We start from the raw sequence: 119,956 nt of genomic DNA, 5'->3' as shown, positions 1-119,956 counted from the left end.
CTCCCTTAGATGCTCTCCTCCCTTCTTCTTCTCCCTCAGCTTGGCATGTCATGCAGGAATATTTCTTTTTCTCATCTGTCTCTCCACTAGACCGTGAGCTCCAGCAGACAGACAGCGCTAGCCTAATGTAACTGCTCATGCCTCTGTTATCCGACTCAGGTGGTTCGCCGTTTGGGGTGCTCTATTCAAGAAGGATATGTGGTTGTTGCAAGGTAGTTTTATTTACTCGCAGCAAGTAAAGAAGAGGGGATTCATACCCAAAGCTCGATCTCCCAGAAGCTTACCATTGCTTACATACGCTATTTGGTCAATTACTCATTGATTTCAGTTGGCTACCCTTAATGTCAAGCTCATCCTATTTACAGCTGGCCTGCAAAATACTGTGCCACAGTTTAATATTTAGCAAGAATAGTATTTAGTTAGAATGGCCCAGGCGTTGAGACCCTTGTCCTAACATCTCCTCTTGCTAGGCCCTGAGGAGTACCAAATGGTTGCATGGTTTTGTTTGACCCTCACAATAGCCTGAGGAACTAACTGCCAATCCAGGGAATATTAGCTGCCATTTTGCTGATGAGAGGCCTCAAGGAAGAATCGAACTGTGAATCCAGGCTCTGAGGTCAACTCCCTGGGTTCAAGTCCTGCTCCATCACTTAGCTGATCTTTGGTAAACCGTTTAATCTCTCTGAGCCTCTAGTTCAGTGGTTCTCAACCTTTCTAATGCCGCGACCCTTTAATACAGTTTCTCATGTTGTGGCGACCCCCAATTTCATTGTTACAAATTGAACATAATTAAAGCATAGTGATTAATCACAAAAACAATATGTAATTATATATGTGCTTTCCGATGGTTTTAGGCGACCCCTGTGAAAGGGTCGTTCTACCCCCCCAAAAGGGTCGCGACCCACAGGTTGAGAACTGCTGCTCTAGTTCCTTAATTATTAAATTGGGATTACATCTACTTCGCAGGATTGCTACAACGATTATATGTTAACATGTAATAAAAATGCAATAAATGTTAGTTATTTTTATTCTTAGGCTAGCTCCGAAGACCTAAGAGGGTTATTCCCAGGCTGGGGCTCCTGCAGACGTGAATTGTGCCAGGACCCGCTGGTTCTCCCCCCCGCCCCCCCCCAAACTGGACCCCACCCACCTGCGCAGTCAGCGCGCCCCACGTGCCTCGCGTAAACAAATGAGTGCGCAGGCGCCCCAAACGGACGTCCATTGGCTGGCGCCCAGGAGCGGGGCGGGGGTTCAGGCCCCAAGGTCTCGGACTGCTCCGTCGGGCCGGTTGGTCGGAGCAGTCTGTGGGCGCCGCCGCCGGCTTCGCCCTCGCGATGGCGTCCTGGCTGCCGCTGCTGTGGCTGCTGGGGCTGCTCCCGGCCGCTGCCCCCGCCCCGTCCCGCCGAGACGCCGGCGCGCAGGCCTGGGAGCCCGCGTCCCCGGAGCTGCTGCGGCGGCCCGCCCGCTTCTCCCTGGACACATACAACCGCGGCCTGGCTGCCGGGGCGCGGGCCGTGCTGGGGACCGTGAGCGGTCGCGTCCGTCGAGTGAGGACGCGGCTGGGGCGGGGACGCGGGGCGCTAGTCCGAGAGATAGGAACTTTGGCCTAAACTTAGGGTGGGGGCACTGGACGGCTGGGCACCTTTGATTGGGATGGGGGAGGAGACGCGGAGGGGCTGTGGGACCCCAGGAGACGGGGCTGCGGTGGGAGTGGCTGTGCCCGCCTCACCCGCCCCACCCACCCCTCCAACCAGGCGGGCCGAGCGTCGCTGTACTCTCTGAAGGTGACTCTGGAGGAGCTGCCCTGCAAGGACCCCATGGTGTGCCAGCTCCCTGTGTCTAAGAAAACCCTGGTGAGTGATGGGGCTCCCCCGTTTCCTTGTACCAGGCTGAGTCTGGCAGCAGTTGGGGGGGGGGGCGTTTCAAGCCAAAGGGAAGGGATCTGAGGCAACAGCTACTCAGGTCACTTCCCTGGACGCGGGCCGGGGAGACCAGGCTTTAAAAGGTAAGATGTCTCCACCGTGGGGGTGATTGCCTTGGGGGTGATCCTCATCTGGGAGGCCTCCAGCGCCATCTAGCCGAGGGCCCCCAGACTGGCTTTCTCCTCTCCCCCTAGCTCTGCAGCTTTGAAGTCTCCTATGAGCTAGGAAAACACGCGTTGCTGAAGCAGGACTGTGGCCCAGTAGACACCAACATGAAAGGTGCTGGGATTGCCCAAGGATGCTGGGATAGCCTGGGTCAGACTTCATTCAGGGTTTAGCCTTGATTTCTTTGTTCCAATCCCATCCAGATGACAAAAATGAGACTTCCAGTCCACTCCTCCCACTGTCAGACAGGGACCCTCTACCTCAGGTGAGGAGTCCTTCTCTCTCTGGGGAGCTGGCTGCTGCCTTATATCCCCTCTCTTCCTCTCACCCTGGCCTGGGGCTCCCTGGTCAATCTGAGAAGGACTCCTTGTAAAGACCCCTCTGCCTTTCCAGGACTTTTATGTGAGAATGGCTTCGCTCTTCAAGTACTTTATCACCACCTATAACCGGACATATGAGACGGAGGAGGGTGAGGACCCAGCCTGGGGTGTACGAGTCCCAAACAGATCAGGCCTTCCCTCACTTTGGCACCTTGGTGTTGGGAGGGGAAGACCAGGAGAGGTAGTGCATCCTTTCAAGGACTCCTAAATCCCCACGTTCTTGCCCAATTTCCCAGGATTGGGAGGCTACCTCAGGGATCTGACTCTTTCTCCCATCGGATCTTCCTAGTCAGAAACCATGGGCCTCCATCGTTCTGGGTTGAGTGGGATGGAGCAAAGGACAGATTTTCTCTGCTGGAGGCTCCTGGGGTGGTGGCCTTTTCCTATGACCTCCTGTCTGGGGGTGCTCTTTGGAGCCCGTTCTGGTTCTGCCTTCACACCTGAGAAGTCATCACCCCAGTTTGGCCCCAAAAGTTTGCCACACCTCTCAATTTTATCACTTGCAGGTCTGCCCCACCCCCACCCCCGCCCTTACCTGCTCCAGGGTTCTGTCCTTCCTGAGCTTACAGGGAAACCTCTGCCAGTTAGCCTCAGGCACTCCTTTATGAGCTGCCTGGAGTCCCAGCCCCTCCTCTCCTGCTCCTTGGTCCTCAGAAGCCCAGTGGCGCATGTCCGTCTTTATCAATAACATGATACGAGCGCAGAAGATCCAGGCCCTGGACCGTGGCACAGCTCAGTATGGAGTCACCAAGTTCAGTGACCTCACAGGTAGGGCTGGTGGCCAAAGCCATCATGGAGCCTAGAAGAGACAGGACCTGTTTCTAAGGCCCTGATCAGGGCTGTCTTAGAAAACTTCCCCCACCCCCATCTGCTGCCCACCTCTGCCCACAGAGGAGGAGTTCCGCACCATGTACCTGAATCCCCTCCTAAAAGAGGAGCTTGGCAAGAGGATGCGCCTAGTCAAGTTCGTTGGCGACCCTGCCCCACCTGAGTGGGACTGGAGGAAAAAAGGGGCTGTCACCAAAGTCAAGAACCAGGTTGGACCCTCAGAAGTGAGGGTGGACGTGAGGATTGCCCTGGGGTTGGGAAGAGACCCAGCCTGACTCTGCCCATCTCTTGTAGGGCATGTGTGGTTCTTGCTGGGCCTTCTCAGTTACAGGCAACGTGGAGGGCCAGTGGTTCCTGAAACGGGGGGACCTGCTCTCCCTCTCTGAGCAGGGTGAGCATCCCGCTGTACCCCCCTGTGCCCAGCCCAGCTCCTCCCAAGGGCTCCTTGGGACTGGCCGTGTGTCTCGTAGAGCTCGTGGACTGTGACAAAGTGGACAAGGCCTGCATGGGTGGCTTGCCCTCCAACGCCTATTCGGCCATAAAGACTTTGGGTATGCATTAATGGGGTCAGGGGGGACAGTGGGAGCCACTTCTCCCTCCACCTGAAGTCACATTTTGTGAGGGGGAGAGACATAAGCATGGGAGTCACGTGAACCGGGTTTAAGCCTTCGTGCTGACCCTGAAGTCCTTGGGCAAGTCAGCTCTCTCAGAGCCTCAGTTGCCTCATCTGTGAAATGGGGCTCATGCCCACCTCATAGGATTGCCTTGAGTATCAAGTGAGGAAATATATGTCAAGTCCCTGGCACATAACAGGGTCTTGATATTTTTGTTGCTTGGAGGTCTGTATTTCTAGCCACTGCTAAACCAGGTAGTAACTCACCTCCCTCTTGAGGGGAGGTGTTGAATTAAATTGGCAATTCAGTCAAACAGTGGGCTGCAGAGTAAAGGATAAAGGGCTGAGGGACTGAAGTGGCCACATAGAAACTGGTCTGGAAGCCTGGCGGGATCGGGGCCAGATGGGGACCCACACATGCCCTACAGGAGAGGGGCAGAGTCAGGGCTGAGTCCTGTCAGAGCAGGACAAGCAAGCCAAGGTCAAATGCCCTAGGACAGCAGGGACAAGCGAGGAGTCAGCAGCTGGGGGCGAGTTCCATCTCTGCCACATTTCTCACTGGTTACTCCCTCAACCCCCTGAGTTGACACTCTAAGGCTTTTCCGCAGAGGGGATGGCCTGTGTTCTGGGGTGGATGAGGAATGTGAAGCCTTGTGGATAAGGGGCTTAGCATAGCCTCTGGCTAGGAGAAGACTGAATGTATGCTAAACAGAGTCCACCTTTTCTCTACTTCCCCTTCGACTCCCCACCATTGCCCAGGAGGGCTGGAGACAGAGGATGACTACAGCTACAGTGGCCACTTGCAGACCTGCAGCTTCTCTGCCCAGAAGGTCAAGGTTTACATCAATGATTCAGTAGAACTAAGCCACAATGAGCAAGGTGAGTGAGGCATGGGATGGGGACAGGCCACGTGCGGCTGGGGCCTGGGGGCCCCTGATACTGCCCCTCTCCTGTCTCAGAGCTGGCAGCCTGGCTGGCCAAGAACGGCCCCATCTCCATTGCCATCAACGCCTTTGGCATGCAGGTAAGGCCCTAGCCCCCCTGCCCCTGCTCCATTTCTTGTTGACTCCTCCCCTACCTCTCCTTGGAGTTGGCCTCCTATTGCTTATTCTCCCTCCTCAGTTCTACCGCCATGGAATCTCCCACCCACTGCGGCCTCTCTGCAGCCGTTGGTTCATTGACCATGCTGTACTGCTTGTGGGCTATGGCAACCGTGAGTTCTGCTGACCCCTCTCTGCCCACCCACCCCAGGTCACAGCATCTCAGGACCTCTAGGGGGAAATCTGGGGAAAGCCTAGGAACCCTTTCCCCCCAGCTGTGGGCCAGGTGGGATCATCCATCCCCTCTGTGGATGGGAAGGCTGAGGCAGTAGGAGGTTAAAATGTATGGACAGCTAACCTGCATGAGGGGAGTAGGTAGGTACCCTTCCTAAACCCTAGAGCCCCAGGTCTCCAGGAGGGTGGTCGGTGGGCCTGTCTCTTTTCTGCTCTTTTCCTAGTACCTGTCACACAGTAGGCCCACAGCAGATATTTGAAGAGTGCAGAGTGCTTGGGGCCCTGACTCCCTGCACTCCCCACTACTTTCCAGGCTCTGATGTTCCCTTCTGGGCCATCAAGAACAGCTGGGGCACTGACTGGGGTGAGGAGGTGAGTCTTGCCTGCTCAGCCCCTGGCCCTCCAGCCCCCACCCTGCCCCAGTGCCCTCACCCCCCTTCCCCTCTCTTCCAGGGTTACTACTACTTGCATCGTGGGTCTGGGGCCTGTGGTGTGAACGTCATGGCCAGCTCAGCAGTAGTGAACTGAGGAGCAGCAGCTCAGGACCTGGTGCTGACCAGGGCAGTGCCTCCCCGAGCCGGACCTGCATTTCCAGGTCCCTCCCCAGGAGGCACAGCTGGCTCAGGGATGGGTGCTGGGTACCTCAGGGTGAGCAAAGGGCACTGGGTGAGGGGTACAGCCCCTATCCCCTCCACCCAGCTCCCACTCTGAAGTTCCCCAGCTGCACCTTTGTTAAGTTGTGGTAGCCAGGAGGGTTTGGGGTGAAGGATGATGTCTTGGCAGCTGAGGCTGGGCCAAGAACCCTGGGCTTAGGCAAGGAACAGGTGGGAAGCAGATATTCTGGTCTTAAATTCAGCTTGTCCTCAGTAGCTCTGGGTTCCTGACCTGGCTTTTCTCTGGCGTTAGAAATTCTGGTTCCCTGGAGTTGGCGACAGTATCCCCTTTCATGTCTAGACAAACTGTTGTAACCACCCTTTTCTAACAGCAATAAAGAGGTGTCCTCCGCTCCAATGTGGTGTGAATGCTCAGTCCCTGAGGTCAAGGAGGGGTGGTGGGGACCCCTGGAGGGTTAAGGTCAGGCATTTAGTCCCGCCCAGGAGCCTAGGGCCCAGCTTCTGTTTCAGGAACCAAAAGGAGACGGAGTGAAACCCATGGATGGATCTTTATTCCGAAAGAGTTTGCTGGTCTTTCCTAGGGGCCCCTGCTCTGAGATGGATGGGATCAGTCAGAGGGAACACCCTCTTTCCTGGAAAACCTCATCAGGGTTTGAAGTTAGAGGTCACTCTCACCATAGAGGGCACTGGAGAAGGCCATGTAGTCCAGGGCTCCAGCTGGAACCCCGGGCCCCTTGTAGGGGGTCATTCGTCGGATGCAGTACTCAGCCTGCTCAGCTGGGAGCTCCCGCCGCAGCCCCTCTGGAGTGATGTAGTTCTGCGGAGAAGAGGTATTGAGGGCCCACAGGTCCCAGTCCCTGCCCCAGCCCGCCAGCCCCTCCATGCCAGGGACCCACCTTGTCTCCCGCCAGGATCTTGAAGGAGGCCACGACTTGCTCAGCTGTATCAGTCTCGGCTGTTTCTCGGGTCATGAAGTCAATGAAGGCCTGGAAGGTCACGACCCCAGCCGCATTGGGGTCCACTATGGTCATAATGCGAGCAAACTCCACTTCCCCCTGTAGGGATAGAGGCCGGGCATCATGCCCACGGGTGCTGAAGCCAGGAGGGCTCTACATGTCCAGCCTTGGCTGCACAACCCCAGGAACAGGGTGCTCCCTTTCTCCCTAGACTGCAGCCTCTGTCAGCTCTGCCTTTAGGAAGTCCTTTCCACTAGGCTGAATCTGCTTCCTGCCTGTGGCAGTGCCCCTTTTGCCCATTGGTCCTGGTCTTTTCTCCTGGCACTCCCTGTAGTGATGCAAACTCAAGCTTTGGAGACGCAGAACTAGGTCCAAATTTCCAGCTATGTATCTTTGAACAAGTTAATCTACCTCTATGAGCCTTTGCTAGCCCCTGTCTGGAATGGTCTAATTCTGCCTAGCTTCAATGGGTGTGATGAGGAGAAAATGAGGTCATGGATGTTAAGGTGGGAGGCACATAGCAGGTGATCCATGTAGGACAGGGTACTGATGGGAGGAGGGTGAGGGGCACTCACCAGGTCATAGCCCATGGAGATGAGGCAAGCCCGGAAGTCATCAGGCTCCATCATCCCATTCCGCTTCTGTAGTGGGTAAGTGGGTGTCAGGCTTGGTCCTCAAACCCCACCAGCCCCCAAGTCCACCACCCCAGTAGGCTGGGCCCTTGCTGACCCGGTCAAAGTGGTTGAAGGAGGCCCGGAACTCATTGAGCTGATCCTGGCTCAGGCCCTTGGCGTCTCGGGTCAGTACCTGGTTCTCCACCTCGTTGATGGTGCGGGCGATGGTGGTGAGCAGCTGCTCCCAGCCCACACGGATGTGCTGGGAGAGCAGGAGATGGGGCTAAGTCAGTGGGCAGCCAGTGCCTGGCCACAAGCTCTAGCTCCACCCCCAACCCACTGTGAGACCCTGGGTAAGTCTTCCTCTCTGGGCCTCCGTACCCATCTGGAGGTTCCACTGAGTCACCTCCAGTGGCCCTTTCTTCCTTAAAGTTTGATGATTTATTATGTATTAAGTATTGATCCAATCTGGCCTGGCTTTAGATTGCTGTATGATTCTGGACAGGTCACTTTTCACTCGTGGGTCTCAGTATCCATTGGGGGATGTGGCCAAGCGGAATTGGGACCCTCCTGGAACAGACGTGCTGTTTCCAGGTGTGGCCACGCCAAGCTTCCCAGCCAGTGCCGCCTCCCCACCTCCATGCTGTAGACGGTGTGCTTATTGTCGAACACCAGGCTCTCCTGCAGCAGCTGGTGGTCGCCCTCCAGCCGGTCAATGTTGTTCTTATAGTTGATGACGATCTGCTCCTGCTGCCTCAGTCCAGCCATCTGCTCCTCCAGAGAGCCAGCCATACCCACTGCCAGGCGCCCCACCTCCTGCAGGGGGACCCGGGCAGGATGAGAACTCTTGGCTCTTGGTGGCCCAGCTCCTGCCCCAATGTCCAAGCCTTACCTCCATCTTCCCCTGGATCCAGGGCCCAATCGCATTGGCCTGGGCTGCAAACTGTCGCCGGAGCCTCTCATTCGCCTGCTGCCGTGCCAGCTCCTCCTGCAGCATCTGGTCACGGCTGGGCACCAGCTTTCGGACCTGAAAGGGGAGTGGCTGTGCCAGGGCAGCCCTGGAGGAATCCTGCCCCTCAAACAACCCCTGCTGCTCTGAACCAAGGTGTCAGGGCTTGCTGGGCAGGCGCTGGGGCAAATCAACCTCTCTGGGCTTGTTTCCTCATCAGTAAATGGGGCATCAACTTCATTTATAACTAACTGTTTTGTAAAGGATGCCCACATCCAGCTTTCATTATATTTCACATCAGGCCTGACAGGAAAATGCTGCTGTTAGGACCTCTTTACAGATACGGCCGACAGCCAGGGTGACCTGTCCAGCACCACATGGAGTCTGTGGCAGACCGCAGACCCTTATTTTGGGACACCTGAGGTTTCAGGGTGATGAGAGGCCTCAGGAGCAGGTGGGACGCAGCGGGTGGCCACAGGCAGCACTGACCGTGTCCCACTTGGTGTTGATGTCCTGTGCGCTGAGCGTGATGTAGGGGTTGGTCAAGCTGGGCCGCAGCCCGTAAGTCTGGCAGATCTTCTGGATCTCACCCTGGATGCCCAGGATGGCACCCCGCTCTCGGTCAGCCTCGGGCAATGTCGCCTTGAACTGCTCATGTGCTGTCAGCAGGCTCTGGGGGCAACAGGCAGGAAGGATCAGCCAGGACCCCCACTTCCTGTAAGCGAGAGAAAGGGCAGCACGGTGCTCCAGGCATCCAGTGGGTCCAGGGCAGGGCTGGCTCAAGAACCCAGTCCTGTCTCCCAGTCCAGCTCTCAGAAACAGGGTTTCCTTCCCCCCCATTCCTCAAGAGCCTAAGGAAGTGGCCGACAGCATTTTAGGCCAGCTTCCCTGTCATCTCATGCAGGCCCCCCCCCCCCCCCGGAACACCCACGCCCACCTGGGTCTCCTCCACGGAGTGCACCAGCCAGACGTCCTGCAGGTCCTCCACAGCGCCATCCAGCCAGTTGTTGAAAGGTGCTGCCCGCCGTGCAAACTCCAGCTGCAGCTGGTCAATGGTCTCCAGCAGCTTCTCCATCCTCTGAAGGCCGCAGGAATGGCGGAGAGTCAGCAGTTTGCCCAACAGGCCCCCTCACCTGTCTCCGGTCCAGCCCCCCTCACCTGTCTCCAGTCCAGCCCCCAGCTCACCTCAAGCGCATCCCGCCTCTTCTGGGTCAGCGTGCCCAGGTTGTCCCACTGGTCGCAGATGGCCTGGCAGCGGCTGTTCACTGAGGCAGCCTCATGGTAGTCTAGCTCACTGGGGGCGAGAAGAGGGGGTGACTGGGGGGCCAGACCGCAGCCCAGATTTCTTCCTGATCCACACCCCGATGGTGGTGAAGGTGTAAGAAAGCCAGGGCAGGTGGGGGTGAAGCGGGGCTTTCCTGAAGGGGGCGTTCCCAGCGTGGCCCTAGGGGAATAGGATGCCCACTGGTTTCAGCTTGTCCCTCAGGGGTTTGAATGGAGGGGCGGGGTTATGCGAAAAGGGGCGGGTTTGCTGGAGGAGGTGCCAAGGCAGTAGCCAACCCGGTGCGAAGCTGAAGGGAGTGGGCGGCCATGGGGTTGGTGAGGGGCAGTGAGTGGCGGTCGGAGGAGTGTGGGCAGCAGAGCGGGGAGATGGGGATGGGGATAAGGGAGGAGGGGAGGAGCAAGTGGTGATGGGGAAAGACAAAGGGAGAAAGGTCTTGAAGGCAATGAGGATCGGGGCGGGGCTCGAAGCCGAGGGGCGGGACGTTGTATCGGGGGCGGGCCCGGTCTGGGCCACGCCCACTCGAGCTCCTGGGCCACGCCTACTTGAGCTCCTGGGCCAGTGCGGCGATGTGCTCCACGCGGTCCTGGTGTGCCGCCAAGTCGCTTTCAAAGGCCTCGTGGCGCCGTATTAGCGCCCGCACCTCCTGTAGCGATGCCGACTCATGGTCGCGCTGGGTCAGCATCTCCTCCTTTCCTGCTCAGGAAGAGGAGCGCGGCCTGGAGCGGGGCTGTGCCCGCGGAGACTCTTCACCTGGAATCGCAGGTGATCACACCTGCCTGGCCCACCCTAGCGGTTTGCTTTGAGGCGCTGGCCTCAGAGAGTGAAATGAAACTCCTGTTCCAGGGCATGGCCGGTAACTGACGTCTGCGTCCCTGACCCTGCGCGGTGGGGGGTGGCCCTTGGTACTGATCTGGTATTATCTATGGAGAACTACCTCCCACTGACTGAGCCTGGTGAGCTCCTGACGCGGTTTCCTCTGCTCACCTGTGTCCCCAGCGCCTGGCATTTGGCAGACCCTCTATGAATATTTGTTGGGTGAGTGAATAATGAACCTAAAAGTGCTTGGAGAATGACAATTACCATAATTATGCAAATAAAAACATATTTATAACGGCAGTAGCAACCATTGATTGAGTGCCTCTGCATTTTGCAGAAAAGGTAATTGAAATTTAGAGGTTTGTAGATCTCGGGGTCATCTACGTGGCCTTATATTCAAGGACTTCTTATTATATCAAACTATCATTATTTCTTATACCCATAATCCATTGTTAGTGTTTGTTCATTACTTTTAGGCAGGAGTCATTCATTTGTAGGGCTAAAATCCTGACAGAATACAGAATGGCTGTGTTCATAAAGAGTAATATACGTGACTTGTGCAATATTTTGGCATCAATATACTTTGAGCATAACATAAGTGACATTAGGGTTAGGGATTCTCTTATGGGTACATGCTACATATACAAATAAAATGCTAAATGACAAATATATTAGAGCAGACCTCCAGAAGGCCAGACCCAGAAGAGAGTGAAGGGCCTGGCTCTACACATAAAGAAACTGTAGCCCAAAGAGGGGCCGTGACTTGGTTGCATAGCAAGGGTGGAACCAGGAAACAAGTCTCCAACTTTCCGGCAGAACCCCTACCCCTGGCCGGCGCATTCTGCCAGGAGTCCCACTCTCTCCAGTCTCCACCCCAGGACAGAATCAAGCCCCAGGAAGTGTCCTACCCCGGGTCCAGGCTTCGTGCAGGGAGGCCTTCTGCTGGAACTTCTCAGCCAGGTGCTGGAGTCGCTGCAGACGCCGGATCTCCGAGAGCAGCCAGTCCTCATAGCCTTTCTCCACTTGCTCCAGCCCCCGCCACGCGTTGGCGATGTCCTGTGGGGCAGGCAGAGGTGCCCGCCATCATGGCTCACCCATTGCTCAGAAGGGGACACAGATCCCAAGGTCACCCAGAGAATACGGGCACCGGCTCACCGAGACCAGCTTGCCCTCGGAGGGCATGAAGGCGGGCCGGTGGCTCAGCCGCAGCTTGGTCTGCAGCGTGTTGAAGTTGATCTCCAGCTGGCACTTCTCCTGCACACGGGGCGGCTTGTGCAGGCGCCGGTAGTCCCGAAAGTCCTCCAGCTTGCGCTGCATGGCACTCATGCTGTGCTCGCCCACACGGTTCTCCAGCCACGGGATGGTGCGGCGGATCCATTCCAGCAGCTGCCAGGGCCAGGCAGGAGCAGAGCAGAGAGCTCTGGGCTGGCGTGTTCACCTCACCCGCCCCTCTACACCCACACCTAGGCTGTGCCCAAAAGGCCTGGCTCAAGCAGAGTGGGGGTCTGAAGGGAAGAATGGGGGATCCCCACTAGTCTGGGAAGGAGTAGGGTGGTTAATTTCTGAGTCCAGGGACCAGCATAAGTTGGCACAGAGCAAACCATGAGACCACCTAAATAAGAGTGAATGGATAAATGAATGAGGAAATGAGTGAATGGTGAGTGAATGAGCAGGAGCTTGGGAAGGCAGAAGGTGGTAGGAGCTGGTGACGATTTCATGAGGAGGCTGGGGGAGACCAAGGCTCCTCTGAGGAGAGGGAGACTTGGCTGGCACAGACCTGAGTGGGCAGGTTGGGTGGCACAGGTGGGGATGGGAGACCCTCTCTGGCTCACCTCACTGGCAAGCTTCTCATACTCCTGCATGAGCCTCTCATTCTCCTGGTTCACAGCTAGCACCTTGCAGATCCTGTTGGCGGCTGTCTCCGCCTGTGGGGTGGGAGTGGGGGTGGGGGTAGAGTGGCTGCCATAGAACAAGCTGCCACAGACACCCCCAACAGGAACCGTACAAACAGGAACAAGGATGAGGGGAGCACATCTTTCAGGGTGCAGAGGGGCTTCCAGGCCAGAAGCCTCTGCCCCTGAACTCCCCGAGGACTGCGTGTGTGCAGCCGGGATGTGGCGCTCCCACCCACGGGCCTGGCATCTCCAAATGTTGAGATGCTTCCAAGGTTGGCCCTGAGTCCACAACCCCTCACCTGCTCAGCGCCAGCGAAGGCATGGTAGAAGCAGGAAACGTAGGTCATGATGGCCTTCTCATCGGGCTTTGGCGTGTTCACGATGTCTGGGGGATGGCAGCGAGGTGTTCATTGGCCAAACCCAGGGATGGGAAATGGGCTCATGTCCCCACCCAGGCAGAGATCTATCTCCCTTAGAATGGGAGGGGACAGAGACATCTAGCCATGGCCACCAACTGCCAGCTACATCTTCCTCTTCCCTGAATCCCTCTCTGACCACCCCAGCGTCCAGCCGTCTCCCCCTCTGTGGGGTGAGGAAACCATGTGGGAGTGGGTGAGTGGGCAGACACCGCAGCCCTCATGAGGCACCAGACCACACTGCCTGGTGTTTCTAACCGTCCCGCAACTCTGTCTGTCTTTCCCCCAAGTTCTCATCCCCCAATGCCCACATATTCAGGCACCAGGTACAGCAGGTGCTCAATTTTTTTTTAATATATTTTATTGAGTTTTTACAGAGAGGAAAGGAGAGAGATAGAGAGTTAGAAACATCAATGAAAGAGAAACATCAACCAGCTGCCTCCTGCACACTCCCCACTGGGGATGTGCCCGCAACCAAGGTACATGCCCTTGACCGGAACTGAACCCGGGACCCTTCAGTCCGCAGGCCGATGCTCTATCCAATGAGCCAAACCGGTCTTGGCTGCTGTTTCAATTTTTAAAAAAATATTTTGTTTTTGATTTAAGAGAGGAAGGGAGAGATAGAAACATCAGTGATGAGAGAATCATTGATTGGCTGCCTCCTGCATACCCCCTACTGGGGATCGAGCCTGCAACCTGGGCATGTGTCCTTGACTGGACTCGAACCTGGGACCCTTCAGTCTGCAGGCCTATGATCTATCCACTGAGCCAAACTGGCCAGGTCGGCTGTTTCAATTAACTAAAGCCTTGCTTGGGCACAGGGACCAGACACAGCACCTTCCCAAAGGAGCTCTCAGTCTTGAGGGACCAATATGTTCCAAGAGACCCAGGAAACTGGGATATGAGGCGGGGGGGGGGGGGGGGCATTCCAGAAGGGGAGGGGAGGCTGGTCCACCAGGGAGATGGACTAGAGGGGCCTAGAGAGGAGGGCCAGTGGCATAAAGAATTCTGACCAGGGAGCCAGGTGAAGGGCAGGGCCTTCTAGGAGGAGGGAAGAACAGATGTAGAGGTTAGAGACCATGAGATAGCCTGACTCTAACCTTCTGCATCCAACATCTTAGGGATGTCCAGGTATTTCTCTGCCACCTCGAAGGCAGTGTTCAGGTTCCCAATGGGGTCATCCTAGATGGGTATGAGGGGGAGAGATTCAAGGTCAGCTGAGGGCAGAGGTTTTGGGGAGTTGGGGCTGGGGGTGTCGGAGGCCAACCTTGCGCAGTTTGGCATAGTCGATGAGGTCGGGGCGGTGTCGGTGGATGAGAGCACAGAGGGCCAGGCCATCCTTCCAGCTGGACAGAGAGACGGGGGTGGGTCAGGCCCGAGTTCAAGCTGAGGCCCTGTCCTACCCTTGCCCCAGAAGCTTCCCCATCAGGGCAGCCTCATCTGTCAAATGGAGTAAAGTCTAAACTCCTTTGCTTGGCATTCGAGGCACTTCATTACTAGGCTTGGACTACCTCCTGCCATGATTCTTTCACACACCCCAGGCTTAGGCCCCACCAATTTCTAGATGTTTTTGGCCTCCTGCCCACAGGTTCTCTCTGGCTGTTTGCCCTCCCAGGAATATCTCCAATGCTCCCTCTTCCAGGAAGTCTCCCTCACCCTCCTGGAGTCAGTTCAACACTGACTGAGTCCTCCTATTTTCAGACACTGTTCCAGGAACTCGGCTGTGACCTCTCCTCCCCTGCGGCCTGTAACAGGGGCCAGCTCTGGGCCCCAGGGCCTGGCAGAGGCCCGCGCGCTCGAGCGGACCAGCTGACAGACCTGGTGTGGAAGTTTTGCACGTTGACATTGCGGTATGGCGCTGTCTTCCGCTGGCACCACAGCAGCAAGCCTTCCTTGGCCGAGGTTTCTGGATGCAGATGGGGGCATGTTAGCTGGGGAGGGGTCTGAGCCAGGTCCTCTCACCTTACCTGCTCCTCCCCACCATCCCCTGCTCACCCTCCACAGAGATGTCCTGGATGGCAAAGCGCAGGATGATGGTCCAGATCATGCCCAGGGTCATCTTCAGGTTCCCATCCACGATCTCTACAGGGCGGGGATGGGGCAGATCCCACCTGGGGTTCAAGGCCTGTGCTGCCAGCCTCAGCTACCTCCCCCTGCTCCGCTCTCTGGGGCCTGGTCCCTCATCCCAGGGCTGGTGCCTCGTAGGTACTCAACTGTTTTACTGAAAGTTGACTCTGACCCCGTCTAGGTATCAGGGCATGGGCTGGCGTTTTGGGCACATTTGCTCCTTACAGCCTCTCCCATGAGGCATGGATGGTTATCCCCATTGTTGAGATGAGAAAACTGAAGCTCACAGAGGTGACTTGCTGATGGCAGGAACACCCCCAAAGCCCACCTAGGCCCCCTCCTGTCACCTCCTCACCTTCAGCCCCGATGGACACCAGCCTAACCCCCTTGCTGGCAATGAAGTCCAGCGCCTTGTTGACATTGGCAATTTTGTGGAAGCGCATCTTGCCTTTGTCCGGCCTGGACAGCCTCTCTCCTGGGTGTAAAAGAAGAGGTAAAGGGTCAAAGGTCATGAGAGGAAGCTGGAGATCTTGTCCTCAAACGTTCCCCTCCATCGCCAATCCCCTGCAGTCTCTGCTGCCGTATTCCCCCAGCTCTGGGGATCCCCCTTGGTCCCGGGGTCCCTGTGCACGAATTTGCACACCTCACCTGAAATGACCTCCAGGAGCAGCATGAGCTTGAGGCCATTGCGGAAATCCTCCTCGATGTTCTCGATCTGGGTGCCTGCCTTGCGCAGGTGCGAGTTGCACCAGGCAGTGAAAGTCTGGGGGCGGAGAACAGCGCTCAGACCCTAGCGCTGAGGACAGTGCTCAGGCTCCTTGGTCGGGGCAGATCTCAGAGCCCAAGGCCCTGGATTCCAGTCTTGGCTCAGTCACTGACTTGCTGTGTATCTGGGCCAGTCCCTTTCCCTCTCTGAGCTTTAGTTCTCCTGGAAGAGGAGAAATGGGGTCTGGGTCCCATGCAGGTCTCAGTTTGGATGGTTAGAAAATCATAAAGCAGACACGCCAAAGCTTGGGGCCCTCTGAGGTACCAGGGCCAATGCAGGATGATACAGCCTTTTTAAAACCTGAAAAATTCTGGGTCAAAGCACATCTGGCTCTGAGGGTTTGGCCCGAGGGACTGTGCACTGTGTGTTTTTATATGAGCCCCATTGACCTCTCGGGGCTGTTGTGAATTGGCCTCCAGGTAGACTATGAGTGTGGAAGAGCTTTGCAGGCTGTGGAGGGTCAGCTGGGCACTCGGGCCCAGCCTGATCTAGTTGGTGGAGGTGACTCTCCTCCCCTGCCCCCCAGAGTCAGAGCATCTGAAAAGCTGGTCTGGGATGGGAAGGCTGGTATATGGCTGTGTGAATACTGGGGATGGGGTGACCTGGAGCCTGGCACACAAGTTTCTACCAAACTACCAAGCTTTCAGGCCTGGATTCTCCTGGATCCATCAGCCATGAAGTCCTTGGTCGAATCCATATTTGGGCTCCAATCCTCTCTTAGGCTCAGCCTCCCCATCTGTACAGCTAAGGGAGCAGACTCCATGTTATCTCAGGTTCCTCTTCCCTGACCTGGCAGGATTCTAGAATTAGAGCATTCCCCTACCACAAAGCCGGTTCTCCTGGACGGTGGCCCTGGAAGTTATTTGGAATTCTTTCCCTCAGCCAGTGTCCCCTCCTCAGAAACAGCTTTTCAGATGCCCTAGAAGCTGACCTGGGAGATGATGCTTTAAATTCTTGAGGGGCTGTCATTGCTAAGGGAAGGGGGTGAGCTTCCTGTCACTGGAGGTGTTTTGAGCGCTGAGCACTACTTGATGGGGCCCCAAGCACAGGAAGGGCAGTTGATTCTCTGCAGTGCCTTCCAGCCCTGGAGTCTGGGATGCCCTGGAAATGGAGGGGGCAGGGGCAGGCAAGCCTGGGCGGGGCCTCCATGGAAAAGGAGGAGGCATTCTTTCACTCGACAAACATGATTCTTTTTTTTTTTTTTTTTTAAATATATTTTATTGATTTTTTACAGAGAGGAAGGGAGAGAGATAGAGAGTTAGAAACATCGATGAGAGAGAAACATCGATCAGCTGCCTCCTGCACATCTCCCACTGGGGATGTGCCCGCAACCCAGGTACATGCCCTTGACCGGAATCGAACCTGGGACCCTTCAGTCCGCAGGCTGATGCTCTATCCACTGAGCCAAACCGGTTTCGGCGATTCTTTTTTTTTTTAAATTGTTGTTCTTAATCCTCACCCAAGGATATTTTTCCATTGATTTTTAGGGAAAATAGAAGAGAGAGGGAAAGACAGAAACACATCAGTTGGTTGCCTCCTGCACCAGCCCTGACCAGGGCCCGGGCTGGGGAGGAGCCTGCAACCAAGGTACATGCCCTTGACCGGAATCAAACCCGGGATCCTTTGGTCCACAGGTCTATGCTCTATCCACTGAGCCAAATTGGCCAGGTCCAAACATGATTCTTAATGAGATGTGGCCCCTGCCTTAAAGCAATTCACAGTCAAAGAGCCATGTTGGTCTGAGAAGAGCTGGGAGAGACTGGTGTCCAGGATTCCAGGGGAGTTCCCTAAATCAGGTGGGGACCCCTTGGGGAAGGCTAATATTTGATCAGAGCTGTGATGGAGGAGCAGAAATTATTCAGGCAGCAAAGGGCAGGCAAGGGCATTCTGGGCAGGGGCAGCCACGTGGGCAAGTGCTTGGCAGTAAGAAACAGTTGCTAGGTTTGCGAGGCTACAGCTATCTGGCCACTGCCAGAGTGAAGCTGGGGGTGTTGGGCTGTAAGTAGTGGGAGGCAGGCCGGAGGGGCAGCAGTGGCCAGGTCATGCACGAACTTGGGTGCTAAGCCAGGGAGTTTGAACTTGACCCTGAGAGCAACAGGGAGTCAGGGAAGTTTTCAGGCGGGGGGGCGGGGGGCGGGAGCGGCAGAACTGTGTTTTTTAAAAACTCATTCTGGTTGCAGAATGGAGACTGAAGACTTGGCAGAGCAGAAGGGAAAAGTGAGGAGGTGGTGACCGGGACCAGGGTGAGAGAAGGGAAGGTGGCAGGACGAGGTGGATGAGATAGAAACATCTGTTCCTGCTGGAGTACACGCTCCCTGGGCTTGTCCCCTGCTGAGTTCCTGGCACCCAAAATAGTGCCTGACACATAGTTGGACCTTCTCAAGAAATAATGCGTGGATATTTTTGAATGAGGTTGAATGAAGAGGACTCAGGCATCAGGTGGAAGGAGGTGGGAGTGTTCCAAGATGCAGAAGAGTAGCAGGGATGAGGCAGGGCTAAAGCTGAGCGCAGAGATGTTCGTTACATTGTGATAAACAATGTTGGATGAGAAAGAACAGACCAGAATGTCCAGCATCCCCGCGAAGCTGATTAATTTACAGAGCATCTATACTCCTCAGCCATTGAATGAATGGATGATGTGGGTGGCTGTACGTTGGATTGAAAGGATATTCCTCATATTTTGTTAAGCGACAAAGGCAAGTTAAAGAGGCATGTATCTTAAGAAGGACACATGGACCTGGATCAGGGAGAGGCCTGGGTGGGTGGGGGTGAGGATAAGAGTTGTTGCATAGCAGATGGCAGCTGGAGTCAGGGGCAGGAATGACATCACCGGGAGATTGCTGGACCAGCGGGCCACAGCCCAGCTTGGAGACAGGTGCAAGAGGAGCCTGAGGGAAAGCTTGTCACCTGGGGAAGCTTGTCAGCTGAGCCTCCTGGTCCCTGGAGTCATCTCCCGTCACCTAACTCAGTAGAAGTGCTCTGATTCTCAATCCTGGGATTCTCAGATCCTGAAAATTTCACTGAGCACCCCTGTTGCCTGCCCAGTCCTGGAGTCATACTGTTGGCAAATGTTGAGCAGGGTCCAATAACCTCATGGTGTCCTCCCTGTTCCTGGCCTGCCACTCTCTAAGGTTTTTTCACCCCAGCCTGGATCATTTCTCTTCTGGGTACCCAGGTGTCCTGCCCCCTCCACTTGGAAAAGTCTGGGAGCGAAAATAACTCAGGGAGAGGGGGCCTGAGCACCCTACAAGGCTGCGCCAAAGCAGCAGCTGCCCATGTGCCCCTCTCCAGCTCCCTCAAGCCGCTGCCTCAGCACAAAGTGTCCATCTGGCCAGAGAGTCAGGTTACTGCGTAAGGGGACCCAGGGTTCCCTCCTCCCCAGTCCTGTGGCCTTTTCAGCAGGGAGGGGTACCCCGAGAAAGAGTGGGAATGCGGCAAGCAAGGGGCAAAGACCCTCAGGTTGGGGGGTGGGGGGTCCCGTTTTCTGACAGCATATGATTTGGGTCCTATTTCTGCCTCTTTCTAGTCCTCAGTTCCCTCATTTGACAATTGAAATAGAGTGACTACGGACACCATGCTGGAGAGAATACAGAGGAGAGGGTGGGAAGGGATCTGGGGTGGTTGTCTGCACCCCGACATTCCTAAGTCTCTTTACTAGTTGCCTGGCTGCTAGGGTGGGGCCTGGGAATATCTAACTAGAGAGGTGGGGTAGGTGTGGGGAAAAAGAGATTATTCTTCCAGAAACCCCCAAACTTGGATCTCCTGAGCTAAGGCCAACCTGTTTTCACCAGGAGAAGTAGGGCAGCGGACCCAGGGGAATGAATCCTGGGGGGCACACCGGAAACTCTCCTCGTCATCCTAAACCCCTCATGAGGGCTCCCAGCCCTCTCTCTTCCAGCCCTGGGGGACAGCAGAGGACTGATGGGCAGAGCCTGGGCGAGGGAGTGGCGCTCTGCAGGCTCTGCTCCTGACCTGCTGAGATGACAAGCCAAAACTGACCGGCTTTTCGGGCCTCAGTTTTGCCATCAGGAAATGGGCTGGTACTCACTTTCCGCTGCTGCTTCTCCCAGGCCGGGTCCAGCAGCAGGTCGCGATCCCAGTCCTCCTCCTGTTCCATGTACTCGCCGCCGCCGCCGCCCGCGAAGGGCCCCTCCCCGGCCCCCAGACCCTCGGGCTGCATAACCATCATCATCTCGCTGGAGCTCCTGGCTTCGCTCTGCTCGGCGCTCTCCAGGACACAGGGGCCGCGTTAAGTAGCGGCGGGCCCAGCCCCGGATCGGATTCGCGCTAAATATGGGGGCGGGGGGAGGGGCCGAATGGGGGCGAGGGCGCTGGGGTCGGGACCGGGCCAGAAGGTGCACGGGGCCTGGGGACTGCAGAATTTGGGGGCATTGGCTCGGATCCCGTGACGGAGATCCGGGGTTCGCGTTCCAGCTCTGCCGCCAGGGCGCTGTGTGAGCTTGGGAAAGCCACGGGCCCTCTCAGTTTCCTCGTGCACAACGGGGATGACAATAATAATAGTGGCTGCAGGCCGCTGTAGACGCTGCGCTGCGGGCCTCCTCCTGACCCTCTTCCTGCGCGGCGCTGGTGGGAAACCGGGCGCCCTATCCCCATTTCACAGTCAGGAACACCAAGGCGCAGAGATGTTCTGAACGTTTCCTGGGGTGACTAAGGGAGAGACTCGAGCACGGGGAGGGGCTCCAGGCCAGCTGGATGGGCCGATGCAGGGCTATTAATATCGGGGAGGCTGGGGGGTCATGGGGAATGTGCTGAGCCGGGAAACCCCGACGCCACCAAGGGTGCAACTCAATCCTGCAGGCACCCTGGAGAGCCAGCCCAGCGAGCCGGGCTTCAGCGGGCGGCGCGGGGCCGCCGTGGGTGGGCGGCGCTAACGCCGCTGCCCCGCCCTAGTTCCAGCGCCAACGGGATTCCAAGCATCTTCTTGGCTCACTAGGCCGTCCAATCACATCTTCGCATCCGCTGGCGACTCCACGTGACTCTAAACTCACAGCCACGCCCCTCAGAGCTTCCATTGGTCAGGGTAGACTTCCGTCTGACACTATCCCCGCCCCAATACGGAAGCGGCGGGGTACTCGGGACCGTACAGCGGGTGGGTCCAGGCCATGGGGCAGCCCAGGGCGGTGGGGAGCGCGGACGGGCCGCCCACGCGGCTGCCCCTCGTGCTCACCGCGCTGTGGGCGACGGCGGTGGGTCTGGAGCTGGCCTACGTGCTTGTGCTGGGTCCTGGGCCGCCCCCGCTGGGACCCCTGGCCCGGGCCTTCCAGCTGGCGCTGGCCGCCTTCCAGCTGCTTAACCTGCTGGGCAACGTGGGGCTCTTCCTGTGTTCGGATCCCAGCATCCGGGGCGTGATGCTGGCCGGCCACGGTCTAGGCCAGGGCTGGGCGTGAGTGGGGCACGGGATTCCGCGGTGTAGCGGGAACCTTGGACAGGGGGCGGGGCCTTGGGACCTGAAGATGTTAGAACCAGATTCTATAGGCTCCGCCTGTTAGAACCAGAGAACTCATTTAGAACCTGGATGGGAGAGCTAGGGGTATTACTTATTCACTTACAAATTTTACCGAGCACCTATGTGCCAGGTAAACTGTAGGCATAATCAATAAATTATATAGAATGTTAGAAGACGGTGGTATGGACACAAAATGTAGAGCAGGGTAGAAGGGGTGCAAGTTGCAGTTTTAAATAGGGTGGACAAGGTAGGCCTCATTAAGAAGGTGGCATTTAAGCAAAGACTTGAAGAAGGTGGGGGAGTTAGCCATGTGGGAATCTGGGGGAAGAGTGTTCCAGGCAGAGGGAACAGACAACATAAAGGCTCTGAGGCAGTCATGTGCTTAGCATGTTCCAGGAACAGCAAGAAGACCAGTGAGGCCAACGTGGAGTGAGAAGGGGAGGAGAGAGGTTAGACATGTAAAGACCTAGTAGGACATTGAAGGCTTTGCTTTTTACTGGAAGTGAGATGGAAAGCCATTGCAGGGTTGTTGTTTTATAAGATTTATTTTAATCCTCACCTGATGATATGTGTGTGTGTGTGTGTGTGTGTGTGTGTGTGTGTGTTTAATTGATTTTAGAGAGCCCTAGCTGGTTTGGCTCAGTGGATAGAGCGTCAGCCTGTGGACTGAAGGGTCCCAGGTTCGATTCCAGTCAAGGGCATGTACCTTGGTTGCGGGCACATCCCCAGTAGGAGATGTGCAGGAGGTTGCGGGCTGATCGGTGTTTCTCCCTCATCGATGTTTCTAACTCTCTATCCCTCTCCCTTCCTCTCTGTAAAAAATCAATAAAATATATTTTTAAAATATTGATTTTAGAGAGACAGGCTGAGAGAGGACAAGAGAGAGAGAAGCATTGATGTGTGAGAGAAACATCAATCAGTTGCCTACCATATATGCCTGACTAGGAATCGAAACCACAACCTCCGTATGTTCCCTGACTGGGAATGGAACCCAAGACCCTTCCATGCATGGGACGATGCTCCAACCAACTGAGCCACACTGGCCAGGGTGCTATTGGAAGGTTTTGAGCAGAGGAGGGACATGACTTAGATTTTGTTGTTGTTAATCTTCAGGATTTTTTTTCCCCATTGACTTTTTAGAGAGTGGAAGGGAGAGGGAGAGACAGAGAGGGAAACATCAGTGTGGGAGAGACACATCAACTGGTTGCCTCCTGCACGTACCCTGACCGGGATTGGGGATTGAGCCTGTAACAGAGGTATGTGCCCTTGACCGGAATCGAACCCCAAGATCCTTCAATCTGTAGGCTGACGCTCTAACCACGTGAGCAAAACCAGCTAGGGCATGACTTAGATTTTTAAGGATCAGTGCTGGGGTGAGACTACTCTAGGAGGGGGCAAAGGTGGAGTCAGGAAAACTAGTCAAGAGGTTGTTGCCATAATCCAGGTGAGAGTTCATGGTGACTGTGGAGGAAGGCAGAAGTTTGCTCCTGGATGTTAGAGCCAGAGAAAGGCCTTAGGACTAAAGATGTCAGAGCTGGAAGTGACCTCAGACCTGCAGTGCTAGAACTGGGAGGGCTGGGAAGTGGTGTTCAGCCTGCATTTACCTATGGATAACCTGAGGCTTAGCAAGGGCAACCTCTGCTTTCCCAGGACGGGCTCACAGGCATGAGACGGGGCACCCAGAGCTGCTGGGGGGACTGACCCTGTGGTTCTTCCTTGCAGTTACTGCTACCAGTGCCAGAGCCAGGTGCCGCCACGCAGCGGACATTGCTCTGCCTGCCGCGTCTGCATCCTGCGTCGGGATCACCATTGCCGCCTGCTGGGCCGCTGCGTGGGCTTTCACAACTACCGGCCCTTCCTGTGCCTGCTGCTTCATGGTGCGGGCGTCCTGCTCCACGTCTCTGTGCTGCTGGGCCCTGCCCTGGCAGCTCTGCTGCAAGCCCACACGCCCCTCCACACCGCTGCCCTCCTCCTGCTGCCCTGGCTCATGCTGCTCACAGGTGGGAGCCAGGGAGGCCTCCACAGAGAGGCAGAGGGCCTAGTAGTGGGCCATTCTGGTGGGAGATGGGGCTGTGGCCAGTCCCTAGCAATGCCCTGGGGACCCAGTCCCAGTATCATTTATTGGGGTTGGTGGTGAGGACAGCCTGGTATTCAACTGGATATGGTAAAATACAGTGCTTGAACACAGGTACAGAGATCTGCCTGGGAGAATTAGGGAAGGATTCTAGGAGGTGTTGGCCGAGGAGGAAAGACTGGGGAGGTCACTGGGGGAAGGTCACTGGGGGAGTATTCTAAAGGGGACCATTCTAATCGAGGCCTTGGATGTTGGGCAGGGAGCAGCAAAGGCAATTGGATGGGAATTTTGAGAATTAAGGCCAGGACAGTAGGTTAGGACTGGATGGTGGAGGCCTTGAATGCTGGTGTGAAGAGATGGCCCTCACTTGCCTGGGCAGTGGGGAGCCAGTGAAAGTTATAGGCAGGGGAAGACTTGGATCAGGAGGTTTATTGAGAGGCCAAGTTCTGGATGACATTTATTCCTCTTTCTTCTGTCACCACCCAAGATAAAAGCCCCACTGGTCTTTTATACTCTGTCCCCGCCCCCCCCCCCCAAATGCTCTGGGCTTTCTCTCCCCTGCCTCCTTCCTCCTGACCTCTATACCCACAGTCCCCTCTGTACCCTTGTCCTGTAGTTCTTAGTTCAGCAGATACTTGTGACCGACTGTGGGCCAGGATGAAGCCTGCAGGAGGCCTCCACAGAGAGATGCTCTACTTCTCCAGTGTAGCACACAGTACAGCTATAATTAAATAACTGAGAAGGGACCTCATGAATGTCTGTGAGCTCCCTGAGGTCAGAGGTTCATTCTGATATTTGCGGTGCCTGACACCATGTCCAGCACATGGGAAGTGCTCAAACATTTGGGACGCATGAATGAAAGTCATACCTAAGGTAGAGGACTGTGTCTGCCCGGGTCACTGCTGTGTTCCCATCACCCAGCAGGGGCCGGCTAGGGAACAGAGACTCACTGTTTGCTGGGGGAGGAATGAACTCTGCTTCATGGTGGAGGTAGGGGGTGGCTGGAGGGCAGGAGCTGGGCTTTGGGGGACTGGGCCTGCTGCTGCCCCCTGATCCCGTCTGTTCTCTCCTTGCAGGCAGAGTGTCTCTGGCGCAGTTCGCGCTGGCCTTCGTGACCGACACGTGTGTGGCGGGTGCCCTGTTCTGCGGGGCCGGGCTGCTCTTCCATGGGATGCTGCTGCTTCGGGGCCAGACCACCTGGGAATGGGCGCGGGGCCAGCACTCTTATGACCTGGGCCCCTGCCACAACCTGCAGGCAGCCCTGGGGCCCCGCTGGATCCTTGTCTGGCTCTGGCCCTTTCTGGCCTCCCCGTTGCCTGGGGACGGGATCACCTTCCAGACCACAGCTGATGTGGGACTGGTGGCTTCCTGACTCCAGGAAGAGCCAGAGCTGTACAGGGAGGGAGGAGGGGTGAAGGGGCTCATAATTCATTTCAGGCCCACCCCCGGCCTCAGGAGGAGAGGCAGGTTGGTACTTAATGTCTGCTTTCAGCAACTCCAGCCCCATCCTTGGCCTTGCCCCTGCCCAGCTTGGACTCAGTCTCCAGGGCATGGGCCCTGTGAGTCTGCCTCTATCAGTGGCCCCCGAGTGCAGTGGAGGGTCTGGCAAGGGGCTGCTTGGCCAACCCAGCTGCCCCTTTGCCAGATTAATAAAACGCCCACTTGGTTCTTGGATTCCCTCCAGCTTTGTGGGTTTCTGGTCCCTCACTGTTGCCCGGCTGCTGTTTCAGGTTCCTCTGATTGTCACGTCTGGGAACCACTGAACACCTGAGGAGCCAGGGCTCTGCCTCTGTGGCCGCGGTGGGATGGGGTGGGAGACCAGTGGCCACGGTGGCATGTACTGATCGGGGGCATGAGCATCTAAAATTCTGTTTTTCTTCCTCACCCAAGAATATTTTCCCATTGATTTTTAGAGAGTGGGAGACAGAGAAACATCGATGTGAGAGAGACATATCGATCGGTTGCCTCCTGCACGCGCCCCAACTAGGGCCCAGGCCAGGGAGGAGCCTGCAACTAGAGGTATATGCCCTTGGCCAGGATCAAACCCAGGACCCTTCAGTCCGCAGGCTGATGCTCTATCCACTGAGCCAAACTGGCCAGGGCACATTTAAAATATTTCCCCAGGTTCATTGCTTTAGAGTTAGAAGTATTCCCACATCAGCAATTTCATTGAACCTCTCTCTAGCTAACCTGATACACTGAACAGCAATTATGTGGATAGAAAACTTAAGGCTCTGAGAGTTGATGTGATCAGTTCATGGGGTAGTAAATGGAGGAGTCAGGATTTGAACCCAGATCTTTGTGCTTTCTCCTTCAAGCATCTGTGACAGGTGGTGCTGACAGGGCTACACTCCTCTTGGGACTGTTCAGGAGCTACTTACTAAACCTTTTCATTTAAATCTAGTAACTAATTAAATGTGACAGGTTTTAAGCACATCAGTGTACCTCTTTCCTCTTCAAATCTGAAATGATAGTAAGAAAAAATATATGTTTACAAGGAGAAAGAAAATAGGCAGGAGACAGCAGTAGACCAGAGAGCCTGGAGTTTTAAAAGATGGAAAGTGAATGGAGGTTCATTTATTCTCTTGGCAGAGAAGTAGAGAATGAAATTGTGTGTGCCAAGTTGCCTCCCAGAACCTACAGATGCTCAGGAAATTCCATGAGCAACGTGGAAGGCAAGGCCTGGGGCTGACACAGGAGGGGCTGACCCAGTCTGTGCGGAGCAGCTAGGATGCCTCTCCCCCAGTGTCCACCCCACCCCCGACAATCAAGCAGCCACCCTTCTGGGGTGCGAGAGGGGCTGTTTGAAAAGCTTTATGTCTCAGGGGCACGGGAGAGAATAGGGATGAGAGGCAGGACCAAAAATGGGGTGAAGTGAATGTCTACAGATGCTGCTTGCTAGGGTGCTCTCCTGTGACATGGGCACTGCAAACCACCTGTTCCCTCCTCTGTTTACCCCTCCTCCAGAGTATCTTTTGTGTGTGTGTGTGTGTGAGGTTTTTTTAGTTAAAAAGGAGATGCAAGAAAATATTTATAAAGAGAAACACGCTCCCACCCAACTTAAGAAATGGATACCATTTCCTTTGACGTCCCTACGGTGCCCCTCCCTGGTAGAGGACACACTACTGTCTTAATCACTCTCTGGCTTTGCTTTGTAATTTTATTACATTTGCATGTTTTGAATTTTATATAAATGGAACTGTATCATGTTTATTCTTCTGTGACTTGCTTTTTCACTCATTGTTTCTGAGATTTGTCTAAGTGTGTACAGCTGTAGGGCATTCCTTCTCCTTGCTGTATGGTGACCCTTTGAATATACCACAATTTATTTTTCTATTTTGCCCCACTGTGTATGATCCCCTATGATCTATTCTTGGTCCTTGTGCTTCATGTAGATTTAAGAATCAGCTTATCAAGTTCCAACAGTACAAACCTCTTTGAGATTGTGAATGGAACCCACTGAATCTATAGATCAGTTTTGGGGAAATCAAAGTCTGCATGAAATTGAATTTTCCAGTTAATTCCATTTGATCTGATAGCAGACATTGTATGATTTCATTATTTTAAGTTTGTGAATGTGTTTTCTGTGGCTCAGAATGTGGTCTCTCTCAGTGAATGTCCATGTACTTCAGGAAAATGTGTGTTCTGCTCAGTGGAAGCAGTCCAGAGATGTCGGTTATATCCAGTTGACTGGTGGTGGTGTTGAGCTCCTTGAAAAGACATCACGATCAAAGATTGAACAGAGGACAAAAAGAGTTGAGAAAATAATAGCATTTTAAAAATAATTTCAGTGAAGAGCTGGAAGATAAAAATCTCTCAAAAACAGAATAAAAAGACAATAAGAGAAGAGAGAAGAAAATCAGAGGATCAATCCTGTTCTCTCTGGATTTAACAGATGCCGGGCCTCATCAGAATTCGAGAGAGAACAGAGAAAATGGGAGGGAATTTTCCAGAACTGAAGGATGCACATCTCTACCCACAGCACAACAAATACTGACACAGAGTAAGGTGTGTCCTGACATTTCAGAGCCTCAGAGAGAGGAGGCCAGGAGCAAACGGAGCATGGGACTGCCCAACAGCATTACAAAATAAAAAGTAATGGGAGCACTGCCTAAAAACGATGTTCTTGCATGAAAAGGATTCTCAACGTCAAATTTTACGACCCAAACTATCACATATGTGTATGAATTGAATAAAGAAAATTTCAGCCTGGCTGGCGTGGCTCAGTGGTTGAGTATTGACCTATGAACCAGGAGGTCACAGTTCAATTCCCAGTCAGGGCATGTGCCCAGGTTGGGGGCTCACTCCCCGGCGGGGGGGGGGGGGGGGGGGGGAGGGGGAAGGAAGGAGGCAGCAAATCAATGATTCTCTCTCATCATTGATATTTCTATTTCTCCCTCTCCAAAATCAATAAAAAGATATTTTTTAAAAAGAGAAAATTTCAGACAAATAGCGCCTTAAAAATGTTAACTCTAGTGGTTTTTTAAAGAAAGTAGCTGTGGATATGCTTCACCAGATGAGGGTACAGATGATGGAGGAGGAAGACACGGGGCCCAGGGATTGGGTGCTGGCCCAGGGCACGGCAAAGGGAACCGGGAGACGTGCTCTGCAGCAGCTCTGGAGCCCTCCAGCCCGCTGCCCCCGGATGGAGGCAAGTGTCCAGTAAAAAGGAACGGTCAGACCAGCAGGGGGAGAATTAGCACAGAAAACTAAGCAAAAGAAAAAAACAGGGTAATTATTAATTCCATGAAAAACAAAAGGTACCGGTACTCAAAAGGTAATTTAATTATAGCCCAATTCTTGGTTCACAGTGAATAATTTTCACATATCTGTTAGGAAAGGGAGCCCACAGACAGCGTCTGAGACTGGCAGATCGAGCCAGACCAGTGTCAGCATGTCACAAAATAAATAGCTAAGGTAGCTGCAAGTGACTAGCAGGGGAGCAGAGCTGGGGTGGGGAGACGCTCTTTTCTTCTTACGGTCTAATTCCATAGTACTAAGTAGGTTCGTGTGTTTAGATAAACATTCTTTTTACAGGCACCAACTCTCCTCCTTAATGTACACAATTTCCCGGAGTCCTGACTAGTGAGGCCCTGGGTCCCGCGCGCTGCTTCTTGCTTCACTTAAATTGTCCACATCACCGCAGTTCATGTGTTTCAGTAACAGCACATGGTAGTCCATCATATAAACTCACGTTGGTTGCTGGGCCTAGGAGCAGTTTCTCCGCTTTCATCATGAATAGCCATGAGAACCCAGAGCAGACCTTTTTGTTCCGAGTTCACACAGTTCATCACTTCACTGGGGTGAGAGGAGCTGTAAGGTCATCTGATTCAACACAGCCCCCTGAGCGGTGGTAGCCCAGCCCGCAGGACACAGCGCCAGTGACAAGGGGCTACACCTTCTGTGGCAGGCGCTTCCTTGTCGGATAAGCTCCCTGAGAAAGCTCTTCAGGTTAAGCTAAGCCTCTGACAGTGACCCTGCTGTGCCCCAACGCCCTCTCCCTGTCTGTCCATTTCCGGGTGAAACCTCCTGTGTGTTCCCCCTGCGCATCAGTTGCTTCGATCCAGAACCCTTCACCGTCCTCTCCCAATTGGTCCATGTCTGCGCGTGTGGACTGTACAGAGAGGGGGATGGGCTCTTTTTTGTCTAGACCCCTTGCTTGTCTTAACCATTTGGCTGTGGCTGTCACCCAGTCCCTCACTGTGTCTTGGGCACAGAGGCTGTTGCCTGGCAGTGGCCGTCAGCTTGGGGCCCTCAGCCTCAGGGCAAAGTCTCTGCAGTTATTCTTGTCAAGTATCCCCTTTTCTGGAGCCGACTCACTTCCTCTAGAGGGGCTGCCGGGCTCATAGGATTTTAGAGCGGAATCCGGTCAAACTGCCTCATTTACACAAGGGGAAACTAAGGTCCCCAGGGATTGGGTTACAACCCTGAGCTGTCGCCACACATCGGGCTGCTCCTGCTCAGAGAGGGGAAGATGTAGGTCCTCCGGGAGTGGGGCCCCTGGCTTGGGAGTGGGGCTCCTGTCTCAGGAGTGGCCCCCCAGAATGCCGAGAGGTGGCCAGGCAGACTGGCCAGGGCTGTGAGGCACCGAGGGCCGGGACTGTGGGTCTCTGGTTCTTGTGGGCTAAACATGTGCCTTTGTTCAGCCTTTTGACTCACTCGAGCCTCTGGTCCATGCCTTTCCAGCGAATTCCCTCACTATGGCCACTGCCAGGCGAACTTTCCACTCACATGGCTGCTCTGGGCTCCAGGGCATTGAAGCGCATCTTGATCGGCAATTCTGGGCTTCTGCCTCCTGTGCCACCTCCCCAGAGCCCCAGAAATGCCCCTCTGTGCCCCCCAGCACCCTCTCTGCTCCGTCTACCTGAGCCTTGCTCTCCTGGGTGTACATTCTGGACCCAAGCATCCTGTCGGGAGCAGTGCCTGTGCGGTCTTCACCCCATGCCCTCTGCATGGAGCATCACGGGCCTGAGACCTTGACTGAGCCCAAGATTTCAGAAAAGCCCCCTGTGGGGAGGCAGCTATACTCAGGGCCCCCGAATAGAAAGAAGGGGCCCTGCCTAGCTCACAAGGGGAGGTCAGAGCATGTGTTTTGCTTCAAGCTGAACTGGCAGCAGCTAAGCCTCTGGAACCCCAGGGAACAACAGGGGGTTCAGTCTCACCCAGTAAAGCCTCTGACTGTCCCAGGCCAGGCCCCAGCCACCTCTGGCTGGGCCAGCTGCAGCAATGGGCGCTGTGCCCAAGGGGAGCGGCAAAGGAGAAGGTGGGCCGTGCCCCTCATCTCACCTGGACTGCGTCAGAGCTGTTCCTCTGGGCTCGGGTGTGGTCTCTGGAGGAAAGTGGGGAGGACAGAGGAGCAGCCGGAGCCCAGTGAGCCGGCGCCTGCACCTTCCTGAGAGGAAAGGCGCTGAACCTCCTGGGTAGTCACTGACCTGCTGCTGTAGGTCACCCGCGGTCGGATGGCGAGCACGGGGAGCTTAGGAGGGGAGAGGGACGCTGTGGCCCAGCACCTGCTGCGCGGGGAGCAGGCTGGCCGCTGCCTCTGCCCAGTCAGTGAAAGGGGCTGGATCTTCCTGGTCCCATTCCGCAGGGCTTTAATTCCAGTCCAGGGGTCAGGCAGCTGCCAGCCCCTCGCTCACAGGCATGTTGATGTGGGCACTCAGCAGGGGTGCGCTCTGGCCTTCTCGAAGCACTAGCACCTGTGGAGGAGGTGCTCATGGCAGAAGGGTCCTGCCCCCTGGAGCCCTTCCTCCCTGCTCGGCCAAGCCTGGCCTGGTCTGCACTGGCCCTAATGACAGGCCACGGTGCAGATACCCAGCCCCAGCCGGCAGCCACCTGGGGACCTTGTCCACACGCACTCCCGCCGTCCTCCCCACGCAGTACCAACGGCCACCTACCTTGATAATGTCTGAGATGCCCTTGTCACTGAGACTCTCCACAAAGGTCTCCAGGGGGTAGCTGAGCCCAGGCACCAACAAGGGAACCTAAGTTTGGGGACAAAGACATTAGGAAATCAGCCCTCATGCCAGGGGAAAACCAGGACCTTCACTCCGGAAGATTCTCCTTGAGGCAGACAGGCTCCCAGAGCTGCTGCAGGACCGACAGGCTTCTGGGAGAGGCACAGGAGGGCCTGGCATGGCTGTTCTCCAGCACCGGCTGCGTGGCTCTGAGACTCTCGCAGGCTGGGAGTGGGGCAGCTGAGGCAGGTCTTGGGTGCTCTCCCCGGAGGCCCTGTTGTGCCCTAGCCTAACCTGTGGCTGCAGCCCCTGCCAGCCCTCGCCTCTGACCGGGTGGAGGCTCTGTGGGCATTTAATCAGCCCCCCCGCTCCCACCTTTCCATGTCTCAGGAGGCTGTCAAATTACCTTGAAGAAGGCCCTGGGCAGGGCATAGAGTGCCTCGTTGTACAGGAAGCAGATCAGCAGCCCCAGGATGGGCCGGGCTGTCGAGGTGTTCTGCAGGTGCAGTGTGAGCTTAAAGGTGGGGCCCAGGCCTTGAACCTGTGGAGAGGGTGGAGTGGGTAGACCTAGCGGCCTTGGGCGTGGGACACGGTGTGCCCCGGCCCTGCTTCCTCATCACTGTCCTCAAGTCATCCTCCTCCAGCTGTTCTAGCTCTCTGTCCACCTGCCTCCCAAAATGCCCAGAAGGTTAGCTCCAGTGGGTACAGGAATCAGCCAAGGCCCAGGGCCAGGAAGAGGTTTGAGAGAGGCCACTCGGCAAGTTGGGTCAGAGGCAGAGCTGGCCTCGGGATACAAGTCCCAGCCCCTACCCGAGTCCTCAACCACTGCCCCTGACCCTCTTCCTAGAGCTTGGCCCACCTCCCCTCTCATCCTGCGGCGGCCGAAATAGTTTCATTTTCCTCCCTCTTACCCTCGGTTGCTCTGTAGCTTCTTCCTCTATCTATCCACTTTCTTTAGGGAAAGAGAAGTCAGAAGCCCAGTTGGGACAGATGGCACCCCCAGGGACCTACTGAGAGCTGGTTGGAGCCCTGATGACCTTAAGGCCACCTGTGTGTGGGTGCCTGTGCAAGCCTCAGGCAGTTACTGAAATGAACCGCTTTCTTCCCGGTACCATGGCGGGAGGAGTCCCTCCAGGCTCCGGGAAAGAAAAATCCCAAGGCGAGGAGTTGTGTGCCCTGCCCCACGTCTGGGGCTTTTCTGAGCACAACTGGGAATGAGGGAGCTGGAGAGTGTCCCTGTGTGGCCAGCGGGGGGCAGAGGCAGCCCAGGAGAGAGAAGGTGAGCACGCTCTCACAAAGGAGGACTTGGTCCCTGGGCCTGTGGGAAGGTGAGAAGGGGCACGGGGCCTAGTTGACTTGGAATTGGCTCTGGGGAGGCAGGGCTCCCACCCACCCCTATCTCTGCTTCTCCAGCCCCGAGGCTGCTGACTTCCCCCGACACCTGGGTGCTCACCACAGCGTGTAGCTTGAGTGGCTCCCGGGCTGTCGCAGACACGGGGCTCAGGCTGGACTCAAGGGCCTGCACGTAGGCACGGGCGGCCCGGAGGCGCAGCAGGTAGAGGTCGGTCTGGAAGGTCCGGTGCATGGCTGAGGAGACAGAGTGCTGACGCTGGAGGTGGGGAGGGGAGGCGGGGGTGGGTGCAGGGGGCGGGGAGAGTGCAAGACGAAGGTACAGGGGGCAGGGTCTGCAGAGGCTGGGGAGGTGGGGAAAAGGAGGGCCAAGGTCCACCAGTCCAGCCTTCTGATGACACTGGGTGCTGGGCTATTTCCTGCTTCCTCTTCCTGGTTCTACCACCTCGCTGCCCGCACAATCTCAGGGTCCTTTGCTGGCTGTTTCCATTCCACCATGAGCACTGGTGTTCCCTGGAGTCTTGTCCGTGGTCCTCTTCTCCTCTGTCTTCCTCCCGTGGACAACCCATGTCCGGCCCTGGCCGTGACCACTCCGAAGAGGAACAACTGTGAGGGACGCGTGCCTGCTGGGCCTTCGGTGCCCACCTCAGGGCCTGGCCCATGTCCACACTTGACAGGCGTCTCCAGCAGCTCAGCACCTGGGGCAGCCTCCTGCTTCTAACTGCCTAATGGCCACCTGCACCTGGATGCACCATCAACCCCTCAAATTCAGTGATGCAGACACCAAGCTCGTTTCCCTTCCTCCGCCACGGCATCCCACCCCTCAAATCACCCAGGTGCACCCCTCACTCTAGTCATTTGTCAAGATCAATGACTCGTCCTCAAAGCCAGCTCCAGAGCCCACCCGCGCGGCACTCCTGTGGTCTCTCCAGATTTAGCACTTGGTCTGCCCTCTGTCCTTGACTTTATGAGGTGCTTTTTTGTCATTCACAAGTTTTACGTCTTTATGTTATCCCATCTTTCGTACTTTAACAGTTTTATTTTTAATTTACCCGGAATCTTGTGTTTGCTATGAGGTAGAGTTCTAAATTTTTTTTCTAGAAGCAAGTTGTTCTAATTACGTTTTGTGGACAGTGTCTTCTTTCCCCACTAATTTGAAACAATACCTTTAACATACACTAACTTTCCACATAAACAAGGGCCTGTTTCTGGACTTCCTAAATGTGCCATTGATCGGTATCAATTCCCCTATTGGTATCACAGCTGTGAATTCCTAGAGCTTCAGTGATCGGCTAAGTCCCCTCATTCCCACTGCCTCCAAATTTCTCAGCGTTACTGTTAGAATCATTTGGTCAGGTCCTCAAAATAAATCCCAGGGGGCTGTGCTGTTACTTCCCTAGGTCTCTAGACTAATTCTGGAAGCTGTTCATTAATCCACAGCCTTATCTTAGGTCTTGCCACCCTGAGACTTGGTAAATCTCGTCATTCATGTGGACTCTGATGTTCATGAGAGCAGTTTTATAATCTCCTTTATTGGATTTTGTACGTCTTCTTCAGTTTGTTTCTAGAGATTTCCTTGCCTTTGTGGATGGAAACTTTCCATCATATTTTCTAACTGGTTATTGTTGGTATACACAAAAGCTATTGATTTCTGAATACTTTACACTTGGTCACCTTTGAGAACTTCCTAATTATTTCTTTAGTATACCAATCGCTTTTCTTTGGGTTCTCTAGGCTACAATAGTCTGTTAGTTATTTTCTTTATCCTCTAATTTACCTTTAAACTGCAAGCCAGATCCCTTGTTAAGGCAGAGCTGGTTGAGTTACTGCATTTTTCTGCTTCACATCTTTCCCAGCTCCCACTAACTTAAACAAAAACATCTTAGCTTTGCGTTCCAGGCCCTTTCGAAGCAGGCTCTGACGGCCTTTCCAGCCTCCCCTCTGGCCTCTCGGCCTCCCTGCCCACACCCACAGCTCCCTGGCTGCTTGAATTCAGAGCAGCAGAGGAAGAGGAAGGGCCTGGCCCGAGTCTCACCGGTGCCGGCCTCCCGCTCTCGCAGCGTCTGGTCCACATAAAGCCGCGTCTTTCGGGGCACGCTGAGTTTTGTGGCCTGGGCTGGTGGGGGGCCCAGCTCACCTCCCCCCTCCACAAACACTGCTGTGCGCTTCAGGATCTTGATGATCAGGCCACCACCTAGGGAAGTGGACAGCCAGAAACAGACGTGACTTCCCCAGTCACACTACATTCCAATCTCTGTTCCCCAAACCATCCGCCTCATCTCTGTACATGTCTGCCTTGCTGCTGAGACTGCGTTTCTGGAAGGGGTGAAGTCTGTTTAAACACCCTCCTACCATTGGTTATTTCATTCATTTCAGTTACTTGTGGAGCACTTTGATGTTCCTGGTGTGGCAGGCGCTGGGGATGCTGGGTGAACCGGAGACACAATCCAGCCCAGGGCCTGGCCCTGAGGTCACCAGGTCAAACCGCTGATGAGCTGTGCCGTGTCTGCCAGCCTTGCTTTCCACACCCACATCCTCCCATGCCTTACGTCCACCTTCTCTCCTTCCCAGGGCTGGCCTGTTCCCTTCACTCCTAACTCGAACCCCCTTGCCAGGTCCGACGCCCCTCACCTCGCGTCGTCATGATGAGGGTGTTATCTTCCCGCCCGAAGCGGCCAAAGCAAAGGCTGGTCACTGCATCCTACGGTGCAGACACTCGAGTTTATTTAGGAAAATACCTTGGAGAGGAGAGCACGACTACGGGAGAGGGGTAAGGTTGGGGGTCCCCAGGTATGCCATAACAGGTGAGATGGGAGGCGAGGCCTGGGGCAGTGCTGCCTCTGAAATAGCTCCTCTGTTCTCATCTCCCTCCAACCTCTCTGCCACGGCTATCGTTCCAGACTAAACATCCCCGGGCGTGTGGGGTCAGCTTCCAAACAGGCTTCCCAGAACAGTCTTTCTCCCCGTCTGTCCTTCACAGCTGCCTCTGCTGCCTCTCAAAACCAACGTGATCATGTTGACTCTCTTCCAGAAAACCTTCCATGGCTCTTGTACTCCCGTCTCCCTTCCACATGTGACTCTAGCCCAACTCTTTACTCTTTACCTTCTCCCAACCCACAACACCTGCCCTCAAATCTTCTATTGTGGCATAGGACACCTTACACATTCACACACACACACAAGTTCCACTTGTGATATACACTGGATTTGATGTTGCTGGTTGTGACCCATTAAAGTGATTTAATGACTCACAACTTAGTGTTGGAAAAACTCTGTTCCCAATTCATCAAACTCCCTGGCTTCCCTAACCAAGAGCACGCGCGCCTCTCATCCCTGAGCTCCATCCCCGTTTGTCTACCGCCGATCCTCAGCCCGCTCTGCTTTTTCAGCACTTTGTGTCTGCCTGCCTTTTATTTGAATCCGTTGTCTTTGGCTGGCTGTCACCTCGGATACTAAGCTCCCTGAAGGCAAGGTCTAGCATTGTTTTATACCCTCAATACAATGAGTTGTGCATATGAAGTGCTCAACAAATGTTTTTGAACAAATGTTTTTGAAATGCATTAAAAGTCAAGGGCAGTGGGTAGAGTGGAATCAGGAGGCAGCTAAGCTGCCCTTGAGGTGGGAGTGAGGCAAGGAGTCAGGGCTCACCGGGGTGCGGATGACATTGAGCAGGGTCTTGTCATGGTAAATGCAGACCTCTCCATTGGCTAGCCCGGCCATGACGGCCTGCAGGCCCCGGGAATGCTGCTCCAGGAGGTTCATGGTCAGGATGGCTGCAGGCATCTGCACCGTCCACAGCCTCTTACCCTGGGAGGGAATAGCCAGGTGTCTGCAGGGGTCTTAGGGGTTAGAATGGACAGAGGGGGTGGCTAGAATTGCTGGGAAGGGGACCTGGGAGACATGCCTGGAGGGGTGGGGGTGGGTGCTTGCCCGGAGGCCATACCTTGTGGGTGAAGCCATGCAGGCTGTCTTGGTTGCTGCCCACCACCAGGACCTTGTGGACCCGGACAAGCCCCACAGGCTGGGCGCTCAGCTCGATGCAGTACTTGGGGCACTTGGAGTCTCTGTGGAGTAGAGAGACTCTCCTAGCCCAGAGAAACCCTCTCTCTCTCCCTGGCTTACCCTCCTCTTTCTAAGCCCCATAGACTATCCTGGAAGGAACCTTGGCCCCAAAGCAGAGGACCATGGTATTCTTCCCACCTGTACCTCTTAATAGCTGTGTGACCTTGAGGAACATGAAGTGTGTCCTCCTTCCTGGCCTCCCTCCCACCTTCACTACAGGGATCTGTGTGATGACCTGGCAGCTGACCGTTTACAGTGAGTGGAGCCAGATGTAGTGCCAGTGGACTTAGGCACTTTAGTAATTTATCAGAGTTGTTGTGCTTCCATGTCCTGACCTCTGAATCTCTTTCTCTCTCTTTTAAAAAATATATTGTTATTAATTTCAGAGAGGAAGGGAGAGGGAGAGATGGAAACATCAATGATGAGAGAGAATCATTGATCGGCTGCCTTCCACACGCCCCCTACTGGGGATTAAGCCCACAACCCCAGGCATGTGCCCTTGACTGGAATCGAACCCGGGACCCTTCAGTCCACAGGCTGACACTCTATCCACTGAGCAAAACCGGCTAGGGCTGAATCTGTTTCTCTTACCCAGAAAGTAGGGGTAGTTCCTGCCTACCAATCACAGGCTATGGCCCATTTTCTTCATCACCAAGTCTGGGCCAACGTCATGTCCCAGCTGAGACCCTCCCACCGGTCCCTGGGCCTCCTGCCAATCTACCCTCCACCAGCAGAGTAATCTTTTAAATGTGTAAATGGATCATGTCATTCTTCTGAGTAAAATCCCACAGCAGCTTTCCACTAGACTTCAGATAAAACCCAAAATCTTGACCACATCCTAATGGGTCCTGCATGAGCCAACCTGGTCTTCACGTCGTTTCTGCCCACCCTCCTCCGTGCCCACCTCGCTTGAGCAGCACATGCCAGTGTCTCCCCACCTGAGGTTCTTAGTTCTCTCTGCCAACACTCCTCCTGCACTTTGTGACAAACTGGCCCCTTCCTCACCTTCACGTCATTTCCACGGACAGGCATTTGCTGACCACCTTGACCCCATTATTTCTTCCCACTGAGCCTGCATTTTCCCTCCACTGCATGTATCCAATTTGCAATATTATCTTGGTTTGTTGACTTTAATGTCTATCTTCCCATAAGGGTAGGAACTGCGTTCATTTTGTTCATCAATACCTTATACAATGCTTAAGTAGGTGCTCAAAACATCTCGCAATTAAAAAAATGAATGTTGTAAGGAATACCAAACTACCCGCTGCAAAGTGCCTCACACCTATAAAACAATATAACACATATGAGAGACTATTTTTATTTCTTCCAATTTCTGATTGCATTGCTTATGTGCTTCAGCCACCCAGCTGGTCTCTCACTTCGCCAACCCCCATCACACAAGCCTCCAGATACCCCCTGTGCTCCTGGTTCCGCCTCCTACGTGCACGTCTCAGCTCTTTCCATTCCCCAATTCCAGCCCAAGCCCCCTGCTTGTCTTGCAAACCCCAGAAACTGCCAGGTATCTGAGATGTTCTCTCTGGCCCGAGACCACGTGTGGCTACCTTCTCAGGATGTAGATGTTCCCATTGCGGCAGGCAGCGGCAAGCCGGAACTCCACATCGAACTGGCCAGAAACCTCCAGGAAGACGGGGACGCTGGGTAGGTTCATCTGCGAAGAAGAGGCTCAAACATCCCTTTTCTCTGGAGCCCCAGTCCTTCCCTACCTTGAAGGGACCGACTCCTCTTTATCTGAAATCCCAACTTCCTCACGCATACCCAGCTGGTCAGTTTAAACTCGTACAATTTTTCTGGAGGGAAACTGAGCAACGTGTAGCACAAGCCTTTGACTAAACTACGCCACTTCTAGGAATGCAGCCTAAGGAAATATTCAGACAAGCATGCAAAGACATTTGGGCAAGAATGCCTACTGCAGTGGTGTTAACAGTGAAAACTATTATTGGAAAACAACTTAAGCCCACAATAGGTGACGGGGTAAATACATGTGGTGAATCTATGAAATGGATACTGTGAGGCCTTTGAAAAGGAGGATGTGGTTTTATATAGATGTGGAAAGACTGATGAGCTACTGCTATGTGAAAAGAGCAAGTTATACGATCCTGTACCACAAGGCCATTTTTGTAAAAAAATATATATATAGTTATATATCTATGTCTAAATATGAAAATGTCAGGAAAGACATATGATGAAACTTTAATGGTAAATGTCTGTGAGTGGTGGGATTTCTTTATATATTTTTTCTTTATGCTTATCTATATTTTATAATTTTTCATGTATTACCAAGAACTGGGAGCAGGAGATGTGGGGGGACAGAGGGAGGGAATGCAGCCTGGGCCTCAGGTGTGCTGTTTCAGGCCCCACACTGACCGTGGCCAAAGTGGTGAAGGCCTCCGGGTCCAGCACCAGGAGCTCCTTGTTCTCAGTGCCCAGCACCAAGCAGGACACAGCGTCTTCGTCAGCCAGGTTCTTCTTTAAGGTGGTCATGGTGGTGATGACTGTCTGCAGAAGGACTCCATGGGTCAGTCCGGATCCCCACACACCATTCTCCCCATTCACCCCCAAGACACCACAGGAGGGAAGAAAGAGGGTAAAACAGGAGGAAGAGTATCAGAGAGGCAAAAGAAGATTTATGTACAAAGGTGTTTAGTGCAACAAACCTCACTTTCTAACAAAAGAAGATTGTCTAAGTCAGTGATGGCAAACCTATGACACGTGTGTCAGAGGTGACACGCGAACTCATTTTTTTGGTTGATTTTTCTTTGTTAAATGGCATATAAATATCAAAAATATAAGTCTTTGTTTTACTATGGTTGCAAATATCAAAAAATTACTATATGTGACATGGCACCAGAGTTAAGTTAGAGTTTTTCAAAATGCTGACACACCGAGCTCAAAAGGTTCGCCATCACTGGTCTAAGTAAATTATGCACTATCCATATGATCCTAAACCATGCAGTCATTTAAAAAATCACATTTTAAAAGAAGATTCAAAGATAGGGAGAATACTTCTAATGTATTAAGAGAAAAAATAGGTAAAAAGTTACATTAGTATAATCTCAGTTTTTAAAAATGAATAGAAAAACATGCTGAAAGGCTAAAGCCTTAAATACTAAGACTGGTTATCTCTGGACAACAAGCTCACAGGTGCTATTTAATTTCTCAGTGTGCGTGTCTGTAATTTCTACAGTGGGCACATGTTCCTTTGTCATTGTGATCGGAGAGAGAACAAAAGAGAAGGGGATGACCCCTTTTTAGGAATTTCTCCTATGGAAATATTTTAGCAGGACCAAATGTTTCTTTGAATAAAGCTGCTCACTGTGTGATTATCTTTTTCCCCCCAATATATTTTTATTGATTTCAGAGAGGAAGGATAGATAGAAACATTAATGATGAGAAGGAATCATTGATCGACTGTCTCCTGCACGCCCCCTACTGAGGATCGAGCCCACAACTGGGGCATGTGCCCTTGACCGAAATCGAACCCGGGACCCTTCAGTCCTCAGGCCGACGCTCTATCCACTGAACCAAACCAGCTAGGGCTGTGTGATTATCTTTAAGATTACAAGCTGAGTGGAAGGAGAAAGGTTATAGAAATATGGAACTTAGTGGCTCCCAATCATGTACCCATGACACAATTAGAAAGCTTGCCCTCTGCCCCAAAACTGAATCTTTTGAGCAACGATTCACTTCCTGGTTTTAGAAGTACTCAAAGATATTGACAGCTGTGGATCTGAGCTGCTGACCAGCAGGAGAGAACGTGCTTCTCACAGAACTGGTCTAAGACTAGCCAACGGCTGAGGACTGTGTTGATCAACATGTTTGGCTCAAGTGACCTCATGGCTCCCATGAGGCCTTTTTAAAATGCAGAGAACAGCTCTGGGAGTCTGTCCCTGGACTCAGGGTCAGCCCCCAGGCCAGGAGCCAATAGAGTTCATCAGTGAATAGGTTCATCAATAAAGCAATTAAAAGTATAACTAAGAAAAAAACTATGAAGTGAATAAAAGGGACACATTTCTTGTTCAATGAGTTGCATGTGGCTAGTTATATAAACACTGAATGACATAATGAAAAATCAATTAAATAATCCAGGGCCACTAAAACCATAGTTCTTAAATTATTTAATGTTCAAAATATGTCATGTTACTCAAGGGAAGCAGGACAGAAAAGTGTATTTATGAAGGAAATGTACCAAAACAAGAAGAGCAAGTACCTCAGGTAGTGAGACTGTAGTCATTTCTATTTCTCCTTTATACTTTTCTTTTCCAAATTTTCTCTTATGCGAACATATTACCTTTACCCTCACGACAATGAAAGCTCTACAAAGTTATATAACTACAGGCCAAGCCAAAGCTGCCACTTGGCTGGAAAAGCAGAGGGACTGCCACTTTGTGGCCATATCTATGTGGCGGGATTGGAAGGGAAACTGCAAAATGAAACTAGTCAGGTCTGGCTGTAGAATTTACCACTGATGTTAAAAAATTACCCACATTTTTAATGGAGAAATGAAGACAAGGGGCATTACCTGACGTTTGATGGCCTTGGACTTGTGCTGGTTCACGAACGCCTCCATTTCACTCAGCTCCAGCTGCAGAAACCTGGAGAGAACATGCAGCTGCGTGCCCCGGGCCTGGCTACCCACAGGCCACTCAGCACTCACTGCCCCCCGGAGCTGCCGGAGCCCAGGCCCTCAGAGGGCCCTTACCTGAGCGACTGCACAGACAATGGCACCTCTGCCTTCTCCCTGCAAATAGGGGCAATCATGGCAGGTTTAGTTGAGGAACAGAGCCCCGGGGTTAGACCAAGAGCTCTGGGATGAAAGAGTCGGAGAGGAGGGCGGGGTGGGAGGTGGAGGAAGGGGAGGTGGGCTCTCACCGGATGTCTTCCAGCATCTCCTTCAGGGTCATGGGGTCGATCCGGTCCTATAACAGCATAGGAAGGAGGGAAAGCCTGTGAACTCCAGAGCCAGGCAGAGAAGGAGGATGCCCCAGTGGCTGCCATCTTTGCCTTCTTGTTCCCATCCCCACATCACTTACCTCTTTGGCTTGGTTCCAAAGATCTTCTTCTAGGGGGTTTGCAGGCAACTGGGGCAGGCTGAACTTGAAGTAGGGCCTAAGGTTCTTATACACATACACGCAAGGGCCTGAAGCAAGTGCCAGAGCTGGTGTTCGGGGTTCATGGTGGTCCTTGAGGAAGGTGGCAGCAGCGGCCGGTAGCTCAGGCAGTGGGCTTTCAGTCAGTACTCTGGGTCCTTTGAGCACCTTCAGGCGGGGCTGCTGCCCGCCCGGGCCAAGGTCCCCCACCACCAGCTGTAAAGAGAGGCAGCTTACTCCAGGCTCAGGGCCTAAGACCTTGCCCCGGACCCTCTTCTTGGGCTGTCCTTTTGCTGGTACTCATTCATTCACTCCCACCCCATAGCAAATGCTCTGCAATAAGGCTTGCAAGCTCTGTGACCTTGGGAAAGTTGCATAAACTTCCTGTGCCTGTTTTCCCACCAGCAAAATGGGTCTATCAACTTCATGACACTTGTAGTGAAAATCAAATGAGATAATGAGTTACAGAACATGGCGAGTCCTAGTGAGGAGTAGGTGGCAGCTGATGTTTGCAGTATTCATTCAGTAAACATTTCAGGGCCTGCTCCCTGCCAGGCACTATTCTAGACACTGGGACGGTGGCCCAGGTCAGTGAGGCACTGGAAACTCTGGGCTTCTGACACCTGACTTCCAAATGGGAACACAGCTAAGGAAGCAGAAGCAAGCATGCAGAGCAGAATGTGCTCTGTGGATGCAGAGAACAAAAACAAGCTCTTCAGTCTGTTTTTTTGTTTTGTTATTCTTTAATTCTCATCCGAGGATGTGTTTAGAGAGGAAGGGAGAGAAAAAGAGAATGAGAGAGAGAAACATTGATGTGAAAGAGAAACACCAATTGGCCATCCCCCACACACATGCCCCAACCTGGAATTGAACCTGCAACCTGGGAATGTGCCCTGGTTGGGAATTAAAACCCACAACCTTTTGGTGTACAGGATGATGCTCCAGCCGAGACAGGGCCAGTCTTCATTTTTCACCCTCCAACCCATACTCCATGCCACTGCTGCTGCCATGCAAGCCCATTCTCCTGACGAGGCCTTCAAGGCTCTCTGATCTAGTTCCCAACTTGTTTACCATCACCTTCGCACCCATGCTACGCTCCAGCCAGAATGGGGGCTGCCACAGAACGTCTGGATTCCGAGCACGTACAGTGCACCAGGAGCCACGCCAGGAATTCCGTTTAATCTTCTCAACACCATATGAGGTAGGTGTTATTGTTAGCCCCATGTCACAAATGAGAAGGCTGTGGCTTAGCGCTATTACGTAAATGTTCACACAGCTCGTATGTGGTAGATCTGGAACTGGAACCTAGTCTGTCTGAATCCGAAGCCAGTGGCCTTAACTACTATTTTACATTGGCCTCAACTTCTAACTCCAAAATTCCTCTTTCCACGTATGCTGTGAACTTCCAAGCCTCTGTGCCTCTGCTTGTGATGCTGGGTTGCTCTCCCCTCCTCTCTTCTGTGCGTTCTTCATATACTTCCTTCATCCTTCAAAAGGCAGTTCACATGTTACTGCCTCCTGGTGCCTCCAGAGAGCTTTCATTATCCTCTCACTGGTGCTCCCACAATACTTTCCATATGTTCTATTTTAGCACCCATCATTTCCCCACAAATAGTTATCAAGTACCTGATTTGTGCCAGGCGCTGGGTTAGATGTTGGGAATCAACAGTAAGCAAACTAGTCATTAAAAAAGGCACCCCGCCAAAGCATTGAACATTTTACATTTGTTAGCGGGTCAGATTTCTCCATACTTCACTGCTGTAAACTCAGTGCCAAGCACACACTGGTGTTCAGTCTCTATCTCCTCCAGACTGTACACTGATTCATTTCTGAGTTTACTGTCTGCACAATGGCTGGCACACAGTAGGGGTTCACTGTATGCTTGTTGAATTGCTAAGTGCATTACATATAGGAATTTGGGGTCAAAAGGCAACAAATCCTACCGCACTTTCCATGTATCCTTGAGCCGCCCACCTAATGCGCCCAGGACAAAGGTTGAGCTATATAGTGGAACAAATAAATAACAGAATCCGACAGGCCCAGGTCTGCCGCTTTCTACAAACTCAGTAAACTTAGCCTCTCTGAATCCATTTCCCCATGAACAAGATGGGGATCAATAATATCTAAGTATGTGAAAATGCCTCAAAGCGGGTCTAGTCCAGAAATGGATACTTAATATATGTTAACTTCCTTTCTTTAGCCCAATATATCTTCCAACCTTTAAAAGAAAACACGCCTGTGCCTGGCCCCGACCAGTGTGGCTCAGCTGGTTGGAGCATGTCCCGTACACTGAGGTCACGGGTTCCATCCGATCGGGGCGTGTACGGGAGGCAACCAGTCACTGTTTCTCTTTCTCTCTCCCTTCCCTTCTCTCTCTCTCTAAAAAAAAAAAAAAAGTTCTGGGGTGAGAACTAAATAAATAAATAAAAATAAAAACCTGTGCCTTTAAAATTATTTATTTCTATGTTTACATTTTATTTACCTTTATGTTTATGTATTTATTTTTAAATATATATACATTTTTAAAATTTATTTCAGAGAAGAAGGGAGAGGGAGATAGAAACATCAATATTGAGAGAATCATTGATTGGCTGCCTACTGCATGCCCCCTACTGGGGATCGAGCCCAGGACCCAGGCCTCAACTTGGTTCATGGGTCAAACGGGCTATTTTTATGTTTAAAATTAAATTTCAACCTTTTTATTATGGAAAAATTTCAGTCACAGACAAAAGTAGACAGACTCATATAATGAACCCATCACCCAGCTTCAACCATTATCAGCTCATGGCTAATCTTAAAATCGATGTCTTTCTGATAAACATAAAAGTCCCTTCAAGTCCCTTCTACTTCCCCTCCAGATTCTAAGCCCTCACATCCAGCCAAGGGAGGTGCCTGCCCTTCCAGCAAAGAATTAACAAAACTAAGGGGCTTTGTCTTAGCAAAATGCCCAGCAGCACTTGTTCTGCTTTACTTTCTGCATTCTGTATTATGAAATCTATGGGACCTCTTCACCTTCTGCATAAAGATAAAATTTAACACTAGCCTGGCCGGCATGGCTCAAAGGATAGGGCATCAGCCTGCGGACTGAAGGGTCCCAGGTTCGATTCTGGTCAAGGGCACATGCCTGGGTTGCAGGTTCAATCCCCAGTGTGGGAGGCAGCCAATCAATGATTCTCATCATTGATGTTTCTCTCTCCCTCTCCCCCCCTCCTTCCTCTCTGAAATCAATAATAAAAAAAATTAACACTAAATGTGCCATTTCAGAGTACTCATGAATTCCACCCAGATTATGCTGAGCTTCTTTGGGGCCATCGGGACATGTCAATTCTGGCATCTCCCCCCCCCCACCCCCCCACCCCCGCTACCCCCCCAGTTCTCTTTCTGCGGCGGTGATACCGTACCTTGTACTCCCCGTCCCCATGCAGATCTGCCAGCGCTGGAAAACACAAAAGAGCCATAAGCCAGGGCATCAGCCCAGCGGCTTCACTACAGAACCGTCATCTGACAACTCATCTCCCCAGAACCGGGACAGCAGCCCCAGACTCACCCAGGCAGGCGGAAAAGGTGTGGATGTTGGCCAGGGGGTCGTAGTGCGCATCCAGCCATTTCGAACTGGCTTCATTGCTGGGAGAGGAGGGAAAGAGTTGGAGAGCGAGTACCCAGGGATGGAGCCCGTCTCTGAGAGTGAGGTGTGTGGGGAGCCCCGAACTGGGGATCCAAGTCCAGGCTCCATCACTGACCGCGGGACACACACACACACACACGCGACACACTGCTTGGGCCTGTTTCCCTAGCTGTTCAAGAACGTCAGGAGTCAGATCCCGGGGGCACCCTCTTCACATCTGTATGAAAAGAGGCCGCAAGGACTTTGGCCTTCACCTCTCAGCTTTGCCGCCGTCGAAATCCAACGGAGACGCAGCCGCCATCTTCGCAGGCGTCGCCCTGGCAACGGGCTCTGGCCAGCCGCCGTGCAGCATCCAAGCGCTCCGGGTTCCGGAAAGCTCGCGTACAAACGTTCCGGCAGCGCAACGTTCCGGCCCGAGCCTGGGGAGCCATGCGGGATGTGCTGGCTTCTTTGCTGGGCTTCTGGCGGCTAAAGCGCAATCCCTCATCCCAGCTCATAGGATTTATCTTTGCTCCTTCCCAGCCGCAGCACCTGGGCCCTGTGATCTCTGGGTCAGCGGCAGGGCGCAGCCCTTCCAGTGTTTGAGCAGCAAAAGTAACTGGAACCATCCTCAAGCTGAAAAGGGCCATGTCCTTTCTTCCCGCCGCACTAAAAGGTCCAGGCTCAGAAAACAAAACGCAAGGCTCAAGAGATTACATCCTAGGATTCTGACTGGAGTTGCGGGTTTCTAGTTTTTAGGCTCCCAGAATATTTCAAAACACAAGAAATGCCACAAATGAGGAGTGCAGAAATTGTGCCATGTTCAATTCTGTAACTGTGCGCACATCCTCAGGGGATGGACGCCTGGAAATGACCCTCCTGCCCCCTCCCCAGCCCCTGATCCCACTACCCTGGTGGGAGCAAAAGAAAAGTGAAGCAAAGACGAGGAGAGATTACTCAGACCACAGTATTTATTTATTTCTAATATTTATTTTTCTGGTTATAAAAGTAATCCATGAAGAGCCCTAGACAGGGAGAGGTTTTGAGTCCTGCAGGCTCTAGACAGGTCACTTCTCAGAACTTCCATTTCCTCATCTGGGAATCAGGATAAGGCGCCCTGCCTTGCCCATTCCACAGAGGGCAGCACAGATCAAATGAGATAACACAGGGAAGTAGTTGGTAAAGTGGAAAGTGCTGCCAAATGGAAGGGGTTAGTGTCACCACCCTCGGCTGAGGTAGCACCAAGGCCTGAGCTCCTGCCCCTCCCTTAGCCCCTGATGCGCACATAAAAAGGGGGCCCCTTGCAGCCTTGGTTTGATGGAGTGGGGGAGGGGCTGTACAAATCTGCTTTACGCCTGGCCAGATGGCGCCTCACAGGGGCCCTTCCAGAACTGGGCATCGGCTGTGGCCAGCTGGGTGAGAACCTCCTCCAACTCGGGCCCATCCTCTGGGAAGCGCTCGGAGAAGGATCGGATGAGACCGGCAGCCGAGGCCTCGTACTCAAGAAGCTGCACTTCTGAGCCTGGGGAGGAGATGGAGAGAAAACAGCAGCAGAGAAAGGTCTTAATAGGGAAGCAGAGTTGTCATCACCATCAGCAGCAGCAGCAGCGGCGGCTAGTTCTTCCTGAGCTCTTACCATGTGCCAAAAATTGTGTCCAATGTTTTAGGTTTATTATCTATTCCTCCTTACAATAACCCTACGAGGAAGGAAATATTAGAGGGGACGTATTTAATGAGTTGCTGCATTCATTCATTCATTTAATAAAAGATGTATGATGCCAGGTGCCATGCCAGGATAAACAGACACTGTCCTTGGCCGCTCCTCAACCTCTAAGCCCCAGTTTCCTCATCTGTGAAGTGGGGGTGAGCACAGTACCTCTCCCCTCAAGAAGCTGTAGTGATTAAATACAATAATGCATCAAGTGAGTGCTCAACAAGTGCTAGCAGCGTTATCTCTGACCTATTTCCTCATCTCTTAAATGGGGCAGCTCCGAGGGTCCTCTGAACACTCCTGGAAGCTTCCCTCTAACTCACATCCCCCCACAGTGCCTTGTTGTGCTCTGTGGCACTGTGCGCTGTATAGAGCTAAGAGCACAGGCTCTGGGTTCAGATGGCCCAAGTTCAAACTCTGGTTCTGCCACCCGCTAGTTGTGTGACCTCAAACAAATACAGGCAGTCCCCCTGTGTCTCAGTTTCCAGCTGAAAAATGGGGACAGTTACTTCCTCATTAGGTTGTTGGGAGTTAATCCATGGGAAGTTTTTACCCAGTGCCTGGCATATGAAAGTCCTCAGAAGTTAGCTATCATCATCACTACCAACACTATCTTTGGAAATCCAAACAACAACAAAAAGAAATAAAAAAAAATCCAACCTGTCCTTCAGGCCTCCTGTAATCACCACTTCCTCCCCAGAACCTTCCCCCGACTCCCTTGAAGGTGGATGTGACCTTCTCTCTTCCTGTTCAAACCACTGTTTGCGTCTCCTGGGCACTCATGCAGGCTTTCCTAATGGGCTGTGAGCTACTTGAGGCGAGGGTCTGGGTCCGATTCACCTCTTGATCCCCAATGGCCCTTGCTGGGCAGAACAATCAGAGTGATGACGATACTGTCCATGGAACCAACACTTACTGCGTGCCCAGCATGATCCATATTCATTCATTCATTCACTCATTTGACAGGCACTGAGCAGCTCGTGTGCCAGGCCCTGTGCTAGGTGCAGGGGATATGCTGCTTCTGCTGTCATGGAGACGAGGCAGACAGGAAAATGGCAGAGTGATGGGTGCATGAAGAAGAGAAAGCCAAGAGGGACCAACGGGGTTGCTTTAGATTGAGGGGTCAGCGACAGCCTCTCCCAGGAGATGCCGTTATATAGAGACCCAAATGACAAGAAGAGCCATCCAGACAAAGATCTGGGAGAGGACCACGCCAAGCAGAGGGAACAGCGAGTGCAAGGGTTATAAGAGCAGAGCAAGCTCAGGGTGTTGGAGAAACGGAAAGGCCCATGTGCCAGGAAGGCAGTGAACCAGGCAAGAGGGTCGCTGAGGTCGGCAATGGGCCAGGGCCAAAGCCCATGGAGCCTCTGGAGTGTAGAGTAGAGTTTAGGATAAGCCTCTTAAATGCTTCTTCCTCACCAGTAGGAGGTAATTACCGAATTTAACCCTCACTACTGCCCCGGATGTGGTAGTGAAGAGGAAACACTTTTAAATTCACTCTTGGCTCATCTAATATCGAGCTATAAGCCTTGAGTAATTTACTCTCTGTGCCTCAATTGTCTTATCTGTAAAATGGGGTAATAAAAATATCTACCTCATTAGATTATTGTGAGGGTTTAAAGGGTTGGTCCATGGAAAGCACTTAGAACTTGAAGGAAGTACTTAATTCAGGCTCACTACAATGTAAGCACACATCAAGGCTGGCTTTATGAATGAAGACACCCAAGCCCAGAGCAGCCAAGTGCTAGGACAAGGTCGCAGAGCAGTTCCGAAGCTCATGCTCTAACCGCTGATTGGCACCGCCTCTTCATAGGTGCCTCGTGAGCCAGATGTCAGGGTAGACGCGTCAAGGGGGGAGGGAAAGTGAATCAGCAGGTGCTGGGATCCCTAAGGGCTTTGAATACAAAAGATCCAAGTGCAATGCACACAGAGTCAGGGCTTCTGGGAATGGGATCATCACTTGAGAAAGTAGAGGGACCACAGGGCTATGATTTCTGTCCTGGCTCTGCTGAGTCACGTTGTCCCCTGGGTTCTACTCGGTCCGCTGGGTCCCAACCCACTGCCTGATGTGACTCACTTCAGGGCGAGGTCTGATTCTCTGGTACCATGCCTGCCTGCCCTGGGGTCTGCATGTTCCACTAGCCCTGGCTCTGCTGGCCTTTCTCAAACCTTCTGTTCACATCTTATCATCAGCATGACCACGGACAGTGGTAGTGATGGTGGTGATGGTAGATGCCAAGGTTTTGGCCTGAGGTTTGGCATGAGGAGGACTGTGGCAGGGAGGTAGGTGGGAGATAGCCTTCCCTGGGCCCCTGGCCAGTGGCAGGCCTCCTCTGGGCTCCCACAGGGCTGCACGGCCCCCACCAAAGGAGGCTCAGGAGTCCGTTACCTTCGAGGCGAGTGTTGGGCTGAACGATGAGCTTCCGAGATTCCTTGCGGAGCAGCACCGTGTCCCTGAGGCTGAGGAAGCACTCGGGGGGAGCATCCGTGACCGCCGCATACCCCTCGTACAGGGCCCGGCCTCCGGACACATCCCCTGTGGACTTCAGTACCTGTGGGCAGGCAGAAGGAGTCAGTGCCCGGTGGGCGCCCACCCCGCATCCACAGGGCGCTGCCGGGGCCGCAGCTGACGGCGCCCAGCCCTGAACCACACGTGCTCTTGGTGTTGCTCTGCTGAAGAGGACAGACAGGCATGCTAAGTGCTTAGCACACAGTGAGTGCCTGTGAAAATACCTAACATATATGTTATAAAGAATAAGACACCATGCAACCGCCACCCAGCTTAAGAGTTCGTCCAACTGCCTTTCCTGGCCTGCACCCTGTGGCCTCCGGGCTGAAGAAACAGCCCTCAATTCTGTGCTTTTATTCCCTTGTTTTCCCCTCAACCACACATTACGTAAATGTTGCCGTGTTCTGTGATTTGCTTTTTCTGCTCAAGTTATGCCTGAGATTCACTTGTGTTCACGCATGCAGCCCTAGTTCGCACGGCTGTACGGTGTTCCACTTGTAAACACACACAAGCGAACCTCTTCTGTTGATGGGCAACCTGTGCTTTTGCCACCCAGTACGGCTGGGACAGCCTCGTATGATGAACGTCCAGGAGACGCGATGGTCTGGAGGCCGGGGGACCGCGCAACCTTACGGGCAACATGCAGGTCGTTCTCCAAAGTCGCACTAACTCAGTCGGGGAAGCAGGTGGCAGTCACTGCCCCGCATATCGGGCTGCTGCGGGCAGTTTTGATTTTTGCCACGGGCGTAAATCTCACAGGGTTTCATTTATGCTTCCCTGATGACTGATGAGATCGAACATCTTCCCATAAATTGGTGGCTTCTTATTTTCCTCTGTGTTCATGGCTTTTGCTTATTTTTCTGTTGGATTGTCTTTTCTGCCTCCTGCACACCCACATAAGGGATCAAGCCCGCAACCCGGGCATGTGCCCTGACCGGGAACTGAACTGTGACCTCCTGGTTCATAGGTGGATGCTCAACCTCTGAGCCATACCGACTGGGCTCTTCTTTATTTTTTTAAAATGTTTTTATTGGTTTCAGAGAGGAGAAGGGAGATGAATAGATAGAATCATCAATGATGAGCGAGAATCATCAATCAGCAGCCAACCTGCCTGCCCCCTACTGGGGATTGAGCCCACAACCCGGGCATGTGCCCTGACTGGGAATCAAACGGTGACTTCCAGGTTCATAGATTAACGATCAACCCCTGAGCCACACCGGTCGGGCTCTTCACTTTTCTAAAAATTCTTTATACATTTAGAGACTAACCTTCGTTAATATATATGCTAACATATAAGTACCCTGGCCTAGTTTGACTCATCTTCTCACCTCCTATATGGTGACTTGTAATGAACAAAAGTTATTTCTGATGGAGTTAAAGAGATCAATCTTTTCCTTGATGGCTTGTGCTTCTCGTGTTTAGAGACATTCTCCTTCATCCTGAGGTCAGTTTAAAACTTTGCCTTTCACATTTAAAGCTTTAATCTCTCTGAGACTGGTTGTGTGTATGGTATCAGGAAGAAATCCAATTCATCTCAATAAGGACAGCCTGTTGCCTCAGCACCACTTTCTGAACGGTCCCTCCTTTCCCCAGTCATCTGCAAGGCTACGTCTGCCATATGCCAAACAGTCGAGGCCTGGTTCTTGGTTCTGTTCCACTGGTCAGCATGTCTATTGCTGCCCCAGTGCAACACTGAACCCAATAATCTTAGAATAAATTCTGGGAGCAAGTCTCCCAGCCCGTTCTGCTTCAGCAGTGCCTCGGCTCTTATTCAGTCCCCTGTGCTTCCACCTAACCACTTTCGCTCAGTGGATAGAGCATCAGCCCGAGGACTGAAGGGTCCGGGTTCGATTCCAGTCAAGGGCACGTACCTCGGTTGCAGGCTCGATCCCCCACCCTGACCAGGTGCCTGTGGGAGGCAACCAATTAATGTGTCTCTATCACATCGATGTTTCTCTCTCTCTGTTTCTCCCACTCTCTTCCATTCTCTCTACAAGTCAATGGAAAAATATCCTCAGGTGAGGATTGATAAATAAATAAACAAATTTTACAATCAGCTTGTCAAGTTCCATGAAAAATCCTCTTGGGGCTTTATTCACCCTTGCTGAACTCTGTTATTAATTTCAACAACTCGTCTGTAGAGCCTTTTGGCTTGCCTATGAAGCCAGTCCTATCACCTGCAGAACGGGAAATCGGGCAGACAAGCAGGGGGGTGGGTCTGGAGGGGCCTCCGAGGCAAGAGGCCTCCGCGTACCTGGAGTCTCCGTAGGAACCGCTCCAGGGCGGGCTTGCCCACTGACCGGATCTTGCTGCGGTCCAGGCGGACCCGGGCATCCGGCCGTCCATCGGCGCCTGTGGTGGGAGTGATGGTAACGAGTCCCTCGCCGGCCTCCAGTAGGACCCTCAGGATCACAAACCGGGCCTGCATGTGCGCCTGCAGGGCCAGGGAGAAAGGAGTCGTTTGTAGCCCTGAGATAAGATATAGTAAGTGTTCGGTCCAAGACCTGATATATAGTTCTTGCTCACTGTCAGTTATCCTTACTGTATTCTCTTCTTTCCTGCCTACTCCTCTTCCCTCAGATGCCCCCTCCTTCCTTTGCTCATAAGGGAGGGCAGGCTGCCCTGGGGGGCACAGAGGCCATTTCCAGGCAGGACCTGCGCACCCCTGGCCTCCAGCACGGCCTCTGCTGCTCCAAACTCTGCCCTTGTGAGAGCAGTAGCCTCACCACTCAGACCCCAAGCACCTTCTCCTCCACAATCTTGTTTGCATTCAACAGAGGGACAGAGAGGGCATCGCTATTCCCAATTTACAGATGACAAAACAGAGGCCCAGGGAGGTCACGTGACTTGCTCAGGGTCGCACAGCTGCTAAGGGAGAGCCAGGGCTCACTCAGACCCACGGTTCCCGACTCTAAAATGTGTATTCTTCCGATGATATAATATTGGCTCCTGAAAGCATACTTATTTGACTTTTTAAAACATTCTACTGCTTAGCCTATTTCCAAAGGACATCTCGTACCCGAGCAGTCAGGCCTGATGGCTCTGGAGGCAGATGCTTGGATTTGAACCCTGGCTCTGCTACTCACCAGTAAGATACTTAACCTCTTTGGGCCTCGATTTCCTCATCTCTAAAATAACAGTAATAATAGTACCTACCTCCCGGGGTTGGTACTGGGGACAAATGAGTTAATTCATGTAAAGTGCTTAGAACTGGGCCTGGCACAAAGTCCTAAGCTAGTCATCTATTAGGAGTCACAGTCAAGTCATCTCACTTGATTCCCTCCAAGGTGGGCAGGGAGCTCATTACTCCCATTTCACAAGACACTGACGTGACCTGTCCCCAGACGCAGTGGAGTCTGAGATTAAACCCCGCCCTGTACCCAGAATCCTGATCCTGGCCCCCATCTCGGGCTCCCCCACTCCTGAGGGCCCCCAGGGCCCCACCTGTCTCCAGTTGGAGGCCTCAGGGGTGTAGAACTCCAGAGCCAGCAGCCCAGCCCGGACCATGTTGAGCCAGTTCACGTAGATCACATCTTCCGCATCAGCCCCCTCGAAGCCAAAGATCCTGGGGACAGGAGAGGGCGGTGGCAGGGGGGTCGGAGGCTGCCTGGGCCCTGCCCTCCCTGCGGGCCCCCCTCCGCCCAAAGAGGAGGCAGCCCCCACGCCCGCTGCTCGTACTCCAGCACTTGGGGGTGGAGGCAGAGGTAGAGGCCCACGCTCTCTGCCCGGCACTCTTCGTAGCTGGAGGCGATGGTGCTGAACTTGCTGTCCCAGGTCTCCCCGCTCCGGTACCAGCTCTGAATCTGGGAGGGGAGACCCAGGAAGCCGGTGTAAGGATGGCTGCCACCCCACCTGTGCCCACCCTCCCAGCACCCTGGGGCTCAGCCGAGGCCACCCTCACCTGCTCCCCTGTCTCTGGGTTGATCACTGTCTTCTGGTCGAAGTTGAACGCTCCTTTCTCATCCTGCAAGAGAAGGGTCATTGATGGGGCATGGGGGGCGGGGGGGGGGCGGCGGCGAGTCGGAGGGAGGAAAAGGTACCCATGCCCAGGTCTGGGTCCTCAGCCCTGGGCTCCAAGAGCCTGATAAGTGGCCCAGAAAAACGACTGGGGAGCCGTGAGCGGACAGCAGGAGCAGCAGGTCCAGCGACACATCGCTGCCTCCAAACCTGGGTCCTGTGATACCCGCTGCCCCCTCAGAGCCCCGGGGAGGTGGGAGAACCAGGGCCACTGCCCCAAGGCAGGGAGAGGACGCTGAAGGCCCAGTCATGTGAAGACCCAGACCCAGTTCTCCAGACCCCAGCAGAGATGTCCCAGTGGGTGGGCCAGAGAGACCGCTGCTCCTCCCTCCGGCTCCCCACTGGCTCCCCACCAGCTCCCCGGGCTGGCAGAGCCCAGCACCTGTGCTTCTACCTCGAACAAGCGTCACCCTCACCGTCCTGTCCATGTGCCAAGCATCTTTCATGCATCATCCCTTCAGTCCTCACAACTACCCTCCGAAGAAGGTTCTATTATTACCCCACTTCACAGAGCAGGAAACTGAGGCTCAGAAACTAAGATCCCCGAAACAGCATCAGACACACAACCCCTGGGCACACTGTCTCCTAATAATGTGCTCTTATTACGAACACATTTGCTAAGGGCCTCTGTGTGCCAGGAAAGCCCAGGGCTTTGCTGTGATTCCTCCCAACAGCCCTTATAGGAGAGGTCAGGAATCCCATTTTACAGACATGTCAACTGAGGCTCAGCGAGGGGAACAGACCTATCCGCATTTGTCCCTACTTCCCTGTGACTCCAAAGCCCAGACAAGGCCTGACACCAGACTGCTACTCTCACCAGCTGCTCTTTGAATCCTCCTGACTTCCAGGCCCAGATCCCAAGACCCAGCTCTGGTTCTACCTTCCCCATTCAGTGGGCAGCCCCACCCACAGGGAGCAAGCCCAACCTCGAGCCCACACTCTCGGATGCTCTCGCCCATCCCCTCCAGCTCTCTCATCTCTGCAGCTCTGTGCTGGGCATCTCTCAGCTTGCGAGAAAGCCTCTGTCTTATGTACATTCCCTGAGTGGGTGTCCCGGGGGCTGCAGCCGCTCTGAGCAGCTGGCAGGAAGGGGCTGCTCTGGGGAGAAGCAGCTCCCTACAATACCCAAAGGGTACAAGCTCTAGGCACTGCACTACAGCGTTATAGCCTCAGGACCAGAGCAGCAGGGACTGTCCCCTGCCAGCCTCTTTGTCCCCAGGGTGGCCGGAGTCCCTCCCTCAGGGCTGGCTTCCTTGGCAGGAGCCCAGCAATTCCTCCTGTGGGGGAGATTCTGTTGGGGGGACCTCAGCTGGACTGTCCTGCGCGTCCCATTCAATCCTTGCAGTTTCTTGGACATCTTGGGGGAGGGTGAGATAGGGACTTCGCCGCTTAAGGGGTCATATTCGCCACCTGCCCCAAAGCCCCTGAAGGCAAATACTGGAGCAGCTTCACCGCTGAGGCCTGATCAGGGGCAGGGGAGCTGTATGCCTGTGCCCGGGGCCCACGGCCAAGTCCTTACCTGCACGAAGAGCTTGCCGCTGCCGTGGCCCAGCAGCTCGTGCAGACCCACCTGCACATCAAAGGAGGGCCCCTTCCAGCGGATGTACAGGTCCTGCCAAGACAATCAGAGGCCCACACTGTCCACGGCCCACCACGGCCTTACAGCCTGCCACGCCGAGGGCCCAGCATGAGACACGTTCGGTAAAGGCCTACGACACCTCAGGCTCCACAATGGACACCGTACGCTCAGGTAAGGACACAGGCTCTGAAGTCACAGGTCGCACGGCTGAGAAGCGGTGCCCTTTCCCCAGACCCTGCACTAGGCTGGCTGCTTCCGGGGCCCTGCCTCTCGCTGCCAGTGCCCACCTTGTCTTCCTCCTCCAAGAAGGTGAGCTTCTCCCGCTGCGTGGCATAGGCCACGGCCAGCACATTCCCCAGTGACACGTTCTTAAAGCCTTCTGTCTGCCGCAAGTCGTCATCTGGAGAGGGCAGGAGGGAACCGAGAGAAGGGGCAAAGGTTAAGGGCCACAGACAAGGATCTAGACAAGGGCAACAGGCTGGGACGGTGAACTGAGCAGGGCAATGGTGGCCAGGCGAGTGTGGAGGAGGAGGGGGAGACCCTAAATGGAGGCTCCTGGGGGCTTGGGGGAGCTCACAGTTGGGGATGTTGATGCCGGCAGGAATGCCGGAGCCAGCGAAGGTGAGGACGTCCAGGGAGGTGAAATCCGGGGTGAGGAACTTGTCCTTCTCGAAGGCTGGGGGCCAGGGCAGCTCCTTCAGCAGCTGCTCCGCACTCGCCACCAGCCGCTCAAACTTGGCACTCATGGCCTTATTCACCATGGCCACGAAGCCTGCGGGGGGGAGGGGGCTGCGGGTTGGCAGGGCTTGGGAGGGGTGCTCACCCTCCTCAACCCCTCTGCCCGCTGTCTTCAGCACGGAGTGCACGTCTGCTGCACGCAAGAACCCTGCGCTGGCCACTGGGGAGAGCAGCGGCCCTGCCTGCTCACTGCCTGGGGTGGCTGGAATGGGGAGAAGCGCTTCGCTGGGTAACAACTGCGAAGAATCTTAAAGGAGTTTGTGGGAGTACATAGGGGGACGGGGAGAGAGATCGGATTCCCAGTGGAAGGGACTTCAGGAGCAAAAAAAGGCGCTCTTCTGGGGAGCTGTGCGCGGTCCGGCATGGCGAGAGCAGCTGGAAATGTGCAATTTTGTAAACGCTGCTTTGAGTCAGGAACTCGAACTGCATCCTATCTAACAAGATCAGTCCAGCCATTCTGCTCAGCAGCCTCACGCACCAACTGAACTGTGGTGACCTCTGGAGGGAGTGACAGAGGTGAAGGCAGTAAAGGAGAGATTTCACATTCTATCCTACAGACTTCTGGATTGTTCTAATTATTGGCAGCAAGCATGGATTTTTAAGTTACACACACACACACACACACATATGTGTTTAAACATGTATAGCTCTATATAAAAGTCAAAGACAAAAAGTATATTCCAAATTTTAACCTTGGGGTGGGTGCAATCAGTTTTTTCCCTGTAGTTTAAAAAATTGTTGGCCATGAACATGGACTACCTTTCTAATAACACAATGAGTTACATAAAATATGGGGGAGGCCCTGGGGTTTCAGCCCTCAGAGCAGGCCTGGTGGATCAGGACCCGGGCAGGAAAGCTGTGGCTGTGCACACCCTCTCCCCCTCCGGCCCCCGGCCTGCCTGATCCGCACGCCTTGTCTTGGGCCTGGATCTATGGGCTCAGATCAAGCCCCCTGTCGGCTGCTGGGGCCTTCCTCTCTCCTCCCAAGTTAATCTCTCTGGCTTCTTGGCAGTTGGATGCTCCAGACTCTACGTCCAGGAGCTCGGCAGAAACAAGTCTAAAACTTCAGGCATGTGGAGCATGTGGGCACGGGGCCGAGGCAGCCTGCCACCTGCCCTGGGAGAGCAGCAGCCGAGTCAGGTTCTCAGTTATGCTCCCAATCACCCAGCACTTTTATGTGCCTGGCATTGTGCTGAGCATATATTTCCCTTCCCCCGACACCCAGAGGGAGTGACTGATGCTCAGAGGTGGGGTTAATTGAGTAGCAAAGCCAGGCTTGGAACAGACAGAGCCTGTGTCCAGATCAGGCACCAGAGGCAGCACCCAAGTGGCTCAGAGCCAAGGCACCTGGGTTCAGCCACCCACCTACTGTGCTCCAGTTCCCACATCTGTAAAGTGAGGGTGGAAATCCTCATAGGATAATGGTGTCTAAACGAGCTAATATAGGTAAGTGCCCTGTACATGGTACATCATCACGGCTGGCACTTGTCAGTGTTATTATTACTGCCAAGGGGAAGGGGGAGACGCCTCAGAGGACACAGGGAAAGGGCTTCCAATCTGACCTCCCGCCTCCTAGAAGTTACCTTCGAACTCTCCACGGGAACCAAAGGGGTCTCGGTAGCTCTCGATGAACCCGATGTAACTGGGGAGAGAAGGGCAGAGATGGAGGAGGGGTGGGCAGGAGGGCGGGGCGGGTGAAGGCTGGGCCCTCACCTCTCCACGATGGGGCCTTTGTCCTGGATCCAGAAGCGGGAGCCCCTCTTGTGGGCTTCGATGGAGCCCTGGGTGAAGCTCTCTATGTACTGAGCCAGCATCTGCTCCTGGTGGCTGTTGGCCGCATACGTCTGGGGGTGAGAAGAGGCTGATCAGCCTCAGGCCAGCCACCTACCCCCATCCCCCTTAGCTGTCCAGAAGGATCTGGAGCCCGCACACCTCGACCCCCGCCAGGCCTACCTTGGCTTTCTCCAGGTGCTCCACCACCTTGTGCAGGATGGGCGCGTAGTCCCCCCGGGTCACCTGGAAACGGCTCCCCCGGAATTCGTGGCTCTTCAACTTGGAAGTCATTTCGGAGTCTAGAGCAGGCTCTGAGGGGAAAGGGGGATCGCTCAGGAAAAAGGCGAGTGTAGAACACCCAGCAGGCTTCTTACCGTGACACACTTATTCTAAGCTTTTCCATGGCTGCCCATTGCAGTATAAACTTTCATCTTCAAAAATAGACATATTATGGCCCAAGACAGTTGGGCTCAGTGGCTAGAACGTCGGCTTGTGGACTGAAGGGTCCCAGGTTCGATTCCAGTCAAGGGCATGCACCTTGGTTGCGGGCACATCCCCAGGCTGCCGGCTGTCTGATTAATAAAACGCACCATAAAGATTCATCCTCGTCTCTACTACTTTGACTCTGGTAGCGGCAGGCAGCTCGGACCCTTTCATGTCCAGTATCAGCAGGACCTAAGAGAGCAGCCTGCTGAGGATGAAGTCAAAGAGCCCAGCCAACTAGCTGGTTTGGCTCAGTGGATAGAGCGTCGGCCTGTGGACTGAAGGGTCCCGGGTTTGATTCTGGTCAAGGGCACATGCTGGGTTGCAGGCTCGATCCCCAGTAGGGGGTGTGCAAGAGGCAGCCTATCAATGATTCTCTCTCATCATTGATGTTTCTATCTCCCTCTTCCTTCCTTTCTGAAATCAATATATATATATATATATATATATATATATATATATATATATATTTATTATTTTTTTTTTTTTAAAGAGCCCAGCCAAGAGATGGAGAGAGAAATTTTCTGAGATTACTGTCTGAGCAGCTGGAGCCAGCTGTGCCTGAAGCCTTCCTACCCTGGGCTTCTCAATTACCCCTGTCTGTAAAGTCCCCTTTTGGTTTTGACAAATTTGAAGGATTTCCTCACTTGTAACCAAAGAGTCCTGAATAACAAAGTAGAGGCGGACTTGGGCTTTATCCTGAGGGTACCTTGAGAGATATTTGGAAGCAGTTCAGTAAGTTCACCATCCCCATGTACAGAATACAGAAAGGAGCTCACCTGTGCCTAGCACAGAAGCCAGGCGCACCTCGTAGCAGGGCTTCCCATCCTGGTCAACCTCCTTGAAGAGCCGTGTGTTGTAGGCACTGAGGTTCTGGAAAAGACCAGGGCAGGGTATGAGGGAGAGTAAGTCCAGAGAGGGCCGGGAGGGAGGGGGAGGGAAAGCCAGTCACACCAAGGACAGAAGATATGGAGTCAAAGGCCGGGGCTCTGGGGGACCTGCCCGAGCTGTCTGGGAGGGGAGAGAGCAGGGAACCTCTCCTGCTCTGCTCAGTGCCCTGAGCACGAACTTTTACTAAGTGCTGACTCAACTGTGCCAAGCACCGCATGACAGCTAACCCAGGGCTACGCAAGGCAGGGCCCATTTCACAGTCAAAGAAACGGGGCACATAGCTGCTGAGCTGGGAGGTGAACCCCACACGTGACTCCCCAGCAGCTCTGATGCTCTGCCTCGACCTGTCTGGAGGCTGTCATAAGGCCCTTCAGCATGGGGTGGGGTGGGGTGGGTGGGGGCATCACGGACCCAAGCCGAGACCCAGGAGTAAGTGCCAGTGGCAAGGGGGCCCCGTCAAACCACTACCCCAAGTTCCCCAAACCTGTGAGTCCAGAAAGTCTTGGGCCAGTTTGGCATCTTCCATGGTACAATCCCCAGAGAAATAGGTGGTGATGCCCTGTGGGGGAGGGGGCAGATGGAAAGGAGTTACGGAGGTCGGGGACTGCAGGGGCGGCTGGTGAACCTCCTCCCAGCGCCCCCTCTCCAGCCCCAGGCCCCCTGCATCTCCTCAGCAGCCCCCACCCTGTCCCCGCCATCTCTTTCCAGGGGAAAAAGCTGTAAATCAAACAACAGAGGAAACAGGCCCATCTCCAGCGACCCGCCGCTCTGCTCCAGCCTCTCACAGGCCGGCCCAACTCCACGGCTTGCCATGTGCTCCCCCCACACAGCGCCCAAGAGACGGGAAGCCTGAACCCCCTCCTTTCCTTCCCTCCGCAGCTCCCTCCAGCCCTCAGCTCTTCTCTCCTTCCCTCCTTCTGCACACAGCACCCCAGGGTGCCAGAAAGCATGCTACCCGAGCTGCTTTTCATTTTACAGATGGCAAAACTGAGGCCCGAGGTGGGGAGCAGCTTTGCCTCACGAGTACATGGCAGAGCCCACGGCCTCTCTCTCCGCACACCAGCCGGCCTCAAGGGACGCCCCCCACTCCCGGAGCCTTACCTCCTTCCCCAGCCCGAGGTGTCGAAGCCTCGGCTCCAGAGAGAACATGAGCTCCCCGCAGGTCTGCCAGAGGCCCCTGACTTCTCCTGGGTGCTGCTGAGCGGCCTTACTCCCCAGGATCACGCGTTCCAGCTTCTCCTGCCGGGGAAGGAGTCCACTGGCCTGGCCACACTGCCCAGACCTGCCCCGGGAGCCTCCACATCGCCCCAAGCTCTCATCCCACAACGTAAGACCTCCGGCGACCGATGGGCCAGCAGCACTGGCAATGCCCGAGAAGCGTCGAGCCTCGGACCCTACCCGAGACTTCTCTACCAGAAGCTGCATTTCTACGAGATCGCCGGGCAGTTCGTGTGCACGGGAGGGGCCGGGAGCCCTGGTGCAACAGCTGCCTCGGCCCCAGGTGGGCCCGAGCCCCAGTCCCAGGGAGGGGCTCCCCATGCCAGCAGGCTTCATTTCTGCAAGCACCTAAGAGTTTCCAGAGCACTTCCACATCCTCCCCTCGCCCACCCCCTGGGCCAGCACGGCCAGGAGGAGGCTGCAGCACCCAGCGAGGCTGGGTGGCTGACCGGAGGTCATGCAGATGGCAGCGACAGGGTGAGTGCTCCGCTCAGGGCCCCAAACCCACCCCACTGGCCCCGAAATCCCGACCTTCCCCAGCGCCCCCTCAGCTCACCTTGGGCAGGTTGGGCACAAACTTGGTGTCGCCAAAGGACTTGTAGTTGCCCATGTTGGAGTAGACCCCCGCGGCATAGACCAGGAACGCCTGGGGGGAGGTGGGCATCAGACACCTAGAGGCAGAGCCTCCCCACCCAGGGAAGTTCCCTCCTGAGATGGTAACACCCAGAGGAACCAGTATGGGTGAGGCTGGGAAATCTGGGGGCAGGACCCAGGTCCCGGAAGGCCCCCACCCGACCCCAACATACCTTCACAGACCAATCTTCACACACCCACTGTCCCTCCAAACTGGTCTCAGCAGCACCCAAACATATCCAGGTGCTCACCCACCTTTGTCCCCACTACGCCCAGCACCCTCTCAGCCACCTGCGGCCATCCCATATGACCTCAAGGCCCAGTTTAAACACCGCCTCCTTGTGCAGCAAACCTGCTGTCCTCTGCCCCCAACCTGGCTGGCAGCTAGCTGGCACCGGCAGCATCCACTGTTAGGGCTGGAGCGGCATGGGTCATCTACTCTATGGCTTTTGCTGGCCCAAACATAGTCTCCCTTCCTCCGGCCACAAAACCTCCCATCTCCCTTCCCCCAAAATACATTTACAACTAACCCAAGTCCACTTTCAAATAACACTATACGCTTTCCTGGGTGGTAGCAGTACCTTATAATAAAAAAAATAAATAATCCTAATTCCCGCCTTCCCTCCCTTGTGTCATTGCTGTCATTTATCTCACTTATACGTAACATACATTAAGTTTTACTTACATACAGACAGACACATGTAATTGAATACACTGTTGCCATGCTTTTGAACAAATTGCTCTCTCTTAGATCCATGAAGAATCAGAAAAAACAAGCTTTTATTTTACCTTCACTTATTCCTTCTCCAATGCTCTTCCTACATCACCAATGTAGAGATGAGTTTCTGACCTATATCCTTTCCTTCTCTCTAAAGAACTTCTTTGAACAATTCCTGCAAAACAGGTCCACTGGCAACACATTTCTCAGTCATTATTGTTTCTGATTATTGCTTCTGTTCTCTCCTCCTTCTGATATTCCCATTACATAAATTTATGCCTCTTATAGGTGTCCCACCGTTCTTGTATATTCTGTTCTGACCTCACCCCCACCCCCATCTTTTTTCTCTTTGCTTTTCAGTTCTGGAGGTTTCTATTGAGATATCCCCAAACTCAGAGTTTCTTTCCTCAGCAGGGTCCAGTCTCCTAATGAACCCCTCAAGGGCATTCTTCTTCTGTTACAGTGTTTCTGAGCTTCAGCAGTCTGCCCAGGGTTCTTCCTTAGAATTCCCACCTCTGTTTGCATTGCTCATCTTCCTTCCACGTGGTCTACTTTATCCATTAGAGCCCTTAACATATTAATCATAGTTGTGTCAACTCCTGGTCTGAGAAGTCCAGCATTCCTGTCATATCTGAGTCCGGTTCTGATGTTTGCTCTGTCTTTTCAACCCATGTTTTTTGCCTTTGGTATGCTTTGTAGATTTATTCTTGATAGCCAGACATGCACTAGCTAAAAGGAGCTGCTGCTGTAAAGAGGGCTTGAGGAATGTGGTGGTAGGTTTGGGGGCAGGGAAAGCATTCTATGGTCCCACGATCAGGTCTCACTCTTTTACTTTTTTTATTTTTATTTATTTTAAAGGTCTGGCTTGTTTTTTTGTTTTGCTTTTTTAAAAATATTTTTACTGATTTCAGAGAGGAAGAGAGAGGGAGAAATAGAAACATCGATGATGAGAGAGAATGCCCCCTACTGGAGATGGAGCCTGCAACCTAGGCATGTGCCCTGACCCGGAATCCAGCCGTGACTTTCTGGTTCATAGGCTGACGCCACAGGGCCAGGCAGGTCTGTCTTTCAGTGAGCCTTTGCCTCTGGCTGAGAACCTCACATGAGCTTCACAGTTCCACGTCCCTGACTCCCTCTTAGGTGGGAGGGGATGGCTAGAGTGGGCTGGAGTTGATTATCTCCTTTCCCCCAGGTCAGCCATGTTCTGACAACACCCTACCATAAGGCTCTGGCTAAACAGTTTCTCCCGAGGGCAATGTTAAGAACAGAATGTTTAGCACGTTTCAAAAATGGCTCCTTCTCTCCTCCTCCTGCAGGAACCACGAGGGGCTTTACCTCGGAGATTCATTCTGAGAACTAGGTCAAGATCCTGGAGGAAAAATCTTCAAGAGTGTGGGGATCCCCTCCCCGCCCCCATATGCCTGGGTCCCTCTGGAGTTTTTAAAGCTCAGAGTTGTCCACACTGAACGAGTCGCCAATTTCAGCTCAGGTTTTTCTCCCCCAGCACTGGTTTCAGTGGAGGTTTCTGCTCGTGAAGTTTTGCTCTGATAAGTTGTAATTCTCTGTCCTGCCTGCCTCTCTCCAATTTGGGGGACAAGAGTTTGCCCTGTGACCTCACTTCACCCAGTGATCTAAGAGGAGTCGCTGATTTTCAGTTTGTCCAGCTTTTTAACTTGTCATTAGGACAGACTGGAGATTTCTAAGCTCTTTACATGCCGGGCCAGAAACTAGAAGTCATGATTTCCTTTTTCAGTTAAGTCAATTTGAGGTGCGTTTCTGCTTCTTACAAACAAAGGAATCCCACTGGAAATAGGAGTACTTGAGCAGCGCTTTTCCATTCATCAGCAGTTCCCCAGCTTTTAGCTCTTTTAATGAGTGAATCAAGGCGTAGAGATGGGATGTGATTACACAAAGGTTGAAAAAGATAGAAGAAACCGCCTGGGCCTCAGCGCAGAGATAAGCAATCCAACCCCTTTATTTTACATATAGAAACACAGGCCACAGCCGCATATAGTCTTGGTGAAGCTTTTTTAGAAGATGACTTACCAGCACCGATCAACGGTAACTGTACCGAGTCTTTGCCACAGCAATTCTACTCCTAGAAATAGATCCTACTCACCCACGTGCACAGACATGGTCACTGTGGGACTGTTTATAGAACCGGGAACAATTAACGTCCAGCAATAAAGAAAAGACCATGTTGATTATAGTGTACAACGCTGTGGAATGCTTCGCAGCCAATAAAAAGGAACGAGGTGAATTTATATGTATCCCATGGAAAATTTCCAAGACATGGTGTTTGGTGAAAAAAGCAGGGCTCAGAGTAACACCGAGAAAATGACCTCATTTGTGTAAAAGAGAAAATAAGGAACTGAGACACGTACACATGTACGTGTGGGAGTCTGTGACACGGAGGGTTGGAGAGGCCGTCCACCCTCCCGCCCTCAGCGGTTACCTCTGGGAAAGGCACTGAGAATGAGTGACCTCTGCAACACATTAAGAATGCATTCATGCCGAAGCCGGTTTGGCTCAGTGGATAGAGCATCGGCCTGCGGACTGAAGGTTCCCGGGTTCGATTCCGGTCAAGGGCATGTACCTGGGTTGCGGGCATATCCCCAGTGGGGGATGTGCAGGAGGCAGCTGATCGATGTTTCTCTCTCATCGATGTTTCTAACTCTCTATCTCTCTCCCTTCCTCTCTGTAAAAAAATCAATAAAATATATTTAAAAAAAAAAAAAAAGAATGCATTCATGTGTTATTTGGCCAACCGGCCCACAAACAAACAAAAACCAGGGACAGGAAGAGTATTTTGCCCAGGGACTGGTCCACACACAGACCTGATTCCTAGCTGGCCTCATTCCTCTACCATCTCTGAATCTCCAGCTGTTTTCTTTATTCACAGCCCTGTTATAATCACTGCAGCCACACTTTATCTTGGAGGCAGGTCGCCACAACCCTAAGCGGTATAGACTCCCCTCGTGCATATTTTGCAAATGAGAAGGCTGAGGCTCCGGTATTTGTAATTTTGGGTCTGAATCCAAAGAGAGAGAAAGACCTTTATCCCCCTCCTTCCTGGTCCCTCACACCCGCAGACCATTTACGAAATGCAGGTTGGCCTGAAAGAACTGACCTGGTACTCCTCCTCGGTAAGGCCCTCAGCCAGGGCGTGCTGGCGGAGCTCATCCGGGTCCTGGGCACGGAAGAGGCGGCTGAGCAGAGCATAGATGTAGGGGGCCTCCGGGGAGGTCTGCAGCAGCACAGCCAGGCCTCCATACCAGGCGGCGCGTGACAGGTGGTGGGCATAGAGGCGCTCTGTGGGCGATAGCAGGCGGAAGGCCTCGCGGCAGTCCAGGCTAGACACGCCGATGTCATTGGGCAGGATGTACTGGGTGTCCGCCATGGGTCCTGCTGAGAACCATCACCATCATCACAGCCGTCATTTACACCACATCAACTGCACCCCTGGCTCTGCACTCGCATCTGATTTCATTTAATCCTCCCCAAAGCCCATGAGGAAGGAAATGCCATTGTACCCATTCACCAGATATGTTCACTGAGGCTCCGAGAAGGTTAGGTGACTCACCCAAGGAAATTACAAAATACATTGGTGGGCCATATTTGGCCTGTGGCCCCTCCACCTTAAATAGTGAATCCAACTAGCTAGTCTTACAGATGGGGAAACTGAGGCCCAGAGAGGTTAGGAGCTGTGCCCAGTAACACAAGGGAAGGGTCAGAAGCAGAGACCTGCATTTCTAGACTCCCAGCCCACATCCTTCTCTGGCTACCCGCTCCTCCTGACCTCCTGGCCTTCAAAATTCTCCCGCAGGTTCTTCAGTTCCACTCACCCCTTGTTCACAAGGACAGAGCCCCAGGCTACCGGCTGGAAGAGCCAGTTCCAACCCGGGCTCCTAAAATCAAGTCAACTGTTTCACTTTTCTGGGCCTCGGTCTCCGCCTCTGTACAAGGTGGGGTGGGAAGGGGGGGTTAACAATCCCAACCTCACCAGGTGGGCGTGCAAATTAGATAAGGTCACCGCTGACGTAATGTACCTACAGCAGCTAATGCTTTTCCTTTTCCTTTTCCTCTCTCAGTGCTCGCAGGCTCTGTCCCCTGCATCCTGCCGCTCTCTCCCTGTGCTCGGCCGGGGGAGCTACAGAGCCACCCAAGTTCGGCGCTGGAAGAAAACTCACTTTTTACAGATACGGAGGCTGAGGCTTAGCGAGACCAAGTAACTTACGAAGATCTCACAGCCTGTAGGCACCCAGGGGCCTCCCAACCCAGGACATTCTCCACACCGTCCTCCCGCCCTGGCGGGTGAAGTGTCTCCAGCATCCCCCGCCGCCCCGATGCTCCGCCCCAAAAGCACAATCGCCCAGGTTCTGCAAGGGGCGTTAACCCTTTGCTGCCAGGGGCAGTCCTCCGCTCGGGGCCTCGATGGCTTTAGAAGGGGTACCGGATGGGCGGGGAGAAAGGGAATGGTCTTGCACCCGGTCCAGATTCGCCCTGTCCCCCGAGGATGACACATTATGACCCCACACCCTGGCGCCGCGCCTCACCTGCTGCCGCGGCTCCGATCGCAAACTCACTTCCTGCTTCCGGCTCCCCCATTCATTGGGGCTCCGCGAACTCCTCCCCCACCGGCCAATTGTCGGGCCTCGGGACCCAGATGGGCGTCACCTCCAGCCAATAGGAGCGCCGAGGCGTGCTCCGCCGGCCTGCCGGCTCCCCGCTTCCCGGGGCTTTGGGGTCGCGCGGGGGTTGGGGGTGGGGACCCTGCGGCCTTGGCCTTTTGTCCGTAGGTGGTGCTCGCGCCGGGGCGGGAACCCGCGCGGGGGCCTGGCCGCGGCCTGGCGCCGGCAGACCGGGCTGACCAGGTCCCCGCTCCGGGCGCGGCGGCATGGTGTCGCTGACGGAGCGCCAGGGATTTCCACTCCCGCCCCACACACAGCCCCGACCCCGGCCTCCTTTGGGGTTTTCCCAGTTCCCGACCTCAGCTCTTTGCAGGTGGAAGCCTGCACCACGGGGAGGATGCGGCTCCCCCGCCCTCGCTGGATTCGATGGCCAGTGGGTGGAGATTCTTTGGAGTCGGCCAAGCTCTCCCAGCAGAACACACCGGCTGCCGGCCGGCGAGCAGGCTGCAGCCTGGGTTCGGATGGTCCCACCCGTGCCTGCACCACCACCGACTCACCGTGGGCCGGGAGCGTGGGTGGCGGCAGCCGCTAAACATCTCTGAGCCTTATTTTTTTCAGCACAAGGAAGCGAGGGGCCTGGCAATTTCTTGCTGCTTGGCGGGCGCCTGGTGGATGAGAAAGCCGCCTGCGACCTAGAAAGGCTGACCAGGGCAGAGCTGGGCCTGAGACCCACCTTGTATGTCTGGATGGTCTCACTGGAGTAGGGCCTGGGTGGGGCAAAGCCTCTGAAAGTGCCTGGGGCCCAGCTAGGACCTAGGGGAGTATTGTGAGGGTCCCCCGATCAGAGTGGAGGAGGAGTCAGGCCATCTGAAGTGAATCTGGCCTCCACCGCCTACTGGCTGTGTCCTTGGTTGGGTCGCTTTACCTCTCTGAGTGTTGGCAGAAAAACTGGGCTAACAATTGTTTCCACTCTGAGGGATGTCAGCGTCAGTGAAGTGTGGACTGGCTAGTGCTGCCCCATAGTGTTGTGCAGAGAGGATGCGGGGAGAAGGGGGCACCTGGAATCCACATCCCCTCCTTGCCTGTCTTGGCTTTGCCACACCTGTCTTGCCCCAAAGCAACATCTGCCCAATGTGAGCACCAGATGCTTGTTCAGAAAGGTGCCCAAGCTCTGCTTGGCACAACAGTGCGACTGTTGGCGCTGATGATGATCATAGGAGGAGCTCAATAAATTGGTCTATGTCCTTAGGAATGCCACCCTTCTTTCTTGTGCCTCATTTTCATGGTCTTGGAGTATAAAATCTTTCTTCCTGATGGGGATGGAATTGAAATGTACACCAGCAAAGGAGGTAGTAGTGCTGTCCACTGCCACCAGTGGGCAATTCAGGCCAACAAAAGACCCAGTACCCCTGGGAGCCTCAACAAGCTGCGTTTTTCTGATCCTAGCTACTCCGAGCCTCACTGGGGTTCTGTACTAGCAGCTGGACATGGAGGATCTCATTTAATTTTGCAAAAAAACCTTGAAATAGGATATCATTATTTTACCTATTGTACAGATGGGGAAACTGAGGCTAATAGGTTCATCGACTTCCCTAAGGCCACCTAGCATGTCCTCCGGTGTCCCTAAACTGAGATTCAGCCTTCCTCAGACTCCACCTGCCTCAACACACACACACACACACACACACACACACACACACACACCCATCCACTCACTGGAGTCCTGACTGTCCCAGCCTTGTCTCTTCTCATGGGAATGAAGAAGAGACAGGTGAGGAAAGAACATTAAGTACCTACTGTATTACAGGTACCCTCCATAATTCACAACCACCTGGTGACGGGACTTTTATTCCATTTAACAACTGAGGAAACGGAGACTCCAGGAGTGGAAAAGGGCAGAGCTGGGCCAAGACCAGGGGTCTGATCCCCTCCAACACCACTTCTGAGTTCTCCTCGGGGTTGTGCCTGTGCCCGTTGCTCCTCTCTCTTCCATGGTCCGAGGTTCCCTGCTAGACCTGGGACCAGGATGTTCCCATCTGGTTCCCAACTGGGTCGAGAGAAAGCCACTGGGTAGAGTTGGATTCCTAGTGCTCAGTGTGTGTGTAGGAGCGCCATGCTTCCATACCACCCCCGCCCCAGCATCCCCAGCCGGGCTCCCCTACTCTGGCAGCGTGCTGCTCTGGAAGCAAGGCTGATCACATCCCCCTCTCACCACTCATGGGGGCCCTCTATCCTCTCAATAGCTCCAGGTCGGGTCTCTGTGCTCCAATTGGCTGTGTGGCCTGGGGCGGCCGTCCTCCCCCCACCCCCCCAGGAATCTGCACTCCCTAAGACAGCCATCTTCCACTGGGGATGATGTCCAGGTCAGGCTTGTATTCAGAGCCTCTTCTTCAGGTTTTTATATCTCCAGAGCCTCTGTCTACCTGTCGCCCTTGCTCACTCCTCCTAGAGCAGCGATCGCCAACCTTTCGGACCTCACGGACCACCAGTGGTCGGTGGACCACCGGTTGGCAACCGTTGCCCTAGACACAGTCTGGGGGCAACCTCAGCAGCACCCCAAGCTTGTCTTGGCTCTCAGGGATCCAATTCAGATTGGCCTCCATGGCAACCATAGCCCACCAGGCCCCAGTCCAATGTCCCCACCCTCTTTCCTCTTTTCTGCCCCCTCCACACCCTGCCCATTTTCCGGGCCGCACCTGTGCCCAAGCTGTTCCCCTTACCTGGGCTGCCCTCCCCACGGCTCCCACCCAGGAAAGCAGCACCATGTAATGGAGAAGAGGGCAGGCCCTGCGTCCAGGCAGGCAGCTGTGGACGGGAATCTGACCTGGCCGCTTCCTAGCAGTGGGACGTGGAGCACATACCTTAATCTGCCCATAAATAGGAATGGTAACACCTCCCTCCCTGGGTTCCCAGAAGGATTAAATACCCGAACCTCTGAGAAGCAGAGCCCGATGCCTGGTGAGTGATCAATGAACATAGTTATTATTATCATTAGCACAGTGCGGGGCACAAGTGGGCATTCGGGAAGGGTAGCCCTTATATCACAGCCAAAGCTCTGGAACTGCGAGTCCTCTCTCCTCCCTCGGCTCCTGACTGTCCGCAAATGAGGTTCCGAATCCTCCATCCAGCATCTTCCCTGTCAGCACAGCCCCAACCTCCTGCCTTCCCGGAGCCCCTGCTCCAGCCACTCTGAACCCCACTCAGTTCCTGCTTCCTTACCTCTGAGCCTGTGTTCCCTCTCCCTCCTGCCAAGGGCACCCTCCCCTTCCTGTGGGGGATCCCTGAGCTCCTATGCCACCTCCCCTGTGACCCTCCCTCACTTTTCCACCTGCCGGTGAGACCCGCACCGCAGCCTCTGGTAACCCTCAGACCCGGGCACACAGGAAGCCATGCTGTCATTCGGCAATGCGGTCTGTCGTCCACTCGGCTGTGTACTCCACCAGACAGGGACCAGGCCTGATTGTCTTTGTGCCCCCAGAACCCACCTGGCATGGAGTCGAGACCACAGTGGTATCAGCAGATGCTGGTCCCAGCCTGCCGCCCGCCTGGAACTCCGTCAGGGGCTGGGGCACTGCACACATGCGGGACGCGTGGGGTTGGTGAGGGCAGCTGAGCAGCAAGGTTTACAGAACCCCACGGCAGCAGCAGGGGGAATAGCTGAAGCTGGGTCAGCAGGCTCCGGGCACAGCCAGCCTAAACTGGGGGTCAGGGGCCCAGGGCCCTTTCACTCCCCCAGCGGCACAGTGTAGGCGGCATGATGTGAGACACTCCAGGAGGGGCCAGGGATGCGGGTGGGCTTTCTTCCAACAGGCCAGGACAGAGCTGGTGCTGAGGACCCCATCATTCTGGCTGGAGTACGGGCCTCAGGAACACCTTTGGGTTAAAAGGGGAGGGGCACAGCCCATCCGATGTGTCCACGTGGTGTGGCTAGGTGCCAGCAGGTAGAGTCCCACATGCAGAGCTCCCTCTAGGCTGCAGGAGGTGGGGGACCTGGGTGGGCAGGTGGGCGAGGCAGCAGGGGGTCCTGGGAGCCTAGTCCAGTGGTCCCTGGAAAATGAGGCGGACACAGCCATGCTCGCCGGTGAGCCAGGCCCCACAGAAGGGACAGGCGGCATGGAAAGCGTGCGTGCCATGGGGCAGTGGCGTCTGGGCCCAGTAGCGGGCAGTCTTCTCAGAGCAGACATGGCCGCAGGGTGCAAAGGCGTGGCTGGGCGGTCCAGGGTCCAGGCAGAGGCCGGCCTCCTGGCCGAGCCACAGGGGCACATAGGGCCCCACGAGACGGCAGAGAGGACACTCGCGCTCCTGGGGGCCCCGCTCTTGCCGACAGCCCCAGCCGTGGTAGCCGTGGACATGGCCGCAACGAACGTAGACCCAAGGCTGCTGCTTGTCAGGCGCCGTGCGGCCCCGGGCGGGGCTGGGGAAGGCCAGGGTGCTGAGGCCCACGGGGCACTGGGGCCGCGCGGCGTTGGCTTCCTGCCGCTGGGCCTCCAGCTGCTTCAGCGTGGGTGCCCGCAGCAGCCCCGCCGGCGTGCGCCAGAGCAGCGTGGCCCCGCACAGGTCGATGAGGGAGCCGTCCTGCAGCACATTGGACTCGTTCTCCACCTGCCAGGGGAGCAGAAGGGCCTGACTGCCCAAGAGGCCCCCACGCCCCTACCATCGGGCAGCCATCTCCCCAGACTAGCCACCCATCCATCCCACAGAACCTCCCTGGAGAGGGCACCCTGGACTGTCAGCGCAGGCTGGGGGGGAGGGGGTGTGGCTGGGACAGAGAAGGGGAGGGTTGGGGCAGAGGAGGGGGGAGGACCAAGAAGCAGGCAGCACCATCTCAGAAGGGGGGCTGGCAGGTGCTCCCAGGCACACAGGGTCCCTCACTCAAAATCAGACCGTCAAATCAGGTCTGGACCAAACGGAGTTTTCCCAGGCTCCCCCTAGTGGCAGAGGCCGGAAACTCTCCTATCACTGGGGACGGAGCCCACAGCAGCTGTCCCACAGGCTGGGGTAAAGCCCGGACTCCAGAGCTAACTGCCTGGGTGAGATTTCTGGCCGCACCAGTTACTAAATCTGTGTGCCTGGCGGAGTAACTCAGCTTTTCTGTGTCTTCACTTCCTTACCCTCCAGATGGGCTCCACTTTCCTGTCTGTCAAGTGGTTCTCATGAGTCAATCAAGGTAAACTGGAACGTGCCTGGAACTCAGCGAATGCTAGTGACACATTCGCGTGCATAATTTTTTTAAAAAATGTTTCCCCAAATCTCCCAGCAGAACTGATGCTCTGGAAAGATAAGCCACGTTTTCCCGTGAGGTTTCGCATGTCCTTGCCCGACACGTTCATCCCCGGGAGCTCTGCGTTGCCCATTGCGGAACTTGGCCCCACGACCTCTCCCAGCTCCTACCGTTCGCTTCCTGTCTGGACCACGTGGAGCATTTGCTGTCACCGGCGTCAGAACTGCTCCACAGGCCCTCCCGCTGGGAGAGGATAATGAAGCCACACCCGTCTGCCTGTGACAGACACATTACCAACTGCCAACGCTTTAGGCTGTAAACCGCTCATACATGGGCCAAGTGTCACTCTCCTAAGAGCGTGTGATTTTGTTCCGCTGCTGGCAGCCTCTAAGCCAGCGGTTCTCAACCTGTGGGTCGCGACCCCTTTGGCGGTCGAACGACCCTTTCACAGGGGTCGCCTAAGACCATCCTGCATATCAGATATTTACATTACGATTTCATAACAGTAGCAACATCACAGTTACGAAGTAGCAACGAAAATAATTTTATGGTTGGGTCACAACATGAGGAACTGTATTTAAAGGGCCAGAAGGTTGAGAACCACTGCAAGCCATTTGGTACTGCATGGCATGCCTGTGTGTGCTCTACTTCCTATCACCCCATGGACCGCCAACAAGGGTGGTACTTGGGGACGGTAGCCTGGTCCCCTCTGTGCAGCAAGCGGCACCTGGAGCCTGTTGGGGCTCCCTCGTGCAGGAGGACTGGAGACCACCTCCTGGCTTGGGCAGGGGGACGGGCAGATTTGGAGATCCCAGGAAGGATGACTGCGCGGGGAGGGAGGGGGGGACAGACCACCTACCAGCTTCCCCCGCTGCTGTGCCGAGCGGCTGTCCCTCAGAGTATAGACGTTCCCACAGACTGAGATCTCCCGCCAGACACCTGGGGCCGAGTCCTCAGAGAAGCCGCCCGCTGGGTGCATCACCAGGACCCCATTGGTGGTTAAGCCGTCCATCAGGCCATCGGGGGTCCGCCATTTGGCTGCCCGCTCCTGGGACCACACGTGGGATCAGACCACACCCTCAAGTGGCCCCCCAGCAGGTCATGAGCCGGAGGGCTGTCCCTCTCTCCTCAAGGTCACAGGTAGCCCAGAGGGGACTAACGTTGGCGCTGCCTGGCCTTGGACGTCATCTGACCTCTCTGAACCTCACTTTGCTCATTGGTTAAGTGGGGTGCTAAGCCCTGCATAGGTCATAGTTATGATTACTAAGGGCTGGTCCATCACCCCAGGATGCTGCCCCTCCCCAGCCTACCCCACAGCTCACTCTCAGAAGCAGCGCTGGGCCCTGCCTGGGGCTCACTCACTCCAAGGAAGATGTTGCTGGAGGCATCGAAGCCGGCGGCATAGATGCGGGCAATATAGGGCGGCCGGCGATCGCACAGGATGCGGCAGGCATAGCGGGAGATGGTGCTCTGGGGAGAGGGGCCCTCGGCCACCCCTCCTCCAGGAGACGTGTCTGTTACCACAAAGTCGATCATGTTCTCTGTGGAGCGGCCGATCTGTGAGGAAGGGGAAGGCAAGCACAGGGATGCTGTGTGTACAGGTCAATCCCCTGGCTTCCCACCCCCCCGGGGTTCCTGGTAGCTGCTCTGCATGCAGAGTCACCAAATAATGAGGGGGCAGCACCATCTCAAGTCCCCGGGGAGCTCCAAGTCCAGTTGCTAAGGTCCAGGGCCTCTCCCTCACCTCCCCCAAAGCTCTGGGGAGCATCCCCCTCAATAAAAACTAGCCGATTTGCTGGCTGCACAGTGAAAGGGTGATAGCCATGGTCTGGAAGTGCTCACATATTAGCAGCAACTAATGAATTTGTAGTGTTTATTACAAGCCAGGCTCCTTGCTAAGCATTTTCTGTGCCATATCTCAGTTAATCTTCCCAATAACTCCTCGGGTGGGTACTATTCTGGGCCCCACCTGAGCGATGAGGTAGGCAAGGCCTGGAGCGCTTAGGTGACGCTTTCTCAAAGCCACCAAGCTAGTAAGCCATGGAGCTGGGATCCGAGCCAGGTGGAGTGACTCTCACACAGCACTATGAACCCCTAAACTGTATGTCCTCCCACAGCTGGGGCGTCCGGTCTTGGGTTTGAATCCTGATACAGCGACTACCTGCTGTGTGACCCTTGCTGGGATGTCCTGCTTCCTCATCTGAAGAGAGGTCAACTGCATTAAGGCCCCCAAAGCACCTTCCCCAGGGCCTTCGGTCCTCCAGCCTCCCCCTGGAAGGTGTGTAGAGCCGACCATTGAGGCTGGTGGCCAGGAGGCGTGCAGAAGGGCCCGAGCATACCTGGAACATGTCTGTGTCACTGTCATGTGTGTATTCAACTATGACCGAATGGCTCCGGGACAGTGTGTACGAGATGCTGTGCTGGCCCCGGTTACTCAGTGCCTGGCGGGGGGAAAGAAGAGTGAGCGGCCATGAGAAGGGTGAGCCTTTGAACTAGAAGCTGGAGCCCGAGGCCAGTGGCCACTCTCAGGGATTGTGGTTCTACCCTTTGCAGAGGTGTGCGGCACAGCCAGCACTCACACAGGTTACCATCATTGCTCGCTCCAGCCACCCCAACCAGGAGACACGGTTATCATTCCCCTTGTACAGCTGAGGGAACAGCAGCTCAGAGAGAAGAAACTGGCCTAGTCATGGAGCAGGAAGGAGCAGAGCCCCGATTCTAACCCAAAGGCTTTTCCTTTGTCATTGCTGTGTGCCTCTCATGTCCCCTCTCTGACCCTGGGCTGCTTCTAAAATTAGCCCTCGCTGGTTTGGCTCAGTGGATAGAGCATCAGCCTGTGGACTGAAGGATCCCTGTTTCAATTCCAGTCAAGGGCACATGCCCAGGTTGCAGGCTCGATCCCCAGTGGGGGGCATGCAGGAGGCAGCCAATCAATGATTCTCTCTCATCATTGATGTTTCTGTCTGCTCTCCCTCTCCCTTCCTCTCTAAAATCAATAAAAAATGTATTAAAAATGCCTAAACCGGTTTGGCTCAGTGGATAGAGCGTCGGCCTGCGGACTGAAGGGTCCCAGGTTCGATTCCGGTCAAGGGCATGTGCCTGGGTTGCGGGCACATCCCCAGTGGGAGATGTGCAGGAGGCGGCTGATCGATGTTTCTCTCCCATCGATGTTTCTAACTCTCTATCTCTCTCTCCCTTCCTCTCTGTAAAAAATCAATAAAATATATTTTTTAAAAAATGTATTAAAAATAAAATAATGTTGCCCGGCTGGCATGGCTCTGTGGTTGAGTGTTGACCTATGAACTAGGAAGTCACGGTTCGATTCCCAGTCAGGGCACATGCCCAGGTTGCGGGGTAGATCCCCAGTGTGGGGCGTGCAGGAGGCACCCGATCAATGATTCTCTCTCATCGTTGATGTTTCTATCTCTCTCTCCCTCTCTTTCTCTCTGAAATCAATACAAATATTAAATAAATAAATAAATAATGCTGCGAACTGTCCAGTGGATGGCGTCTGGTGGTGAAGGAAATGCTTTGCAAACGAAAGGACTGTGCACCCTGCAAAGGTTCTCCCATCAGCACCATTTCCCTGGCAGCCCAGGAGGCAATGAGCGAAGATACGGTGAGCTCCCGGGCTCCAGTGGGGTGTGGGCAGCAAGGGCGGGACCGCTACCCGGATCTGCTGGGATAAGCTGCTTGCCTTGGAGACGAGCGGCGTGGAGATATGGTGCATGACGTCTGGCTTCACTCCGTTGGCATGTGGCCTGCGGTTCAGTGCCAGGCGGCTTCGCCGGCGGCCCTTGTCCCCACTTGATAGACAACCATTGTAGCTGTGGACATGGGGAAGCAAGCAAAGGTTGCAGGGAGAGAGATACAAGGGAGCCTTTGAGAGACTAGTAGGAACTGCCAACTTCTGGGTGGATCCTACCTTAATAAACAAGCCCTAGGACCACCTGAAACCAGAAGACCCTACTGATCAAAGTGGGGCCTTTCGGGAGCGGACTGGGTCAGAACACCTTGAAAGGATTTTTCATTCAATTCACCAGTGATTCCTGGCCCCCTGAGCCGTGCCCGGCCAGGTGCTGGGCACTGGGGTGGCATAAGTGATGAACCACAGGTCAGTTCTATGCCCTAGTGGTGGCAGAGGGGGATCCTCAGCTTTTCAAGGAACCTGGGTGCCACCTGCCATGACCCAGGCATAAGTCAAGTGCACTACAAGCCCAGAGGCCGGAGAAGGGAATTCTGGCCCCAGGATCAGGTTTCTAGGAGAGAGCATACCTCTACTGGGCCTTGAAGAACTGGAAAGGAGTCACCTTTAGCAAACTGCCATTTATGACACCACAGTACTACTGGAAGCCAGAACGAAAGGAAAAAATAGACCCACAATGCCACGCCCTCCATACAGCCATTCACATCAAATTTCTACCTTCCTTTCCAGCTCTTGTCCGGAGGGAATGATGTGGAAAGCAAGGATGGGGTGAGTCACAGACTTGATTGCTGCCATGTACTGGAGCCGCCCATGTTCCTGGTGCTTCATTAATTACCTAATGGAACCTACGCAATGTCCTGCCAAGCAAGTGTCTTTTTTCCCATTTTACAAATGAGGAAAATTGAGGCTCAGGGAGGTAAAATGACTTGCTCGAGGTCCCAGGCTAATAAGTGAAAAAGTCTAGATTTGAACTCGGGTCTGTCTGACTCCAGCCTCTCCTGCAGAAGCCCTTTTAGAGGTAAGGCTCATCGTAAGCAATGGCCCTGAGGCTGGCAGAGCTTGATGAGATCAGGGCATGGTGACTCGGGTGGTGAAGTGCAACAGGAGAAGATGAGGTCCGTGGAAGGGCCCAGAAAACCAGGCTGAGGAGTCTGGCCTTTAGTCTGTAAGCAATGGGGAGCAATGGATGGTTTGACAGGATGAAGAGCTGCCAAATACAGCCAAGGACCACCTGATCAGAACCTTCTAGGAGCTTGTTAAAATACAGGTTCCCTGGCCCTACCCATGGAGATGGTGATTCTGTAGGTTTGGGATGGGCCTGTCACTGGCCACTTTCCTTGTGTTCTCCAGGTGGCTCAGATGTACAGTGTGGGCTTCAATGCTCGGCACTGAACCACCAGCTGTCAAGAGGACCTGACCCTCGGTCTGCGCTCTCCCCCATCACTGGTCTCACCTCCATCTGCAAAGACAGCCCTGACTTTGGAACACCAGGCAGCTGCTATTCTAAGGCAAGCACCCCTGAGAGGGGCATCACTCTTACCCTTGTAAGCTCCTTCCACATATGGGGTGGGGCAGTTCAGGACGCAGGCTGGGGCTCAGAAGGGCCCAGCTGAAATCCTGGCTTGTCCATTTATCACATGACCTCTGTAAAACGGGGCTAATTTATCAGGGGCCTACCTGTGGGTTCATTGTGAGAACTAAACGAGATAAAGCATTTAAAAATGCTTGGCACAGAGTTTGGCATATATATAGCAGACCCTTAATAAATGTTAGCTATTATTATTTTTAAAAGCACATGGGCCTGGCTGGTGTGGCTCAGTGGTTGAGTGTTGGCCTATGAACCAGGAGGTCATGGTTTGATTTCATGCCCAAGTTTCGGGGTCCATCCTCAGGAGGGGGCATGCAGGAGGCAGCTGATCAGTGATTCTCTCTCATCATTGATGTTTCTACCTCTCTCTCCTCCCTTCCCCTCTGAAATCAATAAAAAAAAATTTTTTTTAAAGCACATGGCATGTGTATGTCAACAAACAGTAGCCAGTATTATTTCTACAAAATCGTCATAATGATAACATAGCTTCTCGGATATTTTCTTCAGGGCAGATGGCAGAGAGAAAGGCCAGAAGGAAGTATTCATGGGGGAGAAGGAGGGATCTGTGTCTGGGGGAAAAGCAAAGTGGTTGTTGCAGGAATCCTGACCAGAGACCAGGAAGTCTACCCAGCCACCAACTCACATCACTTCCTCTCTTCTGGCCTGTTTTCTCATCTGTAGCATGAAAATCAGCTGAGGCTTTAGTGAAAGTGCACTAGACCTAGAGTAAGAAACCTGGATCGAAATCCCAGCCCTGCCACTTACCAGCTGTGTGCCCTTGGACCAGTCACTTCCCCTCTCTGAGCCTCGGTTTCCTCACCTCCTTCCTCACAGCATCTTTGTGAAGATTGAAATGAAATAATGTCCATGAAAGGGCTTGGCACAGGCCTGCCTCCCAGAACACTTGATACGTGCCAGGCACTGTTCTATGTGCTTTACAGCAATCACCTTATTCCTTCCTTCCAACAACCCTCTGAGGTATTATCATCACCCCTATTTGTCAAAGGGGAAAACGGAGGCAGTGGGAAGTTAAACAACTTGCAGAGGCAGGATTTGAACCAAGCAATTTTGATAGAGAACCAGAGTTCTTCACTTCAAACTACACACTCACAAGGTGGTTCATGAAAGGCAGCTGTGTGACTTTTTTCTGATCAGAAACAGGTGGGTAGTTAAGAGTTGTCTTCGTAATTTATGAAAAATGGGAAGATAAAATAACAATTATGAATTAAGTGGGTTTGGTCAACTCTGTCACTCAGCTGGGAAGGTGAGGAAGGACAAAGAGCAGAAGGTCATAGAGGGGGAGGACTGGGGCCCTTGGTTTGGTTGCCCAGCAGGGAGCCTGGTGCCCCACCCCACCTGGGCCAGGGACGCTCACCCCAGGACGATGAGTTCGCCATACTTGATGGGCTCCTCGCCTGGCTGCACATCTTCACCAGAAGAGAGGATGCAGGAGCCCTGGCTCCCAGGGTGCTGGAGGTCTGAGGTTCGGGGGGACCCCACGTCGGGGTTTCCTTCCAGCACCATTCTGGGCAGAATGGGAGAGGAGAAAAAGAATTGTGTAGCCTCCCGTCCCATCCCCCCCTCAATGCCAGCTCTGGCCTGCTGCTGGGCCACCTAGGCTAATGCCAGAATGACCTTTCACCGCCTCTGTTGCTATGGCAACCACTTCACCTCTGCCTCTCCTAAACTGCCCTGGGTTGCTGGGATACCAGGGAAGGGAGTTGATAGGTGGAATGGAACCAAGAGGGAGAAGCCCACAGAGGATGGGGAAATCTGGTGGGGTCGGAGGGATGAACTAACTTGGGATGGCCAGAGGCTTCTTTTTGGCCAGGACCCCAGTCTGGGATGCTTTTGGAGGAAGGGGAACCCCAGGAGTTGGGGGGCCTTAACTCCTCATCTCAGACTCAGCTCCTGGGTTTAGCTCTCAGCCCCAGGACCTTCCTTCTGGCAGGTTATTGGAATCTGTCCTTTTTAATCTTTCCGCCTCTTTGCAGGTCTGGCCTCTGTCTGTCTGCTTTCTCAATGACTCTCCGTCCTCCCCGCCGCTGTCCTTTTCACCATCTCCCTTCCCACCTTCCTCCCCATCTCCGCCTGTTCGTCCACCTCCACTTCCCTATCCATCTGCCTCCGTCTGTCCATCTTGGCCTCGCCCTTCGGCCAGGCCTCTGGACCCATCCCGGGTGCGCGCCCCCTTCCTCCCTCAGGTGTCTGTCTGCAGTCCCCGGGCTGTCTGGGTCTCTGGAGGCCTGTGGGGGCGGCGCTCCCCACTCCAGCTACGGCTGCAGCAGAGCCCATCTCCGCAGGAAGCCTGTTTGGAAAACACCCGCGCAGGAGGGGCTGCGCGGGGCAGGCCCGCGCCCCGCACCCGGGCCAGGCACAATGACGGCCCAGCGCATACGCAGATACACACCCGGGGCCCCTCCACACAAACACGCGCGTGCACGCACAGTCCCGCACACCCCGAGCCCCGCGAGCAGAACCAGGACCCGCGCAGAGCCAACCCTGGTCCCGCGACAGCAGGCGCGAGCGCCCAAACAGCCACAGGCGCTCGCCCTCGGACCCACTCCCCCTGCCGCCCCCAGACATGCAAACACGCCCCCTGCATCCGCCAGGGCCCGCCCGGCGCAGCCCCCGCCCCCTCCGCCCAGGCGGCCTCACCTGGCCGCGCTCGGGGGTCCGCTCTGCGCCGATCCCTTCGCACCTCGACTCTGCTCGGCCCCGGGGCCGCTGCGGCGGGATGGGCCCGGCCCGCGGCGGCTCCGCGCTGCCTCGTCACGTGGACACGCGGGACCGAGGGAGGGGGACCAGCGCGCACCTCCACGCTCCACCTCCCGTCCCGATGCCCCGCCCCTGAGCCGCCTCCAGGAAAGCCCCGCCCACTCCAGACTCCGCCCCTTGCGGAGAAGTTTAGCCCTAATGACCTGAGCACCGCCCCTTCCTGGAAGACCACGCCCCCTCTGACCCCGCCCCCTGCACTGGAAGTCCCAGTCGCCGGTGTCTCAGGAACTCCGTGGACTACGGTTGTGGGTTTGGCGACTCCCTGGCAGCCTAGTTCGGGCTACCCAGATCCCGCCCTTATTTCTGGGGATTTCCCGGGTCCCCCCAAAGACCTGGGCGCCCCCTCCTCCACCGCAGTCTGGGCAGGAGGCCCTTCTCCCCACATTAGTCCAGGGGCTCTGTTTCCCCCGCCCCCCCCCCACCACACCCACCTTCTACTTGGGGAAGCCGCAGAATTAGAGGAGAGAGCTGGGGCGGGAAGGAGAGGGAGAAGGAAAATACTAGAGGAGGCGGACGGGGGAGAGAGGGTTGTGCGTCTGCAGGGAGGCCGCGGAAAGCCGCTACGTCGCAGACCTTTTCTTCCAGCCCAGCCCGGCCCCTCTCTTCTCCCTGGGTGACTTCTGGCCCCTCTGGCCCCCCTGGTGCCCAGGAACACCTCCCTCCCGCCGGCCGGCACGCACACACCAGGCGAAATGCCACAAAAGGGATGGAGGGCCCACAACCCCTTGCGGGCCTTGGCGTGAAAGATATCTCATCTATGGGCCTTCACAGGTAGCTACCCACTGTACTTTGAGCAAAACAAGCCTTTAATTTCTGGGAGGCAGGCACGATAATCACCTGTTTTACGGATGAGAAAACAGATTTACAAACTTGGTCACGGTTATTCTGCTAGAAAGGAGCCAGGAGTGGATTTCAGCTGTGTGATTCCAAAGTCTGGACTCCTAACTTCCTTACCTGTGATAACTGGGAGAGGCAGGTGGGCTCAGGGCAGGAGAGGCCCAGAGATGCATCAGATGAGATCCCTTTAGGTCATTATCTCTCAGTATGTTTGGAGCCATAATCAAGAAATGGGGGACGCTTAGAGGATGGATTCTTAACCTGCATCTTTGGAGTGAGTGTGTGCTCCATTGAGGAAATCAAACAAGGTTGCACAGAGGAAATGGCCTTTGACCCTATTGTGAAAGGTATGTGAATTTGCCTACAAAATCTTGGAGGGAGCATCCTTCCCACCCCAACTTGTTGCTTGTGAAGCTCCCAGTGTCTGGGACCACCTGGGCCCCACCATGTTCACATCCCACTAACGCCCCCACCAAAAATAGCCGAGGATACCAACTGCTTTGCCATCTGTTCTGGGGCCCTGTGTCAGATGAGACAAGAAAGCCGCAGACAGCAAGTCCTTTAGGGACAAAGGCACTCATTGATCAGAAGGAAACACCACTGAGCAAGCTGGACTGCTGGGCTGCCAGCAGCAGGTCATGCAAATCCTGCCCCACAAGACAACTTCCCTCCCTGAATGCCTACAGTGTGCCCCCTCCCATGCCAGGTAGGCACAGCTCCGTTAGGACACTGGGACAGCCTCACTCCCCTTTGCACTCCCAGCTTCCAGCACACTGCCTGCCAGAGCAGGCCCGGTGAACGTGTGCTGGATTACTATTAGATACCGCAGTTTACAACTGAGAAAAGTGAGACTCTTTTTTTTTTTTTCCTTTTTGGCAGCGGGGAGATACTTGTCCCGGATCACACAGCAAGGTAAGTATAGAGCTGAGGTTTGTCCAGAGCCCAGTGCTACCACCCAACACCAGGAAGACAGTGATCTCTCCTGCCGTAGGGTGCTGGAATCAACGAGGATCAGAGCTGCATGGTGGGCACAGCCAGACCTGAAGGGGCCTCCAGAAGCCTGAGATGGGACTGATCCCAGCACTGTCCAGATAGGGGAGAAGAAGGGACAGCTGGATACCACCAGCAGACACAGATGCCCAAGTTCAGCCTTGGTTTCTGGCTCTTAACTCCCATGCTCTATGCCAAGAACTCCAGTTTCTTTCTTTTAAAAAATATATATTTTATTGATTTTTTTTTTTTACAGAGAGGGATAGAGAGTTAGAAGCATCGAGCAGCACACCCCCTACTGGGGATGTGCCCACAACCAAGGTACATGCCCTTGACCAGAATTGAACCTGGGACCCTTCAGTCCGCAGGCCGACGCTCTATCCACTGAGCCAAACCAGTCAGGGCGAACCCCAGTTTCTTAATCTCTCTATCCTCAGTATCCTTATTTATAAAATAGAAATAATTTAATATCTACCCGTAGTGGGATAAAAACTTGTAGTATTCAAAGGGAGAGGGTTGGGGAACATCTGTGATACTGTCAACAATAAACAAAATGCAGTAGCCCTGGCCAGTTTTGCTCAGTGGATAGAGCATCGGCCTGTGGACTGAAAGGTCCCGGGTTCGATTCCTGTCAAGGGCACATGCCCAAATTGCGGGCTCAATCCCCAGTTGGGGGCGTGCAGGAGACAGCCAATCAATGATTCTCTCTCATCATTGGTGTTTCTCTCTCTCTTCCTCTCCTTTCCTCTCTGAAATCAATAAAAATATATTTTTTAAAAAAATGCACTGTTGTTCTGAAATCCCTTTGTTCAGCCCCTCTCTTTTCTCCCTTCAATCTAGATCAGTGATGGCGAACGTATAACATGCAAACTCATTTTTTTGGTTGATTTTTCTTTGTTAAATGGCATTTAAATATATAAAATAAATACCAAAAATATAAGTCTACGCCAAAACCGGTTTGGCTCAGTGGATAGAGCGTCGGCCTGCGGACTGAAGGGTCCCAGGTTCGATTCCGGTCAAGGGCATGTACTTGGGTTGCGGGCACATCCCCAGTGGGAGATGTGCAGGAGGCAGCTGATCGGTGTTTCTCTCTCATCGATGTTTCTAACTCTCTATCTCTTTCCCTTCCTCTCTGTAAAAAATCAATAAAATATATTTAAAAAAAATATATAAGTCTTTGTTTCACTATGGTTGCAAATATCAAAAAATTTCTATATGTGACACGGCACCAGAGTTAAGTTAGGGTTTTTCAAAATGCTGACACACCGAGCTCAAAAGGTTCGCCATCACTGATCTAGATCTTAACCCTATTGCTTCAAAAAAGGGGGGGAGACAAAGAGAGGAACAAGATACAAGTTTATTTCTTTTTTTAACTAAAATTGTTTATTTATTGATTTTGAGAGAGAGAGAGAGAGAGAGAGGAAAGGAGAGAAGAACAGAAAGAGAAAAATTGAGAGAGACTCTGAGGCTAGGCCGGGCTCTGGCCGCCTGGACCTCGCTCGGAGAGCCGCGCTTGGACAGAGCCCTGTGAGGCCAGCCTGGCTTGTGGGCCTCTCTCGGAGAGTCTGAGCAGAGTCCGAGCACTACTTTCACACTATAAGGAGAGACTTGGAATTCCAACAGAGATCGTAAGCCATTTACTCTCTGGCTGTTACAGAAAAAAATCTTGCTAACCTCTCTCTGATCTAGGATGTTTAATTCCCTTTATAGTCTTGCACAGCTGTTTAAGAACTTTGGAGAGGTCTCTTTCACTAAAGGCAGTCTTTTCCAAGCCAATTAGCCACTCATTAGAAAGGTGGGGGAAGCCAGAAGAGCAGGCTGCACAGACTGCATAGGAGTCCCCGACTTGGTAACAGGCAAACGGGTTCCCACTGGAAAGTGAGAGTCCGAGATTGGAGGTGGGTGGGGGAAGGATGAGGTCTCTTTTCCCATCTTCCCTGTTTCTGACCCGGCAGAGAAAATGTACAAGCACAGGGTGGGGCTAGAGAAAGGGTATTTGAGGTCTTTCGTGTGGGTGTGCCACCTTCTGTGTGGCAGTACTAGCCCCTATAGGCAGGCAGCTGTAATCTGGACCCCATCCTCCCCACATCAGGCACAAGCAACACAGGTTTGGAATCAGGAAGCCACAAGAAACCATGATAGTAGGAATAGCATAAGAGCAAAAAGCAAGCTTAGAACCCTAGAATATTCCAGCAGGAAGCAGTGGACAGGTGACCTGTTTCCACCCCTACTTGGAACCATTGGGAGCCTGAGATCCAGGCAGCCATGAAAAAACCTGAGCCACAGCCAGAGATGGGATTGAAATGCAGGGCCTCCAACTGCCAGGTCACATGCTATCTGGGGATCAGAACTTGCCAGGCCCACAGTCCAGTAACCAATATCCAGGAAGGTCATTGGGTGCCACTGTCTTACAGAAGGAAGCCTGGGCCTCAGGGAAGGGGGTGACCCCCGTATACTCCTGGCAGGGTGGCCACCGGAGGACCATTTTTCTGCCTCTGGATTCCAGCAGCCATGTCTACACTAGTGCTCCAGGCTGTGGACAGGCCTTCCAGGAGCCTCGTTTTCTGAACATGCGGGGCAGGAGGGCATGCTTCAGAGGGCAGCCTCACTGTGCTGGTGGCCGTTAGGTGATGTCCACCTGCCGTCCCTGCATGCTCTTCAGTTTCCGTTGCGTGACCAGTTGGTGTTTTATTCTGTATTTGTCTCCCACAGATACTGAAGAAGCCCATCCTTTGCCATCTTGAATTGAGAACCGAGACTGTTTTTTCAGAACTGCCTGGCCGGCACCCACAAGCAATACGTGTCCTTCCAGCAGGACCAAGGGAGCCAGTTTCAGTGCACGGGAGTGACTTGCACAGCCACCTTTCCCTCGAGAGCCAGGAGCCCTCTCAGCCTCTGGCTCTGAGCCACAGTGGGGTGCTGTTAGGAGGCTGTAGTCATCCAGGGGAAAGACGTTGATGCTGAGACTAGGGTTACAGCAGTGGAAGCACAGGAACTAATACAGGCAAGGATCATTACATTTGTTCCATCAATGTTTCCCAAAGGCCTACTGCGTGCCAGGTCCAAGGTTAGGCCGTGGACATGCGGAATGAGCAAGATGTAACCTCGCTTTTTAGGGTCACACAGGTCACTGCAGTGCTTTCTAGTTGGGGGGAGGCTGGCCCATGAGCATCAGTAAGAGATCATTTTTATTGTGATCCAATACATACACACAGACACACAAGGGAAACACAGGTTTCATGAGAACACTTATAATTTTTTTTTAATCCTCACGTGAGTATATGTTTTTATTGATTCTAGAGAGGAAGGGAGAGAGAGAAACACTGATGTGAGAGAGAAACATAGATTGGTTGCCTCCTGTGTGTGCCCTGACCTGCAATGAAACCCAAAACCTTTTGGTGCATGGGGCGACACGCAAACCAACTGAGCCACCCAGCCACGGCAAAAACACTTATCTTTACTCCATGTGATATACTCCATTTTCTATTCTATTTCATTAAAAATGCTGGTCAAACTCATGAAATCAATTTCATAACCCACTGATCGGTCACAATTGTAATTTGAAAAAAATCCCTATAATCAACCAATGTGTGGGCAAATCTGTTTTCTTCTGAGACCTCTCTCCTTGTGTTCTCACATGGTCTTTCCTCTGTGCTTGTCTGTGTCCTGATCTCCTCTTATAAGGACAACTGTCAGATTGGATGAGGGCCCAACCTAACAGCCTCATTTTAACTAATCACCTTTCTTTAAAGGCCCTCTCACATTTGGAGGCACTATAAGTTAGGGCTTCACTATATTACTTTTGGGTGGAGATAATTCAACCTATAAGAGGAAAACCTTATAATTTTCTTGAAGGGTATGGAGGCAGAGGGAGCCGGGGAGAAAAGGCGAGAAAGAGTGTCCAGGTCTACATATGCACAGACAGACGCCCAGGAGAGCGAAGAGTGGTAGGAAAGTGCACACTCTGGGTGGCTGAGGATATGGTGTGAGGTAGGGAGTAGCAGGTTGGAGAAGTTGGCTAGCTCCAGGGTCTTGAATCCCATACCAACAAGTGTAGACTTTAGTTTACAAAGCAATGAGTCTCAGGAGGATCCCCTGGGACTGGAGGAGGATCCCAGAGAACTGAATTTTAATAAGTGTCTCAGATGGACCAAGACCCACACTCTGGGAAAAGAAGGTGCATTAACATTGACAAGTTTTAGGGAACTGACACCCACTGAGTTGGAGAGGATAGATTGATGGGGCAAGAATGGAGGCAGAGAGACCATAAAGGGGGCTGTCTGAGTGTTCAGCCAAGGAAAGATGAAGTCTGAAGTGACAATAATAATAGTTAACCCTTAGAGAGTGCTTACCATACATCACATGCCAGACCTGAGCTAAGCACCTTACCTGGGTAATCTCATTAAATTCTCTCAATAGTTCTGGGTGGTAGGTATTATTATTATTATTATTATTATTATTATTATTATTTCACAGTTGAGAAAAGTGAGGTCTACAGAGGTGATGGGACTTGCCCCAAGTGTATGTTGGGAGAGACAGAAAGTGGATGTCACCCCTTCTCTCTGGGAAGTCACAGAGGGGATGGCAGGATTGGCGAGAACTGTGGGGGCTGAGGGAGAGGGGTGAACTGTAAGTGGGGAGTTCTAGGTCCCTAACTCTCCATGTCTTCAGTCAAAGGCTGAAGGAAGCTCAGCCCACTCCTCCCCCTGCCTTCCTCCGTCTCTGCTTTCCTGCTGCTACAGGGGGCCTCCAGGGGACCGGGCTGAGCACCGTGTGTGACAGGTACACATCTCAGCAGAATGTATCTGGCACCCAATGTCGTCCATTCACACAGGTCCCCATGGAGACGGCCTGACTGGACTTCACCCTGAGAGGCCTCTAGCTGGTCAGCCATGCCCTTCAGGGCTGGCAGTTCCTCCGTTCTCTCCATGTCACCCTTCAAAGCAGTCATTTCTGCCCAGCCTTCAGCTGTTCCCTCCCCAGGGTCTTTTTCCTTTTTAATATTGCTTTCAGAGAGGAAGGGAGAGGGAGAGAGATAGAAACTTCAAGGATGAGACAGAATCATCAATCGGCTGCCTCCTGCACGCCCCCTACTGGGGATGGAGCCTGCAACCCGGTCATGTGCCCTTGACAGGAATCAAACCGGGACCCTTCAGTCCGCAGGACTACGTTCTATCCACTGAGCCACCCAGCTAGGGCCCTCACCAGGGTCTTGCTGCCTCCTTGTGGAGTGGGATTAGCCACCCACAGACCTCTGGCCTGAACCACTTTTCTGGGCTCCATTAACCCACTGGGAAGCAGGCTACTGGCCTCTCCAGCTGGGACTCCTACTTCTCTCATCACTCCACTTCCCTCTTTCTTCTTTCTCCTTGTAGCCCAGTGAATCTTTTTTTAAAAAAATACATTTTATTGGTTTTTTTACAGAGAGGAAGGGAGAGGGATAGAGAGTTAGAAACATCGATCAGCTGCCTCCTGCACACTCCCTACTGGGTATGTGCCCGCAACCAAGGTACATGCCCTTGACCGGAATCGAACCTGGGACCCTTGAGTCAGCAGGCCAACACTCTATCCATTGAGCCAAACCGGTTAGGGCCCAGTGAATCTTTTCATCCTGTGTACATTGGGGGTCCAAACTTCATCAAGTTCACAGGCAGCAAGAGGAGCCATGTCCAGCCGCTAGCGCCCCAGCGCACAGCCATCTGCGGGATTTGCAACGCCGTCAAAACTACCATACCCACAATGCTGTGCGGACAGTAAGGGCCTTCTCGAGTTTAGCTGTCCGAAGTACTGCCTGCGTGCTCTTCGGGAGAAATATGTGTACCCGAACCGTTCGGGTCCTTCCTCTATCTCCAGAGGGCAAAATAAAAGTTTTTTTTTTCTTTCTATCACCCTCTTTGTCTTACTCGGTGGAGGACCGAAACAACTCTGCTCTTCTTGGGCTTCACCAGCCCTAACCTAAAGAGAGGACCCGTGACCTCTGACACAAGATGGCGGCGCCCAGAGTCGTTGGCCTTGCTGTTGACCCGAGTGAACGAAGGCAGTGAACCCCGCATCATGTCGAAGCTCATCCGGGCCACTCGGGCGGCCAAGAAACCCGAGGTCGGCGGCGTGATACGGACCATCGTGCGAGCGGGCCAGGCCATGCCGGGGCCCCCTCTAGGGCCCGTCCTGGGTCAGGTGCAGCGCGCGGGATCTCGGCGTGGAAGGCGCCGGAGGGCGGGAGCTGGTGCTGGGGCGGCGGGGGCGGGCTCGGGAGCCGGGGAGGCCTCGGTTCCAAGCGCGGCTCTGCCACCCGCACGCTAATGTGCCTCCTGGAGGCCCCGCCTCCGCAGCCCGTCCCCAGCGGACTGTGGTGAGGACAGGAGGGCTGCTGCCTGCACAGCACCGGCTCTCCGTGGTCGTTGGATCTGGGTGGAGGGAAGAGGAAGGGGACAGGGAGACTTGGAGATGGAAGCGGGAGGGAGGGAGCCTCCTTGCTCCCTGTACGAGCCCCTGTGCTTCCGCCACAGCGAGGCGTCTCCATCAACCAGTTCTGCAAGGAGTTCAACGAGAAGACGAAGGACATCAAAGAAGGCATCCCTTTGCCCACCAAGATCTTCGTGAAGGTGCTGATCGATCGCGACTGCGAGCCCAGCTCCTTTTCCTCTCCCCCCGCGCCCGCAGGCTCGGGACGGGTCGCCGGGGGTCCCCCCCCCCCACCCCCGTTCCTCACTCGGGACGGTCTCCTCCTGTTCCTGGGCCCCGCGTTCCCCATCCACGCAGGGGAGACCAGGGCCCCTTTTCCGAGCCCGCCCGCCGGGTCGCAGGCCTTCCATTGGCCGTTCACTGCCTTGGGGCTTCCTGAGCAGAGCTGGGCCTGGACCCGAGGGGACACGGCTGTTTGCTACAGATTTATTTCTCTTGTGGGTTTGTGGTCTTTTGGAGGGACGCCATCAGAAAGGGACTCAAGGGAAGGGGAGACGGGAAGTTAGAAGTCCCCTCGGTTGGGACAGCTGGGGTTGGGAGAGATATTATCGCATTTCTTCTTTTTTTTTTTCATTAAGCCCGACAGGACGTTTGAAATGAAGATAGGACAACCCACTGTCACCTACTTCCTGAAGGCAGCTGCTGGGATTGAAAAAGGGGCCCGGCAGACAGGTAAGGGTCGGGGTAGGCCCCTGGAATTTGGGGGGGTGGGGGTCTGAAGGAGGCAGTGACGCCCAAAGGGCTCTTTGTTTCTTCTTTCCAGGGAAGGAGGTGGCAGGCCTGGTGACCTTGAAGCACGTGTATGAGATTGCTTGTGTCAAAGCTCAGGACGATGCCTTCGTCCTGCGGGACATGCCCCTGTCCTCTATTGTCCGCTCCATCATCGGCTCTGCCCGCTCCCTGGGCATTCGTGTGGTGAAGGAGTGAGTGTTCGGGGGAAGCACAGCGCCAGGGGAGGACCTGGACAGCTCTTGACTTCGGGGCAAGACAGAGTGTGCACATGAGTGGGAGAGTCCGTGTCTGCGTCAGAGGACCTTAGAGTCTTGGGAGCCCCATTCATTCATCTGAATGCACTTGTTAAGGACCTTCTACGTCTTAGAGGGAACCAGATAGCCATGCGTGGCCCCACTTTTAAGGAACTCACAGTCCAGAGAAAGAGGCAGATGCACAGATGGAGCATTAGACTGCAGACAGGCAGTGTTGAACGACAGCTGTCTGAGAACAAGGTGTAGGACTCCTGGTTTGCCTGGTGTGTCAATGGGAACTTTGTAGGAGAGGTGACGAGACCTGGAAAAGGAAGTCAAGGACTGGGGGCAAGCATTCCAAAAAGTGGAGATTCCTGTGAAGGATGGAAGGTGAAAGAGTGCAGCAGAGAAGTTCAGTGTAATCTGGTGTACAATCCGGCATTACAGGCAGAATAGGAAATAGTGTGAGAGAGGCCAGGCCAACAGGGGCCCCCACCTTGGGCTTCAGATGACCTCAGCAATTGTGTCTTTCAAGTGAGATGTTAGGTGAGAGGGCGTCTAGCCCAGACAACAGCAGGGCCAGCTCTCAACCCTTTACTGGTCTTTTGCTGCCAGTCGTTTCCCAAAAGTGGGGTTAAGCAGGGAACAAGAATGGGCTTCACTTTTCTCAAATCTTTACTTTTGCTGAGAGTACAGAAATGAGTACGTCTGGTTCCTGTTCAGGGGGAGGCACGCATGCCCAAAGACTTTATTGCACAAAGTGTTGTGGGGCACAGAGGAAGAGCCCGTTCATCTGGGCTGAGTTATAGCCGGGGCCTCAAAGGACTGTAGGGCTTAAAGAAGGGAACAAAAGGCAGAGGTGGTGAGGATGGTGGGGTGACATTCCTGGCACAGGAAACAGATGAGCAAAGGTAGGAGAAGTCCAGGAGGGGAGAAAGGATTCTGAGACAATGACGTGGGCCTCTCCCTTACCATCTGTTTTTTTGTACTCGCAGCCTCAGTTCGGAAGAGCTGGCAGCTTTCCAGAAGGAGCGAGCCATATTCTTGGAGGCTCAGAAAGAGGCCGATTTAGCAGCTCAGGCAGAAGCTGCCGCTGCCAAGAAGTGACCCCTGTCCTGCACACTCCAGAATTTTGAAGGGAGCAGCTGGGAAGGCTGTGCCAAAGGGGAGAAGGGGAGATGACACCAACCTGATTATTATTGCCCTGACTTAGATTATATATTTTTACACGTATGGATGTATCAGGGGATTCAGCCTAAATAAACATCTTTTGTCACCCTCTCTGGAGTTCTGTCTTAGGGCCCTAGGGGAAAGGGACCAGTACTGATGGTGGCAACACAGACAGTAGGGCTCTTCATGCTGCTTCTCAGATACATGATCCGAGGCTCAGCCAAGCAGAGCAACTTGTCCAGGTGGAATCGGTGGCAGAGGTCGGAGTAGTAGCCCTCCTCCCCACCGATGACAAAACGAGCAGGGTAGGTGGGGGCTGCGAACGCTGGGGCTCGTGTGTACAGAAGCAGCAGATGTTGCTTGTGCTGTAATCAGAAACATTTCTTAACTCTTGGGGACTTGCCAGTTCAACAGAAACAGACGCCTGTGGTGACTTCAGGTCACAGCCCCAACAGTGTTGCTGCACAAGTGCCTCAGGTCCCTCTACGAAGCTGATCCTGGCACCGGATCAGGTGTTAGCTGAATATGAACTATTGGGCTCGTGGCTACAGACCCATGGAAGAAGCAAAGCTTCAGGAGGTCCCTGCCCGAGGCCGGAGAAGACCTGAGGAAGCCCTGGCCTTTTGTTTTCCCCCATTCCCCAGAGCATCAAGGACTTGTCCTTGCAGAGAAGAGAGGAGGAGTCAGGGCAGAAATGGATTCATGTTTACTGAACTCCTGTTACATGCTAGTCTCTTGGTTTTGCACTGAGATTTGGAAAATAACACACTCCGGTTTGGGTAATCCCACCACCCAGATGAGACTCCTAACAGTATTTAGGTATATATCTTTTCTACTCTTTTTTCTTGGTGCATGTATTTATATGTAACTTTATTTTTTTAAAACATATTTTATTGATTTTTTACAGAGAGGAAGGGAGAGAGATAGAGAGTTAGAAACATCGATGAGAGAGAAACATCGATCAGCTGCCTCCTGCACATCTCCTACTGGGGATGTGCCCGCAACCCAGGTACATGCCCTTGACCGGAATCGAACCTGGGACCTTTCAGTCCGCAGGCTGACGCCTTATCCACTGAGCCAAACCGGTTTTGGCTATATGTAACTTTTTTTAAAAAAAATAAATAAATAAAGTGGTGTCATACTGTAGATACTGTTGTATTTTACTTTTAACTTGGCAATTATTTAGAACGTTTTTCATTAAGCAATTTTTGATGACTGCTTAGTATTTTGTCTTGTGGGTGGACCATAATTCATTTAACCAAGTCCTCAGAAGCAGCAATAAAGTAACTGTTGGGTATTTTGTTTGTATTAAGAAATATATATACAGCCCCGTTGGGTATGGTTGAGTGGTTGAGCATGACCCAAGAGGTCACGGTTTGATTCTCAGTAAGGGCACATGCCCAGGTTGCAGGCTCGATCCCCAGTGGAGGTATGCAGGAGGCAGTCAATTGATGATGTTTCTGTCCCTCTCCCTTCCTCTCTAAAAATCAATAAACATTTAATATATATCACGCACACACAAACTTAGGATGGACATCATTTGCAAAACAGTTTTTGAGTGGCTCATTATCAGGTACTGGGCTCAGTGCTCCTACAGAATAAATGTGAGACACGGTTCCTGCCTTCAGAGAACCGGTTCTTTCCCTTACCGAACGACATACTGTGCACTTCTTGCAGACTGTTTAGTTTCTATGTCTCCCACAGCTAGAATGCAGGCTCTGGGGGCCCAGGGACCTTGTGCCTTCTTCGCTGTTGCATTGCCAGCACCCAGAACACTGCCCCATGTAGGTATTGTAAATACTATTTATCACGTGAAGAAATGAGGCTGCAGAGCCAGCACTTGAACCCAGCCTTCATGACCCCAAAACTTGAGCTCTTTCTCCTACATTCTGCCCCCAGGGCAGAGTCTGGTGTCCGTAGGAAGAGAACTGGCTGAGAGTCCGATGTGAGAATGCCTTTAGGCGAGTCCTTTCCTCTCCCTGGGCCTCACAGTACACCCATTCATCTGGTCTGAGCCATAAAGCTCCGAGAGGAACAGAAGCAGACACTTCTCTGTCCAGCAGGTGGAGCTATTGGCTCTTCTAATTTTTTCTCTCCAACTAACTTGGTGGCCAGGGTCTCTTCCTGAAGTCACCTGCCTTCTCAACAAAACGCACACTCTCTCCTATCACCCACCACCTCCACCAATCACCAGTGAAGTGCTTTTTTCTTATATATTTTTGTTTATTGATTTCAGAGAGCAAGGGCGAGGGAGAGAGAGATAGAAACATCAACGATGACATAGAATCATTGATCAGCTGCCTCTTGCACACCCTCTACTGGGGGTCCAGCCCACAACCTGGGCCTCCTGGTTCATAAATGGACAGTCAACCACTGAGCCACACCGGCTGGACTCCAGCCCCAATTTACCTGAGAAGAAACTGAGGCTCAGGTTCCACTCAGCAAAACGTTGGTGAATTTAAATCCAGGCCTTTCTGTCTCCTAATTTTCATTTCCCCCCCTTCCATGCCCTGTGGCTGTTGGGCCCTGAGGCTCGGAGGAAAACAGTATTTTTGAAAGCTTTAGTATGCAGACCTGGAGGGAAGAGGCTCCCTGCTCCAGTTCAAGCCTGCCCTCTCGGGAAACTGGGACGGGGTGATTTGAGATGGTGGTTCACGGGCTTTGGGGGCAGAGGACCCGGCCCAGGGCTCGGATGCAGATGACGTGTTGCCCACTTATGGCTCTCACCGACTGCGCGGGAAATCACTTTTTCCCTGTGACACTCCGTTTCTTAGCGAAATGGCGCTAATAGGCCTGTTGAGAGGCTTCGCTGCCGCGAATGAGGGATATCAAAGTGTTTGTCAGCTGAAAGGCTCACGCAAGGTGGTTATCATTTCCAACAGGCCACCAAGGGAAGCTGTTTCCCTGCAGGACCAGGCTGAAGAGAGGAACTCATGTCCTGAGACTTCCAACCCACCCCCAGGAAAATGCCAAGCGGAATCCGCTACCCATCCCCAGGCCCTTCTGCTGCTCCCACACTGTCAGCACTTCAAGCCTGAACACGGAGGAGATGCCAATACCCTCTGGCATTTTGAAGGCAAGTTGTGGCATCTGCTGTTTCAGCTCCAAACTCTCCAGCTTCCAGCACAGGGTGGACAGCACACTGTGCGCTCAGATGTTGCATGAACAAAGGAATGAGCGAATGAGTGAATCAAGAAATGCCAGGCTGTCTGCAGGTCCAGGCTTTACTTCCAGACCCCCACACTCCCATCTGGGCCCCCCAACCTTCTCAGGTCCCCCACTCCCCCTTCCCTCTTTACAGCATGACACCAGAGGTACCAAAAAGGCAAACTGGACTTTATTATAAAGTTGGCTACAAAGTCACCACAGCACCACGAGGTGGCCACCTGGGCAGGCCCAGGCAGTCTGGCAGCCGGGTGAGTCCTGCACCAGGTACACGCACTCGTGCAAGCACACGTGTGACAGCGGCAGGTCTGCCTTCCTCCATCGGAAAGAAACGTAGCGTCTCTTCACGCCCCCCACCCCAGGTGCGGGGCGCAAAAGTCACAAGAAGGCCGCCAGGGCGGCAGAGTCCATCGGAATTGAAATCCCGTTACTGGTGTGTAGAGAATTCTACGTGGGTGTCAAGAGCCCCTCGGGGCACAGGCTGGCCCGAATGGGTGCTGCCTTTCCCCCACCAAGGCCCAGGGGTGGCTTGGCCCCCAGGCGTGGAGAACTGGCCCAAGCCCATGGGGCAGCGCAGGGGGTAAGTGAGACTCCCCCATTCTCCACTTGAAATCCCATTCAAGGAAACTCACTACGAGTGAATACAGATTGAAATGGAAACTGGGATTGCTGGAAGTCTCTAAATATTAAAAAGAAGCTCCCCTCCCTAACCCTCCCTCCTCCCCCCACCCAATCCTGCAGGGCCTGGGGAATCAGATATATCCCCCTCCAGCCCCTAGAATCCCCCCAACAGTCCCGGGGGGGTGGAGAGCAGCTCCACGTCTTGATGACAATATGCCATACTTGACGACGTTAAGTCACAGACTTATTCAAAACGTTGGTTCCCCTCCACTTCCATCTGCAGAGAGAGAGAGAGAGGGAGAGAGAGAGAGAACAATCAGTAGGCCTATTAGGAAAGACAGGCTGAGGATGTGGCACATAGTATGGGCTTCAAATATGTTGGCCCAATGACTGAATGATCACCAGCGGTTCAGCAGGAAAGGGAGCAATTTGGACAGATGAAGTGAAGCCATGGCTATAGTTTTGGCATGGATGGAGCCATAGCAGGCAGCCTCTCTTACTTTTCCAAATGCCTACAAACGCTTAGTCTGTATCCCCTTTAGGGGGTAAGAATACTGAGATGGGGCTCTGATGCCTCCTCCATCAGTTTGTGTGTGGCCTTAGGCAAGTTTCTTTAACCCTGGGACCTTGATTGTCTTCATCTATAAAATAGGGTGATGATGGCTGATCTAGGTCCTTCACAGAGTTAAGGAGGAGAAACCATTAGTGAAGGATCCTCTTGCATTTATCCCACACCCCTAACCCCTGCCCTTCAGGCCTACTTGTCAGGAATTTCCAGATTATTTTTCATTAGTTCTTATTCTCACTGCTACCCTAGGCAGCAGACAATATTACCCCATTAATAAAGTTGAGGTACAGAGAGGGGGATTTACTAATTCCACCCAGTATCTCGCTGGCAGGACAGGGACTTGAGTTCTTGAACTTCTGGGCTGGACTCACCTTCATGGAAGCTGTCTTGAACTTGGCTCTGGAGTTGATGCAACTCATCAGGAAACCCATCGTAGGGGAATGCTGAGACACCTGTCTCAAAGGCGGTTTCATATGTGGCCAGGTCCTCCAGGAAGCTGTGGTCTTCTGGGGACAGGTTGTTGCAAGGCGACAGGGCCCCTCCTGGGACCGCTGCCTCAGTATCCTCTGAACTCCATTCCCCATTGGGGTCTGGGGTAGAGAGGTCCATGAAGATGTCTTCCACAGGCACCTCTTCCAGGAATATGTTCCCAGGGTCAACCAGGAAGTCCAGCTCCTGGCATTTCCAGGGTTTCAGATCCAGGCTGAGCACAGGAGGGCCAGACCCTGACAGGGACAGGTTGGAGTCCAGGGGCTCCAGCCCCCCAAGTGGCTCCAGCCCGCCTGCGCAAGCATCAGCTGAAAAGGGCCTGTCCATGCCCTGAGCCAATTGGCTGATCTGCTGGATGAGACGGTCTATCTCATTCTGCTGCTTCTCGGAGTAATGGAAGAAACTCTGCTTGACTGGAGAGGCCTCAGGTGTGAGCAGGCCTTCGGGCACCAGGGGGACGTCCACAGAGAGGGAGCCCCGGAGCTGGGCGAGGGCCAGGAGTGTGCAGTCCCCATTACCAGGGCTGCTGGGGCTTGGAGGCAACTTCTCATAGAGAAAACTGCATCCCTCCTGGGCGAAGTAAGTCTTGCTGGGATTGGGGCTCAGTTGTTCTGGGAAAGCTTGGCCGGGGCTGTTCAGATGTGCCGGGAATGCTGTGCTGGGAGGAGTCAGCTGCTCATGGGCAGGGCTGCCCAGAGGCTCGGGGAAGGGAGCAGTGCTGGGAAGCAGCTGGTCTGGGAAGTTGGTGGTGCAGGGAGTCAACTGATCTTCGTAGCTTCTGGCTGAGGTTTTGGTCAGCTGGCCTTGTAGTGGGCTAGTCAGTGGATCTGAGAAGGTGGCACTACTGGGCGTCAGTTGATCGGAGAAGGTCACGGCGCTTGGAGTCAGCTGTTCTTGGAGAGAGCTGGATGGAGTGGACAAGTGGGCTTGGAAGGGCTCATGGAGGCTGAAGAGGAAGGCACAGCCTCCTGGCTGGTGGGGTGTGTAGGGTGGGGTGCACACAAGATCCTTGCTCAGGTCGGCTTGAAGAGGAGGCTCAGAGCGAGGTGGGAACGTCAGGTAACTGAAGCCCAGCTCTTTGGGGGGTCGGGGAAGCTCTTCTGGTGTTGAGACAGCACCCATTTCAGGAGCAGGGGGGAAACTGGTGCTTCTGGGAGCCCCCAGGGTTGGGGCAAAGAGTGGGTTACGGCTGGAGCACTGTCCCTGGGAAAGGATGTTCTCAGGGAATGAGGGCAATATGGTCGGGGTACCCAGGACATAGGTTGCCTGAGTGTCTTCAGAGTTCAGCTGCTGGCGGAGGCTCCAGGCCTCTGTGTTACTGGAGAGGAGAGAAGAGATAGCCAGTAAGGATTTGGTGCCCATTCCCAGAGCAGTTCCCAGATTTGTATCTCCTCCATGCCCCCCATCAGCTGCCTTCCTCCCCACCCCCGCTCAGGCTTCTGCCTCGCAGCTCACCTGATCGGGTAGTTATTGGCAGTAATGGGGCCCTCTGGACCTTCTGAGTATAACAGGCAATAAATCCATGCCCAGCCTCCAGGCTTGGCCTGCAGTCTCACTACCATCTCTGCCTGAATATCTCCACTCTCAGCCACTGAAGGGAAAGAAAAAATGCAGAGTTAGGACACATATCACATAACATCACCTAAACTATCACCCCACTGGCCTCTCCACTGAGTTTGGGACCCATAACATCCTCTTCTGACTACCCTAACCTGTACCACTCAGCTCCCCACCTTGACCTCACCATTGGGAGTCCCCCAGTTTGGTGCTATTTTCACCTTTACTCCTCACCTAATGTGCACCCTATAGCATCCAAAACTGCTGGCCTCTGGTGCCTCCCCAGCATCAGCCTTGACCAGACCTTCCTGGTAGGATCTCCCATGCCCTTTCCCAGCTCCTGTCTCGTCCCCAGCTTTTCTGGACACTCACACAGGCGGTAGTGTTGAACAGAAGCGTGGCCCAGGTCCTCAGGGTGCAGCAGTCCATACCATGATTTACAGAGCAGTTCACTGCGCTCAAAGCCCAGGTAGATTAGGACACTGGGAAAGCGGAAAGGGTGAGGTCAGCTTTCTGTTTTCCCTGCTTGCCATGGCCTCTCACTCCCTCCCAGGTCCTCTGGTCCTTTAGATCCCATCCTCCCTGCCCCTGACTCCAGAATCTAGGGTCCCCTCATCTCTGGCCTGCTTTCCTCCTGGGGTCTACACACTGTGGGCTTACCTCTCAGAGATGTCCAGTAGGGCCAGGTCCTTAGCATGACGGCTCTGGAACATGGCCAAGAAGAGCGAAGCAGGCCCAGGCCCAGGACCAGGACGGGGTCGTGGCTCCAGTGGAGCACAGAAGGCTGTGAACACAGGGTTTCCTGCCCAGTAGGCTCCAGGTGGGTGAGCATGGAACCGGCCTCGAATAAGCACCAGCTTGTTGCCTGCACTCTGGCGCCTCAGCGACTTGGAGGTGTTGAAGCGACAGCGGAAGAGGCGATCTAGGTGAGTGAAGAGGAAAACTGATAAGAAGGCAAATGGCTGAGAGAGATGGCAGATGGGGAGGGGCAAGGCAGCAGAAGGGAGATTGGATTGAGGAAGAGAGAAAGGAGTGCTCACCGGTGTCTAGGGCAGAGGGCAGGGCGAGTTGCTGGCGCACAGTTAGGTGGTCCGCTGGGTCAATGATGTCGTAGATGCTGTCGCCCTGGGCAACCAGGTCCACCTGGAGAAAGGTGAAGAGGAGATGATCATTAGTGAAGGCGTCAAGAGCCAATCTTTGACAGATAGCATCTTGCAGGGTATAAACCCTCGCTCCCAGAAGTAGAAAGCTCATTGTGTCCCATCTGTGCCCTGGCCCTCAGCACTCACCATGGAGTGGCCCAGATGCTCGCTCACACTCTCAGACAGATACAGCAGTTTCCCCTCGGCGGTGAATACAAGCAGGAAGCCAGGTAGCGCGGCCACTATGTCTTCAAGCTCTTGAGTTGAGAGAAGCCCTGTGGGGGCCCCCAGAGGAGCACCTGTGGGGTGAGAAGACATGGTGAGTCAGGAGTAAGACCAGGAGGCAAAGAAAAAGTGAGGAAGGCACGGAGTGAACTTCAGAAAATCCAGAGGAATTTCTCATGGTCCTGCCTCTGCACACACCTCTGGACCCCACTGCCCGCGGTTCTTGCCTAGGGAACCTGTTGCTGGACTTCCAAGTCGGGGCCGAGCTTCCCTGCATCTCTGAACGTCAGGACCGCGGGCAGCGCTACAGAGACGCGCGGGCATTCAGCACCGCGGACAGCGCCTCGCCACCCGGCGGTGCTGTGTGCACCGTGGACAGCGCTTCACCAGCGGCAGAAGCCCTTTCAGCGTCGCGAGCGGAGGCTGCGCTCCCGCAGGCTTCGGCGACTCTCTCTCTGCAACTTCCCGGGCTTTCCTCTCGGGCTCCGGGAGCGCCTCTGCGCGGGTGGGAACTGGGGCCATTGTGTCCTGGCTCTCTTCCTTGCATAAGTCTGGCGCTAGGGACACCGTCCAGGCTCTCTGTTCCCCACCCAGAACTAAGCTGAAGTCTGGACAGAGCTCGGAAGGAAAAGTGGGAGTTCCTGAGTCCCTGATCCCTTCTCTCCCAGCTCACCAACGTGCCATCCTGGGCATGCGGCCGCCCCAGAGCGTTCCCTTAGCTCCACGGTCCCCAGTGCCGGCCAACTCGGGTCTCCAAAAGCCCCAGTCTGCTCACCTCCGGCGAAGAAGACGCCCTTGCGAGTGTAGATGCAGGCGAGACTCATGATGTGCAGGTAGGACAGCCGGACCTTGTCCGCTTCGGCCAGCGGCAGCAGCTCCTTGAGGTTCCGGATCTCCGCGTTGATCTGGTCGCGGCGCGCCTTGGAGGCGCCCTTGGTGGAGCGGTACATGCCTGGCGGCTGCGGGGCTCCCGCTCCGGCGCTCCGAGCACCTGCGGTCCTGTCCCGAAGCCGGTGGCTTCTTCCTCCTCGCTTCCCCGGCTCTCGCTCCGGCTCTCGCTCCAGCTCGCTCTCTCCTCTCCTCTCCTGGGCTCCGCTCCGCTGCGCTGCCTCCCTCGCCTGCCTCGTTCCGCCTTATATAGCTCCTGCCAGGCGTGGGGGGGCACGATTTAGAGAAAGGGGGGCGGGAAAGCGGGAGGCTGGGCTAAGCCAACTGCAGCAGGAGCCACTGGCAGGCGCTCCTCCTCCCTCCCCGGCTTCCTACGTCATCCCGTGACGTAGAACGAGAGCAGGAGGGGTGCCGGCGGGAGGGGGAGAGAGGAGGCTGCGGAGGGGGCCGGGGCTGGCGGCAGCTGACGGAGGGGCAGGTGCTGCGTTAGGAAGGCCTGAAGGGGCTGCAGGGGCCCAGGCGTCCGAGTGTGCTCAGCCCAGGGAAGCGGCAGGGCAAGGGTGGAGGCGGCCAGAAGCCCCTGGCAGGAGAGGCTGCGGAGGGCCAGGAGGGGTTGGTTCCGACGTCGATTTTTAAAGGAGATAAGAAAAGGGGGGCATGGTTGTCCACAAACCCCCCTTTCCTAGCTGCGAGCCAGAAGTCACCTTCACACGAGGGGAAGAAGGGCCGTGTTAGCCTCCGCGGGATAGGTCGCGGCTAGGGCTTCTCTCCGGGATTCCTGAGTCTGGGACCGCCTTAGTCACTTTCAAAGAACAAGCCTCCTCCCCCCACCCCGTCCCCAAGCCAGGCGTCGGTGCTTTAGCAGGGGAGTGACGCGGGGGGTGGGGTGGGAAGGGGTCCTGAGGAAGAGGGATCCGCCGAGTCTGGCCTTGGTCCTATGTTCCCACCGCCAAGCATGGAAATAGCAGCACCTACGCTGCAGTCTGCAGGGATTCCAACGAGTTAACCTCAGCCCGTGGCGGGGGAAACTGAGGCAGGGTCCAGGGCATGGTGAGGATCTGAGTCTGCACCGAGGTATCCCTCCCCCCTATCGGCCCCTGCCGCCAGCCCCCCCCCCCCCCCCCCACGCCGCACCCACGCCCGACTGCAGGCCGGTGTCTCCCCGGGCTGGGGGCGGGGGCGGGGCCGGGGATTCCCAGCTCCTTATTTGGAGAGGAATCCTCCAGCGTTTGCCGCGGCGCAGCGGCGGGCGGAGCCTCGCAGCCTCCGCAACGCTCCGGAGGCCCCCCCTCCGCCTCCGGCCGGGAGGATGGGGGAGCAGCGGAGAAGCGAGGGGGCCGAGCTGGACCTATTTGGAGAGATCCTTGCACCGACACGGACCCCTTGGCTCGTCGGGCTGCCCTCCACACCCCCTGCAGACCCCTCTCCATTTCGGTGCTGGGACTCCTCTCTCAGCCGCCCCACCTTCCACTCTCCACATGCCCCTCTCTCGGCCTCAACTAGTTTCTTTACCTCCTTGCCTGGCGTGGTGGCCTGTCACAGCTTCCTGCGCCCTCTACTCCCAAAACAGTCCCCTTCTGCTCTCTCGAATGTCCTTTGTCAGTTTGTTTCCTTGGCCCTATCGCCTCCCTCTTCCTTTTTTTCTCTTTTCAGCACAGATGATTTGCTCTCTACAGGGGCTGAGGGGTCCTTTTCTTTTCCCCAAGATCCTATAAAAGAAGAAGGGGTGGGCTAGGGGGTAGTTTAGCGAAGTCTCGCTTGGAAGCCGGGGGCTGTGTGAAATCCCTTGAGGGGCTGGACATGAGGTCACTTTCAAATGGGAGCGTGGGACTGGCCTGATTGTCGAAAGTCACACAGGAAGGGTAGACATAAACGCTGAGAGCAGGAAGTGAAATTTGGGGTCAGGGAACTCCTCGCTCCTTGTGGGAAAGGGCAGTGGCAAGAGAGGCAGGCTGGGAGGAGGAGACAGCCAAGCAGGAGGGTGGCCGACCGCTCGTGCCATTTTGGCAGATGTTGGGGACATTCCTATCAACCATCCTGTGTTCAGTGGCACAACCGAAATGGAGAGAAAGGATGTGTGTGTCTGCACACTCTCTAACCCTGTTCATCTGGGTGACAGAGCAATAGGTCCACTTTCATCTCTATCTGACCCCTGACGTACTCACCCACCCTTCCCCTAGGCTTCCTTGTGGACAAGCCCTTGATCTTTGGGTGTCTTTCTTGTATGACAATCCAGGGCAGCATTCCTGTCTTCTTCACGCACGGATGAAGCTCTAGCCCTGGCTGGGACACATTCGTAGTGTCCCTCTCCATGGTAAGTGTCTGTTGGTGGGGCCTAGCTGGTCTTCAGTAAGCTGAACGTTCACAGTGAAAGAATGGGGCTCTGCTCGCTGTCCGTGGTTCTGAAAAGTCACCAGGGACATCATATTGGCCATGGTCTGCCTGGGACATCAAAGTAAGAGCTTGAGACCACACAGGCCTCAGAATGAGGTCCCAATGGGATGTCCCCTCTTCCTCTGAGGATGAATATGGGAGAGGGTACCAGGGGCCAAGATTTCTGAGCTCTAGGAATGAAGGAAGCATAGGGGGAAAACGGGGTTCAAGGGAAGAGCCTTTGGATTTTTCCAAAAGAATAGACTGGGGGAAAGAGAGACACTTGAAGGGAAGAAGGATCTAGAAATGGACAAAAGAGGGAGTAAAAAAAGGTTCATCCTAGTTCGCCCACTCCGATTCAAGTTGAGAAGCTCTGAATGCCCCAATGTCTCCTCTCTCTAGGCTAACTCCCACTCCCTTTTCCTCCCACCTCCATGGAGCTATTTTTAACAGTGAAGAACCAAAAATAGCTTGGCAGAAGCTTCAGGCCGTGGGAGAGGAGCTATTTATATCACCAGTGACAGTTCCAAAATAGCAAGCAGAAGGAGGGGGGTGGCTGGCACACTAGAGAGCCCCTGGCTGCTGCTAAAAATACTGGCAGTGTGAGTCATCCTGGCCTGGCTGAGTCACCCCGCTCCTCCCCGCCCCCCTCCATGCCCCAAGCAGCAGAAGCAGCAGCAGAACAGGCTACAGCAGCAGCAGAACAGGCTAAGAGTTGGAAGCCAGAGGTGGGGGTGGTGTCAGAGCCCATAAACTATAGGAAAGTGGGCAAGAGAGTGAATTGAGAGAGGGGCTTTAGAGTGAGTTTGTAGAAGAAATACAGAGAGCAGGAGCACTCCAGCCAAATCCACTGGGTGAGCCTGTAGCATGCCCGGCTATGCACTGCTGTTCGGCTATGCTCGGGCCATTAAAGGGAGGGAGCTAGACTGTGAGAGTGTGCGTGTATGTGTGTCTGTCCATTGAACCATGACTGCATTTGTATGTTTTTGTCTGTCTGCACATGTCTTTGTAGTGGTGTGTCTGTATCCCCATGTATCTATGCCCGTCTTTATAAAAAATGTCTATGACTTCTTGTGTTGTATGTAGCTCTATGTTTGTGCCTGCCTGTATGTATTTTTATTTTTTGCAGCTTTGTATGTGCCACCTTGTCCATGTGTGTGTTTGTCTCCACATCTGAGGCTGCCCTGGGCCTTTCTCAGCATCCCATGCGGTATGGATTTGCATGTATCCCCAGCCTCAATGCACCTTCTGTTGCTGTCCTCTCTGATGTCACTTGTTGGGCTCTTGCAGCACCTCTCTCCTAACTAACTCTCACCTAACTAACCTCTCTCCACCCAGCATCTTTTCTTTCCAGCCCTTGGACCCCAATCATTTGTGAAGTTCTCTCTGCTGCATACAGTCTCTAGAAAAAGGATGGAAGACAGGAACCCCATATGACCTCTCCCTTTTCCCTGAGCAGTCCCGAAGCTTCCTTGGCCTGCAGGAGAAGTGGTTTTTCTTCACTCCATATTTGGGGAGCTGAGGGAAGAGGACTTTCTTTAGTTCTAAAAAAATTTCCTGGTGTGGGCACAGGCATGTATGGCATATGCATGCGCGCGCACACACACACACAGCTAAGAGAGAGAATGGGAGAAAAAAATATCAAGGTCCCTTCTTTACTGAGAGGAGCTCGCATCTGTTGCCATAGCAACCCGCCCACTCCTTCCCCGAAAAATCACCAAGAAGAGGTGATGGCATTGAGGAGGGATTGGCTGATTTCTTTCTTTATTATTTTTTCCGAAAAAGGACTTTTTATAGCAAGAACAGGCCGTGAGAACCCTTGCCCATATCTTTCCATAGCTTTATTGGGATATAGAGGGACATCACCCCTCAACATCTATCAGAGAAGAGGAGGTGTATCTTTTCAATAGATCTGGGGGACAATGATCTCCTGGGAGAGAGCTGGAGGGTAAGTAGAGAGTCTGCTCCTTTAGAACAGCCCTGATTAGGGCTGCTTTTCTGGAGACTTGGGGCAAGGAATTGGACAAAGGGCTGTCAAGGTGTATCCTGTCTTGGCCAGGACAGATGTATCTATGAGAAGGAGAAAGAGGGCGGAAGAGAATCACACACACACACACACACACACACACACACACACACACACAGAATGAGTGAATATCACATGAGTATCACTGGCTGGGTCTTCAGAGCACATGACAAGATGCCAAGGAATGCAAACTCTCAGTGGTGGTCAGACAATTGGACAAGATGACTCAAGAAAGATCCACTAATGCAGTTGGTGGTGCTGCAGTCGCCTGTGGTGAGGTCACAGGTGTGGCTACTTGACTTGCACCCCTGGGAACTGGGGACATGGGTGAAGAGTTTGGGGAGCATAGAAGCTTACCTTTCTTCACGTTAGTCCCAGCCTGAATCTCAAAGGCCCTTTCTAAAGCCTGGCCACCAGCCATGTGACGTTCTCAAGTGAACTGTAGCCTCCTGCCAAAGGACAGGATGGGGGAGAGGAAGGGATTCCATGCTTCCACCTGCTCTCGGCTGGCTGCAGACATGGGGCCGAAGGCTGGAAAGCCAGACCAAGAATCCGACTCTAGAGAAGCATCTCCCACTTCCAGCAGGCTGATGCCATCCTCAGCAGACAAGGGCGTGGCCTGGGGCAGGGGTTAGCTCTGAAGTGATGGAGCAGAGGGGTGAAAGGGCATCAGATTTTCTCTGATCCGTTAGACTATTCTCATGACAAATCGGACTCACATTATTATGCCTATCTGATGGATGGTGAACCTGAGGCTCAGAAACAGGCAAGTACTGCCTAGTCAGGTGTGGCTCGGTGGTTGAACATCGGCCCAGGAACCAAGAGGTCACCGGGTTCGATTCCTGGTCAGGACACATACTCAGGTTTCAGGCTTGATCCCAGTGTGGGGCGTGCAGGAGGAAGCTAATCAATGATTCTCTCTAATCATTGATGTTTCTATCTCTCTCCCCTCTCCCTTCCTCTCTCTGAAGTTAATAAAAAAAAAAGAAACAGGCAATTATTGACTCCATGTTACACAGCAAGTCAGCTCTTTTTCTTGCGTTATGGGGTACAGCTGTGGTCTACAAATGCTGGCCTGCATGCCAAATATGGCCCACTGAGTGATTTTGTAAATAAAGTTTTATTGACACACAGCTACATCCCTACCATCTACGGCTGTTCTCACCCCACAATGGCAGAGCTGAGCAGTTGAGACTGTATGTCCTGGAAAGCCTAAATTATTTACTAATGGGCCCTTTACAGAAAAAGTTTTCCATCTTTTAGAGTTGAGGATGAGTTCAAACTAGGACTATCTCTGCATGTCTCTACTTTTCTCACCCAGAAGCCCTCTGGGCGCAGGGCACACTAAGCTGTCAATTCATCTCTTCACTCTTCCCAGTGCGACGGAGCAATAGTGTCCTGCACTCCTTAAGGGTGGAGAGATGGGGGAGCCCAGTGGAATAGGCTCCTCACTAGCTTCCGGCCTTTTGGTAGCTGTGTAGACATAGCCTCCCCATACAGGAGTGATGCTCCACATTCTGTTTCCATGGCAACATGAGTTGGAGTTGGCAATGGAGAGTCAGGGTAGTCCATTCTATCCCTATAACCCCAGCCTCAGGACTGCATTTCAGGAAGGCGGGGAGGGTGTCCCACAGTTAGTGATAAAGGTACTATCAGGGCAAAAAGTGCCAGTGGGAGGAAAATGGCAGCACTGCGGGGCCTCAGGCCTCCTGGAGCCTCCGGTTTAACCCGGGGGAAGAATCTCTGTGCACCTTCTCAGAAAGGTTTAGCAACTTGCCCAGGGTCGCATGGCTAGAAGGAGAGGAATCCAGAATTAGAATTCAGGTTTCCTGATTTCTACTTCTTTCTCTTTTTTACTAGATTGTTCGTTTGAAATTATGGGTGTACAGGCTTTCTAACAGATTCCCAAGCATCCCCACCCCCACCCCACCCCGGTTCAGGGCCTACGGCTCAGCAATTCATGCGTGGAAGTGTCACCCGCAGAGAGCTGGTCTGTGCAATGGCTGTCTTGTCTTCATCTGCATCATAGCAGGCGGCTTTTCTTTCTCCTAAGGCCCTTTCATTATGTTTTCACTTCCCCAGTTCTCCTTGCACCGAGAAGTATTCAGAACATTTTATCTATTTATGGTTATGAAGTCAACAAATCTCATGTGAAGAGGGTACACATTGGCGCCCACGTGTTGAGACAGTCAGAGCCCGGTGAATGGGCTGAGCGGAGAAGGTGAGGGGCATGGGGCCGTGGAGGGGACGGGAGGGGGAGAGAGTAGCTCAGGTGGGAAAAGATGAAGCTTTTCTGGGCAAGGACCTGAAGGCAGGGCTGAGAGACGGGGGCACAAGGAATGCCGTGAGGAGCGAGTCCACCCAGCCGTATGTTCCCAATGGGAGAGAAAAAGCAATCAGCTGAAAACTCTCCGAATGCAGAGCAGAGCCCAGTGCTCCTCAGCGCCGTGGGAGAGACAGGAGTGCAGGGCATTGGCCGTGACCTACAGGAGCGGGAGGTCGGGAGGAGGAGACAGACCTTCTACCGCTCATCTGTTAGATCAGCCCAGTGCTCCCACCACCGCTCTCCAGTTGGTGGAGTCCTACTTGCCCTGCTTGCCCTCCATCTGTGCCTGGGGCCCCTTGTGCTTCCTCGTCCTGCATTGTCACGGCTTGTCTACTTGTCTGTCTCCTCCACCTGCATGTCTGCTCTCCAGGGTCTCGGTGTCAGCATAGGGCCCATCCACCTGGGCCTCAGTATGGAATTCCCTCATGCACAGATGCCCGAGGGCAGAGTCTGTGCCAGGCTCTGGCAATGCAATGGTTGGGTCACACACACCTGGTCTTAACCTCATGGAGCATCCGGGCTGGTGAGAAGGGGGAACTGGATCAAGCCATGTACGCGGCAGGAGGTATGCAGGGTGTCTGGGCTACAGCAAACGAGGAGGTGTGGAGAGATGGGGAAGCTGCGTGTCAAGGGGCTGTTTGACTGGGCGAGGCTGTGCTGGGCCGGGTGTTTGTGGGGGGTGGACAGTGGAGGGCAGCCCTGGAAATGAGACTGCACAGGCTCAGGTAGCCACAAAGGAGGCAAAAGGAGGCCGCAGCAGCCTGTTAACAGATGTGCGGTGTGAAGGCCAAGAGGGCCAGTGCAGCTAACGGGGGCTGAGGCCCCAGCTCGACCAGGCGGTTTGGCTCCGGTGCTACAGGCAGGACTGAGATGAGACGGCTCAGTCTGGAGCAGAGGGGTCTGTGGGGAAAAGACTAAGTTCTTTGTGGACAGGCAGGCGGGAAGGAGGGAGAGAGGGCAGAGGTCAGGGGGAGGCTCTGGGATCAGACACCCACACGGAGTCCTGGCTCCTTCACATTGGGCAAGGGGCTTGACCTCTCGTGCCTCAGTTTATCTATCTGCTAAATAGGCATGTGAAGAGAGAAATAGTGGCTACATCAAAGGATGAACGAGGAAACTAAGTCAAAGCTCTTGGAACAGTGCCTGGTGCGCAAAGGAGCACAATAAATGTTGGATGATGAAATGTTAGTCATTATTTTCACTTTATGAAAAATATAATTTCAAACAAGGCTCTGAAGAGATGGCCTGGGCTGCTTCAGGAGGCAGCGCTTGCCCTGTCACTATAAGTGTGGGAACAGGGCCTGGGCACCCACTGGCTCTTTGCAGGCTTGGCCCAGTTTGGTCTGAGAGCACCAGATGGGCTGGGCCAGGCTGGAGCCGCAGAGGTTCTGTCCACAACACCATCCTGAGGGTCCAGCCTGGGTCCCCGGGTGCTCCTTCCGTGGGCAGCACTGGCTCATGCACTGCTCAGCAAGTCCAGGGAAGGAAGCCCCGCACGCCCCTCCGGTCTCAGCCGCCGAGTTCCCCTGAAGCAAACCTGGCCATGTTCTTCCCCAGCTTAAAGCCCGCATGGTTCCCACCGCTCCCCATGACCAAAAGCCCTCAAAGCCCTTCTGTCCCCTCCTACTCACAGGTGCCTAGGCCACCATAGGCTCCAGGTCCAAGGGTCTCCTTGCTACCACCTGAATCCACCTGGTAACATGAGCACTTACAGATCACTTCCTGGACCTTATATACCTAATGCACACATTCACTTCATCCAAACCTCACAGCATCCCTGTGACGTCTGGGCTGTTGTTACTCCCACAAGCCCTGGGCCCAGTGGAGAGGAAGTCTGCAGGGAATGGTCCATGGGATCTCAGGAAAGATGGACAGGATTAAAGGCTGCGGTGATCATGGGAAAGCAGTAGGCCTGGGACCAGGCCAGTGATAGAAGGGAAGTCCTAGAAGCAACCCAGAGACCCCCAAGTGTAGGGGGATGAGGCTCCCCACTAATGGGAATGCTGGAACTCAGGGAAAGGGCTGGACCACGGCAAGAAGAGGGTAGTGGTGATGATGGCCTATGGATGGAGCAGCTTCTGGAAGCAGAAAAAGATGGGCCTTCCGCGCACATGGGGAGGGGAGACCAGGAAGCTTTAAGAGGAAAGACCACCTGGCTGAAGGAAACGCTCCTGAATCACCCAGCACACAAAGGAGGTGGGCTGGAGGAGCCTCTGCCAGGACTCAAAGACCCGGGAAGAGTCGGAAGTAGGCTTAGGCCAGATGCTGGTGGATTGTGTTTGGGTGGGACGGTCAGGAGACATGGATTCTGGTCCTAGCTCTGCCATCAGCCTACTGGCGTGTTATGCAAGTCCCTTTCCCTCTCTGGGCCTCAGTTTCCTTATTTGGAAAGGACAGTGGGTTGGACCACTTGGCCTGGAAGGGCCCTCCCACCTCTGGCAGTCTGAGCATCTCCGGGGCCCAGGTCCACCTGGCCAGTGTCTCTCGGTCTGAGGACCAAGTTTCAGGTGGGGATGAGCCTGTGTGCCCAGTGCTAGGGTCTGAGTGGGCCTGAAGTCCCAGAGCGCCAAGTCCTCGGCCCTCGATGAGCAGGGCCACTTTGGGTGCTAGGGACCTGGCCTGTGTGGACGGAGGGAGAACAGGCATTGGTGCTGACCCTGTGGTTTTCCTTCTTCAAACCCAACCTACCAGGGGCTGTTCTCACAGGCCTGTGCCAGGTGCATGAGGGACTCACCATTGGAGAGACGCGATGGGTTTGACGGGTATGAAACAGGTCATCCTCAGAGAGGCCTGCCCCGCTGTGGCTGCAGTAACTCCGGCGTATTCCTTGACTTCAGTCCGGTGGGAGGAGCAAACAGCACAGAAGTGTCCCACAGACCATCACAGAGAGACTCCACAGCCTGGCAAGACACCCCATTTCAGAGAATCCCAGGTGCACAGTTGGAGCGGGGGCCCCCAGAAATCATCCTCTTGGAGTGACAGCCTAGCGCAGAGATCGAGTCGCTCAGGCAACACGGCCAACACTTGCACAGGCGGACCCCGCGCCAGGCCCTCTCGCAGCGGGGGGGCCTCTGTGCACCTCTCAGGCTGGCCTCTGGGCCGAGAGGCAGAGCTCTGGGTCCTAGTCTCACCAATGCACCGACTCGCCGCGCGTGACCTCGGTAAATAACCTCTCTTGGAAGGCTGCCTCAGTTTCCCCTTCTGTGCATTGAAGGACCAGCCCTGGCCATGGATGCCCCGTGGAAAAGCCATTCAAGGCTCAGGGCTAACTGCTCCAGAGCACGAGTCTCTCTCCTTTGCCAGACTTGGTCCCCAGCGCTGGGCTGGATCCGCTCCACCTCTGGTCCCCAGCCCCGCTCCAGAGCCAGGGCCCAGAGACGTCTGGCGCCCACGCAGCTCCTTGAGCCTGGTCACGTGCTTCACAGCTGTCTTCCAGGGTCCTGGCCAAATGGCCCCGAGGGTGCGGCAGGAAGAGCACAGGTGTTATCAGGGTTGGGCCGGGAAGTCCAAGGAGTTGGGTCCACATGGCCCTTGGGAGCCCGGCCAGAGCCTGCAGGCCACACCTCCATTCGGAGGCCAACTGGCACTGGTAAGCAGCCTGGAAAAGGTCTGGCTCAGGAAAGTTCCAGAGAGTGGTGGGCTGCAGGAAGCCTTTGATGGAAGCAGGTGTTCACAAGCAGCAACCTGGCTGGTTGGTCATAGAGTCCATGGTGGTCCAGAAGCTCCTCCAGAGTGAGGTGGATCCAGAAAGCCCACCCGGGTCTGGACTCTGCTGGGGAAGAAACAGCAGCAGGTGCCGCCGCGGGTCGGGGAGCCTCTACTGCGCCGGAGACTGGCACTGGGCGCGGCTGTTTTTAATGTCAAAGAAACAGGAGAATGGCCTCGTCTGGGAAGTCAGCGTCCTTGGGCGCCGGCCCATGCTCTCCAGGAGCCAGCAGCCACGGGAGCCTGGTTAAGTCACCACTTTTCTCTGGGCCTCAGTTTCCCGTTCAGTTTAATGAGAGGGTTGGGGAACCTGCTAAGGGCCTGGCTAACTCCTCACCTGACCTGAGGCTGAGCCCAGGGAGAAGAGGGAAGGCAGAGGCTGGAGGGGGCGTGGGTCTCCAGAGGCCCACGGTGGCCTCCCGGGCAGTGAGGTTCTCACCTGGTCACCCTGCGGCCTTGTCCAGAGAGGATCCCCAGACGCGCTAGGCCTGGCAGCCTGCTTCCTTCCAAGATTCCTATGGAACAGGAGTTTCCCCTGCTGAGAGAGTGGGGAGGGGGGTGGGCGAGGGGCAAGGGCAGGACCTCCTTTCTCCATGGCTGAAATTCCCCTAAAGTGAGTGGAGGGCGCTATGATGGGATGGGGGGGGAGGGGGGGGGCGCGGGTATGGTGCAAGGGGCTTCCCGAGCCCAGGTCCCGAGCCGGTCTCGCTGCTCGCGGGCGGGGGCAGCTCCCTGGCTCTGGCGGAGCCGCCACTCCGCCAGTTGCCTTTAAAGGCGCCAGCGCGCGCGCATCAGCAGAAGAGCTGCGGCTCTCTTCCAAAATAGGCAAGAACTGGGAAGCCACGGGAGACCGACTGCGAGCAGCGCCGACGTCACCCGGGGCCTCCCTCCCCACCGCCTGCCTCAGGTCTCCATGGCAACGGCGTACCACGACTGCAGATGAATGAGCTGCACGAGAGGTGGAGCGCGCGCTCCCTCGTTCTGGCGTCCCGGCCCGAGGCTGCCCTGGGGAAGGGAATGCCGACCCGGCGCTAGGAGGAAGGGAGCGCCCTCATATTTAAAAAAAAAAAAACCTCCAATACCTTTTTGTGTCCGAGGAACCCAAGAGCTGCTCGGTCCAGGGACCCCCAAGCCTTTGGTTCAGGGCTCCTCAGCTCCCAGGGTTCCCCTTTATCCCCATCTCCCCTCTCACTTCATTAGCTCTCTGTTCCCCAAACTCTGCGGAAAAGCAGACACCGTGGGCTTAAGGCGCCACCGCGTGGCCGCTGGTGGCGCTGTCAGGGATGCTTGTGGCTGGGGTCCCGTCGTCTATGTCGCCCTCTGGTGTTTGCGAGAGGGAAGAGCATAAAATATCTCAGTCTTCTCATTAGGACCCTAATTAACAAAGGCCTCGTTGACTTTCCTTAATGTTTATAGTGAATGCTCCCGAGGTGCCAGACACAGCTGAGAGCTTTCTGGTGTCACTTCATTTCGTTCTCACAGCAACCCTGCAATGTAGGTGATGATGATGATGGGGAGGGGGAGGAGGAGGAGGAGGAGGAGGAGGAGGAGGAGGAGGAGGAGGAGGAGGAGGAGGAGGGTGATTACTACTATGACTGCGGCCATTTTACAGGTGAGAAAAGCAAGCTGAGAGAAGTTGTGCTTGCCTGAGGTCCCACAACTGTGAGGGGCCGAATTGCCACCTGAACTCATGCTTGTGCGCACAATGCCTGACCCCTCCCGTCCAAACCCATGGTCTCCGCTGATTCACTTCAGAGTCTCTTGCGATAAGCAGGACACCACTTACTAAAATTATTCCCATTTTACAGATAAGGAGACAAGGCTCATAGAAGTGAGATGTTTTGCTGGAAGTTTCCGCAGCCACGGATAGAGTGCAGGTCTCTAGGCCTGATCTGGGGATTTTTAGGGTGAGGTGGCAGGATAACGGGCGTATACAGCACTCCCCTGTGAGACCTTACTCCTTCAGGACAGACTGAGGCGCTCGCCCGTCCAGAGGCAAATGCAGCAGCCAAGGCCAGGCGAGGGCAGGGACTCTTCCCCCATCCCCGGGGCTTTGAGAGCTCACGGCAGCTACATGCTCCATTTCCTCCCCTACGTGAGGATAAACACTTCCTGGCCTCAGCTTGCAGCCCTGCTTTCCAGTGAATAACTGTCCCCAGGTCTATTGCCTCCCTGTATTCCTGCAAAGATGCTGACTCCATGCAAGCCTCTGGGCGTTGTTGGGGCTAATTCTTACCGGCTTGTATTTTGGGGTGAACCGGAACACCTTGTCCTCTAGGTTTGTTGTAACCTTTGGCCAGGTGATTGGGTTTACTAGCTAGTTCCTCTGGTTTTAAGTGGTGATTTATGGAGATTTAAAATCCGTCCCTGCTGCCGCTGCTGTCCTCCCCATACTCTTAGCTAACCCATTGGAGATGCTAAGGATTTGCGTGTAAACCGTTAAAGGGGACGCAAAGGACAGCGTTTGCAATGTCTGAATCTCCAGTTAAAGGCGCTGCTGCCAGCGTGATTTAGGTTTATCAGGAATTTGTAGCAACCCAATACCTACAAGGCATGTTGTCCCATGTGGGTGATAGCAACTCCACTCATTAGACCTGGACTTCCAAGCCTGCAATGGCCATTTTTGTTCCATTCAAAGGGCACCAGGTCAGTCAACATCTTTCCTTCACCCTGGGTGGCTCTGCTGTTTCCCCACGAGCTCGTTCACAGGATTTGCTGCCATTTCGGCAACCCTGAGAGGGTGGCAGAGAACCATCCAGAAGTCACCTTTATCCAGACTTCCCCAGATATGTCCCCATGTAGCTTCTCCTAAATGCTTTCCTGCTGCTTCCTCCAGATGCTGACTGGTATTGGGGTGCCCTGTGAAGCCATGGCCCATGTGGCCTGGGTTCAAAGGCCTGGAGAAAGGGCTGATGCGCAAATTAATACACAAGACAAGAAATGTAAATTTGGGCCAAAGCCGGTTTGGAGCGTCAGCCTGCGGACTGAAGGGTCCCAGGTTCAATTCCGGTCAGGGGCATGTGCCTGGGTTGCGGGCACATCCCCAGTGGGGGATGTGCAAGAGGCGGTTGATCGATGTTTCTCTCTCATCAATGTTTCTGACTCTCTGTCTCTCTCCCTTCCTCTCTGTAAAAAATCAATAAAATATATTTTTTAAAAAAGAAATATAAATTTGGGAATTATGGGGGAAGCCAGATGTGAACTTAGTTCAAGTGACTGAGCTCCGCTGAATCTCCGCCCCCATCCCCTTTTCATTCACTAGGATACACAACTGCCTTTTAGGAATGCAAACAGCCATATCAAAGGCAATGTTTAGTAAACAGTGAAAGAGTATCAGGTTAGGGGGTTGCCTTTGGCCATCAGGTCAGCAGCAGGTAATAACATGCAGATGTTCAGCCTTCTGAATATCAAAGCCCTATTCAGCCTTCTGACTGGATTTCTCGCATTTGTATTAATTACTGTTGATCTTGGCTTCCAGAAGTGCCCCCTCTTTCTGACTCCAAGGTTTCTCTTCCAAGGGTTGTGTTTAGTTATCCACATAGACAATGTCCTGTTGAGCAGCCAGTGGCTCCCAGTGCAACAGCTGGGATCTGTTGGTAAATTCCCTATCCACTCACCATTCCACCACTGGGCTATGAGCACCCATGTGTAATCTCCCACTCACCCCGTATCTAAACCCATGGCTTCCGGGGCTGTGTTCCACACCCAAGGCTTTAGCTTGTCAGGGCAGTGGGAGTGGAGATGGGCAGAGAGATGTGGCCTCTCATGGCTATTCAGTTCTGATTTCATCCAGGCAGGGCCAAGAACTGTCCTGTGGGTATTTTCTGTTGGAGCCATAGCTAGTAAATTCTTATAAACCAGCCATGCTCCCCGTGCACATGGGCTACTAGTGGAGGATAAATTTTCCACGTTCTATCTACAGTCAGTGAGGCCAATCTTTGTGGCATTGTACCTGAAAGGGCGAGGGCTATGCCCTCCACCTTGCCCCGTACCCTCCATGTTGGGGCAGCCGCCATGTGCTCTGGAGAGTACCTTCTTCCCGGAAGCCCAGGCCCCTGCTGGCCACGCCTGGGATTTCTTTAAACTAACCAATGACAATCAAGAGATGTGCACGCCATAGAAATGACCACATCCTGTGTAAGAACACCCGACTTGCGCCTGGCCAATCGGCAGGGCCCACAGTCAGCTCCCCTCCCCTCACTCCACCCCCTATTAAAACCCTGTTTTTCCCACGGCGGACTCACTCTGCTTCCTGTCGCTGCATCAGCCAGGAGGGGGAGTCGAGCTAGCTCAAATAAAGGACCCTCTGCTTTTGCCTCAGACTGGCTGGCTCCCTGGTGTGGTCTTTTTGGGGATCTTGAAATCTGGGCATAACAGTACCCATTTCAATTTGTTCATCCTTTAGGTTCTGTATCAGTTAGCTATTGTTTTGTAACAAGCCTACAACCCGGGCATGTGCCCTGACCAGCAATCGATCTCCTAGTTCATAAGTTGACGCTCAACCACTGAGCAACACCAGCTGGGCTGTTTTTATTGGCTTTAGAGAGAGAGGAAGAAAGAGGGAGAGAGAAACATCCATGTGAGAAACATCTCCTGGGTGTTTGGTTGCCTCCTGTATGCACCCTGTTCTCCTCCCGACCAGGAACTGAACTTGCAACCTGGGCGTGTGCCCTGACCAGGAATCAAACTGGTGACCTTTAGGTGCATGGGATGGCACTCGACCAGCTGGGCCACACCCGCCAGGGCTATAGTTTTGTTTTTATCATATATGTGTGTACCCTTAAATAATATATTGCCTAATTTTGCCTGCTTTTGAATTTTATATAATTACAGACACACTGTATGTGTTTTTCTACAATTTGCTTTTTAAAAAATTCAATATATTTTTTGGGGGTGTATCAATCAGGAGATAGAAACCAGACCAGTAATTTATATAGAAAAATTTAATATAGAGAATTGCTCATAAGTAAACAGGCTTAAGTACTAAGAGGGCTAGTAGAGAACTTGAAGTCCTTAGGACTAGTCAGTGAATAAGTAGCTACTACCTCTAGCGCTGAGAAGAGCATACAAAGACGGAATAACTGGGAAGAGCCCTCCCCCACCAAGGCTGAAATCCAGCCCTCACTGTGCCTGTGCGGGGCGGTCTGCTGAGTGTTAGAGGAGGTCGCTGAGCTGCACCAGCTGGGCTGGAGAGCAGAAACCAGCTGCTGGGTGCTGGCACGCCTCCCTGGGAAGACAGCTGCTGGCTGCCTGTGGGAGAAGAAAGAATAAAAGCACCAGGACCAGAAAGACAAGCCCTTTCCTCTTGCAGGGTCCAGCCAGTGTCTACCAGTCGGTCCAACCTGCCAGCTGGCGGAAACAGGCATTCACAGCGCCCAGCTCTGGCATCACGACGCAGGGCAGACGGGTTGATGGGAGCCGAGAGGCGACCAGGGAGTGATGAGTAACTGGCACCAGGGCTCATCTGTATGCTGCTTGTGGCCGTGCCTCAGGCGTTTGCACTGCAGGGCCCCCAGATGTGAATATACCGCTTGGCTGGTAAATCCTCCTGTCGCTAGACACCTGGGCAGTGTCCCTTTCTCCGCCAGCGTGAACACTGCCACCCTGGTCGTTCTTGCCCATGTCTTCCGATGCCCATGTGCAAGGGCTGCCGGGACAGTGCTACCGAAGGTGCCCCGATGGGCATCCTGGGATACTTGTCAGCCCTTGGGGTGGCTGGGTGGCGGCCCGCTGCATCCGGGCCCCTGGCCAGTCATCGCTATCTGTGGGCCACCTCCTCGTGTGACTCCACGTGCAATAACATCGTGTGGTTTTCTCTGTGTGTCGTGTATAAGAAAGGCGGGGAGGCGCTGCCTCAGGGCTACTTAGAGTGAAGCTTCGGGTTGTTGGGCATAAAAGTCCTGTTTTCCATTTGCAACGACATGGATGGAACTGGAGAGCATTATGCTAAGTGAAATAAGCCAGTCAATGAAGGAAAAATACCACATGATCTCACTCATTCATGGATAATAGAGACCATTATAAACTTTTGAACAATAATAGATACAGAGGCAGAGCTGCCTCAAACAGATTGTCAAACTGCAGTGGGAAGGCCGGGGAGGGTTGGGGGGCAGGAGGTAGGGGGTAAGAGATCAACCAAAGGACTTGTATGCATGCATATAAGCATAACCAATGGACATAAGACACTGGGGGATAGGGGAGGCTGGGGGACTGTCTAGGGCGGGGGGAAAAAATGGACACATATGTAATACCCTTTGTATTACTTTAAGCAATAAAAAAAAAAAAAAGTCCTGTTTTCGTAATGACTCCAAAGTGTCCCCTAAGTGGTTGAATTTGTGTCCTTCCAACTCCGCGTGAAAGCAGCTTTGTACCCTCGCCAGCACTTGGCATTGAAGACTGGGTCTGCTGGGTGTGGAGGGGTGTCTCTCCTGGTCACCCAGCTGTCTCCCCGAAAGCTGACGAGGTCGAACAACTTTCCACGTTTATAGACCGTCTGTTTCTCTTCTGCGATGCCTGTTCACGGTTTTGCTTAGTTTGTAATTTTCCTTATTGGTAAGTATTATGGACACAATTTACGGTTGTGTCCGTCCGGGTTCCAATGCAGAAGCCACTCTTGCTGTTTGGAGCGCTGAGGGATCCCATGTGGGGATTTTGTGTTTACAGAACACGTGGAGGGACCGGAGGCACGGGCTCCCAGAAACGACACTCCAACCCCCTGCAGAATCGCCCCTCCCGGGACCTGCGGGCCGGCCACACTCAGGAGGGCGGGAATCCTGTTCCATCGGCTGCCTCGGGAAGGACCCCGCTCTGGCTAAGCGCTGGGAAGCCGCCCTGAGTGTCGGTCCTGGGAATCCTTGTCTGGCATCTGCGGATAGGAAGTCAGTATCCGGACTGCTGGCTCCAGAGCCCACGGTGCCTGGCACGCTGCCCACGAGCCTGGTCCAGCAGTGCCAGCAGGCCTCACACGCTGTACCTGGCGGGCTGGATCGGAACCACACCCAGAACCCGAGCTACGATCCAGCCTGGGGAGTGGGTGCTTCTCTGCCCAGCCTCTGGGGTGCAGAAAGCATACGCGGGCGGGAGTTGGGTGAGGCTGAGGGAGCTGGTTCGCCACGTCAGCCGAGTTCCCCCCCGTCACTCAACATTCACGTGTCCCCTTCTCATCCTCGGACATCCCAGCAACTAATCACCGCCCCCCATATGTAATGTTACTCTCCCGCACGCAGATGTCAAAGCACACACTGCCTTCTTAAACGGGCAGTGAGAACTCAGGGTTCATTCTGTCTTCACACCCATTCCTGGCTGTTTTCATCTTCCTCTGGTTCGGTCCCAATTCCACCTTGATATCCCGTAATTTATGGACTAAAATATGAGCCACCAAGACTCTCTCTCTCAGGAGTTCTCAGCCTGACACTATTGACATTTTGGGGCCAGATAGCTCTTTGTTGGGGACTTTTTGAGCCTCGCCCTGAAGAGCCCAGCCTAGTCCCTAAGGACCCAGTCTAGTCCCTAGGAGCTGAGCCCTTCCTCTCTGACATCAATAAAAATATCTATATTAAGAACAAAACAAAACATGCTGGTCTCACAAATATAGAAAACTTTGGCATGTCCTGGGAAGGGGCCTGGTGAGCTGAGGGGAGGAGCCATCTGAGCACAGTGGGAAACCATCAAAAACATGCAGGAAGTTGATTTAACCCGATTTTCATTTTTAAAAGGCCACCTTGGTTCCCAGTGCCCAGTTCTTGGTTTGTAACTACCGTTCTCCAATAAAAGCAACAGGGGCTCATTGGGGTATGGCTGCGTCAGGGCTCGGGCTCGGGTGGGGAAAACACCAGCTGAGCCTGAGATAGTAACTTTATGACTGTCCTGCAGTTAATTTCATTGCAGGGTGGCAATAAATTATTTGTTATTAAAAGGGTGACTGATTCTGATTGAGTTGAACTGAGAACCTCTCCTTTGAGAGGCAGTACTCAAAACGAAAGGATGGGGACTTGTCACTTGACAGAATTCCAGGGGCCAATGCTGGAATAATCTGAGCAGCCAAGTAAATAACTTGGTACTAGATTAGGACTCAAAGTATAATCCTATCTAATAAGGAGAGAATATGCTAATTGACTGCCCCACCCTCAAAGATGGCAGTGCCCACAACCACAAAATGGCCTGCAGGGGAGGGCAGTTGTGGGCTATCAGGCCAGCAAGGGAGGGCAATTGGGGGTGACCGGGCCTGCAGGGGAGGGCAGTTGGGGGGGGACCAGGCCTGCAGGGGAGTGGTTAGGGGGCGATCAGGCTGGCAGGCAGAAGCAGTTAGGGGCAATCAGGCAGGCAGGCACGCAGGCAAGTGTTTGGGAACCAGTAGTCCCAGATAGGTGGGATTGGGCCTAAATCAGCAGCTGGACATCCCCCGAGGGGTCCCAGATTGGAGAGGGTACAGGCCGGGCTGAGGGACACCTCCCCACAGTGCACAAATTTTTGGGCACCGGGCCTCTAGTATATATATACTAGAGGCCCGGTGCCCAAAAATTTGTGCACTCGGTGGGGGAGGGAAGAGTCCCTCAGCCCGGCCTGTGCCCTCTCACAGTCTGGGACCCCTCGGGAGATAATGACCTGCTGGCTTAGGCCTGCTCCCGGGTGGCAGAGGGCAGGCCCAATCTCTAGGTGCAGCCCCTGGTCAGGCTCAGAGCACGGCCGATTGGGGAGTTGGGGCGCCGCCCCCTGTCATGCACAGAGCAGGGCGGATTGGGAGGTTGTGATGCCACCCTCAGTCACACTCAGGGTAGGGCCAATTGGGGGGTTGGGGCACCGCCCCCTGTCACACTCAAGGCAGGGTCGATGGGGAGGTTGCGGTGCCACCCCCTGTCACGCACAGAGCAGGGCCAATCAGGGGGTTGGGGCGCTGCCCCCTGTCACTCACAGAGCAGGGCCCATCAGGGGGGTTGGGACTCTGTACCCTGTCACACACAGAGCAGGGTCAATCAGGGGGTTCGGGCGCCGCCACTCTCACACTCAGGGCAGGGCCGATGGGGAGGTTATGGCTCTACCCTGTCACACACGGAGCAGGGCCAATCAGGGGGTTGGGGCGTCGCATGCTGTCACACACAGAGCCGCAGGGCGATCAGGGGGCTGGGGAGCTCCCCCCTATCAGGCACAGAGCAGGGCTGATCAGGGGGTTGGGGTGCCTTCCCCTGTCACAAACAGAGCAGGGCAGATAGGGAGGTTGTGGCCCCGCCCCCTGTCACACACAGAGCCGCAGGGTGATCAGGGGGTTTGGGCGCTGCCCCCTGTCACGCTGATCCCGGTGCTGGGAGGCATATTACCCTTTTCCTATATAGGATAGAGGCCTGGTGTACGGGTGGGGGCCGGCTGGTTTGCCCTGAAGGGTGTCCTGGATCAGGGTGGGGGTTCCCACTGGGGTGCCTGGCCAGCCTGGATGAGGGGATGATGGCTGTTTGCAGCTGGTCACACCCCCTTCAGGGTGGGGGTTCCCACTGGGGTGCCTGGCCAGCCTGGGTGAGGGGATGATGGCTGTTTGCAGCTGGTCACACACCCTTCAGGGTGGGGGTCCCCACTGGGGTGCCTGGCCAGTCTGGGTGAGGGGCTGAGTGCTGTTTTCAGGCTGGTGGGTGACTGAAGCTCCCAACTGCTCCTTTTTTCTTTTCTTTTTTATTCTGGGCCAGCTTTAGCTCTGACTCCAGCTCTGAGGCCTCTGCTGCTGAAAGCAGGTATCTGGTTTGTTTGTGTTCTATAATCGAAACACTGTATCAACTCCAGCTCTGAGATCCTGGCTCGCTGAAAGCAGATTTCTGGGGTTTTGTTTAGCTTCTATATTTGTAACTATGTTTCAAACTGCAAGCTCAGAGGCCGGCAAGGCAGGCGAGGAACGCTGGTTTCCTCCATCACTGAAGCAAGCAAGCCTCATGTTAGTTTCAAGCTGCCTGGCTGCCGCCGCCATCTTGGCTGGCAGTTAATTTGCATATCGCCCTGATTAGCCAATGGGAAGGGTAGCGGTCGTACGCTAATTACCATGTTTCTCTTTTATTAGATTAGATATATATATATATCTATATATGTAGATATATAGAGATATATATATATATATACACACACACACACACACACACATACTTGCAGCCATACTGATTAAATAAATGAGGGAGAAGAGATAAGCATGCATCACAGAAGAAATCCAAATATATGTGTAGCTCCTCTCCCTCCCCCGCCCCCCACCGGGGAGATAGTGCTTAGCCACGCCCACCTTTGACTGGAGACTGGACTCGGCAGCTGACTTCCAGAGAACAGAGTATGGAAAGGGGGAAATGGTAGCTTTAGAGCGGGTACACCTGGCAACAAGACCTTAACCAAGTGGTTGAGGTTAACACCGCCAATGATGTCATGTTACTATCGGGCACTCTGACGCGTGACCAGAGGGCACTTACCGCAGTGGTATTTCCCCCATAATACCAGGCCGGTCAAAGTGAAAACAGAAAACCCTGATCTGGGGGACATTCAGCAAAATTCCTGATCAATACTGCTCAAAAGTATCCGTCTTTTTTTTTTTTTTTTTTTTTTTTTATCTTACCCTTAGAAGTAAAATGGCTCTGCAAAGGAATTCTTTAAAAATATTTTCTTTACAATTTGGTATTATTGGGGAATTAATCAATTCAATCAAGGAAATAATTAAACATCATAATTGAGATATTGCCAAAATTATGTCATATAGCTTTAGGTACATTTGAAAAGTTCATCTGCTGGAAAAGGAGGGAAAAACCCACTAAAATGAAGGGAATTATTATGATATTTAAAAACAATGCTTCTTGGATTAAGAAGTGCAAACTGGTAATCACAAAACAGTCAGGGGTTTGTAAAGTCCGGCACCGGGAAAGAGTCCGTAACGCTGCAACAACTCTGTGCAGTGCCAGGTGGGGACTAGAACTATCCCGGGGGGAGGGGTCGCTTTGTAAATTCTGTAATTGTTCAGCCAGTATGCTGTACACATGAAGCTAATACAAAATAACATTGGATGTCAACTGTAACTGAGAAATAAAATCAAAATAATTTAAAAATAAAAATAACCCTTCTTAGAGGAATTTTCCAGCTTCCATTTTTGTAGCAATTTGATAGGATCAGGCCTTAAGATTCTCTCTTTGGGTATTATTTTAAGTGGCAAAGATACAATGGCCAGATTTAAGGATAAGTTTGCACTTACAGTCTAGTTTGGGTATTAAATCCACCTGAAGCAGATCAGGAGTGCTAGCCAACACTGACAGGGAGAGTTATTTGGACTTAAAACTCTGTTTGAGCCCCAGACATGATTTAATCTACTTATGAGTAGTTTGGGATCCAATTATGACTTTCACCTCCACTTCTTTGGATAGAACTAAATAGAATATGGTAGCATTTCCAACAACGTGCTTATTCCAAAGACCCTCACTGCACCAGCATGGATACTGCAAAAACAACAGAACCAATTGTAAATATGTATTAAGCACTCTAAGGAGGACTCCTTTGAACAGACTTAGAACAAAATATTATTAATTAATGGGAATAAGTGAAATGCAGGATCTCAATGCA

The 119,956-nt window shown here is 53.9% G+C and overlaps 8 protein-coding genes across 18 annotated transcripts; 3 read left to right on the top strand and 5 right to left on the bottom strand.

Annotated features, from left to right (window-relative positions):
- The first annotated feature begins 1,236 nt into the window (after positions 1-1,236).
- CTSF (cathepsin F) lies at positions 1,237-6,193 on the top strand. 2 transcript variants are annotated; one of them, XM_081099189.1, is made up of 14 exons: positions 1,237-1,547; positions 1,755-1,853; positions 2,117-2,201; positions 2,291-2,352; positions 2,481-2,556; positions 3,122-3,235; positions 3,359-3,504; positions 3,590-3,686; positions 3,766-3,846; positions 4,668-4,787; positions 4,868-4,932; positions 5,031-5,121; positions 5,496-5,554; positions 5,636-6,193. In XM_081099189.1, exons 1-14 carry the CDS (start codon positions 1,335-1,337, stop codon positions 5,708-5,710), a joined length of 1,383 nt encoding a protein of 460 aa, XP_080955315.1. In that variant the 5' UTR covers positions 1,237-1,334; the 3' UTR covers positions 5,711-6,193. The 2 variants fall into 2 exon arrangements, with proteins under 2 accessions (XP_080955315.1, XP_080955316.1); XM_081099190.1 differs by lacking the exon at positions 1,237-1,547 and adding an exon at positions 1,583-1,617.
- Positions 6,194-6,325: 132 nt separating this feature from the next.
- ACTN3 (actinin alpha 3) lies at positions 6,326-19,752 on the bottom strand (the record flags this gene model as incomplete). Its single annotated transcript, XM_081099188.1, has 21 exons — positions 6,326-6,613; positions 6,693-6,851; positions 7,328-7,393; positions 7,482-7,628; positions 8,003-8,182; positions 8,259-8,393; positions 8,805-8,987; positions 9,253-9,393; positions 9,501-9,609; positions 10,143-10,293; positions 11,325-11,472; positions 11,572-11,802; positions 12,249-12,341; positions 12,611-12,696; positions 13,828-13,909; positions 13,995-14,073; positions 14,546-14,633; positions 14,723-14,809; positions 15,150-15,269; positions 15,443-15,557; positions 19,609-19,752. 21 exons carry the CDS (start codon positions 19,750-19,752, stop codon positions 6,455-6,457), a joined length of 2,703 nt encoding a protein of 900 aa, XP_080955314.1. The 3' UTR covers positions 6,326-6,454.
- Positions 19,753-20,641: 889 nt separating this feature from the next.
- Positions 20,642-26,668, top strand: ZDHHC24 (zDHHC palmitoyltransferase 24). 2 transcript variants are annotated; one of them, XM_081098616.1, is made up of 3 exons: positions 20,642-20,670; positions 22,750-23,027; positions 24,178-26,668. In XM_081098616.1, the coding sequence occupies exons 2-3, from the start codon at positions 23,015-23,017 to the stop codon at positions 24,471-24,473; spliced, it is 309 nt and encodes a 102-aa protein (XP_080954742.1). In that variant the 5' UTR covers positions 20,642-20,670; positions 22,750-23,014; the 3' UTR covers positions 24,474-26,668. The 2 variants fall into 2 exon arrangements, with proteins under 2 accessions (XP_080954742.1, XP_080954741.1); XM_081098615.1 differs by having other exon boundaries at positions 20,642-20,964.
- A 1,194-nt stretch (positions 26,669-27,862) lies between these two features.
- On the bottom strand, positions 27,863-45,022 carry BBS1 (Bardet-Biedl syndrome 1). 2 transcript variants are annotated; one of them, XM_081098613.1, is made up of 17 exons: positions 44,958-45,022; positions 44,626-44,702; positions 44,480-44,514; positions 41,022-41,294; positions 40,861-40,907; positions 40,691-40,729; positions 40,511-40,583; positions 38,356-38,487; positions 37,533-37,639; positions 35,852-35,993; positions 35,557-35,715; positions 34,540-34,609; positions 33,944-34,102; positions 32,012-32,145; positions 30,965-31,099; positions 30,499-30,585; positions 27,863-30,300 (listed from the first exon to the last, which is right to left on the bottom strand). In XM_081098613.1, exons 1-17 carry the CDS (start codon positions 45,002-45,004, stop codon positions 30,214-30,216), a joined length of 1,803 nt encoding a protein of 600 aa, XP_080954739.1. In that variant the 5' UTR covers positions 45,005-45,022; the 3' UTR covers positions 27,863-30,213. The 2 variants fall into 2 exon arrangements, with proteins under 2 accessions (XP_080954739.1, XP_080954740.1); XM_081098614.1 differs by having other exon boundaries at positions 35,852-35,972.
- A 630-nt stretch (positions 45,023-45,652) lies between these two features.
- Positions 45,653-66,148, bottom strand: DPP3 (dipeptidyl peptidase 3). Of its 4 annotated transcripts, XM_081099902.1 has the most exons (19): positions 65,002-65,486; positions 64,798-64,908; positions 64,083-64,357; positions 60,158-60,247; positions 59,485-59,622; positions 58,868-58,942; positions 58,272-58,365; positions 57,190-57,320; positions 56,950-57,080; positions 56,820-56,878; positions 55,076-55,270; positions 54,786-54,898; positions 54,439-54,531; positions 52,804-52,866; positions 52,581-52,705; positions 52,347-52,467; positions 51,157-51,336; positions 48,783-48,945; positions 45,653-46,204 (listed from the first exon to the last, which is right to left on the bottom strand). In XM_081099902.1, exons 3-19 carry the CDS (start codon positions 64,350-64,352, stop codon positions 46,032-46,034), a joined length of 2,214 nt encoding a protein of 737 aa, XP_080956028.1. In that variant the 5' UTR covers positions 64,353-64,357; positions 64,798-64,908; positions 65,002-65,486; the 3' UTR covers positions 45,653-46,031. The 4 variants fall into 4 exon arrangements, with proteins under 4 accessions (XP_080956028.1, XP_080956030.1, XP_080956027.1 ...); XM_081099904.1 differs by lacking the exons at positions 64,798-64,908; positions 65,002-65,486 and adding an exon at positions 65,942-66,148; XM_081099901.1 differs by lacking the exons at positions 64,798-64,908; positions 65,002-65,486 and adding an exon at positions 65,509-65,549 and having other exon boundaries at positions 64,083-64,360.
- A 2,394-nt stretch (positions 66,149-68,542) lies between these two features.
- On the bottom strand, positions 68,543-78,868 carry PELI3 (pellino E3 ubiquitin protein ligase family member 3). 4 transcript variants are annotated; one of them, XM_081098437.1, is made up of 8 exons: positions 78,757-78,863; positions 77,474-77,623; positions 76,864-76,935; positions 74,502-74,631; positions 73,144-73,245; positions 72,167-72,361; positions 71,664-71,852; positions 68,543-70,185 (listed from the first exon to the last, which is right to left on the bottom strand). In XM_081098437.1, exons 2-8 carry the CDS (start codon positions 77,620-77,622, stop codon positions 69,616-69,618), a joined length of 1,407 nt encoding a protein of 468 aa, XP_080954563.1. In that variant the 5' UTR covers position 77,623; positions 78,757-78,863; the 3' UTR covers positions 68,543-69,615. The 4 variants fall into 4 exon arrangements, with proteins under 4 accessions (XP_080954563.1, XP_080954565.1, XP_080954564.1 ...); XM_081098439.1 differs by lacking the exon at positions 71,664-71,852 and having other exon boundaries at positions 78,757-78,868; XM_081098438.1 differs by lacking the exon at positions 76,864-76,935 and having other exon boundaries at positions 78,757-78,868.
- A 7,639-nt stretch (positions 78,869-86,507) lies between these two features.
- Positions 86,508-89,414, top strand: MRPL11 (mitochondrial ribosomal protein L11). The gene is made up of 5 exons (XM_081099624.1): positions 86,508-86,880; positions 87,213-87,308; positions 87,747-87,840; positions 87,932-88,091; positions 89,129-89,414. Exons 1-5 carry the CDS (start codon positions 86,758-86,760, stop codon positions 89,238-89,240), a joined length of 585 nt encoding a protein of 194 aa, XP_080955750.1. The 5' UTR covers positions 86,508-86,757; the 3' UTR covers positions 89,241-89,414.
- Positions 89,415-93,249: 3,835 nt separating this feature from the next.
- On the bottom strand, positions 93,250-98,020 carry NPAS4 (neuronal PAS domain protein 4; the record flags this gene model as incomplete). 2 transcript variants are annotated; one of them, XM_081099467.1, is made up of 8 exons in its annotated part: positions 93,250-93,366; positions 94,029-95,464; positions 95,602-95,737; positions 96,076-96,185; positions 96,364-96,625; positions 96,744-96,846; positions 96,993-97,144; positions 97,846-98,020. In XM_081099467.1, 8 exons carry the CDS (start codon positions 98,018-98,020, stop codon positions 93,338-93,340), a joined length of 2,403 nt encoding a protein of 800 aa, XP_080955593.1. In that variant the 3' UTR covers positions 93,250-93,337. The 2 variants fall into 2 exon arrangements, with proteins under 2 accessions (XP_080955593.1, XP_080955594.1); XM_081099468.1 differs by lacking the exons at positions 96,076-96,185; positions 96,744-96,846; positions 96,993-97,144; positions 97,846-98,020 and having other exon boundaries at positions 96,364-96,535.
- Positions 98,021-119,956: the final 21,936 nt, after the last annotated feature.

This window comes from Myotis nattereri, assembly GCF_964212035.1.
Source record: "Myotis nattereri genome assembly, chromosome: 9".
Taxonomy (NCBI): Eukaryota; Metazoa; Chordata; class Mammalia; order Chiroptera; family Vespertilionidae; genus Myotis; species Myotis nattereri.
This window is presented reverse-complemented; position numbering and strand designations above follow the sequence as displayed.

Excerpts from the sequence above, each read along its gene's own strand:
- PELI3 (XM_081098437.1), bottom strand. The coding sequence starts at position 77,622 with ATGGTGCTGGAAGGAAACCCCGACGTGGGGTCCCCCCGAACCTCAGAC. Across the intron at positions 73,246-74,501 it reads CCACGCCGCTCGTCTCCAAG|GCACTGAGTAACCGGGGCCA; the intron begins GCAAGCAGCTTA and ends TCCCCCCGCCAG. Across the intron at positions 72,362-73,143 it reads GTGACACAGACATGTTCCAG|ATCGGCCGCTCCACAGAGAA; the intron begins GTATGCTCGGGC and ends CCTTCCTCACAG.
- BBS1 (XM_081098613.1), bottom strand. The coding sequence starts at position 45,004 with ATGGCGGCTGCGTCTCCGTTGGATTTCGACGGCGGCAAAGCTGAGAG. Across the intron at positions 30,586-30,964 it reads TGCCCAGGGCCTTCTTCAAG|GTTCCCTTGTTGGTGCCTGG; the intron begins GTAATTTGACAG and ends CCCCAAACTTAG. Across the intron at positions 30,301-30,498 it reads GCATCTCAGACATTATCAAG|GTGCTAGTGCTTCGAGAAGG; the intron begins GTAGGTGGCCGT and ends CCTCCTCCACAG.
- CTSF (XM_081099189.1), top strand. The coding sequence starts at position 1,335 with ATGGCGTCCTGGCTGCCGCTGCTGTGGCTGCTGGGGCTGCTCCCGGCC. Across the intron at positions 2,557-3,121 it reads GACATATGAGACGGAGGAGG|AAGCCCAGTGGCGCATGTCC; the intron begins GTGAGGACCCAG and ends CTTGGTCCTCAG. Across the intron at positions 3,847-4,667 it reads TTCGGCCATAAAGACTTTGG|GAGGGCTGGAGACAGAGGAT; the intron begins GTATGCATTAAT and ends ACCATTGCCCAG.
- MRPL11 (XM_081099624.1), top strand. The coding sequence starts at position 86,758 with ATGTCGAAGCTCATCCGGGCCACTCGGGCGGCCAAGAAACCCGAGGTC. Across the intron at positions 86,881-87,212 it reads TAGGGCCCGTCCTGGGTCAG|CGAGGCGTCTCCATCAACCA; the intron begins GTGCAGCGCGCG and ends CTTCCGCCACAG. Across the intron at positions 87,309-87,746 it reads CCACCAAGATCTTCGTGAAG|CCCGACAGGACGTTTGAAAT; the intron begins GTGCTGATCGAT and ends TTTTTCATTAAG.
- DPP3 (XM_081099904.1), bottom strand. The coding sequence starts at position 64,352 with ATGGCGGACACCCAGTACATCCTGCCCAATGACATCGGCGTGTCTAGC. Across the intron at positions 58,943-59,484 it reads ACCTCGGGCTGGGGAAGGAG|GGCATCACCACCTATTTCTC; the intron begins GTAAGGCTCCGG and ends CCTCCCCCACAG. Across the intron at positions 51,337-52,346 it reads AGGCCTCCAACTGGAGACAG|GCGCACATGCAGGCCCGGTT; the intron begins GTGGGGCCCTGG and ends CTGGCCCTGCAG.
- ZDHHC24 (XM_081098615.1), top strand. The coding sequence starts at position 20,684 with ATGGGGCAGCCCAGGGCGGTGGGGAGCGCGGACGGGCCGCCCACGCGG. Across the intron at positions 20,965-22,749 it reads GGTCTAGGCCAGGGCTGGGC|TTACTGCTACCAGTGCCAGA; the intron begins GTGAGTGGGGCA and ends TCTTCCTTGCAG. Across the intron at positions 23,028-24,177 it reads CTGGCTCATGCTGCTCACAG|GCAGAGTGTCTCTGGCGCAG; the intron begins GTGGGAGCCAGG and ends CTCTCCTTGCAG.